This window comes from Triturus cristatus, chromosome 8 (assembly GCF_964204655.1).
Source record: "Triturus cristatus chromosome 8, aTriCri1.1, whole genome shotgun sequence".
In the NCBI taxonomy this organism is placed as follows: domain Eukaryota; kingdom Metazoa; phylum Chordata; class Amphibia; order Caudata; family Salamandridae; genus Triturus; species Triturus cristatus.
The window spans coordinates 56420609-56525182 of record NC_140591.1 but is presented as its reverse complement, the minus strand read 5'-3'; the positions used below and the strand labels follow the sequence as shown (position 1 = coordinate 56525182).

Here is a 104574-nt window from a genome sequence, read left to right as displayed (position 1 = left end):
CTGTACTTTCAATTAAAGGAAGAATTGGGAAATAAAGGAGGCAAAGTTGAATACAAGAGAGGTGGAAGCAAGTTTGAAAGAAAGACAGAAAGTAAATAATATGTTGAATTAATTGTATTGTCGATTATCTTGATAAAAGGTTTTGATCATTATAAACAAAGTCAATATGAGTTGACTCAAAATAGTCTTTGTGGCATGCAAAGCAGAAGTTCAAAATGTGCCGAAACCCGGGATCAAACCAGGGACTTTTAGATCTTCAGTCTAATGCTCTCCCAACTGAGCTATTTCGGCCTGCCAGCAGCTATAGTATTCAGCCTCTTTTTTTGAACAATCCCAGAACAGAGATGCAGAACCTGGATTTTCAATCTGAGGTTAGAGCTGTGTTATAATGTGTCCTGCATTGTTCAGCAGCTAACTGGTGAATTGGGTGAGTAGCGTTTTTGGGATAAATGTTAGGTCGTTTTTCTTTTAAAACTCTGAGTGGACCAGCACTGTATTACACAGACGTATGTCGCCTGAGTAGGTAAGCTATGTCATCTCAATACTGACAACTTTGTTTAAGGAGAAGTGAAAGCTGATGCAGACAAGAGTTTACTTTGAAAAAAGTATAAAAAAGGATAAATTCGTCATCAAAGCTGATGGCAAGAGAGGTGGAAGCAAGTTTAGAAGGAGGACAGAAAGACAACTTTTTGTTGAAGTTATCATGTTGTTGATCAGTTGATAAAATATTTTGACAAATAAAGAAAAAAAAACTAGAGCTGATTTCAAGAAATATTTTGCAAGAATGTAGGATCCCCTCGCACTGTGCCGAAACCCGGGATTGAACCAGGGACCTTAATCTCTTCAGTCTAACGATCTCCCAACTGAGATATTTCAGACAACAAGTCCCTGTGGCCTCCTGATGTATTATTAATAATTGTAGACGATACATACAGAACCTGGTCATTCTATTTTCGTTTATAGTTATGTGTTAAAGTGTCCAGTATCATTCAGCAGGTAACTTGGTCTGATGAGTGAATATACTTTTTAGGGGACAAGGTAGGTAGAATTTTTTTTCTAAACTCTGAATTGACTTATACTCTGAAACACAGACCTATATGGCCAGGGTGTACAAGCTATGTCATCTGACTACTGACAGTTTTGTATAAGGGGAATTGGAGGCTGATGCAGGCAAAGCTTTACTGTAAAATAAAGCACGAAGTTGCAAATAAATGAGGCATAGTTGAATACAAGAGAGGTGGAAGCAAGTTTGAAAGGAAGACAGAAAGTAAATAATATGTTGAATTGATTGTGTTGTTGATCAGATTGATAAAAGGTTTTGATAAAGAAGAGCGTTGATTTAACTCCAAACAGCTTTTGTGACATGAAAAGCAGAAGTTGAAATTGTGCCGAAACCCAGGACTGAACCAGGGACCTTTAGATCTTCAGTCTAACGCTCTCCCAACTGAGCTATTTCGGCCTGCTGGTAGTTTGGGTCTTCATCCTTTCTTTTAAACTTCCCAAGAAAATAGATGCTCAACCTCATGCTAGAGCTATGTTTTAAGATGTCCTGTATCATTCATCAGTTAACGGGTGCAATAGGTAAATAGCATTTTTCGGATCCAGGTTAGGTAGCTTTTGTTTTTACTCTGAATGGACTAGCACCATATTACACAGAGGTATTTGGCCTGAGTAGGTAAGCTATGTCATCTGAATACTGAAATCTGTGTTCAAGGAGAAGTGGAAGCTGATGCAGACAAGAGTTTACTTTACAAAAAAGCATGAAATAGGAAACATTTGTAGTCGAAGCTGAATGCAAGAGAGGTGGAAGCAAATTTAGAAGGAGGACAGAAAGACAATTCTATGTTGAATTGATCATGTTGTCGATCAGTTGATCAAATATTTTGATAAATAAAGAAAGAAAAACATGAGCTGATACCAAGAAATATTTTGTGAGAAGCAAGAAACCTCTCAGACTTTTCCGAAACCCAGCATTGAACAAGGGACTTTTAGATTTTCAATCTAACACTCTCCCAACTGAGCTATTTCATCCAGCTGGCCATTTTGGCTTTCTGTTGTATTTTTGATAATTGTTAAAGATAAATGCAGACCCTGGTCATTCTATCTGCATGTGCAGTTATGTGTTAAATTGTCCAATATTATTCAGCAGCTAAATTGGTCTGATGGGTGAATTTCCTTTTTAGGAGCCAAGTTAGTTAGAAGATGTTTGTAAACTATGAATGGACTTATACTCAGACACACAGACCTATATGGCGAGGGTAGGCAAACTAGGTCATCTGACTACTAACAGTTTTGTATAAGGGGAACTCGAGGCTGATGCAGGCAAAGCTTTACTTTCAATTAAAGTAAGAATTGGCAAATAAAGCAGGTAAAGTTGAATACAAGAGAGGTGGAAGCAAGTTTGACAGAAAGACAGAATGTAAAAAATATGTTGAAATGATTGTCTTATCGATCAGCTTGATAAAAGGTTTTGATCATTATAAACAACGTCAATATGAGTTGACTCCAAATAGCATTTGTGGCATGCAAAGCAGAAGTTCAAAATGTGCCTAAACCCGGTATTGAACCAGGGACCTTTAGATCTTCAGTCTACTGCTCTCCCAACTGAGCTATTTCATCCAGCTGGCAATTTTGGCTTTCTGTTGTATTTTTTATAATTGTTAAAGATAAATGCAGAACCTGGTCACTCTATCTGCATGTGCAGTTATGTGTTAAATTGTCCAGTATTATTCAGTAGCTAAATTGGTCTGATGGGTGAATTTCCTTTTTAGGAGCCAAGTTAGTTAGATGATGTTTGTAAACTATGAATGGACTTATACTCAGAAACACAGACCTATATGGCGAGGGTCGGCAAGCTAGGTCATCTGACTACTAACAGTTTTGTATAAGGGGAACTGGAGGCTGATGCAGGCAAAGCTGTACTTTCAATTAAAGGAAGAATTGGGAAATAAAGGAGGCAAAGTTGAATACAAGAGAGGTGGAAGCAAGTTTGAAAGAAAGACAGAAAGTAAATAATATGTTGAATTAATTGTATTGTCGATTATCTTGATAAAAGGTTTTGATCATTATAAACAAAGTCAATATGAGTTGACTCAAAATAGTCTTTGTGGCATGCAAAGCAGAAGTTCAAAATGTGCCGAAACCCAGGATCGAACCAGGGACCTTTAGATCTTCAGTCTAACGCTCTCCCAACTGAGCTATTTCGGCCTGCCACCAGCTATAGTATTCAGCCTCTTTTTTTGAACAATCCCAGAACAGAGATGCAGAACCTGGATTTTCAATCTGAGGTTAGAGCTGTGTTTTAATGTGTCCTGCATTGTTCAGCAGCTAACTGGTGAAATGGGTGAGTAGCACTTTTGGGATAAATGTTAGGTCGTTTTTCTTTTAAAACTCTGAGTGGACCAGCACTGTATTACACAGACGTATGTCGCCTGAGTAGGTAAGCTATGTCATCTCAATACTGACAACTTTGTTCAAGGAGAAGTGAAAGCTGATGCAGACAAGAGTTTACTTTGAAAAAAGTATAAAATGGGATACATTCGTCATCAAAGCTGATGGCAAGAGAGGTGGAAGCAAGTTTAGAAGGAGGACAGAAAGACAACTTTTTGTTGAAGTTATCATGTTGTTGATCAGTTGATAAAATATTTTGAGAAATAAAGAAAAAAAAAACTAGAGCTGATTTTAAGAAATATTTTGCAAGAATGTAGGATCCCCTCGCACTGTGCTGAAAGTCAGGATTGAATCAGGTACCTTAAGCTCTTCAGTCTAACGATCTCCCAACTGAGATATTTCAGCCAACAAGTCCCTGTGGCCTCCTGATGTATTATTAATAATTGTAGACGATACATACAGAACCTGGTCATTCTATTTTCGTTTATAGTTATGTGTTAAAGTGTCCAGTATCATTCAGCAGGTAACTTGGTCTGATGAGTGAATATCCTTTTTAGGGGACAAGGTAAGTAGAATTTTTTTTTCTAAACTCTGAATTGACTTATACTCTGAAACACAGACCTATATGGCCAGGGTGTACAAGCTATGTCATCTGACTACTGACAGTTTTGTATAAGGGGAATTGGAGGCTGATGCAGGCAAAGCTTTACTTTAAAATAAAGCAAGAAGTTGCAAATAAATGAGGCATAGTTGAATACAAGAGAGGTGGAAGCAAGTTTGAAAGGAAGACAGAAAGTAAATATTATGTTGAATTGATTGTGTTGTTGAATAGCTTGATGAAAGGTTTTGATAAAGAAGAGCATTGATTTAACTCCAAACAGCTTTTGTGACATGAAAAGCAGAAGTTGAAATTGTGCCGAAACCCGGGATTGAACCAGGGACCTTTAGATCTTCAGTCTAACGCTCTCCCAACTGAGCTATTTCGGCCTGCTGGTAGTTAGGGTCTTCATCCTTTCTTTTAAACTTTCCAAGAAAATAGATGCTCAACCTCATGCTAGAGCTATGTTTTAAGATGTCCTGTATCATTCATCAGTTAACGGGTGCAATAGGTAAATAGCATTTTTCGGATCCAGGTTAGGTAGCTTTTTTTTTTACTCTGAATGGACTAGCACCATATTACACAGAGGTATTTGGCCTGAGTAGGTAAGCTATGTCATCTGAATACTGAAATCTGTGTTCAAGGAGAAGTGGAAGCTGATGCAGACAAGAGTTTACTTTACAAAAAAGCATGAAATAGGAAACATTTGTAGTCGAAGCTGAATGCAAGAGAGGTGGAAGCAAATTTAGAAGGAGGACAGAAAGACAATTCTATGTTGAATTGATCATGTTGTCGATCAGTTGATCAAATATTTTGATAAATAAAGAAAGAAAAACTTGAGCTGATACCAAGAAATATTTTGTGAGAAGCAAGAAACCTCTCAGACTTTTCCGAAACCCAGCATTAAACAAGGGACTTTTAGATTTTCAATCTAACACTCTCCCAACTGAGCTATTTCATCCAGCTGGCCATTTTGGCTTTCTGTTGTATTTTTGATAATTGTTAAAGATAAATGCAGACCCTGGTCATTCTATCTGCATGTGCAGTTATGTGTTAAATTGTCCAATATTATTCAGCAGCTAAATTGGTCTGATGGGTGAATTTCCTTTTTAGGAGCCAAGTTAGTTAGAAGATGTTTGTAAACTATGAATGGACTTATACTCAGACACACAGACCTATATGGCGAGGGTAGGCAAACTAGGTCATCTGACTACTAACAGTTTTGTATAAGGGGAACTCGAGGCTGATGCAGGCAAAGCTTTACTTTCAATTAAAGGAAGAATTGGCAAATAAAGCAGGTAAAGTTGAATACAAGAGAGGTGGAAGCAAGTTTGACAGAAAGACAGAATGTAAAAAATATGTTGAAATGGTTGTCTTATCGATCAGCTTGATAAAAGGTTTTGATCATTATAAACAACGTCAATATGAGTTGACTCCAAATAGCATTTGTGGCATGCAAAGCAGAAGTTCAAAATGTGCCTAAACCCGGGATTGAACCAGGGACCTTTAGATCTTCAGTCTACTGCTCTCCCAACTGAGCTATTTCATCCAGCTGGCATTTTTGGCTTTCTGTTGTATTTTTTATAATTGTTAAAGATAAATGCAGAACCTGGTCACTCTATCTGCATGTGCAGTTATGTGTTAAATTGTCCAGTATTATTCAGTAGCTAAATTGGTCTGATGAGTGAATTTCCTTTTTAGGAGCCAAGTTAGTTAGATGATGTTTGTAAACTATGAATGGACTTATACTCAGAAACACAGACCTATATGGCGAGGGTCGGCAAGCTAGGTCATCTGACTACTAACAGTTTTGTATAAGGGGAACTGGAGGCTGATGCAGGCAAAGCTTTACTTTCAATTAAAGGAAGAATTGGGAAATAAAGGAGGCAAAGTTGAATACAAGAGAGGTGGAAGCAAGTTTGAAAGAAAGACAGAAAGTAAATAATATGTTGAATTAATTGTATTGTCGATTATCTTGATAAAAGGTTTTGATCATTATAAACAAAGTCAATATGAGTTGACTCAAAATAGTCTTTGTGGCATGCAAAGCAGAAGTTCAAAATGTGCCAAAACCCGGGATCGAACCAGGGACCTTTAGATCTTCAGTCTAATGCTCTCCCAACTGAGCTATTTCGGCCTGCCAGCAGCTATAGTATTCAGCCTCTTTTTTTGAACAATCCCAGAACAGAGATGCAGAACCTGGATTTTCAATCTGAGGTTAGAGCTGTGTTTTAATGTGTCCTGCATTTTTCAGCAGCTAACTGGTGAAATGGGTGAGTAGCGTTTTTGGGATAAATGTTAGGTTGTTTTTCTTTTAAAACTCTAAGTGGACCAGCACTGTATTACACAGACGTATGTCGCCTGAGTAGGTAAGCTATGTCATCTCAATACTGACAACTTTGTTCAAGGAGAAGTGAAAGCTGATGCAGACAAGAGTTTACTTTGAAAAAAGTATAAAATGGGATAAATTCGTCATCAAAGCTGATGGCAAGAGTGGTGGAAGCAAGTTTAGAAGGAGGACAGAAAGACAACTTTTTGTTGAAGTTATCATGTTGTTGATCAGTTGATAAAATATTTTGAGAAATAAAGAAAAAAAAAACTAGAGCTGATTTCAAGAAATATTTTGCAAGAATGTAGGATCCCCTCGCACTGTGCTGAAAGTCAGGATTGAATCAGGTACCTTAAGCTCTTCAGTCTAACGATCTCCCAACTGAGATATTTCAGCCAATAAGTCCCTGTGGCCTCCAGATGTATTATTAATAATTGTAGACGATACATACAGAACCTGGTCATTCTATTTTCGTTTATAGTTATGTGTTAAAGTGTCCAGTATCATTCAGCAGGTAACTTGGTCTGATGAGTGAATATCCTTTTTAGGGCACAATGTAGGTAGAATTTTTTTTCTAAACTCTGAATTGACTTATACTCTGAACCACAGACCTATATGGCCAGGGTGTACAAGCTATGTCATCTGACTACTGACAGTTTTGTATAAGGGGAATTGGAGGCTGATGCAGGCAAAGCTTTACTTTAAAATAAAGCAAGAAGTTGCAAATAAATGAGGCATGGTTGAATACAAGAGAGGTGGAAGCAAGTTTGAAAGGAAGACAGAAAGTAAATAATATGTTGAATTGATTGTGTTGTTGATCAGATTCATAAAAGGTTTTGATAAAGAAGAGCGTTGATTTAACTCCAAACAGCTTTTGTGACATGAAAAGCAGAAGTTGAAATTGTGCCGAAACCCAGGATTGAACCAAGGACCTTTAGATCTTCAGTCTAACGCTCTCCCAAATGAGCTTTTTCGGCCTGCTGGTAGTTTGGGTCTTCATCCTTTCTTTTAAACTTCCCAAGAAAATAGATGCTCAACCTCATGCTAGAGCTATGTTTTAAGATGTCCTGTATCATTCATCAGTTAACGGGTGCAATAGGTAAATAGCATTTTTCGGATCCAGGTTAGGTAGCTTTTTTTTTTACTCTGAATGGACTAGCACCATATTACACAGAGGTATTTGGCCTGAGTAGGTAAGCTATGTCATCTGAATACTGAAATCTGTGTTCAAGGAGAAGTGGAAGCTGATGCAGACAAGAGTTTACTTTACAAAAAAGCATGAAATAGGAAACATTTGTAGTCGAAGCTGAATGCAAGAGAGGTGGAAGCAAATTTAGAAGGAGGACAGAAAGACAATTCTATGTTGAATTGATCATGTTGTCGATCAGTTGATCAAATATTTTGATAAATAAAGAAAGAAAAACTTGAGCTGATACCAAGAAATATTTTGTGAGAAGCAAGAAACCTCTCAGACTTTTCCGAAACCCAGCATTGAACAAGGGACTTTTAGATTTTCAATCTAACACTCTCCCAAGTGAGCTATTTCATCCAGCTGGCCATTTGGGCTTTCTGTTGTATTTTTGATAATTGTTAAAGATAAATGCAGACCCTGGTCATTCTATCTGCATGTGCAGTTATGTGTTGAATTGTCCAATATTATTCAGCAGCTAAATTGGTCTGATGGGTGAATTTCCTTTTTAGGAGCCAAGTTAGTTAGAAGATGTTTGTAAACTATGAATGGACTCATACTCAGACACACAGACCTATATGGCGAGGGTAGGCAAACTAGGTCATCTGACTACTAACAGTTTTGTATAAGGGGAACTCGAGGCTGATGCAGGCAAAGCTTTACTTTCAATTAAAGGAAGAATTGGCAAATAAAGCAGGTAAAGTTGAATACAAGAGAGGTGGAAGCAAGTTTGACAGAAAGACAGAATGTAAAAAATATGTTGAAATGGTTGTCTTATCGATCAGCTTGATAAAAGGTTTTGATCATTATAAACAACGTCAATATGAGTTGACTCCAAATAGCATTTGTGGCATGCAAAGCAGAAGTTCAAAATGTGCCTACACCCGGGATTGAACCAGGGACCTTTAGATCTTCAGTCTACTGCTCTCCCAACTGAGCTATTTCATCCAGCTGGCATTTTTGGCTTTCTGTTGTATTTTTTATAATTGTTAAAGATAAATGCAGAACCTGGTCACTCTATCTGCATGTGCAGTTATGTGTTAAATTGTCCAGTATTATTCAGTAGCTAAATTGGTCTGATGGGTGAATTTCCTTTTTAGGAGCCAAGTTAGTTAGATGATGTTTGTAAACTATGAATGGACTTATACTCAGAAACACAGACCTATATGGCGAGGGTCGGCAAGCTAGGTCATCTGACTGCTAACAGTTTTGTATAAGGGGAACTGGAGGCTGATGCAGGCAAAGCTTTACTTTCAATTAAAGGAAGAATTGGGAAATAAAGGAGGCAAAGTTGAATACAAGAGAGGTGGAAGCAAGTTTGAAAGAAAGACAGAAAGTAAATAATATGTTGAATTAATTGTATTGTCGATTATCTTGATAAAAGGTTTTGATCATTATAAACAAAGTCAATATGAGTTGACTCAAAATAGTCTTTGTGGCATGCAAAGCAGAAGTTCAAAATGTGCCAAAACCCGGGATCGAACCAGGGACCTTTAGATCTTCAGTCTAACGCTCTCCCAACTGAGCTATTTCGGCCTGCCAGCAGCTATAGTATTCAGCCTCTTTTTTTGAACAATCCCAGAACAGAGATGCAGAACCTGGATTTTCAATCTGAGGTTAGAGCTGTGTTTTAATGTGTCCTGCATTTTTCAGCAGCTAACTGGTGAAATGGGTGAGTAGCGTTTTTGGGATAAATGTTAGGTTGTTTTTCTTTTAAAACTCTAAGTGGACCAGCACTGTATTACACAGACGTATGTCGCCTGAGTAGGTAAGCTATGTCATCTCAATACTGACAACTTTGTTCAAGGAGAAGTGAAAGCTGATGCAGACAAGAGTTTACTTTGAAAAAAGTATAAAATGGGATAAATTCGTCATCAAAGCTGATGGCAAGAGTGGTGGAAGCAAGTTTAGAAGGAGGACAGAAAGACAACTTTTTGTTGAAGTTATCATGTTGTTGATCAGTTGATAAAATATTTTGAGAAATAAAGAAAAAAAAAACTAGAGCTGATTTCAAGACATATTTTGCAAGAATGTAGGATCCCCACGCACTGTGCTGAAAGTCAGGATTGAATCAGGTACCTTAAGCTCTTCAGTCTAACGATCTCCCAACTGAGATATTTCAGCCAACAAGTCCCTGTGGCCTCCAGATGTATTATTAATAATTGTAGACGATACATACAGAACCTGGTCATTCTATTTTCGTTTATAGTTATGTGTTAAAGTGTCCAGTATCATTCAGCAGGTAACTTGGTCTGATGAGTGAATATCCTTTTTAGGGCACAATGTAGGTAGAATTTTTTTTTCTAAACTCTGAATTGACTTATACTCTGAACCACAGACCTATATGGCCAGGGTGTACAAGCTATGTCATCTGACTACTGACAGTTTTGTATAAGGGGAATTGGAGGCTGATGCAGGCAAAGCTTTACTTTAAAATAAAGCAAGAAGTTGCAAATAAATGAGGCATAGTTGAATACAAGAGAGGTGGAAGCAAGTTTGAAAGGAAGACAGAAAGTAAATAATATGTTGAATTGATTGTGTTGTTGATCAGATTCATAAAAGGTTTTGATAAAGAAGAGCGTTGATTTAACTCCAAACAGCTTTTGTGACATGAAAAGCAGAAGTTGAAATTGTGCCAAAACCCGGGATTGAACCAAGGACCTTTAGATCTTCAGTCTAACGCTCTCCCAAATGAGCTATTTCGGCCTGCTGGTAGTTTGGGTCTTCATCCTTTCTTTTAAACTTCCCAAGAAAATAGATGCTCAACCTCATGCTAGAGCTATGTTTTAAGATGTCCTGTATCATTCATCAGTTAACGGGTGCAATAGGTAAATAGCATTTTTCGGATCCAGGTTAGGTAGCTTTTTTTTTTACTCTGAATGGACTAGCACCATATTACACAGAGGTATTTGGCCTGAGTAGGTAAGCTATGTCATCTGAATACTGAAATCTGTGTTCAAGGAGAAGTGGAAGCTGATGCAGACAAGAGTTTACTTTACAAAAAAGCATGAAATAGGAAACATTTGTAGTCGAAGCTGAATGCAAGAGAGGTGGAAGCAAATTTAGAAGGAGGACAGAAAGACAATTCTATGTTGAATTGATCATGTTGTCGATCAGTTGATCAAATATTTTGATAAATAAAGAAAGAAAAACTTGAGCTGATACCAAGAAATATTTTGTGAGAAGCAAGAAACCTCTCAGACTTTTCCGAAACCCAGCATTGAACAAGGGACTTTTAGATTTTCAATCTAACACTCTCCCAAGTGAGCTATTTCATCCAGCTGGCCATTTGGGCTTTCTGTTGTATTTTTGATAATTGTTAAAGATAAATGCAGACCCTGGTCATTCTATCTGCATGTGCAGTTATGTGTTAAATTGTCCAATATTATTCAGCAGCTAAATTGGTCTGATGGGTGAATTTCCTTTTTAGGAGCCAAGTTAGTTAGAAGATGTTTGTAAACTATGAATGGACTCATACTCAGACACACAGACCTATATGGCGAGGGTAGGCAAACTAGGTCATCTGACTACTAACAGTTTTGTATAAGGGGAACTCGAGGCTGATGCAGGCAAAGCTTTACTTTCAATTAAAGGAAGAATTGGCAAATAAAGCAGGTAAAGTTGAATACAAGAGAGGTGGAAGCAAGTTTGACAGAAAGACAGAATGTAAAAAATATGTTGAAATGGTTGTCTTATCGATCAGCTTGATAAAAGGTTTTGATCATTATAAACAACGTCAATATGAGTTGACTCCAAATAGCATTTGTGGCATGCAAAGCAGAAGTTCAAAATGTGCCTACACCCGGGATTGAACCAGGGACCTTTAGATCTTCAGTCTACTGCTCTCCCAACTGAGCTATTTCATCCAGCTGGCATTTTTGGCTTTCTGTTGTATTTTTTATAATTGTTAAAGATAAATGCAGAACCTGGTCACTCTATCTGCATGTGCAGTTATGTGTTAAATTGTCCAGTATTATTCAGTAGCTAAATTGGTCTGATGGGTGAATTTCCTTTTTAGGAGCCAAGTTAGTTAGATGATGTTTGTAAACTATGAATGGACTTATACTCAGAAACACAGACCTATATGGCGAGGGTCGGCAAGCTAGGTCATCTGACTACTAACAGTTTTGTATAAGGGGAACTGGAGGCTGATGCAGGCAAAGCTTTACTTTCAATTAAAGGAAGAATTGGGAAATAAAGGAGGCAAAGTTGAATACAAGAGAGGTGGAAGCAAGTTTGAAAGAAAGACAGAAAGTAAATAATATGTTGAATTAATTGTATTGTCGATTATCTTGATAAAAGGTTTTGATCATTATAAACAAAGTCAATATGAGTTGACTCAAAATAGTCTTTGTGGCATGCAAAGCAGAAGTTCAAAATGTGCCAAAACCCGGGATCGAACCAGGGACCTTTAGATCTTCAGTCTAACGCTCTCCCAACTGAGCTATTTCGGCCTGCCAGCAGCTATAGTATTCAGCCTCTTTTTTTGAACAATCCCAGAACAGAGATGCAGAACCTGGATTTTCAATCTGAGGTTAGAGCTGTGTTTTAATGTGTCCTGCATTTTTCAGCAGCTAACTGGTGAAATGGGTGAGTAGCGTTTTTGGGATAAATGTTAGGTTGTTTTTCTTTTAAAACTCTAAGTGGACCAGCACTGTATTACACAGACGTATGTCGCCTGAGTAGGTAAGCTATGTCATCTCAATACTGACAACTTTGTTCAAGGAGAAGTGAAAGCTGATGCAGACAAGAGTTTACTTTGAAAAAAGTATAAAATGGGATAAATTCGTCATCAAAGCTGATGGCAAGAGTGGTGGAAGCAAGTTTAGAAGGAGGACAGAAAGACAACTTTTTGTTGAAGTTATCATGTTGTTGATCAGTTGATAAAATATTTTGAGAAATAAAGAAAAAAAAAACTAGAGCTGATTTCAAGACATATTTTGCAAGAATGTAGGATCCCCTCGCACTGTGCTGAAAGTCAGGATTGAATCAGGTACCTTAAGCTCTTCAGTCTAACGATCTCCCAACTGAGATATTTCAGCCAACAAGTCCCTGTGGCCTCCAGATGTATTATTAATAATTGTAGACGATACATACAGAACCTGGTCATTCTATTTTCGTTTATAGTTATGTGTTAAAGTGTCCAGTATCATTCAGCAGGTAACTTGGTCTGATGAGTGAATATCCTTTTTAGGGCACAATGTAGGTAGAATTTTTTTTTCTAAACTCTGAATTGACTTATACTCTGAACCACAGACCTATATGGCCAGGGTGTACAAGCTATGTCATCTGACTACTGACAGTTTTGTATAAGGGGAATTGGAGGCTGATGCAGGCAAAGCTTTACTTTAAAATAAAGCAAGAAGTTGCAAATAAATGAGGCATAGTTGAATACAAGAGAGGTGGAAGCAAGTTTGAAAGGAAGACAGAAAGTAAATAATATGTTGAATTGATTGTGTTGTTGATCAGATTCATAAAAGGTTTTGATAAAGAAGAGCGTTGATTTAACTCCAAACAGCTTTTGTGACATGAAAAGCAGAAGTTGAAATTGTGCCGAAACCCGGGATTGAACCAAGGACCTTTAGATCTTCAGTCTAACGCTCTCCCAAATGAGCTATTTCGGCCTGCTGGTAGTTTGGGTCTTCATCCTTTCTTTTAAACTTCCCAAGAAAATAGATGCTCAACCTCATGCTAGAGCTATGTTTTAAGATGTCCTGTATCATTCATCAGTTAACGGGTGCAATAGGTAAATAGCATTTTTCGGATCCAGGTTAGGTAGCTTTTTTTTTTACTCTGAATGGACTAGCACCATATTACACAGAGGTATTTGGCCTGAGTAGGTAAGCTATGTCATCTGAATACTGAAATCTGTGTTCAAGGAGAAGTGGAAGCTGATGCAGACAAGAGTTTACTTTACAAAAAAGCATGAAATAGGAAACATTTGTAGTCGAAGCTGAATGCAAGAGAGGTGGAAGCAAATTTAGAAGGAGGACAGAAAGACAATTCTATGTTGAATTGATCATGTTGTCGATCAGTTGATCAAATATTTTGATAAATAAAGAAAGAAAAACTTGAGCTGATACCAAGAAATATTTTGTGAGAAGCAAGAAACCTCTCAGACTTTTCCGAAACCCAGCATTAAACAAGGGACTTTTAGATTTTCAATCTAACACTCTCCCAACTGAGCTATTTCATCCAGCTGGCCATTTTGGCTTTCTGTTGTATTTTTGATAATTGTTAAAGATAAATGCAGACCCTGGTCATTCTATCTGCATGTGCAGTTATGTGTTAAATTGTCCAATATTATTCAGCAGCTAAATTGGTCTGATGGGTGAATTTCCTTTTTAGGAGCCAAGTTAGTTAGAAGATGTTTGTAAACTATGAATGGACTTATACTCAGACACACAGACCTATATGGCGAGGGTAGGCAAACTAGGTCATCTGACTACTAACAGTTTTGTATAAGGGGAACTCGAGGCTGATGCAGGCAAAGCTTTACTTTCAATTAAAGGAAGAATTGGCAAATAAAGCAGGTAAAGTTGAATACAAGAGAGGTGGAAGCAAGTTTGACAGAAAGACAGAATGTAAAAAATATGTTGAAATGGTTGTCTTATCGATCAGCTTGATAAAAGGTTTTGATCATTATAAACAACGTCAATATGAGTTGACTCCAAATAGCATTTGTGGCATGCAAAGCAGAAGTTCAAAATGTGCCTAAACCCGGGATTGAACCAGGGACCTTTAGATCTTCAGTCTACTGCTCTCCCAACTGAGGTATTTCATCCAGCTGGCATTTTTGGCTTTCTGTTGTATTTTTTATAATTGTTAAAGATAAATGCAGAACCTGGTCACTCTATCTGCATGTGCAGTTATGTGTTAAATTGTCCAGTATTATTCAGTAGCTAAATTGGTCTGATGAGTGAATTTCCTTTTTAGGAGCCAAGTTAGTTAGATGATGTTTGTAAACTATGAATGGACTTATACTCAGAAACACAGACCTATATGGCGAGGGTCGGCAAGCTAGGTCATCTGACTACTAACAGTTTTGTATAAGGGGAACTGGAGGCTGATGCAGGCAAAGCTTTACTTTCAATTAAAGGAAGAATTGGGAAATAAAGGAGGCAAAGTTGAATACAAGAGAGGTGGAAGCAAGTTTGAAAGAAAGACAGAAAGTAAATAATATGTTGAATTAATTGTATTGTCGATTATCTTGATAAAAGGTTTTGATCATTATAAACAAAGTCAATATGAGTTGACTCAAAATAGTCTTTGTGGCATGCAAAGCAGAAGTTCAAAATGTGCCAAAACCCGGGATCGAACCAGGGACCTTTAGATCTTCAGTCTAACGCTCTCCCAACTGAGCTATTTCGGCCTGCCAGCAGCTATAGTATTCAGCCTCTTTTTTTGAACAATCCCAGAACAGAGATGCAGAACCTGGATTTTCAATCTGAGGTTAGAGCTGTGTTTTAATGTGTCCTGCATTTTTCAGCAGCTAACTGGTGAAATGGGTGAGTAGCGTTTTTGGGATAAATGTTAGGTTGTTTTTCTTTTAAAACTCTAAGTGGACCAGCACTGTATTACACAGACGTATGTCGCCTGAGTAGGTAAGCTATGTCATCTCAATACTGACAACTTTGTTCAAGGAGAAGTGAAAGCTGATGCAGACAAGAGTTTACTTTGAAAAAAGTATAAAATGGGATAAATTCGTCATCAAAGCTGATGGCAAGAGTGGTGGAAGCAAGTTTAGAAGGAGGACAGAAAGACAACTTTTTGTTGAAGTTATCATGTTGTTGATCAGTTGATAAAATATTTTGAGAAATAAAGAAAAAAAAAACTAGAGCTGATTTCAAGAAATATTTTGCAAGAATGTAGGATCCCCTCGCACTGTGCTGAAAGTCAGGATTGAATCAGGTACCTTAAGCTCTTCAGTCTAACGATCTCCCAACTGAGATATTTCAGCCAATAAGTCCCTGTGGCCTCCAGATGTATTATTAATAATTGTAGACGATACATACAGAACCTGGTCATTCTATTTTCGTTTATAGTTATGTGTTAAAGTGTCCAGTATCATTCAGCAGGTAACTTGGTCTGATGAGTGAATATCCTTTTTAGGGCACAATGTAGGTAGAATTTTTTTTTCTAAACTCTGAATTGACTTATACTCTGAACCACAGACCTATATGGCCAGGGTGTACAAGCTATGTCATCTGACTACTGACAGTTTTGTATAAGGGGAATTGGAGGCTGATGCAGGCAAAGCTTTACTTTAAAATAAAGCAAGAAGTTGCAAATAAATGAGGCATAGTTGAATACAAGAGAGGTGGAAGCAAGTTTGAAAGGAAGACAGAAAGTAAATAATATGTTGAATTGATTGTGTTGTTGATCAGATTCATAAAAGGTTTTGATAAAGAAGAGCGTTGATTTAACTCCAAACAGCTTTTGTGACATGAAAAGCAGAAGTTGAAATTGTGCCGAAACCCAGGATTGAACCAAGGACCTTTAGATCTTCAGTCTAACGCTCTCCCAAATGAGCTATTTCGGCCTGCTGGTAGTTTGGGTCTTCATCCTTTCTTTTAAACTTCCCAAGAAAATAGATGCTCAACCTCATGCTAGAGCTATGTTTTAAGATGTCCTGTATCATTCATCAGTTAACGGGTGCAATAGGTAAATAGCATTTTTCGGATCCAGGTTAGGTAGCTTTTTTTTTTACTCTGAATGGACTAGCACCATATTACACAGAGATATTTGGCCTGAGTAGGTAAGCTATGTCATCTGAATACTGAAATCTGTGTTCAAGGAGAAGTGGAAGCTGATGCAGACAAGAGTTTACTTTACAAAAAAGCATGAAATAGGAAACATTTGTAGTCGAAGCTGAATGCAAGAGAGGTGGAAGCAAATTTAGAAGGAGGACAGAAAGACAATTCTATGTTGAATTGATCATGTTGTCGATCAGTTGATCAAATATTTTGATAAATAAAGAAAGAAAAACTTGAGCTGATACCAAGAAATATTTTGTGAGAAGCAAGAAACCTCTCAGACTTTTCCGAAACCCAGCATTGAACAAGGGACTTTTAGATTTTCAATCTAACACTCTCCCAAGTGAGCTATTTCATCCAGCTGGCCATTTGGGCTTTCTGTTGTATTTTTGATAATTGTTAAAGATAAATGCAGACCCTGGTCATTCTATCTGCATGTGCAGTTATGTGTTAAATTGTCCAATATTATTCAGCAGCTAAATTGGTCTGATGGGTGAATTTCCTTTTTAGGAGCCAAGTTAGTTAGAAGATGTTTGTAAACTATGAATGGACTCATACTCAGACACACAGACCTATATGGCGAGGGTAGGCAAACTAGGTCATCTGACTACTAACAGTTTTGTATAAGGGGAACTCGAGGCTGATGCAGGCAAAGCTTTACTTTCAATTAAAGGAAGAATTGGCAAATAAAGCAGGTAAAGTTGAATACAAGAGAGGTGGAAGCAAGTTTGACAGAAAGACAGAATGTAAAAAATATGTTGAAATGGTTGTCTTATCGATCAGCTTGATAAAAGGTTTTGATCATTATAAACAACGTCAATATGAGTTGACTCCAAATAGCATTTGTGGCATGCAAAGCAGAAGTTCAAAATGTGCCTACACCCGGGATTGAACCAGGGACCTTTAGATCTTCAGTCTACTGCTCTCCCAACTGAGCTATTTCATCCAGCTGGCATTTTTGGCTTTCTGTTGTATTTTTTATAATTGTTAAAGATAAATGCAGAACCTGGTCACTCTATCTGCATGTGCAGTTATGTGTTAAATTGTCCAGTATTATTCAGTAGCTAAATTGGTCTGATGGGTGAATTTCCTTTTTAGGAGCCAAGTTAGTTAGATGATGTTTGTAAACTATGAATGGACTTATACTCAGAAACACAGACCTATATGGCGAGGGTCGGCAAGCTAGGTCATCTGACTACTAACAGTTTTGTATAAGGGGAACTGGAGGCTGATGCAGGCAAAGCTTTACTTTCAATTAAAGGAAGAATTGGGAAATAAAGGAGGCAAAGTTGAATACAAGAGAGGTGGAAGCAAGTTTGAAAGAAAGACAGAAAGTAAATAATATGTTGAATTAATTGTATTGTCGATTATCTTGATAAAAGGTTTTGATCATTATAAACAAAGTCAATATGAGTTGACTCAAAATAGTCTTTGTGGCATGCAAAGGAGAAGTTCAAAATGTGCCAAAACCCGGGATCGAACCAGGGACCTTTAGATCTTCAGTCTAACGCTCTCCCAACTGAGCTATTTCGGCCTGCCAGCAGCTATAGTATTCAGCCTCTTTTTTTGAACAATCCCAGAACAGAGATGCAGAACCTGGATTTTCAATCTGAGGTTAGAGCTGTGTTTTAATGTGTCCTGCATTTTTCAGCAGCTAACTGGTGAAATGGGTGAGTAGCGTTTTTGGGATAAATGTTAGGTTGTTTTTCTTTTAAAACTCTAAGTGGACCAGCACTGTATTACACAGACGTATGTCGCCTGAGTAGGTAAGCTATGTCATCTCAATACTGACAACTTTGTTCAAGGAGAAGTGAAAGCTGATGCAGACAAGAGTTTACTTTGAAAAAAGTATAAAATGGGATAAATTCGTCATCAAAGCTGATGGCAAGAGTGGTGGAAGCAAGTTTAGAAGGAGGACAGAAAGACAACTTTTTGTTGAAGTTATCATGTTGTTGATCAGTTGATAAAATATTTTGAGAAATAAAGAAAAAAAAAACTAGAGCTGATTTCAAGACATATTTTGCAAGAATGTAGGATCCCCTCGCACTGTGCTGAAAGTCAGGATTGAATCAGGTACCTTAAGCTCTTCAGTCTAACGATCTCCCAACTGAGATATTTCAGCCAACAAGTCCCTGTGGCCTCCAGATGTATTATTAATAATTGTAGACGATACATACAGAACCTGGTCATTCTATTTTCGTTTATAGTTATGTGTTAAAGTGTCCAGTATCATTCAGCAGGTAACTTGGTCTGATGAGTGAATATCCTTTTTAGGGCACAATGTAGGTAGAATTTTTTTTTCTAAACTCTGAATTGACTTATACTCTGAACCACAGACCTATATGGCCAGGGTGTACAAGCTATGTCATCTGACTACTGACAGTTTTGTATAAGGGGAATTGGAGGCTGATGCAGGCAAAGCTTTACTTTAAAATAAAGCAAGAAGTTGCAAATAAATGAGGCATAGTTGAATACAAGAGAGGTGGAAGCAAGTTTGAAAGGAAGACAGAAAGTAAATAATATGTTGAATTGATTGTGTTGTTGATCAGATTCATAAAAGGTTTTGATAAAGAAGAGCGTTGATTTAACTCCAAACAGCTTTAGTGACATGAAAAGCAGAAGTTGAAATTGTGCCGAAACCCGGGATTGAACCAAGGACCTTTAGATCTTCAGTCTAACGCTCTCCCAAATGAGCTATTTCGGCCTGCTGGTAGTTTGGGTCTTCATCCTTTCTTTTAAACTTCCCAAGAAAATAGATGCTCAACCTCATGCTAGAGCTATGTTTTAAGATGTCCTGTATCATTCATCAGTTAACGGGTGCAATAGGTAAATAGCATTTTTCGGATCCAGGTTAGGTAGCTTTTTTTTTTACTCTGAATGGACTAGCACCATATTACACAGAGGTATTTGGCCTGAGTAGGTAAGCTATGTCATCTGAATACTGAAATCTGTGTTCAAGGAGAAGTGGAAGCTGATGCAGACAAGAGTTTACTTTACAAAAAAGCATGAAATAGGAAACATTTGTAGTCGAAGCTGAATGCAAGAGAGGTGGAAGCAAATTTAGAAGGAGGACAGAAAGACAATTCTATGTTGAATTGATCATGTTGTCGATCAGTTGATCAAATATTTTGATAAATAAAGAAAGAAAAACATGAGCTGATACCAAGAAATATTTTGTGAGAAGCAAGAAACCTCTCAGACTTTTCCGAAACCCAGCATTGAACAAGGGACTTTTAGATTTTCAATCTAACACTCTCCCAACTGAGCTATTTCATCCAGCTGGCCATTTTGGCTTTCTGTTGTATTTTTGATAATTGTTAAAGATAAATGCAGACCCTGGTCATTCTATCTGCATGTGCAGTTATGTGTTAAATTGTCCAATATTATTCAGCAGCTAAATTGGTCTGATGGGTGAATTTCCTTTTTAGGAGCCAAGTTAGTTAGAAGATGTTTGTAAACTATGAATGGACTTATACTCAGACACACAGACCTATATGGCGAGGGTAGGCAAACTAGGTCATCTGACTACTAACAGTTTTGTATAAGGGGAACTCGAGGCTGATGCAGGCAAAGCTTTACTTTCAATTAAAGTAAGAATTGGCAAATAAAGCAGGTAAAGTTGAATACAAGAGAGGTGGAAGCAAGTTTGACAGAAAGACAGAATGTAAAAAATATGTTGAAATGATTGTCTTATCGATCAGCTTGATAAAAGGTTTTGATCATTATAAACAACGTCAATATGAGTTGACTCCAAATAGCATTTGTGGCATGCAAAGCAGAAGTTCAAAATGTGCCTAAACCCGGTATTGAACCAGGGACCTTTAGATCTTCAGTCTACTGCTCTCCCAACTGAGCTATTTCATCCAGCTGGCAATTTTGGCTTTCTGTTGTATTTTTTATAATTGTTAAAGATAAATGCAGAACCTGGTCACTCTATCTGCATGTGCAGTTATGTGTTAAATTGTCCAGTATTATTCAGTAGCTAAATTGGTCTGATGGGTGAATTTCCTTTTTAGGAGCCAAGTTAGTTAGATGATGTTTGTAAACTATGAATGGACTTATACTCAGAAACACAGACCTATATGGCGAGGGTCGGCAAGCTAGGTCATCTGACTACTAACAGTTTTGTATAAGGGGAACTGGAGGCTGATGCAGGCAAAGCTGTACTTTCAATTAAAGGAAGAATTGGGAAATAAAGGAGGCAAAGTTGAATACAAGAGAGGTGGAAGCAAGTTTGAAAGAAAGACAGAAAGTAAATAATATGTTGAATTAATTGTATTGTCGATTATCTTGATAAAAGGTTTTGATCATTATAAACAAAGTCAATATGAGTTGACTCAAAATAGTCTTTGTGGCATGCAAAGCAGAAGTTCAAAATGTGCCGAAACCCAGGATCGAACCAGGGACCTTTAGATCTTCAGTCTAACGCTCTCCCAACTGAGCTATTTCGGCCTGCCACCAGCTATAGTATTCAGCCTCTTTTTTTGAACAATCCCAGAACAGAGATGCAGAACCTGGATTTTCAATCTGAGGTTAGAGCTGTGTTTTATTGTGTCCTGCATTGTTCAGCAGCTAACTGGTGAAATGGGTGAGTAGCACTTTTGGGATAAATGTTAGGTCGTTTTTCTTTTAAAACTCTGAGTGGACCAGCACTGTATTACACAGACGTATGTCGCCTGAGTAGGTAAGCTATGTCATCTCAATACTGACAACTTTGTTCAAGGAGAAGTGAAAGCTGATGCAGACAAGAGTTTACTTTGAAAAAAGTATAAAATGGGATACATTCGTCATCAAAGCTGATGGCAAGAGAGGTGGAAGCAAGTTTAGAAGGAGGACAGAAAGACAACTTTTTGTTGAAGTTATCATGTTGTTGATCAGTTGATAAAATATTTTGAGAAATAAAGAAAAAAAAAACTAGAGCTGATTTTAAGAAATATTTTGCAAGAATGTAGGATCCCCTCGCACTGTGCTGAAAGTCAGGATTGAATCAGGTACCTTAAGCTCTTCAGTCTAACGATCTCCCAACTGAGATATTTCAGCCAACAAGTCCCTGTGGCCTCCTGATGTATTATTAATAATTGTAGACGATACATACAGAACCTGGTCATTCTATTTTCGTTTATAGTTATGTGTTAAAGTGTCCAGTATCATTCAGCAGGTAACTTGGTCTGATGAGTGAATATCCTTTTTAGGGGACAAGGTAAGTAGAATTTTTTTTTCTAAACTCTGAATTGACTTATACTCTGAAACACAGACCTATATGGCCAGGGTGTACAAGCTATGTCATCTGACTACTGACAGTTTTGTATAAGGGGAATTGGAGGCTGATGCAGGCAAAGCTTTACTTTAAAATAAAGCAAGAAGTTGCAAATAAATGAGGCATAGTTGAATACAAGAGAGGTGGAAGCAAGTTTGAAAGGAAGACAGAAAGTAAATATTATGTTGAATTGATTGTGTTGTTGAATAGCTTGATGAAAGGTTTTGATAAAGAAGAGCATTGATTTAACTCCAAACAGCTTTTGTGACATGAAAAGCAGAAGTTGAAATTGTGCCGAAACCCGGGATTGAACCAGGGACCTTTAGATCTTCAGTCTAACGCTCTCCCAACTGAGCTATTTCGGCCTGCTGGTAGTTAGGGTCTTCATCCTTTCTTTTAAACTTTCCAAGAAAATAGATGCTCAACCTCATGCTAGAGCTATGTTTTAAGATGTCCTGTATCATTCATCAGTTAACGGGTGCAATAGGTAAATAGCATTTTTCGGATCCAGGTTAGGTAGCTTTTTTTTTTACTCTGAATGGACTAGCACCATATTACACAGAGGTATTTGGCCTGAGTAGGTAAGCTATGTCATCTGAATACTGAAATCTGTGTTCAAGGAGAAGTGGAAGCTGATGCAGACAAGAGTTTACTTTACAAAAAAGCATGAAATAGGAAACATTTGTAGTCGAAGCTGAATGCAAGAGAGGTGGAAGCAAATTTAGAAGGAGGACAGAAAGACAATTCTATGTTGAATTGATCATGTTGTCGATCAGTTGATCAAATATTTTGATAAATAAAGAAAGAAAAACTTGAGCTGATACCAAGAAATATTTTGTGAGAAGCAAGAAACCTCTCAGACTTTTCCGAAACCCAGCATTAAACAAGGGACTTTTAGATTTTCAATCTAACACTCTCCCAACTGAGCTATTTCATCCAGCTGGCCATTTTGGCTTTCTGTTGTATTTTTGATAATTGTTAAAGATAAATGCAGACCCTGGTCATTCTATCTGCATGTGCAGTTATGTGTTAAATTGTCCAATATTATTCAGCAGCTAAATTGGTCTGATGGGTGAATTTCCTTTTTAGGAGCCAAGTTAGTTAGAAGATGTTTGTAAACTATGAATGGACTTATACTCAGACACACAGACCTATATGGCGAGGGTAGGCAAACTAGGTCATCTGACTACTAACAGTTTTGTATAAGGGGAACTCGAGGCTGATGCAGGCAAAGCTTTACTTTCAATTAAAGGAAGAATTGGCAAATAAAGCAGGTAAAGTTGAATACAAGAGAGGTGGAAGCAAGTTTGACAGAAAGACAGAATGTAAAAAATATGTTGAAATGGTTGTCTTATCGATCAGCTTGATAAAAGGTTTTGATCATTATAAACAACGTCAATATGAGTTGACTCCAAATAGCATTTGTGGCATGCAAAGCAGAAGTTCAAAATGTGCCTAAACCCGGGATTGAACCAGGGACCTTTAGATCTTCAGTCTACTGCTCTCCCAACTGAGCTATTTCATCCAGCTGGCATTTTTGGCTTTCTGTTGTATTTTTTATAATTGTTAAAGATAAATGCAGAACCTGGTCACTCTATCTGCATGTGCAGTTATGTGTTAAATTGTCCAGTATTATTCAGTAGCTAAATTGGTCTGATGAGTGAATTTCCTTTTTAGGAGCCAAGTTAGTTAGATGATGTTTGTAAACTATGAATGGACTTATACTCAGAAACACAGACCTATATGGCGAGGGTCGGCAAGCTAGGTCATCTGACTACTAACAGTTTTGTATAAGGGGAACTGGAGGCTGATGCAGGCAAAGCTTTACTTTCAATTAAAGGAAGAATTGGGAAATAAAGGAGGCAAAGTTGAATACAAGAGAGGTGGAAGCAAGTTTGAAAGAAAGACAGAAAGTAAATAATATGTTGAATTAATTGTATTGTCGATTATCTTGATAAAAGGTTTTGATCATTATAAACAAAGTCAATATGAGTTGACTCAAAATAGTCTTTGTGGCATGCAAAGCAGAAGTTCAAAATGTGCCAAAACCCGGGATCGAACCAGGGACCTTTAGATCTTCAGTCTAACGCTCTCCCAACTGAGCTATTTCGGCCTGCCAGCAGCTATAGTATTCAGCCTCTTTTTTTGAACAATCCCAGAACAGAGATGCAGAACCTGGATTTTCAATCTGAGGTTAGAGCTGTGTTTTAATGTGTCCTGCATTTTTCAGCAGCTAACTGGTGAAATGGGTGAGTAGCGTTTTTGGGATAAATGTTAGGTTGTTTTTCTTTTAAAACTCTAAGTGGACCAGCACTGTATTACACAGACGTATGTCGCCTGAGTAGGTAAGCTATGTCATCTCAATACTGACAACTTTGTTCAAGGAGAAGTGAAAGCTGATGCAGACAAGAGTTTACTTTGAAAAAAGTATAAAATGGGATAAATTCGTCATCAAAGTTGATGGCAAGAGAGGTGGAAGCAAGTTTAGAAGGAGGACAGAAAGACAACTTTTTGTTGAAGTTATCATGTTGTTGATCAGTTGATAAAATATTTTGAGAAATAAAGAAAAAAAAACTAGAGCTGATTTCAAGAAATATTTTGCAAGAATGTAGGATCCCCTCGCACTGTGCTGAAAGTCAGGATTGAATCAGGTACCTTAAGCTCTTCAGTCTAACGATCTCCCAACTGAGATATTTCAGCCAACAAGTCCCTGTGGCCTCCTGATGTATTATTAATAATTGTAGACGATACATACAGAACCTGGTCATTCTATTTTCGTTTATAGTTATGTGTTAAAGTGTCCAGTATCATTCAGCAGGTAACTTGGTCTGATGAGTGAATATCCTTTTTAGGGGACAAGGTAGGTAGAATTTTTTTTTCTAAACTCTGAATTGACTTATACTCTGAACCACAGACCTATATGGCCAGGGTGTACAAGCTATGTCATCTGACTACTGACAGTTTTGTATAAGGGGAATTGGAGGCTGATGCAGGCAAAGCTTTACTTTAAAATAAAGCAAGAAGTTGCAAATAAATGAGGCATAGTTGAATACAAGAGAGGTGGAAGCAAGTTTGAAAGGAAGACAGAAAGTAAATAATATGTTGAATTGATTGTGTTGTTGATCAGATTCATAAAAGGTTTTGATAAAGAAGAGCGTTGATTTAACTCCAAACAGCTTTTGTGACATGAAAAGCAGAAGTTGAAATTGTGCCGAAACCCGGGATTGAACCAAGGACCTTTAGATCTTCAGTCTAACGCTCTCCCAAATGAGCTATTTCGGCCTGCTGGTAGTTTGGGTCTTCATCCTTTCTTTTAAACTTCCCAAGAAAATAGATGCTCAACCTCATGCTAGAGCTATGTTTTAAGATGTCCTGTATCATTCATCAGTTAACGGGTGCAATAGGTAAATAGCATTTTTCGGATCCAGGTTAGGTAGCTTTTTTTTTTACTCTGAATGGACTAGCACCATATTACACAGAGGTATTTGGCCTGAGTAGGTAAGCTATGTCATCTGAATACTGAAATCTGTGTTCAAGGAGAAGTGGAAGCTGATGCAGACAAGAGTTTACTTTACAAAAAAGCATGAAATAGGAAACATTTGTAGTCGAAGCTGAATGCAAGAGAGGTGGAAGCAAATTTAGAAGGAGGACAGAAAGACAATTCTATGTTGAATTGATCATGTTGTCGATCAGTTGATCAAATATTTTGATAAATAAAGAAAGAAAAACTTGAGCTGATACCAAGAAATATTTTGTGAGAAGCAAGAAACCTCTCAGACTTTTCCGAAACCCAGCATTAAACAAGGGACTTTTAGATTTTCAATCTAACACTCTCCCAACTGAGCTATTTCATCCAGCTGGCCATTTTGGCTTTCTGTTGTATTTTTGATAATTGTTAAAGATAAATGCAGACCCTGGTCATTCTATCTGCATGTGCAGTTATGTGTTAAATTGTCCAATATTATTCAGCAGCTAAATTGGTCTGATGGGTGAATTTCCTTTTTAGGAGCCAAGTTAGTTAGAAGATGTTTGTAAACTATGAATGGACTTATACTCAGACACACAGACCTATATGGCGAGGGTAGGCAAACTAGGTCATCTGACTACTAACAGTTTTGTATAAGGGGAACTCGAGGCTGATGCAGGCAAAGCTTTACTTTCAATTAAAGGAAGAATTGGCAAATAAAGCAGGTAAAGTTGAATACAAGAGAGGTGGAAGCAAGTTTGACAGAAAGACAGAATGTAAAAAATATGTTGAAATGGTTGTCTTATCGATCAGCTTGATAAAAGGTTTTGATCATTATAAACAACGTCAATATGAGTTGACTCCAAATAGCATTTGTGGCATGCAAAGCAGAAGTTCAAAATGTGCCTAAACCCGGGATTGAACCAGGGACCTTTAGATCTTCAGTCTACTGCTCTCCCAACTGAGGTATTTCATCCAGCTGGCATTTTTGGCTTTCTGTTGTATTTTTTATAATTGTTAAAGATAAATGCAGAACCTGGTCACTCTATCTGCATGTGCAGTTATGTGTTAAATTGTCCAGTATTATTCAGTAGCTAAATTGGTCTGATGAGTGAATTTCCTTTTTAGGAGCCAAGTTAGTTAGATGATGTTTGTAAACTATGAATGGACTTATACTCAGAAACACAGACCTATATGGCGAGGGTCGGCAAGCTAGGTCATCTGACTACTAACAGTTTTGTATAAGGGGAACTGGAGGCTGATGCAGGCAAAGCTTTACTTTCAATTAAAGGAAGAATTGGGAAATAAAGGAGGCAAAGTTGAATACAAGAGAGGTGGAAGCAAGTTTGAAAGAAAGACAGAAAGTAAATAATATGTTGAATTAATTGTATTGTCGATTATCTTGATAAAAGGTTTTGATCATTATAAACAAAGTCAATATGAGTTGACTCAAAATAGTCTTTGTGGCATGCAAAGCAGAAGTTCAAAATGTGCCAAAACCCGGGATCGAACCAGGGACCTTTAGATCTTCAGTCTAACGCTCTCCCAACTGAGCTATTTCGGCCTGCCAGCAGCTATAGTATTCAGCCTCTTTTTTTGAACAATCCCAGAACAGAGATGCAGAACCTGGATTTTCAATCTGAGGTTAGAGCTGTGTTTTAATGTGTCCTGCATTTTTCAGCAGCTAACTGGTGAAATGGGTGAGTAGCGTTTTTGGGATAAATGTTAGGTTGTTTTTCTTTTAAAACTCTAAGTGGACCAGCACTGTATTACACAGACGTATGTCGCCTGAGTAGGTAAGCTATGTCATCTCAATACTGACAACTTTGTTCAAGGAGAAGTGAAAGCTGATGCAGACAAGAGTTTACTTTGAAAAAAGTATAAAATGGGATAAATTCGTCATCAAAGCTGATGGCAAGAGTGGTGGAAGCAAGTTTAGAAGGAGGACAGAAAGACAACTTTTTGTTGAAGTTATCATGTTGTTGATCAGTTGATAAAATATTTTGAGAAATAAAGAAAAAAAAAACTAGAGCTGATTTCAAGAAATATTTTGCAAGAATGTAGGATCCCCTCGCACTGTGCTGAAAGTCAGGATTGAATCAGGTACCTTAAGCTCTTCAGTCTAACGATCTCCCAACTGAGATATTTCAGCCAATAAGTCCCTGTGGCCTCCAGATGTATTATTAATAATTGTAGACGATACATACAGAACCTGGTCATTCTATTTTCGTTTATAGTTATGTGTTAAAGTGTCCAGTATCATTCAGCAGGTAACTTGGTCTGATGAGTGAATATCCTTTTTAGGGCACAATGTAGGTAGAATTTTTTTTTCTAAACTCTGAATTGACTTATACTCTGAACCACAGACCTATATGGCCAGGGTGTACAAGCTATGTCATCTGACTACTGACAGTTTTGTATAAGGGGAATTGGAGGCTGATGCAGGCAAAGCTTTACTTTAAAATAAAGCAAGAAGTTGCAAATAAATGAGGCATAGTTGAATACAAGAGAGGTGGAAGCAAGTTTGAAAGGAAGACAGAAAGTAAATAATATGTTGAATTGATTGTGTTGTTGATCAGATTCATAAAAGGTTTTGATAAAGAAGAGCGTTGATTTAACTCCAAACAGCTTTTGTGACATGAAAAGCAGAAGTTGAAATTGTGCCGAAACCCAGGATTGAACCAAGGACCTTTAGATCTTCAGTCTAACGCTCTCCCAAATGAGCTATTTCGGCCTGCTGGTAGTTTGGGTCTTCATCCTTTCTTTTAAACTTCCCAAGAAAATAGATGCTCAACCTCATGCTAGAGCTATGTTTTAAGATGTCCTGTATCATTCATCAGTTAACGGGTGCAATAGGTAAATAGCATTTTTCGGATCCAGGTTAGGTAGCTTTTTTTTTTACTCTGAATGGACTAGCACCATATTACACAGAGATATTTGGCCTGAGTAGGTAAGCTATGTCATCTGAATACTGAAATCTGTGTTCAAGGAGAAGTGGAAGCTGATGCAGACAAGAGTTTACTTTACAAAAAAGCATGAAATAGGAAACATTTGTAGTCGAAGCTGAATGCAAGAGAGGTGGAAGCAAATTTAGAAGGAGGACAGAAAGACAATTCTATGTTGAATTGATCATGTTGTCGATCAGTTGATCAAATATTTTGATAAATAAAGAAAGAAAAACTTGAGCTGATACCAAGAAATATTTTGTGAGAAGCAAGAAACCTCTCAGACTTTTCCGAAACCCAGCATTGAACAAGGGACTTTTAGATTTTCAATCTAACACTCTCCCAAGTGAGCTATTTCATCCAGCTGGCCATTTGGGCTTTCTGTTGTATTTTTGATAATTGTTAAAGATAAATGCAGACCCTGGTCATTCTATCTGCATGTGCAGTTATGTGTTAAATTGTCCAATATTATTCAGCAGCTAAATTGGTCTGATGGGTGAATTTCCTTTTTAGGAGCCAAGTTAGTTAGAAGATGTTTGTAAACTATGAATGGACTCATACTCAGACACACAGACCTATATGGCGAGGGTAGGCAAACTAGGTCATCTGACTACTAACAGTTTTGTATAAGGGGAACTCGAGGCTGATGCAGGCAAAGCTTTACTTTCAATTAAAGGAAGAATTGGCAAATAAAGCAGGTAAAGTTGAATACAAGAGAGGTGGAAGCAAGTTTGACAGAAAGACAGAATGTAAAAAATATGTTGAAATGGTTGTCTTATCGATCAGCTTGATAAAAGGTTTTGATCATTATAAACAACGTCAATATGAGTTGACTCCAAATAGCATTTGTGGCATGCAAAGCAGAAGTTCAAAATGTGCCTACACCCGGGATTGAACCAGGGACCTTTAGATCTTCAGTCTACTGCTCTCCCAACTGAGCTATTTCATCCAGCTGGCATTTTTGGCTTTCTGTTGTATTTTTTATAATTGTTAAAGATAAATGCAGAACCTGGTCACTCTATCTGCATGTGCAGTTATGTGTTAAATTGTCCAGTATTATTCAGTAGCTAAATTGGTCTGATGGGTGAATTTCCTTTTTAGGAGCCAAGTTAGTTAGATGATGTTTGTAAACTATGAATGGACTTATACTCAGAAACACAGACCTATATGGCGAGGGTCGGCAAGCTAGGTCATCTGACTACTAACAGTTTTGTATAAGGGGAACTGGAGGCTGATGCAGGCAAAGCTTTACTTTCAATTAAAGGAAGAATTGGGAAATAAAGGAGGCAAAGTTGAATACAAGAGAGGTGGAAGCAAGTTTGAAAGAAAGACAGAAAGTAAATAATATGTTGAATTAATTGTATTGTCGATTATCTTGATAAAAGGTTTTGATCATTATAAACAAAGTCAATATGAGTTGACTCAAAATAGTCTTTGTGGCATGCAAAGGAGAAGTTCAAAATGTGCCAAAACCCGGGATCGAACCAGGGACCTTTAGATCTTCAGTCTAACGCTCTCCCAACTGAGCTATTTCGGCCTGCCAGCAGCTATAGTATTCAGCCTCTTTTTTTGAACAATCCCAGAACAGAGATGCAGAACCTGGATTTTCAATCTGAGGTTAGAGCTGTGTTTTAATGTGTCCTGCATTTTTCAGCAGCTAACTGGTGAAATGGGTGAGTAGCGTTTTTGGGATAAATGTTAGGTTGTTTTTCTTTTAAAACTCTAAGTGGACCAGCACTGTATTACACAGACGTATGTCGCCTGAGTAGGTAAGCTATGTCATCTCAATACTGACAACTTTGTTCAAGGAGAAGTGAAAGCTGATGCAGACAAGAGTTTACTTTGAAAAAAGTATAAAATGGGATAAATTCGTCATCAAAGCTGATGGCAAGAGTGGTGGAAGCAAGTTTAGAAGGAGGACAGAAAGACAACTTTTTGTTGAAGTTATCATGTTGTTGATCAGTTGATAAAATATTTTGAGAAATAAAGAAAAAAAAAACTAGAGCTGATTTCAAGACATATTTTGCAAGAATGTAGGATCCCCTCGCACTGTGCTGAAAGTCAGGATTGAATCAGGTACCTTAAGCTCTTCAGTCTAACGATCTCCCAACTGAGATATTTCAGCCAACAAGTCCCTGTGGCCTCCAGATGTATTATTAATAATTGTAGACGATACATACAGAACCTGGTCATTCTATTTTCGTTTATAGTTATGTGTTAAAGTGTCCAGTATCATTCAGCAGGTAACTTGGTCTGATGAGTGAATATCCTTTTTAGGGCACAATGTAGGTAGAATTTTTTTTTCTAAACTCTGAATTGACTTATACTCTGAACCACAGACCTATATGGCCAGGGTGTACAAGCTATGTCATCTGACTACTGACAGTTTTGTATAAGGGGAATTGGAGGCTGATGCAGGCAAAGCTTTACTTTAAAATAAAGCAAGAAGTTGCAAATAAATGAGGCATAGTTGAATACAAGAGAGGTGGAAGCAAGTTTGAAAGGAAGACAGAAAGTAAATAATATGTTGAATTGATTGTGTTGTTGATCAGATTCATAAAAGGTTTTGATAAAGAAGAGCGTTGATTTAACTCCAAACAGCTTTAGTGACATGAAAAGCAGAAGTTGAAATTGTGCCGAAACCCGGGATTGAACCAAGGACCTTTAGATCTTCAGTCTAACGCTCTCCCAAATGAGCTATTTCGGCCTGCTGGTAGTTTGGGTCTTCATCCTTTCTTTTAAACTTCCCAAGAAAATAGATGCTCAACCTCATGCTAGAGCTATGTTTTAAGATGTCCTGTATCATTCATCAGTTAACGGGTGCAATAGGTAAATAGCATTTTTCGGATCCAGGTTAGGTAGCTTTTTTTTTTACTCTGAATGGACTAGCACCATATTACACAGAGGTATTTGGCCTGAGTAGGTAAGCTATGTCATCTGAATACTGAAATCTGTGTTCAAGGAGAAGTGGAAGCTGATGCAGACAAGAGTTTACTTTACAAAAAAGCATGAAATAGGAAACATTTGTAGTCGAAGCTGAATGCAAGAGAGGTGGAAGCAAATTTAGAAGGAGGACAGAAAGACAATTCTATGTTGAATTGATCATGTTGTCGATCAGTTGATCAAATATTTTGATAAATAAAGAAAGAAAAACATGAGCTGATACCAAGAAATATTTTGTGAGAAGCAAGAAACCTCTCAGACTTTTCCGAAACCCAGCATTGAACAAGGGACTTTTAGATTTTCAATCTAACACTCTCCCAACTGAGCTATTTCATCCAGCTGGCCATTTTGGCTTTCTGTTGTATTTTTGATAATTGTTAAAGATAAATGCAGACCCTGGTCATTCTATCTGCATGTGCAGTTATGTGTTAAATTGTCCAATATTATTCAGCAGCTAAATTGGTCTGATGGGTGAATTTCCTTTTTAGGAGCCAAGTTAGTTAGAAGATGTTTGTAAACTATGAATGGACTTATACTCAGACACACAGACCTATATGGCGAGGGTAGGCAAACTAGGTCATCTGACTACTAACAGTTTTGTATAAGGGGAACTCGAGGCTGATGCAGGCAAAGCTTTACTTTCAATTAAAGTAAGAATTGGCAAATAAAGCAGGTAAAGTTGAATACAAGAGAGGTGGAAGCAAGTTTGACAGAAAGACAGAATGTAAAAAATATGTTGAAATGATTGTCTTATCGATCAGCTTGATAAAAGGTTTTGATCATTATAAACAACGTCAATATGAGTTGACTCCAAATAGCATTTGTGGCATGCAAAGCAGAAGTTCAAAATGTGCCTAAACCCGGTATTGAACCAGGGACCTTTAGATCTTCAGTCTACTGCTCTCCCAACTGAGCTATTTCATCCAGCTGGCAATTTTGGCTTTCTGTTGTATTTTTTATAATTGTTAAAGATAAATGCAGAACCTGGTCACTCTATCTGCATGTGCAGTTATGTGTTAAATTGTCCAGTATTATTCAGTAGCTAAATTGGTCTGATGGGTGAATTTCCTTTTTAGGAGCCAAGTTAGTTAGATGATGTTTGTAAACTATGAATGGACTTATACTCAGAAACACAGACCTATATGGCGAGGGTCGGCAAGCTAGGTCATCTGACTACTAACAGTTTTGTATAAGGGGAACTGGAGGCTGATGCAGGCAAAGCTGTACTTTCAATTAAAGGAAGAATTGGGAAATAAAGGAGGCAAAGTTGAATACAAGAGAGGTGGAAGCAAGTTTGAAAGAAAGACAGAAAGTAAATAATATGTTGAATTAATTGTATTGTCGATTATCTTGATAAAAGGTTTTGATCATTATAAACAAAGTCAATATGAGTTGACTCAAAATAGTCTTTGTGGCATGCAAAGCAGAAGTTCAAAATGTGCCGAAACCCAGGATCGAACCAGGGACCTTTAGATCTTCAGTCTAACGCTCTCCCAACTGAGCTATTTCGGCCTGCCACCAGCTATAGTATTCAGCCTCTTTTTTTGAACAATCCCAGAACAGAGATGCAGAACCTGGATTTTCAATCTGAGGTTAGAGCTGTGTTTTATTGTGTCCTGCATTGTTCAGCAGCTAACTGGTGAAATGGGTGAGTAGCACTTTTGGGATAAATGTTAGGTCGTTTTTCTTTTAAAACTCTGAGTGGACCAGCACTGTATTACACAGACGTATGTCGCCTGAGTAGGTAAGCTATGTCATCTCAATACTGACAACTTTGTTCAAGGAGAAGTGAAAGCTGATGCAGACAAGAGTTTACTTTGAAAAAAGTATAAAATGGGATACATTCGTCATCAAAGCTGATGGCAAGAGAGGTGGAAGCAAGTTTAGAAGGAGGACAGAAAGACAACTTTTTGTTGAAGTTATCATGTTGTTGATCAGTTGATAAAATATTTTGAGAAATAAAGAAAAAAAAAACTAGAGCTGATTTTAAGAAATATTTTGCAAGAATGTAGGATCCCCTCGCACTGTGCTGAAAGTCAGGATTGAATCAGGTACCTTAAGCTCTTCAGTCTAACGATCTCCCAACTGAGATATTTCAGCCAACAAGTCCCTGTGGCCTCCTGATGTATTATTAATAATTGTAGACGATACATACAGAACCTGGTCATTCTATTTTCGTTTATAGTTATGTGTTAAAGTGTCCAGTATCATTCAGCAGGTAACTTGGTCTGATGAGTGAATATCCTTTTTAGGGGACAAGGTAAGTAGAATTTTTTTTTCTAAACTCTGAATTGACTTATACTCTGAAACACAGACCTATATGGCCAGGGTGTACAAGCTATGTCATCTGACTACTGACAGTTTTGTATAAGGGGAATTGGAGGCTGATGCAGGCAAAGCTTTACTTTAAAATAAAGCAAGAAGTTGCAAATAAATGAGGCATAGTTGAATACAAGAGAGGTGGAAGCAAGTTTGAAAGGAAGACAGAAAGTAAATATTATGTTGAATTGATTGTGTTGTTGAATAGCTTGATGAAAGGTTTTGATAAAGAAGAGCATTGATTTAACTCCAAACAGCTTTTGTGACATGAAAAGCAGAAGTTGAAATTGTGCCGAAACCCGGGATTGAACCAGGGACCTTTAGATCTTCAGTCTAACGCTCTCCCAACTGAGCTATTTCGGCCTGCTGGTAGTTAGGGTCTTCATCCTTTCTTTTAAACTTTCCAAGAAAATAGATGCTCAACCTCATGCTAGAGCTATGTTTTAAGATGTCCTGTATCATTCATCAGTTAACGGGTGCAATAGGTAAATAGCATTTTTCGGATCCAGGTTAGGTAGCTTTTTTTTTTACTCTGAATGGACTAGCACCATATTACACAGAGGTATTTGGCCTGAGTAGGTAAGCTATGTCATCTGAATACTGAAATCTGTGTTCAAGGAGAAGTGGAAGCTGATGCAGACAAGAGTTTACTTTACAAAAAAGCATGAAATAGGAAACATTTGTAGTCGAAGCTGAATGCAAGAGAGGTGGAAGCAAATTTAGAAGGAGGACAGAAAGACAATTCTATGTTGAATTGATCATGTTGTCGATCAGTTGATCAAATATTTTGATAAATAAAGAAAGAAAAACTTGAGCTGATACCAAGAAATATTTTGTGAGAAGCAAGAAACCTCTCAGACTTTTCCGAAACCCAGCATTAAACAAGGGACTTTTAGATTTTCAATCTAACACTCTCCCAACTGAGCTATTTCATCCAGCTGGCCATTTTGGCTTTCTGTTGTATTTTTGATAATTGTTAAAGATAAATGCAGACCCTGGTCATTCTATCTGCATGTGCAGTTATGTGTTAAATTGTCCAATATTATTCAGCAGCTAAATTGGTCTGATGGGTGAATTTCCTTTTTAGGAGCCAAGTTAGTTAGAAGATGTTTGTAAACTATGAATGGACTTATACTCAGACACACAGACCTATATGGCGAGGGTAGGCAAACTAGGTCATCTGACTACTAACAGTTTTGTATAAGGGGAACTCGAGGCTGATGCAGGCAAAGCTTTACTTTCAATTAAAGGAAGAATTGGCAAATAAAGCAGGTAAAGTTGAATACAAGAGAGGTGGAAGCAAGTTTGACAGAAAGACAGAATGTAAAAAATATGTTGAAATGGTTGTCTTATCGATCAGCTTGATAAAAGGTTTTGATCATTATAAACAACGTCAATATGAGTTGACTCCAAATAGCATTTGTGGCATGCAAAGCAGAAGTTCAAAATGTGCCTAAACCCGGGATTGAACCAGGGACCTTTAGATCTTCAGTCTACTGCTCTCCCAACTGAGCTATTTCATCCAGCTGGCATTTTTGGCTTTCTGTTGTATTTTTTATAATTGTTAAAGATAAATGCAGAACCTGGTCACTCTATCTGCATGTGCAGTTATGTGTTAAATTGTCCAGTATTATTCAGTAGCTAAATTGGTCTGATGAGTGAATTTCCTTTTTAGGAGCCAAGTTAGTTAGATGATGTTTGTAAACTATGAATGGACTTATACTCAGAAACACAGACCTATATGGCGAGGGTCGGCAAGCTAGGTCATCTGACTACTAACAGTTTTGTATAAGGGGAACTGGAGGCTGATGCAGGCAAAGCTTTACTTTCAATTAAAGGAAGAATTGGGAAATAAAGGAGGCAAAGTTGAATACAAGAGAGGTGGAAGCAAGTTTGAAAGAAAGACAGAAAGTAAATAATATGTTGAATTAATTGTATTGTCGATTATCTTGATAAAAGGTTTTGATCATTATAAACAAAGTCAATATGAGTTGACTCAAAATAGTCTTTGTGGCATGCAAAGCAGAAGTTCAAAATGTGCCAAAACCCGGGATCGAACCAGGGACCTTTAGATCTTCAGTCTAACGCTCTCCCAACTGAGCTATTTCGGCCTGCCAGCAGCTATAGTATTCAGCCTCTTTTTTTGAACAATCCCAGAACAGAGATGCAGAACCTGGATTTTCAATCTGAGGTTAGAGCTGTGTTTTAATGTGTCCTGCATTTTTCAGCAGCTAACTGGTGAAATGGGTGAGTAGCGTTTTTGGGATAAATGTTAGGTTGTTTTTCTTTTAAAACTCTAAGTGGACCAGCACTGTATTACACAGACGTATGTCGCCTGAGTAGGTAAGCTATGTCATCTCAATACTGACAACTTTGTTCAAGGAGAAGTGAAAGCTGATGCAGACAAGAGTTTACTTTGAAAAAAGTATAAAATGGGATAAATTCGTCATCAAAGCTGATGGCAAGAGTGGTGGAAGCAAGTTTAGAAGGAGGACAGAAAGACAACTTTTTGTTGAAGTTATCATGTTGTTGATCAGTTGATAAAATATTTTGAGAAATAAAGAAAAAAAAAACTAGAGCTGATTTCAAGAAATATTTTGCAAGAATGTAGGATCCCCTCGCACTGTGCTGAAAGTCAGGATTGAATCAGGTACCTTAAGCTCTTCAGTCTAACGATCTCCCAACTGAGATATTTCAGCCAATAAGTCCCTGTGGCCTCCAGATGTATTATTAATAATTGTAGACGATACATACAGAACCTGGTCATTCTATTTTCGTTTATAGTTATGTGTTAAAGTGTCCAGTATCATTCAGCAGGTAACTTGGTCTGATGAGTGAATATCCTTTTTAGGGCACAATGTAGGTAGAATTTTTTTTCTAAACTCTGAATTGACTTATACTCTGAACCACAGACCTATATGGCCAGGGTGTACAAGCTATGTCATCTGACTACTGACAGTTTTGTATAAGGGGAATTGGAGGCTGATGCAGGCAAAGCTTTACTTTAAAATAAAGCAAGAAGTTGCAAATAAATGAGGCATGGTTGAATACAAGAGAGGTGGAAGCAAGTTTGAAAGGAAGACAGAAAGTAAATAATATGTTGAATTGATTGTGTTGTTGATCAGATTCATAAAAGGTTTTGATAAAGAAGAGCGTTGATTTAACTCCAAACAGCTTTTGTGACATGAAAAGCAGAAGTTGAAATTGTGCCGAAACCCAGGATTGAACCAAGGACCTTTAGATCTTCAGTCTAACGCTCTCCCAAATGAGCTTTTTCGGCCTGCTGGTAGTTTGGGTCTTCATCCTTTCTTTTAAACTTCCCAAGAAAATAGATGCTCAACCTCATGCTAGAGCTATGTTTTAAGATGTCCTGTATCATTCATCAGTTAACGGGTGCAATAGGTAAATAGCATTTTTCGGATCCAGGTTAGGTAGCTTTTTTTTTTACTCTGAATGGACTAGCACCATATTACACAGAGGTATTTGGCCTGAGTAGGTAAGCTATGTCATCTGAATACTGAAATCTGTGTTCAAGGAGAAGTGGAAGCTGATGCAGACAAGAGTTTACTTTACAAAAAAGCATGAAATAGGAAACATTTGTAGTCGAAGCTGAATGCAAGAGAGGTGGAAGCAAATTTAGAAGGAGGACAGAAAGACAATTCTATGTTGAATTGATCATGTTGTCGATCAGTTGATCAAATATTTTGATAAATAAAGAAAGAAAAACTTGAGCTGATACCAAGAAATATTTTGTGAGAAGCAAGAAACCTCTCAGACTTTTCCGAAACCCAGCATTGAACAAGGGACTTTTAGATTTTCAATCTAACACTCTCCCAAGTGAGCTATTTCATCCAGCTGGCCATTTGGGCTTTCTGTTGTATTTTTGATAATTGTTAAAGATAAATGCAGACCCTGGTCATTCTATCTGCATGTGCAGTTATGTGTTGAATTGTCCAATATTATTCAGCAGCTAAATTGGTCTGATGGGTGAATTTCCTTTTTAGGAGCCAAGTTAGTTAGAAGATGTTTGTAAACTATGAATGGACTCATACTCAGACACACAGACCTATATGGCGAGGGTAGGCAAACTAGGTCATCTGACTACTAACAGTTTTGTATAAGGGGAACTCGAGGCTGATGCAGGCAAAGCTTTACTTTCAATTAAAGGAAGAATTGGCAAATAAAGCAGGTAAAGTTGAATACAAGAGAGGTGGAAGCAAGTTTGACAGAAAGACAGAATGTAAAAAATATGTTGAAATGGTTGTCTTATCGATCAGCTTGATAAAAGGTTTTGATCATTATAAACAACGTCAATATGAGTTGACTCCAAATAGCATTTGTGGCATGCAAAGCAGAAGTTCAAAATGTGCCTACACCCGGGATTGAACCAGGGACCTTTAGATCTTCAGTCTACTGCTCTCCCAACTGAGCTATTTCATCCAGCTGGCATTTTTGGCTTTCTGTTGTATTTTTTATAATTGTTAAAGATAAATGCAGAACCTGGTCACTCTATCTGCATGTGCAGTTATGTGTTAAATTGTCCAGTATTATTCAGTAGCTAAATTGGTCTGATGGGTGAATTTCCTTTTTAGGAGCCAAGTTAGTTAGATGATGTTTGTAAACTATGAATGGACTTATACTCAGAAACACAGACCTATATGGCGAGGGTCGGCAAGCTAGGTCATCTGACTACTAACAGTTTTGTATAAGGGGAACTGGAGGCTGATGCAGGCAAAGCTTTACTTTCAATTAAAGGAAGAATTGGGAAATAAAGGAGGCAAAGTTGAATACAAGAGAGGTGGAAGCAAGTTTGAAAGAAAGACAGAAAGTAAATAATATGTTGAATTAATTGTATTGTCGATTATCTTGATAAAAGGTTTTGATCATTATAAACAAAGTCAATATGAGTTGACTCAAAATAGTCTTTGTGGCATGCAAAGCAGAAGTTCAAAATGTGCCAAAACCCGGGATCGAACCAGGGACCTTTAGATCTTCAGTCTAACGCTCTCCCAACTGAGCTATTTCGGCCTGCCAGCAGCTATAGTATTCAGCCTCTTTTTTTGAACAATCCCAGAACAGAGATGCAGAACCTGGATTTTCAATCTGAGGTTAGAGCTGTGTTTTAATGTGTCCTGCATTTTTCAGCAGCTAACTGGTGAAATGGGTGAGTAGCGTTTTTGGGATAAATGTTAGGTTGTTTTTCTTTTAAAACTCTAAGTGGACCAGCACTGTATTACACAGACGTATGTCGCCTGAGTAGGTAAGCTATGTCATCTCAATACTGACAACTTTGTTCAAGGAGAAGTGAAAGCTGATGCAGACAAGAGTTTACTTTGAAAAAAGTATAAAATGGGATAAATTCGTCATCAAAGCTGATGGCAAGAGTGGTGGAAGCAAGTTTAGAAGGAGGACAGAAAGACAACTTTTTGTTGAAGTTATCATGTTGTTGATCAGTTGATAAAATATTTTGAGAAATAAAGAAAAAAAAAACTAGAGCTGATTTCAAGACATATTTTGCAAGAATGTAGGATCCCCTCGCACTGTGCTGAAAGTCAGGATTGAATCAGGTACCTTAAGCTCTTCAGTCTAACGATCTCCCAACTGAGATATTTCAGCCAACAAGTCCCTGTGGCCTCCAGATGTATTATTAATAATTGTAGACGATACATACAGAACCTGGTCATTCTATTTTCGTTTATAGTTATGTGTTAAAGTGTCCAGTATCATTCAGCAGGTAACTTGGTCTGATGAGTGAATATCCTTTTTAGGGCACAATGTAGGTAGAATTTTTTTTTCTAAACTCTGAATTGACTTATACTCTGAACCACAGACCTATATGGCCAGGGTGTACAAGCTATGTCATCTGACTACTGACAGTTTTGTATAAGGGGAATTGGAGGCTGATGCAGGCAAAGCTTTACTTTAAAATAAAGCAAGAAGTTGCAAATAAATGAGGCATAGTTGAATACAAGAGAGGTGGAAGCAAGTTTGAAAGGAAGACAGAAAGTAAATAATATGTTGAATTGATTGTGTTGTTGATCAGATTCATAAAAGGTTTTGATAAAGAAGAGCGTTGATTTAACTCCAAACAGCTTTTGTGACATGAAAAGCAGAAGTTGAAATTGTGCCGAAACCCGGGATTGAACCAAGGACCTTTAGATCTTCAGTCTAACGCTCTCCCAAATGAGCTATTTCGGCCTGCTGGTAGTTTGGGTCTTCATCCTTTCTTTTAAACTTCCCAAGAAAATAGATGCTCAACCTCATGCTAGAGCTATGTTTTAAGATGTCCTGTATCATTCATCAGTTAACGGGTGCAATAGGTAAATAGCATTTTTCGGATCCAGGTTAGGTAGCTTTTTTTTTTACTCTGAATGGACTAGCACCATATTACACAGAGGTATTTGGCCTGAGTAGGTAAGCTATGTCATCTGAATACTGAAATCTGTGTTCAAGGAGAAGTGGAAGCTGATGCAGACAAGAGTTTACTTTACAAAAAAGCATGAAATAGGAAACATTTGTAGTCGAAGCTGAATGCAAGAGAGGTGGAAGCAAATTTAGAAGGAGGACAGAAAGACAATTCTATGTTGAATTGATCATGTTGTCGATCAGTTGATCAAATATTTTGATAAATAAAGAAAGAAAAACTTGAGCTGATACCAAGAAATATTTTGTGAGAAGCAAGAAACCTCTCAGACTTTTCCGAAACCCAGCATTGAACAAGGGACTTTTAGATTTTCAATCTAACACTCTCCCAAGTGAGCTATTTCATCCAGCTGGCCATTTGGGCTTTCTGTTGTATTTTTGATAATTGTTAAAGATAAATGCAGACCCTGGTCATTCTATCTGCATGTGCAGTTATGTGTTAAATTGTCCAATATTATTCAGCAGCTAAATTGGTCTGATGGGTGAATTTCCTTTTTAGGAGCCAAGTTAGTTAGAAGATGTTTGTAAACTATGAATGGACTCATACTCAGACACACAGACCTATATGGCGAGGGTAGGCAAACTAGGTCATCTGACTACTAACAGTTTTGTATAAGGGGAACTCGAGGCTGATGCAGGCAAAGCTTTACTTTCAATTAAAGGAAGAATTGGCAAATAAAGCAGGTAAAGTTGAATACAAGAGAGGTGGAAGCAAGTTTGACAGAAAGACAGAATGTAAAAAATATGTTGAAATGGTTGTCTTATCGATCAGCTTGATAAAAGGTTTTGATCATTATAAACAACGTCAATATGAGTTGACTCCAAATAGCATTTGTGGCATGCAAAGCAGAAGTTCAAAATGTGCCTACACCCGGGATTGAACCAGGGACCTTTAGATCTTCAGTCTACTGCTCTCCCAACTGAGCTATTTCATCCAGCTGGCATTTTTGGCTTTCTGTTGTATTTTTTATAATTGTTAAAGATAAATGCAGAACCTGGTCACTCTATCTGCATGTGCAGTTATGTGTTAAATTGTCCAGTATTATTCAGTAGCTAAATTGGTCTGATGGGTGAATTTCCTTTTTAGGAGCCAAGTTAGTTAGATGATGTTTGTAAACTATGAATGGACTTATACTCAGAAACACAGACCTATATGGCGAGGGTCGGCAAGCTAGGTCATCTGACTACTAACAGTTTTGTATAAGGGGAACTGGAGGCTGATGCAGGCAAAGCTTTACTTTCAATTAAAGGAAGAATTGGGAAATAAAGGAGGCAAAGTTGAATACAAGAGAGGTGGAAGCAAGTTTGAAAGAAAGACAGAAAGTAAATAATATGTTGAATTAATTGTATTGTCGATTATCTTGATAAAAGGTTTTGATCATTATAAACAAAGTCAATATGAGTTGACTCAAAATAGTCTTTGTGGCATGCAAAGCAGAAGTTCAAAATGTGCCAAAACCCGGGATCGAACCAGGGACCTTTAGATCTTCAGTCTAACGCTCTCCCAACTGAGCTATTTCGGCCTGCCAGCAGCTATAGTATTCAGCCTCTTTTTTTGAACAATCCCAGAACAGAGATGCAGAACCTGGATTTTCAATCTGAGGTTAGAGCTGTGTTTTAATGTGTCCTGCATTTTTCAGCAGCTAACTGGTGAAATGGGTGAGTAGCGTTTTTGGGATAAATGTTAGGTTGTTTTTCTTTTAAAACTCTAAGTGGACCAGCACTGTATTACACAGACGTATGTCGCCTGAGTAGGTAAGCTATGTCATCTCAATACTGACAACTTTGTTCAAGGAGAAGTGAAAGCTGATGCAGACAAGAGTTTACTTTGAAAAAAGTATAAAATGGGATAAATTCGTCATCAAAGCTGATGGCAAGAGTGGTGGAAGCAAGTTTAGAAGGAGGACAGAAAGACAACTTTTTGTTGAAGTTATCATGTTGTTGATCAGTTGATAAAATATTTTGAGAAATAAAGAAAAAAAAAACTAGAGCTGATTTCAAGACATATTTTGCAAGAATGTAGGATCCCCTCGCACTGTGCTGAAAGTCAGGATTGAATCAGGTACCTTAAGCTCTTCAGTCTAACGATCTCCCAACTGAGATATTTCAGCCAACAAGTCCCTGTGGCCTCCAGATGTATTATTAATAATTGTAGACGATACATACAGAACCTGGTCATTCTATTTTCGTTTATAGTTATGTGTTAAAGTGTCCAGTATCATTCAGCAGGTAACTTGGTCTGATGAGTGAATATCCTTTTTAGGGCACAATGTAGGTAGAATTTTTTTTTCTAAACTCTGAATTGACTTATACTCTGAACCACAGACCTATATGGCCAGGGTGTACAAGCTATGTCATCTGACTACTGACAGTTTTGTATAAGGGGAATTGGAGGCTGATGCAGGCAAAGCTTTACTTTAAAATAAAGCAAGAAGTTGCAAATAAATGAGGCATAGTTGAATACAAGAGAGGTGGAAGCAAGTTTGAAAGGAAGACAGAAAGTAAATAATATGTTGAATTGATTGTGTTGTTGATCAGATTCATAAAAGGTTTTGATAAAGAAGAGCGTTGATTTAACTCCAAACAGCTTTTGTGACATGAAAAGCAGAAGTTGAAATTGTGCCGAAACCCGGGATTGAACCAAGGACCTTTAGATCTTCAGTCTAACGCTCTCCCAAATGAGCTATTTCGGCCTGCTGGTAGTTTGGGTCTTCATCCTTTCTTTTAAACTTCCCAAGAAAATAGATGCTCAACCTCATGCTAGAGCTATGTTTTAAGATGTCCTGTATCATTCATCAGTTAACGGGTGCAATAGGTAAATAGCATTTTTCGGATCCAGGTTAGGTAGCTTTTTTTTTTACTCTGAATGGACTAGCACCATATTACACAGAGGTATTTGGCCTGAGTAGGTAAGCTATGTCATCTGAATACTGAAATCTGTGTTCAAGGAGAAGTGGAAGCTGATGCAGACAAGAGTTTACTTTACAAAAAAGCATGAAATAGGAAACATTTGTAGTCGAAGCTGAATGCAAGAGAGGTGGAAGCAAATTTAGAAGGAGGACAGAAAGACAATTCTATGTTGAATTGATCATGTTGTCGATCAGTTGATCAAATATTTTGATAAATAAAGAAAGAAAAACTTGAGCTGATACCAAGAAATATTTTGTGAGAAGCAAGAAACCTCTCAGACTTTTCCGAAACCCAGCATTAAACAAGGGACTTTTAGATTTTCAATCTAACACTCTCCCAACTGAGCTATTTCATCCAGCTGGCCATTTTGGCTTTCTGTTGTATTTTTGATAATTGTTAAAGATAAATGCAGACCCTGGTCATTCTATCTGCATGTGCAGTTATGTGTTAAATTGTCCAATATTATTCAGCAGCTAAATTGGTCTGATGGGTGAATTTCCTTTTTAGGAGCCAAGTTAGTTAGAAGATGTTTGTAAACTATGAATGGACTTATACTCAGACACACAGACCTATATGGCGAGGGTAGGCAAACTAGGTCATCTGACTACTAACAGTTTTGTATAAGGGGAACTCGAGGCTGATGCAGGCAAAGCTTTACTTTCAATTAAAGGAAGAATTGGCAAATAAAGCAGGTAAAGTTGAATACAAGAGAGGTGGAAGCAAGTTTGACAGAAAGACAGAATGTAAAAAATATGTTGAAATGGTTGTCTTATCGATCAGCTTGATAAAAGGTTTTGATCATTATAAACAACGTCAATATGAGTTGACTCCAAATAGCATTTGTGGCATGCAAAGCAGAAGTTCAAAATGTGCCTAAACCCGGGATTGAACCAGGGACCTTTAGATCTTCAGTCTACTGCTCTCCCAACTGAGGTATTTCATCCAGCTGGCATTTTTGGCTTTCTGTTGTATTTTTTATAATTGTTAAAGATAAATGCAGAACCTGGTCACTCTATCTGCATGTGCAGTTATGTGTTAAATTGTCCAGTATTATTCAGTAGCTAAATTGGTCTGATGAGTGAATTTCCTTTTTAGGAGCCAAGTTAGTTAGATGATGTTTGTAAACTATGAATGGACTTATACTCAGAAACACAGACCTATATGGCGAGGGTCGGCAAGCTAGGTCATCTGACTACTAACAGTTTTGTATAAGGGGAACTGGAGGCTGATGCAGGCAAAGCTTTACTTTCAATTAAAGGAAGAATTGGGAAATAAAGGAGGCAAAGTTGAATACAAGAGAGGTGGAAGCAAGTTTGAAAGAAAGACAGAAAGTAAATAATATGTTGAATTAATTGTATTGTCGATTATCTTGATAAAAGGTTTTGATCATTATAAACAAAGTCAATATGAGTTGACTCAAAATAGTCTTTGTGGCATGCAAAGCAGAAGTTCAAAATGTGCCAAAACCCGGGATCGAACCAGGGACCTTTAGATCTTCAGTCTAACGCTCTCCCAACTGAGCTATTTCGGCCTGCCAGCAGCTATAGTATTCAGCCTCTTTTTTTGAACAATCCCAGAACAGAGATGCAGAACCTGGATTTTCAATCTGAGGTTAGAGCTGTGTTTTAATGTGTCCTGCATTTTTCAGCAGCTAACTGGTGAAATGGGTGAGTAGCGTTTTTGGGATAAATGTTAGGTTGTTTTTCTTTTAAAACTCTAAGTGGACCAGCACTGTATTACACAGACGTATGTCGCCTGAGTAGGTAAGCTATGTCATCTCAATACTGACAACTTTGTTCAAGGAGAAGTGAAAGCTGATGCAGACAAGAGTTTACTTTGAAAAAAGTATAAAATGGGATAAATTCGTCATCAAAGCTGATGGCAAGAGTGGTGGAAGCAAGTTTAGAAGGAGGACAGAAAGACAACTTTTTGTTGAAGTTATCATGTTGTTGATCAGTTGATAAAATATTTTGAGAAATAAAGAAAAAAAAAACTAGAGCTGATTTCAAGAAATATTTTGCAAGAATGTAGGATCCCCTCGCACTGTGCTGAAAGTCAGGATTGAATCAGGTACCTTAAGCTCTTCAGTCTAACGATCTCCCAACTGAGATATTTCAGCCAATAAGTCCCTGTGGCCTCCAGATGTATTATTAATAATTGTAGACGATACATACAGAACCTGGTCATTCTATTTTCGTTTATAGTTATGTGTTAAAGTGTCCAGTATCATTCAGCAGGTAACTTGGTCTGATGAGTGAATATCCTTTTTAGGGCACAATGTAGGTAGAATTTTTTTTTCTAAACTCTGAATTGACTTATACTCTGAACCACAGACCTATATGGCCAGGGTGTACAAGCTATGTCATCTGACTACTGACAGTTTTGTATAAGGGGAATTGGAGGCTGATGCAGGCAAAGCTTTACTTTAAAATAAAGCAAGAAGTTGCAAATAAATGAGGCATAGTTGAATACAAGAGAGGTGGAAGCAAGTTTGAAAGGAAGACAGAAAGTAAATAATATGTTGAATTGATTGTGTTGTTGATCAGATTCATAAAAGGTTTTGATAAAGAAGAGCGTTGATTTAACTCCAAACAGCTTTTGTGACATGAAAAGCAGAAGTTGAAATTGTGCCGAAACCCAGGATTGAACCAAGGACCTTTAGATCTTCAGTCTAACGCTCTCCCAAATGAGCTATTTCGGCCTGCTGGTAGTTTGGGTCTTCATCCTTTCTTTTAAACTTCCCAAGAAAATAGATGCTCAACCTCATGCTAGAGCTATGTTTTAAGATGTCCTGTATCATTCATCAGTTAACGGGTGCAATAGGTAAATAGCATTTTTCGGATCCAGGTTAGGTAGCTTTTTTTTTTACTCTGAATGGACTAGCACCATATTACACAGAGATATTTGGCCTGAGTAGGTAAGCTATGTCATCTGAATACTGAAATCTGTGTTCAAGGAGAAGTGGAAGCTGATGCAGACAAGAGTTTACTTTACAAAAAAGCATGAAATAGGAAACATTTGTAGTCGAAGCTGAATGCAAGAGAGGTGGAAGCAAATTTAGAAGGAGGACAGAAAGACAATTCTATGTTGAATTGATCATGTTGTCGATCAGTTGATCAAATATTTTGATAAATAAAGAAAGAAAAACTTGAGCTGATACCAAGAAATATTTTGTGAGAAGCAAGAAACCTCTCAGACTTTTCCGAAACCCAGCATTGAACAAGGGACTTTTAGATTTTCAATCTAACACTCTCCCAAGTGAGCTATTTCATCCAGCTGGCCATTTGGGCTTTCTGTTGTATTTTTGATAATTGTTAAAGATAAATGCAGACCCTGGTCATTCTATCGGCATGTGCAGTTATGTGTTAAATTGTCCAATATTATTCAGCAGCTAAATTGGTCTGATGGGTGAATTTCCTTTTTAGGAGCCAAGTTAGTTAGAAGATGTTTGTAAACTATGAATGGACTCATACTCAGACACACAGACCTATATGGCGAGGGTAGGCAAACTAGGTCATCTGACTACTAACAGTTTTGTATAAGGGGAACTCGAGGCTGATGCAGGCAAAGCTTTACTTTCAATTAAAGGAAGAATTGGCAAATAAAGCAGGTAAAGTTGAATACAAGAGAGGTGGAAGCAAGTTTGACAGAAAGACAGAATGTAAAAAATATGTTGAAATGGTTGTCTTATCGATCAGCTTGATAAAAGGTTTTGATCATTATAAACAACGTCAATATGAGTTGACTCCAAATAGCATTTGTGGCATGCAAAGCAGAAGTTCAAAATGTGCCTACACCCGGGATTGAACCAGGGACCTTTAGATCTTCAGTCTACTGCTCTCCCAACTGAGCTATTTCATCCAGCTGGCATTTTTGGCTTTCTGTTGTATTTTTTATAATTGTTAAAGATAAATGCAGAACCTGGTCACTCTATCTGCATGTGCAGTTATGTGTTAAATTGTCCAGTATTATTCAGTAGCTAAATTGGTCTGATGGGTGAATTTCCTTTTTAGGAGCCAAGTTAGTTAGATGATGTTTGTAAACTATGAATGGACTTATACTCAGAAACACAGACCTATATGGCGAGGGTCGGCAAGCTAGGTCATCTGACTACTAACAGTTTTGTATAAGGGGAACTGGAGGCTGATGCAGGCAAAGCTTTACTTTCAATTAAAGGAAGAATTGGGAAATAAAGGAGGCAAAGTTGAATACAAGAGAGGTGGAAGCAAGTTTGAAAGAAAGACAGAAAGTAAATAATATGTTGAATTAATTGTATTGTCGATTATCTTGATAAAAGGTTTTGATCATTATAAACAAAGTCAATATGAGTTGACTCAAAATAGTCTTTGTGGCATGCAAAGCAGAAGTTCAAAATGTGCCAAAACCCGGGATCGAACCAGGGACCTTTAGATCTTCAGTCTAACGCTCTCCCAACTGAGCTATTTCGGCCTGCCAGCAGCTATAGTATTCAGCCTCTTTTTTTGAACAATCCCAGAACAGAGATGCAGAACCTGGATTTTCAATCTGAGGTTAGAGCTGTGTTTTAATGTGTCCTGCATTTTTCAGCAGCTAACTGGTGAAATGGGTGAGTAGCGTTTTTGGGATAAATGTTAGGTTGTTTTTCTTTTAAAACTCTAAGTGGACCAGCACTGTATTACACAGACGTATGTCGCCTGAGTAGGTAAGCTATGTCATCTCAATACTGACAACTTTGTTCAAGGAGAAGTGAAAGCTGATGCAGACAAGAGTTTACTTTGAAAAAAGTATAAAATGGGATAAATTCGTCATCAAAGCTGATGGCAAGAGTGGTGGAAGCAAGTTTAGAAGGAGGACAGAAAGACAACTTTTTGTTGAAGTTATCATGTTGTTGATCAGTTGATAAAATATTTTGAGAAATAAAGAAAAAAAAAACTAGAGCTGATTTCAAGACATATTTTGCAAGAATGTAGGATCCCCTCGCACTGTGCTGAAAGTCAGGATTGAATCAGGTACCTTAAGCTCTTCAGTCTAACGATCTCCCAACTGAGATATTTCAGCCAACAAGTCCCTGTGGCCTCCAGATGTATTATTAATAATTGTAGACGATACATACAGAACCTGGTCATTCTATTTTCGTTTATAGTTATGTGTTAAAGTGTCCAGTATCATTCAGCAGGTAACTTGGTCTGATGAGTGAATATCCTTTTTAGGGCACAATGTAGGTAGAATTTTTTTTTCTAAACTCTGAATTGACTTATACTCTGAACCACAGACCTATATGGCCAGGGTGTACAAGCTATGTCATCTGACTACTGACAGTTTTGTATAAGGGGAATTGGAGGCTGATGCAGGCAAAGCTTTACTTTAAAATAAAGCAAGAAGTTGCAAATAAATGAGGCATAGTTGAATACAAGAGAGGTGGAAGCAAGTTTGAAAGGAAGACAGAAAGTAAATAATATGTTGAATTGATTGTGTTGTTGATCAGATTCATAAAAGGTTTTGATAAAGAAGAGCGTTGATTTAACTCCAAACAGCTTTAGTGACATGAAAAGCAGAAGTTGAAATTGTGCCGAAACCCGGGATTGAACCAAGGACCTTTAGATCTTCAGTCTAACGCTCTCCCAAATGAGCTATTTCGGCCTGCTGGTAGTTTGGGTCTTCATCCTTTCTTTTAAACTTCCCAAGAAAATAGATGCTCAACCTCATGCTAGAGCTATGTTTTAAGATGTCCTGTATCATTCATCAGTTAACGGGTGCAATAGGTAAATAGCATTTTTCGGATCCAGGTTAGGTAGCTTTTTTTTTTACTCTGAATGGACTAGCACCATATTACACAGAGGTATTTGGCCTGAGTAGGTAAGCTATGTCATCTGAATACTGAAATCTGTGTTCAAGGAGAAGTGGAAGCTGATGCAGACAAGAGTTTACTTTACAAAAAAGCATGAAATAGGAAACATTTGTAGTCGAAGCTGAATGCAAGAGAGGTGGAAGCAAATTTAGAAGGAGGACAGAAAGACAATTCTATGTTGAATTGATCATGTTGTCGATCAGTTGATCAAATATTTTGATAAATAAAGAAAGAAAAACTTGAGCTGATACCAAGTAATATTTTGTGAGAAGCAAGAAACCTCTCAGACTTTTCCGAAACCCAGCATTGAACAAGGGACTTTTAGATTTTCAATCTAACACTCTTCCAAGTGAGCTATTTCATCCAGCTGGCCATTTTGGCTTTCTGTTGTATTTTTGATAATTGTTAAAGATAAATGCAGACCCTGGTCATTCTATCTGCATGTGCAGTTATGTGTTAAATTGTCCAATATTATTCAGCAGCTAAATTGGTCTGATGGGTGAATTTCCTTTTTAGGAGCCAATTTAGTTAGAAGATGTTTGTAAACTATGAATGGACTTATACTCAGACACACAGACCTATATGGCGAGGGTAGGCAAACTAGGTCATCTGACTACTAACAGTTTTGAATAAGGGGAACTCGAGGCTGATGCAGGCAAAGCTTTACTTTCAATTAAAGGAAGAATTGGCAAATAAAGCAGGTAAAGTTGAATACAAGAGAGGTGGAAGCAAGTTTGACAGAAAGACAGAATGTAAAAAATATGTTGAAATGGTTGTCTTATCGATCAGGTTGATAAAAGGTTTTGATCATTATAAACAACGTCAATATGAGTTGACTCCAAATAGCATTTGTGGCATGCAAAGCAGAAGTTCAAAATGTGCCTAAACCCGGGATTGAACCAGGGACCTTTAGATCTTCAGTCTACTGCTCTCCCAACTGAGCTATTTCACCCAGCTGGCAATTTTGGCTTTCTGTTGTATTTTTTATAATTGTTAAAGATAAATGCAGAACCTGGTCACTCTATCTGCATGTGCAGTTATGTGTTAAATTGTCCAGTATTATTCAGTAGCTAAATTGGTCTGATGGGTGAATTTCCTTTTTAGGAGCCAAGTTAGTTAGATGATGTTTGTAAACTATGAATGGACTTATACTCAGAAACACAGACCTATATGGCGAGGGTCGGCAAGCTAGGTCATCTGACTACTAACAGTTTTGTATAAGGGGAACTGGAGGCTGATGCAGGCAAAGCTTTACTTTCAATTAAAGGAAGAATTGGGAAATAAAGGAGGCAAAGTTGAATACGAGAGGTGGAAGCAAGGTTGAAAGAAAGACAGAAAGTAAATAATATGTTGAATTAATTGTATTGTCGATTATCTTGATAAAAGGTTTTGATCATTATAAACAAAGTCAATATGAGTTGACTCAAAATAGTCTTTGTGGCATGCAAAGCAGAAGTTCAAAATGTGCCGAAACCCGGGATCGAACCAGGGACCTTTAGATCTTCAGTCTAACGCTCTCCCAACTGAGCTATTTCGGCCAGCCAGCAGCTATAGTATTCAGCCTCTTTTTTTGAACAATCCCAGAACAGAGATGCAGAACCTGGATTTTCAATCTGAGGTTAGAGCTGTGTTTTAATGTGTCCTGCATTGTTCAGCAGCTAACTGGTGAAATGGGTGAGTAGCGTTTTTGGGATAAATGTTAGGTCGTTTTTCTTTTAAAACTCTAAGTGGACCAGCACTGTATTACACAGACGTATGTCGCCTGAGTAGGTAAGCTATGTCATCTCAATACTGACAAGTTTGTTCAAGGAGAAGTGAAAGCTGATGCAGACAAGAGTTTACTTTGAAAAAAGTATAAAATGGGATAAATTCGTCATCAAAGCTGATGGCAAGAGTGGTGGAAGCAAGTTTAGAAGGAGGACAGAAAGACAACTTTTTGTTGAAGTTATCATGTTGTTGATCAGTTGATAAAATATTTTGAGAAATAAAGAAAAAAAACACTAGAGCTGATTTCAAGAAATATTTTGCAAGAATGTAGGATCCCCTCGCACTGTGCTGAAAGTCAGGATTGAATCAGGTACCTTAAGCTCTTCAGTCTAACGATCTCCCAACTGAGATATTTCAGCCAACAAGTCCCTGTGGCCTCCTGATGTATTATTAATAATTGTAGACGATACATACAGAACCTGGTCATTCTATTTTCGTTTATAGTTATGTGTTAAAGTGTCCAGTATCATTCAGCAGGTAACTTGGTCTGATGAGTGAATATCCTTTTTAGGGGACAATGTAGGTAGAATTTTTTTTTCTAAACTCTGAATTGACTTATACTCTGAAACACAGACCTATATGGCCAGGGTGTACCAGCTATGTCATCTGACTACTGACAGTTTTGTATAAGGGGAATTGGAGGCTGATGCAGGCAAAGCTTTACTTTAAAATAAAGCAAGAAGTTGCAAATAAATGAGGCATAGTTGAATACAAGAGAGGTGGAAGCAAGTTTGAAAGGAAGACAGAAAGTAAAGAATATGTTGAATTGATTGTGTTGTTGATCAGAATGATAAAAGGTTTTGATAAAGAAGAGCGTTGATTTAACTCCAAACAGCTTTTGTGACATGAAAAGCAGAAGTTGAAATTGTGCCGAAACCCGGGATTGAACCAGGGACCATTAGATCTTCAGTCTTACGCTCTCCCAACTGAGCTATTTCGGCCTGCTGGTAGTTTGGGTCTTCATCCCTTCTTTTAAACTTCCCAAGAAAATAGATGCTCAACCTCATGCTAGAGCTATGTTTTAAGATGTCCTGTATCATTCATCAGTTAACGGGTGCAATAGGTAAATAGCATTTTTCGGATCCAGGTTAGGTAGCTTTTTTTTTTACTCTAAATGGACTAGCACCATATTACACAGAGGTATTTGGCCTGAGTAGGTAAGCTATGTCATCTGAATACTGAAATCTGTGTTCAAGGAGAAGTGGAAGCTGATGCAGACAAGAGTTTACTTTACAAAAAAGCATGAAATAGGAAACATTTGTAGTCGAAGCTGAATGCAAGAGAGGTGGAAGCAAATTTAGAAGGAGGACAGAAAGACAATTCTATGTTGAATTGATCATGTTGTGGATCAGTTGATCAAAATTTTTGATAAATAAAGAAAGAAAAACTTGAGCTGATACCAAGAAATATTTTGTGAGAAGCAAGAAACCTCTTAGACTTTTCCGAAACCCAGCATTGAACAAGGGACTTTTAGATTTTCAATCTAACACTCTCCCAACTGAGCTATTTCATCCAGCTGGCCATTTTGGCTTTCTGTTGTATTTTTGATAATTGTTAAAGATAAATGCAGACCCTGGTCATTCTATCTGCATGTGCAGTTATGTGTTAAATTGTCCAGTATTATTCAGCAGCTAAATTGGTCTGATGGGTGAATTTCCTTTTTAGGAGCCAAGTTAGTTAGAAGATGTTTGTAAACTATGAATGGACTTATACTCAGACACACAGACCTATATGGCGAGGGTAGGCAAACTAGGTCATCTGACTACTAACAGTTTTGTATACGGGGAACTCGAGGCTGATGCAGGCAACGCTTTACTTTCAATTAAAGGAAGAATTGGCAAATAAAGCAGGTAAAGTTGAATACAAGAGAGGTGGAAGCAAGTTTGACAGAAAGACAGAATGTAAAAAATATGTTGAAATGGTTGTCTTATCGATCAGCTTGATAAAAGGTTTTGATCATTATAAACAACGTCAATATGAGTTGACTCCAAATAGCATTTGTGGCATGCAAAGCAGAAGTTCAAAATGTGCCTAAACCCAGGATTGAACCAGGGACCTTTAGATCTTCAGTCTACTGCTCTCCCAACTGAGCTATTTCATCCAGCTGGCAATTTTGGCTTTCTGTTGTATTTTTTATAATTGTTAAAGATAAATGCAGAACCTGGTCACTCTATCTGCATGTACAGTTATGTGTTAAATTGTCCAGTATTATTCAGTAGCTAAATTGGTCTGATGGGTGAATTTCCTTTTTAGGAGCCAAGTTAGTTAGATGATGTTTGTAAACTATGAATGGACTTATACTCAGAAACACAGACCTATATGGCGAGGGTCGGCAAGCTAGGTCATCTGACTACTAACAGTTTTGTATAAGGGGAACTGGAGGCTGATGCAGGCAAAGCTTTACTTTCAATTAAAGGAAGAATTGGGAAATAAAGGAGGCAAAGTTGAATACAAGAGAGGTGGAAGCAAGTTTGAATGAAAGACAGAAAGTAAATAATATGTTGAATTAATTGTATTGTCCATTATCTTGATAAAAGGTTTTGATCATTATAAACAAAGTCAATATGAGTTGACTCAAAATAGTCTTTGTGGCATGCAAAGCAGAAGTTCAAAATGTGCCGAAACACGGGATAGAACCAGGGACCTTTAGATCTTCAGTCTAACGCTCTCCCAACTGAGCTATTTCAGCCTGCCAGCAGCTATAGTATTCAGCCTCTTTTTTTGAACAATCCCAGAACAGAGATGCAGAACCTGGATTTTCAATCTGAGGTTAGAGCTGTGTTTTAATGTGTCCTGCATTGTTCAGCAGCTAACTGGTGAAATGGGTGAGTAGCGTTTTTGGGATAAATGTTAGGTCGTTTTTCTTTTAAAACTCTGAGTGGACCAGCACTGTATTACACAGACGTATGTCGCCTGAGTAGGTAAGCTATGTCATCTCAATACTGACAACTTTGTTCAAGGAGAAGTGAAAGCTGATGCAGACAAGAGTTTACTTTGAAAAAAGTATAAAATGGGATAAATTCGTCATCAAAGCTGATGGCAAGAGAGGTGGAAGCAAGTTTAGAAGGAGGACAGAAAGACAACTTTTTGTTGAAGTTATCATGTTGTTGATCAGTTGATAAAATATTTTGAGAAATAAAGAAAAAAAAAACTAGAGCTGATTTCAAGAAATATTTTGCAAGAATGTAGGATCCCCTCGCACTGTGCTGAAAGTCAGGATTGAATCAGGTACCTTAAGCTCTTCAGTCTAACGATCTCCCAACTGAGATATTTCAGCCAACAAGTCCCTGTGGCCTCCTGATGTATTATTAATAATTGTAGACGATACATACAGAACCTGGTCATTCTATTTTCGTTTATAGTTATGTGTTAAAGTGTCCAGTATCATTCAGCAGGTAACTTGGTCTGATGAGTGAATATCCTTTTTAGGGGACAAGGTAAGTAGAATTTTTTTTTCTAAACTCTGAATTGACTTATACTCTGAAACACAGACCTATATGGCCAGGGTGTACAAGCTATGTCATCTGACTACTGACAGTTTTGTATAAGGGGAATTGGAGGCTGATGCAGGCAAAGCTTTACTTTAAAATAAAGCAAGAAGTTGCAAATAAATGAGGCATAGTTGAATACAAGAGAGGTGGAAGCAAGTTTGAAAGGAAGTCAGAAAGTAAATAATATGTTGAATTGATTGTGTTGTTGATCAGCTTGATGAAAGGTTTTGATAAAGAAGAGCGTTGATTTAACTCCAAACAGCTTTTGTGACATGAAAAGCAGAAGTTGAAATTGTGCCGAAACCCGGGATTGAACCAGGGACCTTTAGATCTTCAGTCTAACGCTCTCCCAACTGAGCTATTTCGGCCTGCTGGTAGTTTGGGTCTTCATCCTTTCTTTTAAACTTTCCAAGAAAATAGATGCTCAACCTCATGCTAGAGCTATGTTTTAAGATGTCCTGTATCATTCATCAGTTAACGGGTGCAATAGGTAAATAGCATTTTTCGGATCCAGGTTAGGTAGCTTTTTTTTTTACTCTGAATGGACTAGCACCATATTACACAGAGGTATTTGGCCTGAGTAGGTAAGCTATGTCATCTGAATACTGAAATCTGTGTTCAAGGAGAAGTGGAAGCTGATGCAGACAAGAGTTTACTTTACAAAAAAGCATGAAATAGGAAACATTTGTAGTCGAAGCTGAATGCAAGAGAGGTGGAAGCAAATTTAGAAGGAGGACAGAAAGACAATTCTATGTTGAATTGATCATGTTGTCGATCAGTTGATCAAATATTTTGATAAATAAAGAAAGAAAAACTTGAGCTGATACCAAGAAATATTTTGTGAGAAGCAAGAAACCTCTCAGACTTTTCCGAAACCCAGCATTGAACAAGGGACTTTTAGATTTTCAATCTAACACTCTCCCAACTGAGCTATTTCATCCAGACGGCCATTTTGGCTTTCTGTTGTATATTTGATAATTGTTAAAGATAAATGCAGACCCTGGTCATTCTATCTGCATGTGCAGTTATGTGTTAAATTGTCCAATATTATTCAGCAGCTAAATTGGTCTGATGGGTGAATTTCCTTTTTAGGAGCCAAGTTAGTTAGAAGATGTTTGTAAACTATGAATGGACTCATACTCAGACACACAGACCTATATGGCGAGGGTAGGCAAACTAGGTCATCTGACTACTAACAGTTTTGTATAAGGGGAACTCGAGGCTGATGCAGGCAAAGCTTTACTTTCAATTAAAGGAAGAATTGGCAAATAAAGCAGGTAAAGTTGAATACAAGAGAGGTGGAAGCAAGTTTGACAGAAAGACAGAATGTAAAAAATATGTTGAAATGGTTGTCTTATCGATCAGCTTGATAAAAGGTTTTGATCATTATAAACAACGTCAATATGAGTTGACTCCAAATAGCATTTGTGGCATGCAAAGCAGAAGTTCAAAATGTGCCTACACCCGGGATTGAACCAGGGACCTTTAGATCTTCAGTCTACTGCTCTCCCAACTGAGCTATATCATCCAGCTGGCATTTTTGGCTTTCTGTTGTATGTTTTATAATTGTTAAAGATAAATGCAGAACCTGGTCACTCTATCTGCATGTGCAGTTATGTGTTAAATTGTCCAGTATTATTCAGTAGCTAAATTGGTCTGATGGGTGAATTTCCTTTTTAGGAGCCAAGTTAGTTAGATGATGTTTGTAAACTATGAATGGACTTATACTCAGAAACACAGACCTATATGGCGAGGGTCGGCAAGCTAGGTCATCTGACTACTAATAGTTTTGTATAAGGGGAACTGGAGGCTGATGCAGGCAAAACTTTACTTTCAATTAAAGGAAGAATTGGGAAATAAAGGAGGCAAAGTTGAATACAAGAGAGGTGGAAGCAAGTTTGAAAGAAAGACAGAAAGTAAATAATATGTTGAATTAATTGTATTGTCGATTATCTTGATAAAAGGTTTTGATCATTATAAACAAAGTCAATATGAGTTGACTCAAAATAGTCTTTGTGGCATGCAAAGCAGAAGTTCAAAATGTGCCGAGACCCGGGATCGAACCAGGGACCTTTAGATCTTCAGTCTAACGCTCTCCCAACTGAGCTATTTCGGCCTGCCAGCAGCTATAGTATTCAGCCTCTTTTTTTGAACAATCCCAGAACAGAGATGCAGAACCTGGATTTTCAATCTGAGGTTAGAGCTGTGTTTTAATGTGTCCTGCATTGTTCAGCAGCTAACTGGTGAAATGGGTGAGTAGCGTTTTTGGGATAAATGTTAGGTCGTTTTTCTTTTAAAACTCTAAGTGGACCAGCACTGTATTACACAGACGTATGTCGCCTGAGTAGGTAAGCTATGTCATCTCAATACTGACAACTTTGTTCAAGGAGAAGTGAAAGCTGATGCAGACAAGAGATTACTTTGAAAAAAGTATAAAATGGGATAAATTCGTCATCAAAGCTGATGGCAAGAGTGGTGGAAGCAAGTTTAGAAGGAGGACAGAAAGACAACTTTTTGTTGAAGTTATCATGTTGTTGATCAGTTGATAAAATATTTTGAGAAATAAAGAAAAAAAAACTAGAGCTGATTTCAAGAAATATTTTGCAAGAATGTAGGATCCCCTCGCACTGTGCTGAAAGTCAGGATTGAATCAGGTACCTTAAGCTCTTCAGTCTAACGATCTCCCAACTGAGATATTGCAGCCAACAAGTCCCTGTGGCCTCCTGATGTATTATTAATAATTGTAGACGATACATACAGAACCTGGTCATTCTATTTTCGTTTATAGTTATGTGTTAAAGTGTCCAGTATCATTCAGCAGGTAACTTGGTCTGATGAGTGAATATCCTTTTAGGGGACAATGTAGGTAGAATTTTTTTTTCTAATCTCTGAATTGACTTATACTCTGAAACACAGACCTATATGGCCAGGGTGTACCAGCTATGTCATCTGACTACTGACAGTTTTGTATAAGGGGAATTGGAGGCTGATGCAGGCAAAGCTTTACTTTAAAATAAAGCAAGAAGTTGCAAATAAATGAGGCATAGTTGAATACAAGAGAGGTGGAAGCAAGTTTGAAAGGAAGACAGAAAGTAAAGAATGTGTTGAATTGATTGTGTTGTTGATCAGAATGATAAAAGGTTTTGATAAAGAAGAGCGTTGATTTAACTCCAAACAGCTTTTGTGACATGAAAAGCAGAAGTTGAAATTGTGCCGAAACCCGGGATTGAACCAGGGACCATTAGATCTTCAGTCTTACGCTCTCCCAACTGAGCTATTTCAGCCTGCTGGTAGTTTGGGTCTTCATCCCTTCTTTTAAACTTCCCAAGAAAATAAATGCTCAACCTCATGCTAGAGCTATGTTTTAAGATGTCCTGTATCATTCATCAGTTAACAGGTGCAATAGGTAAATAGCATTTTTCGGATCCAGGTTAGGTAGCTTTTTTTTTTACTCTAAATGGACTAGCACCATATTACACAGAGGTATTTGGCCTGAGTAGGTAAGCTATGTCATCTGAATACTGAAATCTGTGTTCAAGGAGAAGTGGAAGCTGATGCAGACAAGAGTTTACTTTACAAAAAAGCATGAAATAGGAAACATTTGTAGTCGAAGCTGAATGCAAGAGAGGTGGAAGCAAATTTAGAAGGAGGACAGAAAGACAATTCTATGTTGAATTGATCATGTTGTCGATCAGTTGATCAAATATTTTGATAAATAAAGAAAGAAAAACTTGAGCTGATACCAAGAAATATTTTGTGAGAAGCAAGAAACCTCTCAGACTTTTCCGAAACCCAGCATTGAACAAGGGACTTTTAGATTTTCAATCTAACACTCTCCCAACTGAGCTATTTCATCCAGCTGGCCATTTTGGCTTTCTGTTGTATTTTTGATAATTGTTAAAGATAAATGCAGACCCTGGTCATTCTATCTGCATGTGCAGTTATGTGTTAAATTGTCCAATATTATTCAGCAGCTAAATTGGTCTGATGGGTGAATTTCCTTTTTAGGAGCCAAGTTAGTTAGAAGATGTTTGTAAACTATGAATGGACTTATACTCAGACACACAGACCTATATGGCGAGGGTAGGCAAACTAGGTCGTCTGACTACTAACAGTTTTGAATAAGGGGAACTCGAGGCTGATGCAGGCAAAGCTTTACTTTCAATTAAAGGAAGAATTGGCAAATAAAGCAGGTAAAGTTGAATACAAGAGAGGTGGAAGCAAGTTTGACAGAAAGACAGAATGTAAAAAATATGTTGAAATGGTTGTCTTATCGATCAGGTTGATAAAAGGTTTTGATCATTATAAACAACAACAATATGAGTTGACTCCAAATAGCATTTGTGGCATGCAAAGCAGAAGTTCAAAATGTGCCTAAACCCGGGATTGAACCAGGGACCTTTAGATCTTCAGTCTACTGCTCTCCCAACTGAGCTATTTCACCCAGCTGCCAATTTTGGCTTTCTGTTGTATTTTTTATAATTGTTAAAGATAAATGCAGAACCTGGTCACTCTATCTGCATGTGCAGTTATGTGTTAAATTGTCCAGTATTATTCAGTAGCTAAATTGGTCTGATGGGTGAATTTCCTTTTTAGGAGCCAAGTTAGTTAGATGATGTTTGTAAACTATGAATGGACTTATACTCAGAAACACAGACCTATATGGCGAGGGTCGGCAAGCTAGGTCATCTGACTACTAACAGTTTTGTATAAGGGGAACTGGAGGCTGATGCAGGCAAAGCTTTACTTTCAATTAAAGGAAGAATTGGGAAATAAAGGAGGCAAAGTTGAATACGAGAGGTGGAAGCAAGGTTGAAAGAAAGACAGAAAGTAAATAATATGTTGAATTAATTGTATTGTCGATTATCTTGATAAAAGGTTTTGATCATTATAAACAAAGTCAATATGAGTTGACGCAAAATAGTCTTTGTGGCATGCAAAGCAGAAGTTCAAAATGTGCCGAAACCCGGGATCGAACCAGGGACCTTTAGATCTTCAGTCTAACGCTCTCCCAACTGAGCTATTTTGGCCAGCCAGCAGCTATAGTATTCAGCCTCTTTTTTTGAACAATCCCAGAACAGAGATGCAGAACCTGGATTTTCAATCTGAGGTTAGAGCTGTGTTTTAATGTGTCCTGCATTGTTCAGCAGCTAACTGGTGAAATGGGTGAGTAGCGTTTTTGGGATAAATGTTAGGTCGTTTTTCTTTTAAAACTCTAAGTGGACCAGCACTGTATTACACAGACGTATGTCGCCTGAGTAGGTAAGCTATGTCATCTCAATACTGACAAGTTTGTTCAAGGAGAAGTGAAAGCTGATGCAGACAAGAGTTTACTTTGAAAAAAGTATAAAATGGGATAAATTTGTCATCAAAGCTGATGGCAAGAGTGGTGGAAGCAAGTTTAGAAGGAGGACAGAAAGACAACTTTTTGTTGAAGTTATCATGTTGTTGATCAGTTGATAAAATATTTTGAGAAATAAAGAAAAAAAAACTAGAGCTGATTTCAAGAAATATTTTGCAAGAATGTAGGATCCCCTCGCACTGTGCTGAAAGTCAGGATTGAATCAGGTACCTTAAGCTCTTCAGTCTAACGATCTCCCAACTGAGATATTTCAGCCAACAAGTCCCTGTGGCCTCCTGATGTATTATTAATAATTGTAGACGATACATACAGAACCTGGTCATTCTATTTTCGTTTATAGTTATGTGTTAAAGTGTCCAGTATCATTCAGCAGGTAACTTGGTCTGATGAGTGAATATCCTTTTTAGGGGACAATGTAGGTAGAATTTTTTTTTCTAAACTCTGAATTGACTTATACTCTGAAACACAGACCTATATGGCCAGGGTGTACCAGCTATGTCATCTGACTACTGACAGTTTTGTATAAGGGGAATTGGAGGCTGATGCAGGCAAAGCTTTACTTTAAAATAAAGCAAGAAGTTGCAAATAAATGAGGCATAGTTGAATACAAGAGAGGTGGAAGCAAGTTTGAAAGGAAGACAGAAAGTAAAGAATATGTTGAATTGATTGTGTTGTTGATCAGAATGATAAAAGGTTTTGATAAAGAAGAGCGTTGATTTAACTCCAAACAGCTTTTGTGACATGAAAAGCAGAAGTTGAAATTGTGCCGAAACCCGGGATTTAACCAGGGACCATTAGATCTTCAGTCTTACGCTCTCCCAACTGAGCTATTTCGGCCTGCTGGTAGTTTGGGTCTTCATCCCTTCTTTTAAACTTCCCAAGAAAATAGATGCTCAACCTCATGCTAGAGCTATGTTTTAAGATGTCCTGTATCATTCATCAGTTAACGGGTGCAATAGGTAAATAGCATTTTTCGGATCCAGGTTAGGTAGCTTTTTTTTTTACTCTAAATGGACTAGCACCATATTACACAGAGGTATTTGGCCTGAGTAGGTAAGCTATGTCATCTGAATACTGAAATCTGTGTTCAAGGAGAAGTGGAAGCTGATGCAGACAAGAGTTTACTTTACAAAAAAGCATGAAATAGGAAACATTTGTAGTCGAAGCTGAATGCAAGAGAGGTGGAAGCAAATTTAGAAGGAGGACAGAAAGACAATTCTATGTTGAATTGATCATGTTGTGGATCAGTTGATCAAAATTTTTGATAAATAAAGAAAGAAAAACTTGAGCTGATACCAAGAAATATTTTGTGAGAAGCAAGAAACCTCTTAGACTTTTCCGAAACCCAGCATTGAACAAGGGACTTTTAGATTTTCAATCTAACACTCTCCCAACTGAGCTATTTCATCCAGCTGGCCATTTTGGCTTTCTGTTGTATTTTTGATAATTGTTAAAGATAAATGCAGACCCTGGTCATTCTATCTGCATGTGCAGTTATGTGTTAAATTGTCCAATATTATTCAGCAGCTAAATTGGTCTGATGGGTGAATTTCCTTTTTAGGAGCGAAGTTAGTTAGAAGATGTTTGTAAACTATGAATGGACTTATACTCAGACACACAGACCTATATGGCGAGGGTAGGCAAACTAGGTCATCTGACTACTAACAGTTTTGTATACGGGGAACTCGAGGCTGATGCAGGCAACGCTTTACTTTCAATTAAAGGAAGAATTGGCAAATAAAGCAGGTAAAGTTGAATACAAGAGAGGTGAAAGCAAGTTTGACAGAAAGACAGAATGTAAAAAATATGTTGAAATGGTTGTCTTATCGATCAGCTTGATAAAAGGTTTTGATCATTATAAACAACGTCAATATGAGTTGACTCCAAATAGCATTTGTGGCATGCAAAGCAGAAGTTCAAAATGTGCCTCAACCCAGGATTGAACCAGGGACCTTTAGATCTTCAGTCTACTGCTCTCCCAACTGAGCTATTTCATCCAGCTGGCAATTTTGGCTTTCTGTTGTATTTTTTATAATTGTTAAAGATAAATGCAGAACCTGGTCACTCTATCTGCATGTACAGTTATGTGTTAAATTGTCCAGTATTATTCAGTAGCTAAATTGGTCTGATGGGTGAATTTCCTTTTTAGGAGCCAAGTTAGTTAGATGATGTTTGTAAACTATGAATGGACTTATACTCAGAAACACAGACCTATATGGCGAGGGTCGGCAAGCTAGGTCATCTGACTACTAACAGTTTTGTATAAGGGGAACTGGAGGCTGATGCAGGCAAAGCTTTACTTTCAATTAAAGGAAGAATTGGGAAATAAAGGAGGCAAAGTTGAATACAAGAGAGGTGGAAGCAAGTTTGAATGAAAGACAGAAAGTAAATAATATGTTGAATTAATTGTATTGTCGATTATCTTGATAAAAGGTTTTGATCATTATAAACAAAGTCAATATGAGTTGACTCAAAATAGTCTTTGTGGCATGCAAAGCAGAAGTTCAAAATGTGCCGAAACCCGGGATAGAACCAGGGACCTTTAGATCTTCAGTCTAACGCTCTCCCAACTGAGCTATTTCAGCCTGCCGGCAGCTATAGTATTCAGCCTCTTTTTTTGAACAATCCCAGAACAGAGATGCAGAACCTGGATTTTCAATCTGAGGTTAGAGCTGTGTTTTAATGTGTCCTGCATTGTTCAGCAGCTAACTGGTGAAATGGGTGAGTAGCGTTTTTGGGATAAATGTTAGGTCGTTTTTCTTTTAAAACTCTGAGTGGACCAGCACTGTATTACACAGACGTATGTCGCCTGAGTAGGTAAGCTATGTCATCTCAATACTGACAACTTTGTTCAAGGAGAAGTGAAAGCTGATGCAGACAAGAGTTTACTTTGAAAAAAGTATAAAATGGGATAAATTCGTCATCAAAGCTGATGGCAAGAGAGGTGGAAGCAAGTTTAGAAGGAGTACAGAAAGACAACTTTTTGTTGAAGTTATCATGTTGTTGATCAGTTGATAAAATATTTTGAGAAATAAAGAAAAAAAAAACTAGAGCTGATTTCAAGAAATATTTTGCAAGAATGTAGGATCCCCTCGCACTGTGCTGAAAGTCAGGATTGAATCAGGTACCTTAAGCTCTTCAGTCTAACGATCTCCCAACTGAGATATTTCAGCCAACAAGTCCCTGTGGCCTCCTGATGTTTTATTAATAATTGTAGACGATACATACAGAACCTGGTCATTCTATTTTCGTTTATAGTTATGTGTTAAAGTGTCCAGTATCATTCAGCAGGTAACTTGGTCTGATGAGTGAATATCCTTTTTAGGGGACAAGGTAAGTAGAATTTTTTTTTCTAAACTCTGAATTGACTTATACTCTGAAACACAGACCTATATGGCCAGGGTGTACAAGCTATGTCATCTGACTACTGACAGTTTTGTATAAGGGGAATTGGAGGCTGATGCAGGCAAAGCTTTACTTTAAAATAAAGCAAGAAGTTGCAAATAAATGAGGCATAGTTGAATACAAGAGAGGTGGAAGCAAGTTTGAAAGGAAGACAGAAAGTAAATAATATGTTGAATTGATTGTGTTGTTGATCAGATTCATAAAAGGTTTTGATAAAGAAGAGCGTTGATTTAACTCCAAACAGCTTTTGTGACATGAAAAGCAGAAGTTGAAATTGTGCCGAAACCCAGGATTGAACCAGGGACCTTTAGATCTTCAGTCTAACGCTCTCCCATATGAGCTATTTCGGCCTGCTGGTAGTTTGGGTCTTCATCCTTTCTTTTAAACTTCCCAAGAAAATAGATGCTCAACCTCATGCTAGAGCTATGTTTTAAGATGTCCTGTATCATTCATCCGTTAACGGGTGCAATAGGTAAATAGCATTTTTCGGATCCAGGTTAGGTAGCTTTTTTTTTTACTCTGAATGGACTAGCACCATATTACACAGAGGTATTTGGCCTGAGTAGGTATGCTATGTCATCTGAATACTGAAATCTGTGTTCAAGGAGAAGTGGAAGCTGATGCAGACAAGAGTTTACTTTACAAAAAAGCATGAAATAGGAAACATTTGTAGTCGAAGCTGAATGCAAGAGAGGTGGAAGCAAATTTAGAAGGAGGACAGAAAGACAATTCTATGTTGAATTGATCATGTTGTCGATCAGTTGATCAAATATTTTGATAAATAAAGAAAGAAAAACTTGAGCTGATACCAAGAAATATTTTGTGAGAAGCAAGAAACCTCTCAGACTTTTCCGAAACCCAGCATTGAACAAGGGACTTTTAGATTTTCAATCTAACACTCTCCCAACTGAGCCATTTCATCCAGCTGGCCATTTTGGCTTTCTGTTGTATTTTTGATAATTGTTAAAGATAAATGCAGACCCTGGTCATTCTATCTGCATGTGCAGTTATGTGTTAAATTGTCCAATATTATTCAGCAGCTAAATTGGTCTGATGGGTGAATTTCCTTTTTAGGAGCCAAGTTAGTTAGAAGATGTTTGTAAACTATGAATGGACTTATACTCAGACACACAGACCTATATGGCGAGGGTAGGCAAACTAGGTCATCTGACTACTAACAGTTTTGTATAAGGGGAACTCGAGGCTGATGCAGGCAAAGCTTTACTTTCAATTAAAGGAAGAATTGGCAAATAAAGCAGGTAAAGTTGAATACAAGAGAGGTGGAAGCAAGTTTGACAGAAAGACAGAATGTAAAAAATATGTTGAAATGGTTGTCTTATCGATCAGCTTGATAAAAGGTTTTGATCATTATAAACAACGTCAATATGAGTTGACTCCAAATAGCATTTGTGGCATGCAAAGCAGAAGTTCAAAATGTGCCTACACCCGGGATTGAACCAGGGACCTTTAGATCTTCAGTCTACTGCTCTCCCAACTGAGCTATTTCATCCAGCTGGCATTTTTGGCTTTCTGTTGTATTTTTTATAATTGTTAAAGATAAATGCAGAACCTGGTCACTCTATCTGCATGTGCAGTTATGTGTTAAATTGTCCAGTATTATTCAGTAGCTAAATTGGTCTGATGGGTGAATTTCCTTTTTAGGAGCCAAGTTAGTTAGATGATGTTTGTAAACTATGAATGGACTTATACTCAGAAACACAGACCTATATGGCGAGGGTCGGCAAGCTAGGTCATCTGACTACTAATAGTTTTGTATAAGGGGAACTGGAGGCTGATGCAGGCAAAGCTTTACTTTCAATTAAAGGAAGAATTGGGAAATAAAGGAGGCAAAGTTGAATACAAGAGAGGTGGAAGCAAGTTTGAAAGAAAGACAGAAAGTAAATAATATGTTGAATTAATTGTGTTGTCGATTATCTTGATAAAAGGTTTTGATCATTATAAACAAAGTCAATATGAGTTGACTCAAAATAGTCTTTGTGGCATGCAAAGCAGAAGTTCAAAATGTGCCGAAACCCGGGATCGAACCAGGGACCTTTAGATCTTCAGTCTAACGCTCTCCCAACTGAGCTATTTCGGCCTGCCAGCAGCTATAGTATTCAGCCTCTTTTTTTGAACAATCCCAGAACAGAGATGCAGAACCTGGATTTTCAATCTGAGGTTAGAGCTGTGTCCTGCATTGTTCAGCAGCTAACTGTTGAAATGGGTGAGTAGCGTTTTTGGGATAAATGTTAGGTCGTTTTTCTTTTAAAACTCTGAGTGGACCAGCACTGTATTACACAGACGTATGTCGCCTGAGTAGGTAAGCTATGTCATCTCAATACTGACAACTTTGTTCAAGGAGAAGTGAAAGCTGATGCAGACAAGAGTTTACTTTGAAAAAAGTATAAAATGGGATAAATTCGTCATCAAAGCTGATGGCAAGAGAGGTGGAAGCAAGTTTAGAAGGACAGAAAGACAACTTTTTGTTGAAGTTATCATGTTGTTGATCAGTTGATAAAATATTTTGAGAAATAAAGAAAAAAAAACTAGAGCTGATTTCAAGAAATATTTTGCAAGAATGTAGGATCTCCTCGCACTGTGCTGAAAGTCAGGATTGAATCAGGTACCTTAAGCTCTTCAGTCTAACGATCTCCCAACTGAGATATTTCAGCCAACAAGTCCCTGTGGCCTCCTGATGTATTATTAATAATTGTAGACGATACATACAGAACCTGGTCATTCTATTTTCGTTTATAGTTATGTGTTAAAGTGTCCAGTATCATTCAGCAGGTAACTTGGTCTGATGAGTGAATATCCTTTTTAGGGGACAATGTAGGTAGAATTTTTTTTTCTAAACTCTGAATTGACTTATACTCTGAAACACAGACCTATATGGCCAGGGTGTACCAGCTATGTCATCTGACTACTGACAGTTTTGTATAAGGGGAATTGGAGGCTGATGCAGGCAAAGCTTTACTTTAAAATAAAGCAAGAAGTTGCAAATAAATGAGGCATAGTTGAATACAAGAGAGGTGGAAGCAAGTTTGAAAGGAAGACAGAAAGTAAAGAATATGTTGAATTGATTGTGTTGTTGATCAGAATGATAAAAGGTTTTGATAAAGAAGAGCGTTGATTTAACTCCAAACAGCTTTTGTGACATGAAAAGCAGAAGTTGAAATTGTGCCGAAACCCGGATTGAACCAGGGACCATTAGATCTTCAGTCTTACGCTCTCCCAACTGAGCTATTTCGACCTGCTGGATGTTTGGGTCTTCATCCCTTCTTTTAAACTTCCCAAGAAAATAGATGCTCAACCTCATGCTAGAGCTATGTTTTAAGATGTCCTGTATCATTCATCAGTTAACGGGTGCAATAGGTAAATAGCATTTTTCGGATCCAGGTTAGGTAGCTTTTTTTTTTACTCTGAATGGACTAGCACCATATTACACAGAGGTATTTGGCCTGAGTAGGTAAGCTATGTCATCTGAATACTGAAATCTGTGTTCAAGGAGAAGTGGAAGCTGATGCAGACAAGAGTTTACTTTACAAAAAAGCATGAAACAGGAAACATTTGTAGTCGAAGCTGAATGCAAGAGAGGTGGAAGCAAATTTAGAAGGAGGACAGAAAGACAATTCTATGTTGAATTGATCATGTTGTGGATCAGTTGATCAAAATTTTTGATAAATAAAGAAAGAAAAACTTGAGCTGATACCAAGAAATATTTTGTGAGAAGCAAGAAACCTCTTAGACTTTTCCGAAACCCAGCATTGAACAAGGGACTTTTAGATTTTCAATCTTACACTCTCCCAACTGAGCTATTTCATCCAGCTGGCCATTTTGGCTTTCTGTTGTATTTTTGATAATTGTTAAAGATAAATGCAGACCCTGGTCATTCTATCTGCATGTGCAGTTATGTGTTAAATTGTCCAATATTATTCAGCAGCTAAATTGGTCTGATGGGTGAATTTCCTTTTTAGGAGCCAAGTTAGTTAGAAGATGTTTGTAAACTATGAATGGACTTATACTCAGACACACAGACCTATATGGCGAGGGTAGGCAAACTAGGTCATCTGACTACTAACAGTTTTGTATAAGGGGAACTCGAGGCTGATGCAGGCAACGCTTTACTTTCAATTAAAGGAAGAATTGGCAAATAAAGCAGGTAAAGTTGAATACAAGAGAGGTGGAAGCAAGTTTGACAGAAAGACAGAATGTAAAAAATATGTTGAAATGGTTGTCTTATCGATCAGCTTGATAAAAGGTTTTGATCATTATAAACAACGTCAATATGAGTTGACTCCAAATAGCATTTGTGGCATGCAAAGCAGAAGTTCAAAATGTGCCTAAACCCAGGATTGAACCAAGGACCTTTAGATCTTCAGTCTACTGCTCTCCCAACTGAGCTATTTCATCCAGCTGGCAATTTTGGCTTTCTGTTGTATTTTTTATAATTGTTAAAGATAAATGCAGAACCTGGTCACTCTATCTGCATGTACAGTTATGTGTTAAATTGTCCAGTATTATTCAGTAGCTAAATTGGTCTGATGGGTGAATTTCCTTTTTAGGAGCCAAGTTAGTTAGATGATGTTTGTAAACTATGAATGGACTTATACTCAGAAACACAGACCTATATGGCGAGGGTCGGCAAGCTAGGTCATCTGACTACTAACAGTTTTGTATAAGGGGAACTGGAGGCTGATGCAGGCAAAGCTTTACTTTCAATTAAAGGAAGAATTGGGAAATAAAGGAGGCAAAGTTGAATACAAGAGAGGTGGAAGCAAGTTTGAATGAAAGACAGAAAGTAAATAATATGTTGAATTAATTGTATTGTCGATTATCTTGATAAAAGGTTTTGATCATTATAAACAAAGTCAATATGAGTTGACTCAAAATAGTCTTTGTGGCATGCAAAGCAGAAGTTCAAAATGTGCTGAAACCCGGGATAGAACCAGGGACCTTTAGATCTTCAGTCTAACGCTCTCCCAACTGAGCTATTTCAGCCTGCCAGCAGCTATAGTATTCAGCCTCTTTTTTTGAACAATCCCAGAACAGAGATGCAGAACCTGGATTTTCAATCTGAGGTTAGAGCTGTGTTTTAATGTGTCCTGGATTGTTCAGCAGCTAACTGGTGAAATGGGTGAGTAGCGTTTTTGGGATAAATGTTAGGTCGTTTTTCTTTTAAAACTCTGAGTGGACCAGCACTGTATTACACAGACGTATGTCGCCTGAGTAGGTAAGCTATGTCATCTCAATACTGACAACTTTGTTCAAGGAGAAGTGAAAGCTGATGCAGACAAGAGTTTACTTTGAAAAAAGTATAAAATGGGATAAATTCGTCATCAAAGCTGATGGCAAGAGAGGTGGAAGCAAGTTTAGAAGGAGGACAGAAAGACAACTTTTTGTTGAAGTTATCATGTTGTTGATCAGTTGATAAAATATTTTGAGAAATAAAGAAAAAAAAACTAGAGCTGATTTCAAGAAATATTTTGCAAGAATGTAGGATCCCCTCGCACTGTGCTGAAAGTCAGGATTGAATCAGGTACCTTAAGCTCTTCAGTCTAACGATCTCCCAACTGAGATATTTCAGCCAACAAGTCCCTGTGGCCTCCTGATGTATTATTAATAATTGTAGACGATACATACAGAACCTGGTCACTCTATTTTCGTTTATAGTTATGTGTTAAAGTGTCCAGTATCATTCAGCAGGTAACTTGGTCTGATGAGTGAATATCCTTTTTAGGGGACAAGGTAAGTAGAATTTTTTTTTCTAAACTCTGAATTGACTTATACTCTGAAACACAGACCTATATGGCCAGGGTGTACAAGCTATGTCATCTGACTACTGACAGTTTTGTATAAGGGGAATTGGAGGCTGATGCAGGCAAAGCTTTACTTTAAAATAAAGCAAGAAGTTGCAAATAAATGAGGCATAGTTGAATACAAGAGAGGTGGAAGCAAGTTTGAAAGGAAGACAGAAAGTAAATAATATGTTGAATTGATTGTGTTGTTGATCAGCTTGATGAAAGGTTTTGATAAAGAAGAGCGTTGATTTAACTCCAAACAGCTTTTGTGACATGAAAAGCATAAGTTGAAATTGTGCCGAAACCCGGGATTGAACCAGGGACCTTTAGATCTTCAGTCTAACGCTCCCCCAACTGAGCTATTTCGGCCTGCTGGTAGTTTGGGTCTTCATCCTTTCTTTTAAACTTTCCAAGAAAATAGATGCTCAACCTCATGCTAGAGCTATGTTTTAAGATGTCCTGTATCATTCATCAGTTAACGGGTGCAATAGGTAAATAGCATTTTTCGGATCCAGGTTAGGTAGCTTTTTTTTTTACTCTGAATGGACTAGCACCATATTACACAGAGGTATTTGGCCTGAGTAGGTAAGCTATGTCATCTGAATACTGAAATCTGTGTTCAAGGAGAAGTGGAAGCTGATGCAGACAAGAGTTTACTTTACAAAAAAGCATGAAATAGGAAACATTTGTAGTCGAAGCTGAATGCAAGAGAGGTGGAAGCAAATTTAGAAGGAGGACAGAAAGACAATTCTATGTTGAATTGATCATGTTGTCGATCAGTTGATCAAATATTTTGATAAATAAAGAAAGAAAAACTTGAGCTGATACCAAGAAATATTTTGTGAGAAGCAAGAAACCTCTCAGACTTTTCCGAAACCCAGCATTGAACAAGGGACTTTTAGATTTTCAATCTAACACTCTCCCAACTGAGCTATTTCATCCAGCTGGCCATTTTGGCTTTCTGTTGTATTTTTGATAATTGTTAAAGATAAATGCAGACCCTGGTCATTCTATCTGCATGTGCAGTTATGTGTTAAATTGTCCAATATTATTCAGCAGCTAAATTGGTCTGATGGGTGAATTTCCTTTTTAGGAGCCAAGTTAGTTAGAAGATGTTTGTAAACTATGAATGGACTTATACTCAGACACACAGACCTATATGGCGAGGGTAGGCAAACTAGGTCATCTGACTACTAACAGTTTTGTATAAGGGGAACTCGAGGCTGATGCAGGCAACGCTTTACTTTCAATTAAAGGAAGAATTGGCAAATAAAGCAGGTAAAGTTGAATACAAGAGAGGTGGAAGCAAGTTTGACAGAAAGACAGAATGTAAAAAATATGTTGAAATGGTTGTCTTATCGATCAGCTTGATAAAAGGTTTTGATCATTATAAACAACGTCAATATGAGTTGACTCCAAATAGCATTTGTGGCATGCAAAGCAGAAGTTCAAAATGTGCCTAAACCCAGGATTGAACCAAGGACCTTTAGATCTTCAGTCTACTGCTCTCCCAACTGAGCTATTTCATCCAGCTGGCAATTTTGGCTTTCTGTTGTATTTTTTATAATTGTTAAAGATAAATGCAGAACCTGGTCACTCTATCTGCATGTACAGTTATGTGTTAAATTGTCCAGTATTATTCAGTAGCTAAATTGGTCTGATGGGTGAATTTCCTTTTTAGGAGCCAAGTTAGTTAGATGATGTTTGTAAACTATGAATGGACTTATACTCAGAAACACAGACCTATATGGCGAGGGTCGGCAAGCTAGGTCATCTGACTACTAACAGTTTTGTATAAGGGGAACTGGAGGCTGATGCAGGCAAAGCTTTACTTTCAATTAAAGGAAGAATTGGGAAATAAAGGAGGCAAAGTTGAATACAAGAGAGGTGGAAGCAAGTTTGAATGAAAGACAGAAAGTAAATAATATGTTGAATTAATTGTATTGTCGATTATCTTGATAAAAGGTTTTGATCATTATAAACAAAGTCAATATGAGTTGACTCAAAATAGTCTTTGTGGCATGCAAAGCAGAAGTTCAAAATGTGCTGAAACCCGGGATAGAACCAGGGACCTTTAGATCTTCAGTCTAACGCTCTCCCAACTGAGCTATTTCAGCCTGCCAGCAGCTATAGTATTCAGCCTCTTTTTTTGAACAATCCCAGAACAGAGATGCAGAACCTGGATTTTCAATCTGAGGTTAGAGCTGTGTTTTAATGTGTCCTGGATTGTTCAGCAGCTAACTGGTGAAATGGGTGAGTAGCGTTTTTGGGATAAATGTTAGGTCGTTTTTCTTTTAAAACTCTGAGTGGACCAGCACTGTATTACACAGACGTATGTCGCCTGAGTAGGTAAGCTATGTCATCTCAATACTGACAACTTTGTTCAAGGAGAAGTGAAAGCTGATGCAGACAAGAGTTTACTTTGAAAAAAGTATAAAATGGGATAAATTCGTCATCAAAGCTGATGGCAAGAGAGGTGGAAGCAAGTTTAGAAGGAGGACAGAAAGACAACTTTTTGTTGAAGTTATCATGTTGTTGATCAGTTGATAAAATATTTTGAGAAATAAAGAAAAAAAAACTAGAGCTGATTTCAAGAAATATTTTGCAAGAATGTAGGATCCCCTCGCACTGTGCTGAAAGTCAGGATTGAATCAGGTACCTTAAGCTCTTCAGTCTAACGATCTCCCAACTGAGATATTTCAGCCAACAAGTCCCTGTGGCCTCCTGATGTATTATTAATAATTGTAGACGATACATACAGAACCTGGTCACTCTATTTTCGTTTATAGTTATGTGTTAAAGTGTCCAGTATCATTCAGCAGGTAACTTGGTCTGATGAGTGAATATCCTTTTTAGGGGACAAGGTAAGTAGAATTTTTTTTTCTAAACTCTGAATTGACTTATACTCTGAAACACAGACCTATATGGCCAGGGTGTACAAGCTATGTCATCTGACTACTGACAGTTTTGTATAAGGGGAATTGGAGGCTGATGCAGGCAAAGCTTTACTTTAAAATAAAGCAAGAAGTTGCAAATAAATGAGGCATAGTTGAATACAAGAGAGGTGGAAGCAAGTTTGAAAGGAAGACAGAAAGTAAATAATATGTTGAATTGATTGTGTTGTTGATCAGCTTGATGAAAGGTTTTGATAAAGAAGAGCGTTGATTTAACTCCAAACAGCTTTTGTGACATGAAAAGCATAAGTTGAAATTGTGCCGAAACCCGGGATTGAACCAGGGACCTTTAGATCTTCAGTCTAACGCTCCCCCAACTGAGCTATTTCGGCCTGCTGGTAGTTTGGGTCTTCATCCTTTCTTTTAAACTTTCCAAGAAAATAGATGCTCAACCTCATGCTAGAGCTATGTTTTAAGATGTCCTGTATCATTCATCAGTTAACGGGTGCAATAGGTAAATAGCATTTTTCGGATCCAGGTTAGGTAGCTTTTTTTTTTACTCTGAATGGACTAGCACCATATTACACAGAGGTATTTGGCCTGAGTAGGTAAGCTATGTCATCTGAATACTGAAATCTGTGTTCAAGGAGAAGTGGAAGCTGATGCAGACAAGAGTTTACTTTACAAAAAAGCATGAAATAGGAAACATTTGTAGTCGAAGCTGAATGCAAGAGAGGTGGAAGCAAATTTAGAAGGAGGACAGAAAGACAATTCTATGTTGAATTGATCATGTTGTCGATCAGTTGATCAAATATTTTGATAAATAAAGAAAGAAAAACTTGAGCTGATACCAAGAAATATTTTGTGAGAAGCAAGAAACCTCTCAGACTTTTCCGAAACCCAGCATTGAACAAGGGACTTTTAGATTTTCAATCTAACACTCTCCCAACTGAGCTATTTCATCCAGCTGGCCATTTTGGCTTTCTGTTGTATTTTTGATAATTGTTAAAGATAAATGCAGACCCTGGTCATTCTATCTGCATGTGCAGTTATGTGTTAAATTGTCCAATATTATTCAGCAGCTAAATTGGTCTGATGGGTGAATTTCCTTTTTAGGAGCCAAGTTAGTTAGAAGATGTTTGTAAACTATGAATGGACTTATACTCAGACACACAGACCTATATGGCGAGGGTAGGCAAACTAGGTCATCTGACTACTAACAGTTTTGTATAAGGGGAACTCGAGGCTGATGCAGGCAAAGCTTTACTTTCAATTAAAGGAAGAATTGGCAAATAAAGCAGGTAAAGTTGAATACAAGAGAGGTGGAAGCAAGTTTGACAGAAAGACAGAATGTAAAAAATATGTTGAAATGGTTGTCTTATCGATCAGCTTGATAAAAGGTTTTGATCATTATAAACAACGTCAATATGAGTTGACTCCAAATAGCATTTGTGGCATGCAAAGCAGAAGTTCAAAATGTGCCTAAACCCGGGATTGAACCAGGGACCTTTAGATCTTCAGTCTACTGCTCTCCCAACTGAGCTATTTCATCCAGCTGGCATTTTTGGCTTTCTGTTGTATTTTTTATAATTGTTAAAGATAAATGCAGAACCTGGTCACTCTATCTGCATGTGCAGTTATGTGTTAAATTGTCCAGTATTATTCAGTAGCTAAATTGGTCTGATGGGTGAATTTCCTTTTTAGGAGCCAAGTTAGTTAGATGATGTTTGTAAACTATGAATGGACTTATACTCAGAAACACAGACCTATATGGCGAGGGTCGGCAAGCTAGGTCATCTGACTACTAACAGTTTTGTATAAGGGGAACTGGAGGCTGATGCAGGCAAAGCTTTACTTTCAATTAAAGGAAGAATTGGGAAATAAAGGAGGCAAAGTTGAATACAAGAGAGGTGGAAGCAAGTTTGAAAGAAAGACAGAAAGTAAATAATATGTTGAATTAATTGTATTGTCGATTATCTTGATAAAAGGTTTTGATCATTATGAACAAAGTCAATATGAGTTGACTCAAAATAGTCTTTGTGGCATGCAAAGCAGAAGTTCAAAATGTGCCAAAACCCGGGATCGAACCAGGGACCTTTAGATCTTCAGTCTAACGCTCTCCCAACTGAGCTATTTCGGCCTGCCAGCAGCTATAGTATTCAGCCTCTTTTTTTGAACAATCCCAGAACAGAGATGCAGAACCTGGATTTTCAATCTGAGGTTCGAGCTGTGTTTTAATGTGTCCTGCATTTTTCAGCAACTAACTGGTGAAATGGGTGAGTAGCGTTTTTGGGATAAATGTTAGGTCGTTTTTCTTTTAAAACTCTAAGTGGACCAGCACTGTATTACACAGACGTATGTCGCCTGAGTAGGTAAGCTATGTCATCTCAATACTGACAACTTTGTTCAAGGAGAAGTGAAAGCTGATGCAGACAAGAGTTTACTTTGAAAAAAGTATAAAACGGGATAAATTCGTCATCAAAGCTGATGGCAAGAGTGGTGGAAGCAAGTTTAGAAGGAGGACAGAAAGACAACTTTTTGTTGAAATTATCATGTTGTTGATCAGTTGATAAAATATTTTGAGAAATAAAGAAAAAAAAAACTAGAGCTGATTTCAAGAAATATTTTGCAAGAATGTAGGATCCCCTCGCACTGTGCTGAAAGTCAGGATTGAATCAGGTACCTTAAGCTCTTCAGTCTAACGATCTCCCAACTGAGATATTTCAGCCAACAAGTCCCTGTGGCCTCCTGATGTATTATTAATAATTGTACACAATACATACAGAACCTGGTCATTCTATTTTCGTTTATAGTTATGTGTTAAAGTGTCCAGTATCATTCAGCAGGTAACTTGGTCTGATGAGTGAATATCCTTTTTAGGGCACAATGTAGGTAGAATTTTTTTTTCTAAACTCTGAATTGACTTATACTCTGAACCACAGACCTATATGGCCAGGGTGTACAAGCTATGTCATCTGACTACTGACAGTTTTGTATAAGGGGAATTGGAGGCTGATGCAGGCAAAGCTTTACTTTAAAATAAAGCAAGAAGTTGCAAATAAATGAGGCATAGTTGAATACAAGAGAGGTGGAAGCAAGTTTGAAAGGAAGACAGAAAGTAAATAATATGTTGAATTGATTGTGTTGTTGATCAGATTCATAAAAGGTTTTGATAAAGAAGAGCGTTGATTTAACTCCAAACAGCTTTTGTGACATGAAAAGCAGAAGTTGAAATTGTGCCGAAACCCGGGATTGAACCAGGGACCTTTAGATCTTCAGTCTAACGCTCTCCCAAATGAGCTATTTCAGCCTGCTGGTAGTTTGGGTCTTCATCCTTTCTTTTAAACTTCCCAAGAAAATAGATGCTCCACCTCATGCTAGAGCTATGTTTTAAGATGTCCTGTATCATTCATCAGTTAACGGGTGCAATAGGTAAATAGCATTTTTCGGATCCAGGTTAGGTAGCTTTTTTTTTTACTCTGAATGGACTAGCACCATATTACACAGAGGTATTTGGCCTGAGTAGGTAAGCTATGTCATCTGAATACTGAAATCTGTGTTCAAGGAGAAGTGGAAGCTGATGCAGACAAGAGTTTACTTTACAAAAAAGCATGAAATAGGAAACCTTTGTAGTCGAAGCTGAATGCAAGAGAGGTGGAAGCAAATTTAGAAGGAGGACAGAAAGACAATTCTATGTTGAATTGATCATGTTGTCGATCAGTTGATCAAATATTTTGATAAATAAAGAAAGAAAAACTTGAGCTGATACCAAGAAATATTTTGTGAGAAGCAAGAAACCTCTCAGACTTTTCCGAAACCCAGCATTGAACAAGGGACTTTTAGATTTTCAATCTAACACTCTCCCAACTGAGCTATTTCATCCAGCTGGCCATTTTGGCTTTCTGTTGTATTTTTGATAATTGTTAAAGATAAATGCAGACCCTGGTCATTCTATCTGCATGTGCAGTTATGTGTTAAATTGTCCAATATTATTCAGCAGCTAAATTGGTCTGATGGGTGAATTTCCTTTTTAGGAGCCAAGTTAGTTAGAAGATGTTTGTAAACTATGAATGGACTCATACTCAGACACACAGACCTATATGGCGAGGGTAGGCAAACTAGGTCATCTGACTACTAACAGTTTTGTATAAGGGGAACTCGAGGCTGATGCAGGCAAAGCTTTACTTTCAATTAAAGGAAGAATTGGCAAATAAAGCAGGTAAAGTTGAATACAAGAGAGGTGGAAGCAAGTTTGACAGAAAGACAGAATGTAAAAAATATGTTGAAATGGTTGTCTTATCGATCAGCTTGATAAAAGGTTTTGATCATTATAAACAACGTCAATATGAGTTGACTCCAAATAGCATTTGTGGCATGCAAAGCAGAAGTTCAAAATGTGCCTACACCCGGGATTGAACCAGGGACCTTTAGATCTTCAGTCTACTGCTCTCCCAACTGAGCTATTTCATCCAGCTGGCATTTTTGGCTTTCTGTTGTATTTTTTATAATTGTTAAAGATAAATGCAGAACCTGGTCACTCTATCTGCATGTGCAGTTATGTGTTAAATTGTCCAGTATTATTCAGTAGCTAAATTGGTCTGATGGGTGAATTTCCTTTTTAGGAGCCAAGTTGGTTAGATGATGTTTGTAAACTATGAATGGACTTATACTCAGAAACACAGACCTATATGGCGAGGGTCGGCAAGCTAGGTCATCTGACTACTAATAGTTTTGTATAAGGGGAACTGGAGGCTGATGCAGGCAAAGCTTTACTTTCAATTAAAGGAAGAATTGGGAAATAAAGGAGGCAAAGTTGAATACAAGAGAGGTGGAAGCAAGTTTGAAAGAAAGACAGAAAGTAAATAATATGTTGAATTAATTGTATTGTCGATTATCTTGATAAAAGGTTTTGATCATTAAACAAAGTCAATATGAGTTGACTCAAAATAGTCTTTGTGGCATGCAAAGCAGAAGTTCAAAATGTGCCGAAACCCGGGATCGAACCAGGGACCTTTAGATCTTCAGTCTAACGCTCTCCCAACTGAGCTATTTCGGCCTGCCAGCAGCTATAGTATTCAGCCTCTTTTTTTGAACAATCCCAGAACAGAGATGCAGAACCTGGATTTTCAATCTGAGGTTAGAGCTGTGTCCTGCATTGTTCAGCAGCTAACTGGTGAAATGGGTGAGTAGCGTTTTTGGGATAAATGTTAGGTCGTTTTTCTTTTAAAACTCTGAGTGGACCAGCACTGTATTACACAGACGTATGTCGCCTGAGTAGGTAAGCTATGTCATCTCAATACTGACAACTTTGTTCAAGGAGAAGTGAAAGCTGATGCAGACAAGAGTTTACTTTGAAAAAAGTATAAAATGGGATAAATTCGTCATCAAAGCTGATGGCAAGAGAGGTGGAAGCAAGTTTAGAAGGACAGAAAGACAACTTTTTGTTGAAGTTATCATGTTGTTGATCAGTTGATAAAATATTTTGAGAAATAAAGAAAAAAAAACTAGAGCTGATTTCAAGAAATATTTTGCAAGAATGTAGGATCCCCTCGCACTGTGCTGAAAGTCAGGATTGAATCAGGTACCTTAAGCTCTTCAGTCTAACGATCTCCCAACTGAGATATTTCAGCCAACAAGTCCCTGTGGCCTCCTGATGTATTATTAATAATTGTAGACGATACATACAGAACCTGGTCATTCTATTTTCGTTTATAGTTATGTGTTAAAGTGTCCAGTATCATTCAGCAGGTAACTTGGTCTGATGAGTGAATATCCTTTTTAGGGGACAAGGTAAGTAGAATTTTTTTTTCTAAACTCTGAATTGACTTATACTCTGAAACACAGACCTATATGGCCAGGGTGTACAAGCTATGTCATCTGACTACTGACAGTTTTGTATAAGGGGAATTGGAGGCTGATGCAGGCAAAGCTTTACTTTAAAATAAAGCAAGAAGTTGCAAATAAATGAGGCATAGTTGAATACAAGAGAGGTGGAAGCAAGTTTGAAAGGAAGACAGAAAGTAAATAATATGTTGAATTGATTGTGTTGTTGATCAGATTGATGAAAGGTTTTGATAAAGAAGAGCGTTGATTTAACTCCAAACTGCTTTTGTGACATGAAAAGCAGATGTTGAAATTGTGCCGAAACCCGGGATTGAACCAGGGACCTTTAGATCTTCAGTCTAACGCTCTCCCAACTGAGCTATTTCGGCCTGCTGGTAGTTTGGGTCTTCATCCTTTCTTTTAAACTTTCCAAGAAAATAGATGCTCAACCTCATGCTAGAGCTATGTTTTAAGATGTACTGTATCATTCATCAGTTAACGGGTGCAATAGGTAAATAGCATTTTTCGGATCCAGGTTAGGTAGCTTTTTTTTTTACTCTGAATGGACTAGCACCATATTACACAGAGGTATTTGGCCTGAGTAGGTAAGCTATGTCATCTGAATACTGAAATCTGTGTCAAGGAGAAAAGGAAGCTGATGCAGACAAGAGTTTACTTTACAAAAAAGCATGAAATAGGAAACATTTGTAGTCGAAGCTGAATGCAAGAGAGGTGGAAGCAAATTTAGAAGGAGGACAGAAAGACAATTCTATGTTGAATTGATCATGTTGTCGATCAGTTGATCAAATATTTTGATAAATAAAGAAAGAAAAACTTGAGCTGATACCAAGAAATATTTTGTGAGAAGCAAGAAACCTCTCAGACTTTTCCGAAACCCAGCATTGAACAAGGGACTTTTAGATTTTCAATCTAACACTCTCCCAACTGAGCTATTTCATCCAGCTGGCCATTTTGGCTTTCTGTTGTATTTTTGATAATTGTTAAAGATAAATGCAGACCCTGGTCATTCTATCTGCATGTGCAGTTATGTGTTAAATTGTCCAATATTATTCAGCAGCTAAATTGGTCTGATGGGTGAATTTCCTTTTTAGGAGACAAGTTAGTTAGAAGATGTTTGTAAACTATGAATGGACTTATACTCAGACACACAGACCTATATGGTGAGGGTAGGCAAACTAGGTCATCTGACTACTAACAGTTTTGTATAAGGGGAACTCGAGGCTGATGCAGGCAAAGCTTTACTTTCAATTAAAGGAAGAATTGGCAAATAAAGCAGGTAAAGTTGAATACAAGAGAGGTGGAAGCAAGTTTGACAGAAAGACAGAATGTAAAAAATATGTTGAAATGTTTGTCTTATCGATCAGGTTGATAAAAGGTTTTGATCATTATAAACAACGTCAATATGAGTTGACTCCAAATAGCATTTGTGGCATGCAAAGCAGAAGTTCAAAATGTGCCTAAACCCGGGATTGAACCAGGGACCTTTAGATCTTCAGTCTACTGCTCTCCCAACTGAGCTATTTCACCCAGCTGGCAATTTTGGCTTTCTGTTGTATTTTTTATAATTGTTAAAGATAAATGCAGAACCTGGTCACTCTATCTGCATGTGCAGTTATGTGTTAAATTGTCCAGTATTATTCAGTAGCTAAATTGGTCTGATGGGTGAATTTCCTTTTTAGGAGCCAAGTTAGTTAGATGATGTTTGTAAACTATGAATGGACTTATACTCAGAAACACAGACCTATATGGCGAGGGTCGGCAAGCTAGGTCATCTGACTACTAACAGTTTTGTATAAGGGGAACTGGAGGCTGATGCAGGCAAAGCTTTACTTTCAATTAAAGGAAGAATTGGGAAATAAAGGAGGCAAAGTTGAATACGAGAGGTGGAAGCAAGGTTGAAAGAAAGACAGAAAGTAAATAATATGTTGAATTAATTGTATTGTCGATTATCTTGATAAAAGGTTTTGATCATTATAAACAAAGTCAATATGAGTTGACTCAAAATAGTCTTTGTGGCATGCAAAGCAGAAGTTCAAAATGTGCCGAAACCCGGGATCGAACCAGGGACCTTTAGATCTTCAGTCTAACGCTCTCCCAACTGAGCTACTTCGGCCAGCCAGCAGCTATAGTATTCAGCCTCTTTTTTTGAACAATCCCAGAACAGAGATGCAGAACCTGGATTTTCAATCTGAGGTTAGAGCTGTGTTTTAATGTGTCCTGCATTGTTCAGCAGCTAACTGGTGAAATGGGTGAGTAGCGTTTTTGGGATAAATGTTAGGTCGTTTTTCTTTTAAAACTCTAAGTGGACCAGCACTGTATTACACAGACGTATGTCGCCTGAGTAGGTAAGCTATGTCATCTCAATACTGACAAGTTTGTTCAAGGAGAAGTGAAAGCTGATGCAGACAAGAGTTTACTTTGAAAAAAGTATAAAATGGGATAAATTCGTCATCAAAGCTGATGGCAAGAGTGGTGGAAGCAAGTTTAGAAGGAGGACAGAAAGACAACTTTTTGTTGAAGTTATCATGTTGTTGATCAGTTGATAAAATATTTTGAGAAATAAAGAAAAAAAAACTAGAGCTGATTTCAAGAAATATTTTGCAAGAATGTAGGATCCCCTCGCACTGTGCTGAAAGTCAGGATTGAATCAGGTACCTTAAGCTCTTCAGTCTAACGATCTCCCAACTGAGATATTTCAGCCAACAAGTCCCTGTGGCCTCCTGATGTATTATTAATAATTGTAGACGATACATACAGAACCTGGTCATTCTATTTTCGTTTATAGTTATGTGTTAAAGTGTCCAGTATCATTCAGCAGGTAACTTGGTCTGATGAGTGAATATCCTTTTTAGGGGACAATGTAGGTAGAATTTTTTTTTCTAAACTCTGAATTGACTTATACTCTGAAACACAGACCTATATGGCCAGGGTGTACCAGCTATGTCATCTGACTACTGACAGTTTTGTATAAGGGGAATTGGAGGCTGATGCAGGCAAAGCTTTACTTTAAAATAAAGCAAGAAGTTGCAAATAAATGAGGCATGGTTGAATACAAGAGAGGTGGAAGCAAGTTTGAAAGGAAGACAGAAAGTAAAGAATATGTTGAATTGATTGTGTTGTTGATCAGAATGATAAAAGGTTTTGATAAAGAAGAGCGTTGATTTAACTCCAAACAGCTTTTGTGACATGAAAAGCAGAAGTTGAAATTGTGCCGAAACCCGGGATTGAACCAGGGACCATTAGATCTTCAATCTTACGCTCTCCCAACTGAGCTATTTCAGCCTGCTGGTAGTTTGGGTCTTCATCCCTTCTTTTAAACTTCCTAAGAAAATAGATGCTCAACCTCATGCTAGAGCTATGTTTTAAGATGTCCTGTATCATTCATCAGTTAACGGGTGCAATAGGTAAATAGCATTTTTCGGATCCAGGTTAGGTAGCTTTTTTTTTACTCTAAATGGACTAGCACCATATTACACAGAGGTATTTGGCCTGAGTAGGTAAGCTATGTCATCTGAATACTGAAATCTGTGTTCAAGGAGAAGTGGAAGCTGATGCAGACAAGAGTTTACTTTACAAAAAAGCATGAAATAGGAAACATTTGTAGTCGAAGCTGAATGCAAGAGAGGTGGAAGCAAATTTAGAAGGAGGACAGAAAGACAATTCTATGTTGAATTGATCATGTTGTGGATCAGTTGATCAAAATTTTTGATAAATAAAGAAAGAAAAACTTGAGCTGATACCAAGAAATATTTTGTGAGAAGCAAGAAACCTCTTAGACTTTTCCGAAACCCAGCATTGAACAAGGGACTTTTAGATTTTCAATCTAACACTCTCCCAACTGAGCTATTTCATCCAGCTGGCCATTTTGGCTTTCTGTTGTATTTTTGATAATTGTTAAAGATAAATGCAGACCCTGGTCATTCTATCTGCATGTGCAGTTATGTGTTAAATTGTCCAATATTATTCAGCAGCTAAATTGGTCTGATGGGTGAATTTCCTTTTTAGGAGCCAAGTTAGTTAGAAGATGTTTGTAAACTATGAATGGACTTATACTCAGACACACAGACCTATATGGCGAGGGTAGGCAAACTAGGTCATCTGACTACTAACAGTTTTGTATACGGGGAACTCGAGGCTGATGCAGGCAACGCTTTACTTTCAATTAAAGGAAGAATTGGCAAATAAAGCAGGTAAAGTTGAATACAAGAGAGGTGGAAGCAAGTTTGACAGAAAGACAGAATGTAAAAAATATGTTGAAATGGTTGTCTTATCGATCAGCTTGATAAAAGGTTTTGATCATTATAAACAACGTCAATATGAGTTGACTCCAAATAGCATTTGTGGCATGCAAAGCAGAAGTTCAAAATGTGCCTAAACCCAGGATTGAACCAGGGACCTTTAGATCTTCAGTCTACTGCTCTCCCAACTGAGCTATTTCATCCAGCTGGCAATTTTGGCTTTCTGTTGTAGTTTTTTATAATTGTTAAAGATAAATGCAGAACCTGGTCACTCTATCTGCATGTACAGTTATGTGTTAAATTGTCCAGTATTATTCAGTAGCTAAATTGGTCTGATGGGTGAATTTCCTTTTTAGGAGCCAAGTTAGTTAGATGATGTTTGTAAACTATGAATGGACTTATACTCAGAAACACAGACCTATATGGCGAGGGTCGGCAAGCTAGGTCATCTGACTACTAACAGTTTTGTATAAGGGGAACTGGAGGCTGATGCAGGCAAAGCTTTACTTTCAATTAAAGGAAGAATTGGGAAATAAAGGAGGCAAAGTTGAATACAAGAGAGGTGGAAGCAAGTTTGAATGAAAGACAGAAAGTAAATAATATGTTGAATTAATTGTATTGTCGATTATCTTGATAAAAGGTTTTGATCATTATAAACAAAGTCAATATGAGTTGACTCAAAATAGTCTTTGTGGCATGCAAAGCAGAAGATCAAAATGTCCAGAAACCCAGGATAGAACCAGGGACCTTTAGATCTTCAGTCTAACGCTCTCCCAACTGAGCTATTTCAGCCTGCCAGCAGCTATAGTATTCAGCCTCTTTTTTTGAACAATCCCAGAACAGAGATGCAGAACCTGGATTTTCAATCTGAGGTTAGAGCTGTGTTTTAATGTGTCCTGCATTGTTCAGCAGCTAACTGGTGAAATGGGTGAGTAGCGTTTTTGGGATAAATGTTAGGTCGTTTTTCTTTTAAAACTCTGAGTGGACCAGCACTGTATTACACAGACATATGTCGCCTGAGTAGGTAAGCTATGTCATCTCAATACTGACAACTTTGTTCAAGGAGAAGTGAAAGCTGATGCAGACAAGAGTTTACTTTGAAAAAAGTATAAAATGGGATAAATTCGTCATCAAAGCTGATGGCAAGAGTGGTGGAAGCAAGTTTAGAAGGAGGACAGAAAGACAACTTTTTGTTGAAGTTATCATGTTGTTGATCAGTTGATAAAATATTTTGAGAAATAAAGAAAAAAAAAACTAGAGCTGATTTCAAGAAATATTTTGCAAGAATGTAGGATCCCCTCGCACTGTGCTGAAAGTCAGGATTGAATCAGGTACCTTAAGCTCTTCAGTCTAACGATCTCCCAACTGAGATATTTCAGCCAACAAGTCCCTGTGGCCTCCTGATGTATTATTAATAATTGTAGACGATACATACAGAACCTGGTCATTCTATTTTCGTTTATAGTTATGTGTTAAAGTGTCCAGTATCATTCAGCAGGTAACTTGGTCTGATGAGTGAATATCCTTTTTAGGGCACAATGTAGGTAGAATTTTTTTTTCTAAACTCTGAATTGACTTATACTCTGAACCACAGACCTATATGGCCAGGGTGTACAAGCTATGTCATCTGACTACTGACAGTTTTGTATAAGGGGAATTGGAGGCTGATGCAGGCAAAGCTTTACTTTAAAATAAAGCAAGAAGTTGCAAATAAATGAGGCATAGTTGAATACAAGAGAGGTGGAAGCAAGTTTGAAAGGAAGACAGAAAGTAAAGAATATGTTGAATTGATTGTGTTGTTGATCAGAATGATAAAAGGTTTTGATAAAGAAGAGCGTTGATTTAACTCCAAACAGCTTTTGTGACATGAAAAGCAGAAGTTGAAATTGTGCCGAAACCCGGGATTGAACCAGGGACCTTTAGATCTTCAGTCTAACGCTCTCCCAAATGAGCTATTTCGGCCTGCTGGTAGTTTGGGTCTTCATCCTTTCTTTTAAACTTCCCAAGAAAATAGATGCTCAACCGCATGCTAGAGCTATGTTTTAAGATGTCCTGTATCATTCATCCGTTAACGGGTGCAATAGGTAAATAGCATTTTTCGGATCCAGGTTAGGTAGCTTTTTTTTTTACTCTGAATGGACTAGCACCATATTACACAGAGGTATTTGGCCTGAGTAGGTAAGCTATGTCATCTGAATACTGAAATCTGTGTTCAAGGAGAAGTGGAAGCTGATGCAGACAAGAGTTTACTTTACAAAAAAGCATGAAATAGGAAACATTTGTAGTCGAAGCTGAATGCAAGAGAGGTGGAAGCAAATTTAGAAGGAGGACAGAAAGACAATTCTATGTTGAATTGATCATGTTGTCGATCAGTTGATCAAATATTTTGATAAATAAAGAAAGAAAAACTTGAGCTGATACCAAGAAATATTTTGTGAGAAGCAAGAAACCTCTCAGACTTTTCCAAAACCCAGCATTGAACAAGGGACTTTTAGATTTTCAATCTAACACTCTCCCAACTGAGCTATTTCATCCAGCTGGCCATTTTGGCTTTCTGTTGTATTTTTGATAATTGTTAAAGATAAATGCAGACCCTGGTCATTCTATCTGCATGTGCAGTTATGTGTTAAATTGTCCAATATTATTCAGCAGCTAAATTGGTCTGATGGGTGAATTTCCTTTTTAGGAGCCAAGTTAGTTAGAAGATGTTTGTAAACTATGAATGGACTTATACTCAGACACACAGACCTATATGGCGAGGGTAGGCAAACTAGGTCATCTGACTTCTAACAGTTTTGTATAAGGGGAACTCGAGGCTGATGCAGGCAAAGCTTTACTTTCAATTAAAGGAAGAATTGGCAAATAAAGCAGGTAAAGTTCAATACAAGAGAGGTGGAAGCAAGTTTGACAGAAAGACAGAATGTAAAAAATATGTTGAAATGGTTGTCTTATCGATCAGCTTGATAAAAGGTTTTGATCATTATAAACAACGTCAATATGAGTTGACTCCAAATAGCATTTGTGGCATGCAAAGCAGAAGTTCAAAATGTGCCTACACCCGGAATTGAACCAGGGACCTTTAGATCTTCAGTCTACTGCTCTCCCAACTGAGCTATTTCATCCAGCTGGCATTTTTGGCTTTCTGTTGTATTTTTTATAATTGTTAAAGATAAATGCAGAACCTGGTCACTCTATCTGCATGTGCAGTTATGTGTTAAATTGGGATGTATGACGTTACAACGTATACTATTACAACGCATACCTTTACAACGCATTTTTTACAACGCTAGTACTACTACAACGCATAACTTTACAACGAATACTCTTACAACGCAAAACCTATCAAAATACTGAAAAGTGCTGTTACAACGAAATCTCTTACAACGCATACCATTACAACGCGATTTTTTTTTTTTTTTAATTAAAAGTACAATAAAATCTGGCACGGGATGCAGGAAAATTAGGGGTTTTAGGGTGGGGAAGTGTATTAAAATGTGGAGAACAACTGAGCGTAAATCTACTGAAACGCATTACCAAATTAATACTTGAGTATTAAAATTAATACTCGAGTATTAAAATTAATACTCAAAATCCCACCAAAAAATCCGTTTTCACACATTACTAAGTTTTTTAAAATTAACGAAAAAATAGATAACAGAACAAACACATTTTTTACATGATTAGATCGCAAAGTAAGTAAACCAACTAAAACATAACACACATACACATAGGCGCCATTTTACCCATCGCACTTGTAAAACTTGTCCTACCACAGTTTCTATGTAAACAATACCAAAAGACATGTTCCAAAATGGATGCCAAAACGGAGCAAATGAATGAAAACAATATTTGTTAAAAAGCATTTTTAAATTAACATTTTCCACAGCAAAACAAAGCATTAAAAAAAACACATCTAACGCAGTTTTTTATAAAATTAATAGTGACACAGAGTAAAACTTATAAATACAAGGGAGACACCATTTTGCACTCAGTTGATTATCAACTAGCAGAGAGAGCAGACGTAATAAGCTGACCCTCTGTCACCTGCACTGCGACCTCCTCAGAGAGAGCACGGAATTCACTCGTGAAAGCATAACAACAGAACAACTACTAGTAAGTTATTAATATATTTCTAAACGTTAGTTTTTCGAAAAATATATTTTCTTAAGCCACAAAAAATATATTTTTAATTAATATTAAAAACTTTACAAATGTACTGTTTCCAATATATTATCAATAAAATTAAACACAAAATTAAAACAAGTATGTTATTTTCCACAACCAGAAAATCGGAAGATTTTGACATTCCACAATAGCTGAACCTATTTGGTCACCCCCACCACGTTAACGACTGACAAACTCAATAGTTCAGGTAAATGTTATTTATGTGTAATGGTTTTGCTTGTAAAATTTTTTAAAATTTTTTTCCTAAAGTCATGTATGGCAAAGGTGTTTTTTATTAATACTCAATCTCATCACATAATAAACGAAATATTACCATGATGCTGGAGTAACAATTTCTAATAAGACTTCAGTTAGTTACCACATCTGCAAAAGCGTTTCATATTACTAGGGCAAATATTTCTATTGTAAGTCCATGAATGTTCTGCATTTTACTAATTTAGTAATAGTTTCGAAATTACCTGTTATGTTTTTTTTGAAAAGTGCATCATATGTGCAGTATGTTTACTCTCACCAATTGTTACTCATGCTCCTTTTTCATATTACAAATGGTTTTTATATTTTCTTTTTTTTTGCAAACCAACGTTGACAAAGGAACAATTATTTAATTTTTTTTTTTCCCACCAGTGAACATCTGTTCCCCGAAAAAACTTTAACCTCCTACAAGCATCAGGTTAAAGGCACGAAAAACAAAAAAACTACTGGAAAAGGTATGTTACCTTTTCCATTATATTATTACTATACATTATTAATCCTTCCTTTTGCAATTATTCCTCCTCTAACGTACCTACTTTGAAAAGTAATGGATAGTTTAGAGAAACAATATACTATTTCTACTCTAGAAATGAGCAACATTAGGGAAATTTCTGTTTAGTGTAGGGGTACATATCTCTATTTCTACTTCAGTAAGGTGCATTGATTAGGACAGTGTCATTTAGTACAAGTTATAATGTACTTCAGTATTATTTTAAAGATACTCAGTTTCAACATTTCTAACCACCGTTAATTAACTTTTTATCCTATTTTTTTTACCCAAAGAAAACAATTTTAAATCACAACTAAAATCTTGTGCCAACAAAGGAAATCATATTCAGCCACCTCATCCTGAAAAGCGAGTTCTACAAAACAAGGTATTTATTTACAGCACGGGTTCTTAACCTTCAAAATAGTAGACTAACTATCACATTGCTAAAGTTTTCCAAAAAAAATCAATGCAATTATGATTACATTTCCCCATTTCAGAGTTATATTTCATGTGTAAAGGATGGTTTACCATTACGGAAATTGTTATGTGCTGCAACTTATATCACATCTGCAATCTTTTTTGAAAAATTTAAAAAAAAGCATTTCTCAACTTCGTTCTGTTATCAAATTTTTTTCTTTTATCACTTTTCCAGACATTAGTTTATCCATTCCACAACAAATCACCTCTTAAGTGTCTACACAAGCCTACACACCAATACCACTGAACAAGAGTCAGCAAGAAAAGCAATTTCGAAAGAAAAAGGTAATTTCAACCAACATTGTAAGGTGCAGCAGTTTTTAAAATGTACCATGCTGTAGAGGTAACAATTTACTATTCAAAATCCAGGAAGGGGCAGCAGTAGGGAAAATGTTGGATAGTGTAGGGGTAACAATTTACTATTCTAACTCCAGGAAGGTGCATCAGTAGGGAAAGTGTTGGATAGTGTAGTAGTAACAATTTACTATTCTAACTCCAGGAAGGTGCATCAGTAGAGAAAGTGTTGGATAGTGTAGGGGTATTAATTTACTATTCTAACTCCAGGAAGGTGCATCAGTAGGGAAAGTGTTGGATAGTGTAGGGGTATCAATTTACTATTCTAACTCCAGGAAGGTGCAGCAGTAGGGTAAGTGTTGGATAGTGTAGGGGTATCAATTTACTATTCTAACTCCAGGAAGGTGCATCAGTAGGGAAAGTGTTGGATAGTGTAGGGGTATCAATTTACTATTCTAACTCCAGGAAGGTGCAGCAGTAGGGAATGTGTTGGATAGTGTAGGGGTAACAATTTACTATTCTAACTCCAGGAAGGTGCAGCAGTAGGGAAAGTGTTGGATAGTGTAGGGGTAACAATTTACTATTCTAACTCCTGGAAGGTGCAGCAGTAGGGAAAGTGTTGGATAGTGTAGGGGTAACAATTTTCTATTCTAACTCCAGGAAGGTGCATCAGTAGGGAAAGTGTTGGATAGTGTAGGGGTAACAATTTACTATTCTAACTCCAGAAAGGTGCAGCAGTAGGGAAAGTGTTGGATGGTGAAGGGGTGCAATTTACTATTCTAACTCCAGAAAGGTGCATCAGTAGGGAATGTGTTGGATAGTGTAGGGGTATCAATTTACTATTCTAACTCCAGGAAGGTGCATCAGTAGGGTAAGTGTTGGATAGTGTAGGGGTATCAATTTACTATTCTAACTCCAGGAAGGTGCAGCAGTAGGGAAAGTGTTGGATGGTGAAGGGGTGCAATTTACTATTCTAACTCCAGGAAGGTGCAGCAGTAGGGAAAGTGTTGGATAGTGTAGGGGTATCAATTTACTATTCTAACTCCATAAAGGTGCATCAGTGGAGAAAGTGTTTGATAGTGTAGGGGTAACAATTTACTAATCTTACTCCATGAAGGTGCATCAGTAGGCAAAATAATGGATGGAGTAAATGTTATGTTTTTAAAAAATATTAAATTATATCAGGCTAATTTTTTTATCTTTCCTCCTTTTTTCAGATAATGTCTAGCCTTGGAGCAGCCAACTTCATTAAATCCAGGAAGGGCAAAAATTTGTTAAACCATGGTGGATACATATATAGTAAGGAAAGAATAAGTTTAACTAGAAATCATTGGAGGTGCGTGCAATACTACACTACCCATTGCAGTGGCAGAGCGGTTACTGTTGATAATTTGGTTGTGAAAACCACAGAACATAACCACTCTGCCTCTGCAATGGATGTAGAAATCAGAGAGACAATAAATGAGATGAAAGCTATTGCAAGCACCTCCAATGATTCTACAGGATCAATTTTAAGGGAGGTTGCACAGCATGTCCCCAGTCATGTTGCTAGTAACATGCCTATAATACCCAATTTGAGAAGAATTATTCAGAGACAAAAGCAGGCAAGTAACATTCAATTGTCTACACCACATACATTCTCTGACATTAGAATTCCTCATGATCTTTCTATTTCTTTTTCTGATGAACCTTTCCTTCTGCATGACAACGAAAACCCTCAGAAACGTATTCTTATTTTTAGTACCCCACGTAACCTTGCTAAGTTAGAAAGTAGTGAAATTTGGATGATGGATGGGACGTTTAAAAGTACACCCCATCCTTTCACTCAAATTTACACTATACATGCTAAAATTAACAATAGTGTTATTCCCTTAGTGTATAGTTTGCTACCTGATAAGACTTCTGCAACATACACTGAACTTTTATCAGTGATTAAAAGTAAAACATCTGCAAGTCCTCGAAAAATTATTATTGATTTCGAATTGAGCATGATCAATGTGATCACTAAAACGTACACGGATACCCAAATTCAGGGATGTTTTTTCCATTTTTCGCAGGCATTTTGGCGTAAACTACAGAAAACATCCCTAGTTGCAGAATATTCTCGGGATAGCAAACTACAGTTTGAACTAAAAAAATTAACTGCACTTTGTTTTGTTCCTCCCGATAGTGTGGACGAGTACTACACTGCAATTATAGAATCTGTTTATTATACAAGTAACAAGGAAAAATTGGCACCCATTCTAAATTATTTTGAGGACACATGGATTGGACACCTAAGCAGATCGGGTCGCAGGAGGAAGCCACGATTCCATGTGGAGTGGTGGAACTGCTACACGAGTTGTTTAGAGGGAGAGGCCAAAACAAACAATGCCATTGAGGGGTGGCATAACTCCTTCAATCATACAATTGGAAAACCACATCCTAACTTCTACTCATTTTTGGAAACTTTGAAGAAGGAGCAAAGTTTCCAAGAAATGAGAATAGCACAAGCACTCGCAGGTAGTCTAAACCCACGAGTAACAGTCAAAACAAGGGAAATGTCTGAGAGACTATTGGCAATTCTACAACAGTTTTCGTTGTGTGTGGCTATAGACTACCTGGAAAATCTTTCTAACATTCTTTCTTTTTAAAACAATGAATTTACTTACTTTCCTGCTTTGCTTTAAATTATAGCAATTTTTAAAATGCAATTGGCATACAAAGATTTTTTTTTTTTTAAATTTTACAAACAAACAAGTCGGGTTTTTTTTTAATTTTTAAAACAAATCTTCATTTCCTCCAAAATAAACCAATGATTACAAATATACTGTTCCATAGTATTTGAACCATTTTTCATTATCGGAACACCATTTTTCAAATTACCGAAAAAATCCAAATTAAATACCGTCAAAACCAATCACCAAATCTCAAACAGATGTATAATATACAAATCAAACCATAATCCAAAATGCACTTTGCAGCAGAATCATCATTTGCATTTCAATTTTTTATTTACAAAATTTCAAAGTACGCTCATTTTTTGAACTTAGAAATGAAGATCGACAGTACGTTTTTTAATACGTAAATAAACAAATAAACTGTCTGAACAGTAACTTTTAATTTTGTAAGAGTTACATACTTTTTTTAAATAACTAACTTACTTTTAGCGACCCGACATAGGCATGTATTAATGACATTAATGTGGACATGTTTAACAACATTTTAGACATCTATTAGTTTTCCAGCAACCTCCCCTTATTCTTTCCTTACTATATATGTATCCCTTTTAAAGGTTTAATCTATAATATCAACTGAAAATATTTCCTACCTGGACGCAGATCAGCTTCCTGCTGCTTCCTCCTCCGATGCTCTGCAAAATGGCGTATTACGTCGACGCACACGTCCTTACGTCATCGCGTGCATCTCAATTTATGGCGGACTATTTTTTTAAATTCATCTGTAAATAAATGTTAATATATGTAAATAAAATATATATATTTTGTTTAAAAATTAAAACTTACTGTGATAAATTTTTGAAAAATATGCTTTTTTTTTAAATGATTTTTTAAACAAATAAAAATGTAAAATCAATAATTGTTTGCTGTCATTATTTTAAATTAAGTTTTTTAAACTCCAATATTATTATTAAATAAATGTAAATTAACTAAATATGTTCCTTACCTTGACTCTATTATCTTTTCCCTTCAAAACTTTCTCTTTCTACACTTTCTGAACCTTCTTTTCTTGTTCCGCGGGTTGTATATTCTGAGGCTGGCAAAATAAATAAAGGACAAAGACGCTCATAGACTTCAATGGAAAAGCGTGGGAATTTATTGCAAAAAGTAAGTTATAATTGTTTTTTTAAAATTTTCTAAATTTTATTAATGTTTAATTTGTAAATTTATTACTCTTTAAATATTTTAATTTTTTTTTTTTCTTTAAAAAATAAAATTATATTATTTTTATAATAATTAAACCAAAAATACTCTTCCATTACTTTTAAAAAGGGCACTTTCTTTTGTACTTATAAATACTCTAGTCTATTCATATGTGATAAAATTACTCTAGTATTTTAAATTAGGTACTCACTCATATTTATTTAAATTATAATATTAAATACTCTTTATTTTTTTAAAAAAATCAATCAATTTAGAAAAATACTCAACTATTAAATTTAGTAATTTTAAAGTATCAACTTTTAATATTTAAATACTCTATTAGTTTTTTAACTATTCAAAAAAACATTCCTACTAAACTAAATTGCCAAGTATAAATATCACAATACTCAAGTATAAATTTAACAGCTATCCAACCAAACATTTCTACAAAATAAAATACTCAAGTATTAATATTTTGATAATCTACTCACTTTTTTCAAATTAATATTGCTTTATTAGAAATAATTAAAATACTCAAGTATTAATTTAACTGCTATCCAACCAAACATTTCTACTAGACAAAATACTCAAGTATTAATATTTAAATAAACTACTCACTTTTTTAAAATACTACTGTACTTTTTTAAAATTCCAATTGCTTTATTATAAATAATTAAAATACTCAAGTATTAATTTAACTGCTATCCATCCAAACATTTCTACTAGACAAAATACTCAAGTATTAATATTTTGAAAAAGAAATAACTTTTGTCAAATTACAATTGCTTTATTTAAAATAATTAAACAAGATAAATATTTTTTTAAATGGAAACACAAAGAAAAAAAAATGCGTTGTAATAGTATATGCGTTGTAAAAGAACTTACCATATAACATCTTGCGTTGTAAAGACATGCATTATAAATGCATGCGTTGTAAAGGCATTTTCACATAATGCGTTGTAAAGGTATATGCGTTGTAACAGTACTTACCATATAATGGCACGCGTTGTAAAAGCATGCGTTGTAAAAGTTTTTGCGTTGTAAAAAATGCGTTGTAATAGCATAGCGTTGTAAAAGTTGCGTTGTAAAGGTGGTTCCCCGTTAAATTGTCCAGTATTATTCAGTAGCTAAATTGGTCTGATGGGTGAATTTCCTTTTTAGGAGCCAAGTTAGTTAGATGATGTTTGTAAACTATGAATGGACTTATACTCAGAAACACAGACCTATATGGCGAGGGTCGGCAAGCTAGGTCATCTGACTACTAATAGTTTTGTAAAAGGGGAACTGGAGGCTGATGCAGGCAAAGCTTTACTTTCAATTAAAGGAAGAATTGGGAAATAAAGGAGGCAAAGTTGAATACAAGAGAGGTGGAAGCAAGTTTGAAAGAAAGACAGAAAGTAAATAATATGTTGAATTAATTGTATTGTCGATTATCTTGATAAAAGGTTTTGATCATTATAAACAAAGTCAATATGAGTTGACTCAAAATAGTCTTTGTGGCATGCAAAGCAGAAGTTCAAAATGTGCCGAAACAAGGGATCGAACCAGGGACCTTTAGATCTTCAGTCTAACGCTCTCCCAACTGAGCTATTTCGGCCTGCCAGCAGCTATAGTATTCAGCCTCTTTTTTTGAACAATCCCAGAACAGAGCTGCAGAACCTGGATTTTCAATCTGAGGTTAGAGCTGTGTCCTGCATTGTTCAGCAGCTAACTGGTGAAATGGGTGAGTAGCGTTTTTGGGATAAATGTTAGGTCGTTTTTCTTTTAAAACTCTGAGTGGACCAGCACTGTATTACACAGACGTATGTCGCCTGAGTAGGTAAGCTATGTCATCTCAATACTGACAACTTTGTTCAAGGAGAAGGGAAAGCTGATGCAGACAAGAGTTTACTTTGAAAAAAGTATAAAATGGGATAAATTCGTCATCAAAGCTGATGGCAAGAGAGGTGGAAGCAAGTTTAGAAGGACAGAAAGACAACGTTTTGTTGAAGTTATCATGTTGTTGATCAGTCGATAAAATATTTTGAGAAATAAAGAAAAAAAAACTAGAGCTGATTTCAAGAAATATTTTGCAAGAATGTAGGATCTCCTCGCACTGTGCTGAAAGTCAGGATTGAATCAGGTACCTTAAGCTCTTCAGTCTAACGATCTCCCAACTGAGATATTTCAGCCAACAAGTCCCTGTGGCCTCCTGATGTATTATTAATAATTGTAGACGATACATACAGAACCTGGTCATTCTATTTTCATTTATAGTTATATGTTAAAGTGTCCAGTATCATTCAGCAGGTAACTTGGTCTGATGAGTGAATATCCTTTTTAGGGGACAATGTAGGTAGAATTTTTTTTTCTAAACTCTGAATTGACTTATACTCTGAAACACAGACCTATATGGCCAGGGTGTACCAGCTATGTCATCTGACTACTGACAGTTTTGTATAAGGGGAATTGGAGGCTGATGCAGGCAAAGCTTTACTTTAAAATAAAGCAAGAAGTTGCAAATAAATGAGGCATAGTTGAATACAAGAGAGGTGGAAGCAAGTTTGAAAGGAAGACAGAAAGTAAAGAATATGTTGAATTGATTGTGTTGTTGATCAGAATGATAAAAGGTTTGATAAAGAAGAGCGTTGATTTAACTCCAAACAGCTTTTGTGACATGAAAAGCAGAAGTTGAAATTGTGCCGAAACCCGGGATTGAACCAGGGAACATTAGATCTTCAGTCTTACGCTCTCCCAACTGAGCTATTTCGGCCTGCTGGTTGTTTGGGTCTTCATCCCTTCTTTTAAACTTCCCAAGAAAATAGATGCTCAACCTCATGCTAGAGCTATGTTTTAAGATGTCCTGTATCATTCATCAGTTAACGGGTGCAATAGGTAAATAGCATTTTTCGGATCCAGGTTAGGTAGCTTTTTTTTTTACTCTGAATGGACTAGCACCATATTACACAGAGATATTTGGCCTGAGTAGGTAAGCTATGTCATCTGAATACTGAAATCTGTGTTCAAGGAGAAGTGGAAGCTGATGCAGACAAGAGTTTACTTTACAAAAAAGCATGAAATAGGAAACATTTGTAGTCGAAGCTGAATGCAAGAGAGGTGGAAGCAAATTTAGAAGGAGGACAGAAAGACAATTCTATGTTGAATTGATCATGTTGTGGATCAGTTGATCAAAATTTTTGATAAATAAAGAAAGAAAAACTTGAGCTGATACCAAGAAATATTTTGTGAGAAGCAAGAAACCTCTTAGACTTTTCCGAAACCCAGCATCGAACAAGGGACTTTTAGATTTTCAATCTAACACTCTCCCAACTGAGCTATTTCATCCAGCTGGCCATTTTGGCTTTCTGTTTTATTTTTGATAATTGTTAAAGATAAATGCAGACCCTGGTCATTCTATCTGCATGTGCAGTTATGTGTTAAATTGTCCAATATTATTCAGCAGCTAAATTGGTCTGATGGGTGAATTTCCTTTTTAGGAGCCAAGTTAGTTAGAAGATGTTTGTAAACTATGAATGGACTTATACTCAGACACACAGACCTATATGGCGAGGGTAGGCAAACTAGGTCATCTGACTACTAACAGTTTTGTATAAGGGGAACTCGAGGCTGATGCAGGCAACGCTTTACTTTCAATTAAAGGAAGAATTGGCAAATAAAGCAGGTAAAGTTGAATAAAAGAGAGGTGGAAGCAAGTTTGACAGAAAGACAGAATGTAAAAAATATGTTGAAATGGTTGTCTTATCGATCAGCTTGATAAAAGGTTTTGATCATTATAAACAACGTCAATATGAGTTGACTCCAAATAGCATTTGTGGCATGCAAAGCAAAAGTTCAAAATGTGCCTAAACCCAGGATTGAACCAGGGACCTTTAGATCTTCAGTCTACTGCTCTCCCAACTGAGCTATTTCATCCAGCTGGCAATTTTGGCTTTCTGTTGTATTTTTTATAATTGTTAAAGATAAATGCAGAACCTGGTCACTCTATCTGCATGTACAGTTATGTGTTAAATTGTCCAATATTATTCAGCAGCTAAATTGGTCTGATGGGTGAATTTCCTTTTTAGGAGCCAAGTTAGTTAGAAGATGTTTGTAAACTATGAATGGACTTATACTCAGAAACACAGACCTATATCGCGAGGGTCGGCAAGCTAGGTCATCTGACTACTAACAGTTTTGTATAAGGGGAACTGGAGGCTGATGCAGGCAAAGCTTTACTTTCAATTGAAGGAAGAATTGGGAAATAAAGGAGGCAAAGTTGAATACAAGAGAGGTGGAAGCAAGTTTGAATGAAAGACAGAAAGTAAATAATATGTTGAATTAATTGTATTGTCGATTATCTTGATAAAAGGTTTTGATCATTATAAACAAAGTCAATATGAGTTGACTCAAAATAGTCTTTGTGGCATGCAAAGCAGAAGTTCAAAATGTGCCAAAACCCGGGATAGAACCAGGGACCTTTAGATCTTCAGTCTAACGCTCTCCCAACTGAGCTATTTCAGCCTGCCAGCAGCTATAGTATTCAGCCTCTTTTTTTGAACAATCCCAGAACAGAGATGCAGAACCTGGATTTTCAATCTGAGGTTAGAGCTGTGTTTTAATGTGTCCTGCATTGTTCAGCAGCTAACTGGTGAAATGGGTGAGTAGCGTTTTTGGGATAAATGTTAGGTCGTTTTTCTTTTAAAACTCTGAGTGGACCAGCACTGTATTACACAGACGTATGTCGCCTGAGTAGGTAAGCTATGTCATCTCAATACTGACAACTTTGTTCAAGGAGAAGTGAAAGCTGATGCAGACAAGAGTTTACTTTGAAAAAAGTATAAAATGGGATAAATTCGTCATCAAAGCTGATGGCAAGAGAGGTGGAAGCAAGTTTAGAAGGAGGACAGAAAGACAACTTTTTGTTGAAGTTATCATGTTGTTGATCAGTTGATAAAATATTTTGAGAAATAAAGAAAAAAAAAACTAGAGCTGATTTCAAGAAATATTTTGCAAGAATGTAGGATCCCCTCGCACTGTGCTGAAAGTCAGGATTGAATCAGGTACCTTAAGCTCTTCAGTCTAACGATCTCCCAACTGAGATATTTCAGCCAACAAGTCCCTGTGGCCTCCTGATGTATTATTAATAATTGTAGACGATACATACAGAACCTGGTCACTCTATTTTCGTTTATAGTTATGTGTTAAAGTGTCCAGTATCATTCAGCAGGTAACTTGGTCTGATGAGTGAATATCCTTTTTAGGGGACAAGGTAAGTAGAATTTTTTTTTCTAAACTCTGAATTGACTTATACTCTGAAACACAGACCTATATGGCCAGGGTGTACAAGCTATGTCATCTGACAGTTTTGTATAAGGGGAATTGGAGGCAAATGCAGGCAAAGCTTTACTTTAAAATAAAGCAAGAAGTTGCAAATAAATGAGGCATAGTTGAATACAAGAGAGGTGGAAGCAAGTTTGAAAGGAAGACAGAAAGTAAATAATATGTTGAATTGATTGTGTTGTTGATCAGCTTGATGAAAGGTTTTGATAAAGAAGAGCGTTGATTTAACTCCAAACAGCTTTTGTGACATGAAAAGCAGAAGTTGAAATTGTGCCGAAACCCGGGATTGAACCAGGGACCTTTAGATCTTCAGTCTAACGCTCTCCCAACTGAGCTATTTCGGCCTGCTGGTAGTTTGGGTCTTCATCCTTTCTTTTAAACTTTCCAAGAAAATAGATGCTCAACCTCATGCTAGAGCTATGTTTTAAGATGTCCTGTATCATTCATCAGTTAACGGGTGCAATAGGTAAATAGCATTTTTCGGATCCAGGTTAGGTAGCTTTTTTTTTTACTCTGAATGGACTAGCACCATATTACACAGAGGTATTTGGCCTGAGTAGGTAAGGTATGTCATCTGAATACTGAAATCTGTGTTCAAGGAGAAGTGGAAGCTGATGCAGACAAGAGTTTACTTTACAAAAAAGCATGAAATAGGAAACATTTGTAGTCGAAGCTGAATGCAAGAGAGGTGGAAGCAAATTTAGAAGGAGGACAGAAAGACAATTCTATGTTGAATTGATCATGTTGTCGATCAGTTGATCAAATATTTTGATAAATAAAGAAAGAAAAACTTGAGCTGATACCAAGAAATATTTTGTGAGAAGCAAGAAACCTCTCAGACTTTTCCGAAACCCAGCATTGAACAAGGGACTTTTAGATTTTCAATCTAACACTCTCCCAACTGAGCTATTTCATCCAGCTGGCCATTTTGGCTTTCTGTTGTATTTTTGATAATTGTTAAAGATAAATGCAGACCCTGGTCATTCTATCTGCATGTGCAGTTATGTGTTAAATTGTCCAATATTATTCAGCAGCTAAATTGGTCTGATGGGTGAATTTCCTTTTTAGGAGCCAAGTTAGTTAGAAGATGTTTGTAAACTATGAATGGACTTATACTCAGACACACAGACCTATATGGCGAGGGTAGGCAAACTAGGTCATCTGACTACTAACAGTTTTGTATAAGGGGAACTCGAGGCTGATGCAGGCAAAGCTTTACTTTCAATTAAAGGAAGAATTGGCAAATAAAGCAGGTAAAGTTGAATACAAGAGAGGTGGAAGCAAGTTTGACAGAAAGACAGAATGTAAAAAATATGTTGAAATGGTTGTCTTATCGATCAGCTTGATAAAAGGTTTTGATCATTATAAACAACGTCAATATAAGTTGACTCCAAATAGCATTTGTGGCATGCAAGGCAGAAGTTCAAAATGTGCCTAAACCCGGGATTGAACCAGGGACCTTTAGATCTTCAGTCTACTGCTCTCCCAACTGAGCTATTTCATCCAGCTGGCATTTTTGGCTTTCTGTTGTATTTTTTATAATTGTTAAAGATAAATGCAGAACCTGGTCACTCTATCTGCATGTGCAGTTATGTGTTAAATTGTCCAGTATTATTCAGTAGCTAAATTGGTCTGATGAGTGAATTTCCTTTTTAGGAGCCAAGTTAGTTAGATGATGTTTGTAAACTATGAATGGACTTATACTCAGAAACACAGACCTATATGGCGAGGGTCGGCAAGCTAGGTCATCTGACTACTAACAGTTTTGTATAAGGGGAACTGGAGGCTGATGCAGGCAAAGCTTTACTTTCAATTAAAGGAAGAATTGGGAAATAAAGGAGGCAAAGTTGAATACAAGAGAGGTGGAAGCAAGTTTGAAAGAAAGACAGAAAGTAAATAATATGTTGAATTAATTGTATTGTCGATTATCTTGATAAAAGGTTTTGATCATTATAAACAAAGTCAATATGAGTTGACTCAAAATAGTCTTTGTGGCATGCAAAGCAGAAGTTCAAAATGTGCCAAAACCCGGGATCGAACCAGGGACCTTTAGATCTTCAGTCTAACGCTCTCCCAACTGAGTTATTTCGGCCTGCCAGCAGCTATAGTATTCAGCCTCTTTTTTTGAACAATCCCAGAACAGAGATGCAGAACCTGGATTTTCAATCTGAGGTTAGAGCTGTGTTTTAATGTGTCCTGCATTTTTCAGCAGCTAACTGGTGAAATGGGTGAGTAGCGTTTTTGGGATAAATGTTAGGTCGTTTTTCTTTTAAAACTCTAAGTGGACCAGCACTGTATTACACAGACGTATGTCGCCTGAGTAGGTAAGCTATGTCATCTCAATACTGACAACTTTGTTCAAGGAGAAGTGAAAGCTGATGCAGACAAGAGTTTACTTTGAAAAAAGTATAAAATGGGATAAATTCGTCATCAAAGCTGATGGCAAGAGTGGTGGAAGCAAGTTTAGAAGGAGGACAGAAAGACAACTTTTTGTTGAAGTTATCATGTTGTTGATCAGTTGATAAAATATTTTGAGAAATAAAGAAAAAAAAAACTAGAGCTGATTTCAAGAAATATTTTGCAAGAATGTAGGATCCCCTCGCACTGTGCTGAAAGTCAGGATTGAATCAGGTACCTTAAGCTCTTCAGTCTAACGATCTCCCAACTGAGATATTTCAGCCAACAAGTCCCTGTGGCCTCCTGATGTATTATTAATAATTGTAGACGATACATACAGAACCTGGTCATTCTATTTTCGTTTATAGTTATGTGTTAAAGTGTCCAGTATCATTCAGCAGGTAACTTGGTCTGATGAGTGAATATCCTTTTTAGGGCACAATGTAGGTAGAATTTTTTTTTCTAAACTCTGAATTGACTTATACTCTGAACCACAGACCTATATGGCCAGGGTGTACAAGCTATGTCATCTGACTACTGACAGTTTTGTATAAGGGGAATTGGAGGCTGATGCAGGCAAAGCTTTACTTTAAAATAAAGCAAGAAGTTGCAAATAAATGAGGCATAGTTGAATACAAGAGAGGTGGAAGCAAGTTTGAAAGGAAGACAGAAAGTAAATAATATGTTGAATTGATTGTGTTGTTGATCAGATTCATAAAAGGTTTTGATAAAGAAGAGCGTTGATTTAACTCCAAACAGCTTTTGTGACATGAAAAGCAGAAGTTGAAGTTGTGCCGAAACCCGGGATTGAACCAGGGACCTTTAGATCTTCAGTCTAACGCTCTGCCAAATGAGCTATTTCGGCCTGCTGGTAGTTTGGGTCTTCATCCTTTCTTTTAAACTTCCCAAGAAAATAGATGCTCAACCTCATGCTAGAGCTATGTTTTAAGATGTCCTGTATCATTCATCAGTTAACGGGTGCAATAGGTAAATAGCATTTTTCGGATCCAGGTTAGGTAGCTTTTTTTTTTACTCTGAATGGACTAGCACCATATTACACAGAGGTATTTGGCCTGAGTAGGTAAGCTATGTCATCTGAATACTGAAATCTGTGTTCAAGGAGAAGTGGAAGCTGATGCAGACAAGAGTTTACTTTACAAAAAAGCATGAAATAGGAAACATTTGTAGTCGAAGCTGAATGCAAGAGAGGTGGAAGCAAATTTAGAAGGAGGACAGAAAGACAATTCTATGTTGAATTGATCATGTTGTCGATCAGTTGATCAAATATTTTGATAAATAAAGAAAGAAAAACTTGAGCTGATACCAAGAAATATTTTGTGAGAAGCAAGAAACCTCTCAGACTTTTCCGAAACCCAGCATTGAACAAGGGACTTTTAGATTTTCAATCTAACACTCTCCCAACTGAGCTATTGCATCCAGCTGGCCATTTTGGCTTTCTGTTGTATTTTTGATAATTGTTAAAGATAAATGCAGACCCTGGTCATTCTATCTGCATGTGCAGTTATGTGTTAAATTGTCCAATATTATTCAGCAGCTAAATTGGTCTGATGGGTGAATTTCCTTTTTAGGAGCCAAGTTAGTTAGAAGATGTTTGTAAACTATGAATGGACTCATACTCAGACACACAGACCTATATGGCGAGGGTAGGCAAACTAGGTCATCTGACTACTAACAGTTTTGTATAAGGGGAACTCGAGGCTGATGCAGGCAAAGCTTTACTTTCAATTAAAGGAAGAATTGGCAAATAAAGCAGGTAAAGTTGAATACAAGAGAGGTGGAAGCAAGTTTGACAGAAAGACAGAATGTAAAAAATATGTTGAAATGGTTGTCTTATCGATCAGCTTGATAAAAGGTTTTGATCATTATAAACAACGTCAATATGAGTTGACTCCAAATAGCATTTGTGGCATGCAAAGCAGAAGTTCAAAATGTGCCTACTCCCGGGATTGAACCAGGGACCTTTAGATCTTCAGTCTACTGCTCTCCCAACTGAGCTATTTCATCCAGCTGGCATTTTTGGCTTTCTGTTGTATTTTTTATAATTGTTAAAGATAAATGCAGAACCTGGTCACTCTATCTGCATGTGCAGTTATGTGTTAAATTGTCCAGTATTATTCAGTAGCTAAATTGGTCTGATGGGTGAATTTCCTTTTTAGGAGCCAAGTTAGTTAGATGATGTTTGTAAACTATGAATGGACTTATACTCAGAAACACAGACCTATATGGCGAGGGTCGGCAAGCTAGGTCATCTGACTACTAATAGTTTTGTATAAGGGGAACTGGAGGCTGATGCAGGCAAAGCTTTACTTTCAATTAAAGGAAGAATTGGGAAATAAAGGAGGCAAAGTTGAATACAAGAGAGGTGGAAGCAAGTTTGAAAGAAAGAGAGAAAGTAAATAATATGTTGAATTAATTGTATTGTCGATTATCTTGATAAAAGGTTTTGATCATTATAAACAAAGTCAATATGAGTTGACTCAAAATAGTCTTTGTGGCATGCAAAGCAGAAGTTCAAAATGTGCCGAAACCCGGGATCGAAACAGGGACCTTTAGATCTTCAGTCTAACGCTCTCCCAACTGAGCTATTTCGGCCTGCCAGAAGCTATAGTATTCAGCCTCTTTTTTTGAACAATCCCAGAACAGAGATGCAGAACCTGGATTTTCAATCTGAGGTTAGAGCTGTGTCCTGCATTGTTCAGCAGCTAACTGGTGAAATGGGTGAGTAGCGTTTTTGGGATAAATGTTAGGTCGTTTTTCTTTTAAAACTCTGAGTGGACCAGCACTGTATTACACAGACGTATGTCGCCTGAGTAGGTAAGCTATGTCATCTCAATACTGACAACTTTGTTCAAGGAGAAGTGAAAGCTGATGCAGACAAGAGTTTACTTTGAAAAAAGTATAAAATGGGATAAATTCGTCATCAAAGCTGATGGCAAGAGAGGTGGAAGCAAGTTTAGAAGGACAGAAAGACAACTTTTTGTTGAAGTTATCATGTTGTTGATCAGTTGATAAAATATTTTGAGAAATAAAGAAAAAAAAACTAGAGCTGATTTCAAGAAATATTTTGCAAGAATGTAGGATCCCCTCGCACTGTGCTGAAAGTCAGGATTGAATCAGGTACCTTAAGCTCTTCAGTCTAACGATCTCCCAACTGAGATATTTCAGCCAACAAGTCCCTGTGGCCTCCTGATGTATTATTAATAATTGTAGGCGATACATACAGAACCTGGTCATTCTATTTTCGTTTATAGTTATGTGTTAAAGTGTCCAGTATCATTCAGCAGGTAACTTGGTCTGATGAGTGAATATCCTTTTTAGGGGACAAGGTAAGTAGAATTTTTTTTTCTAAACTCTGAATTGACTTATACTCTGAAACACAGACCTATATGGCCAGGGTGTACAAGCTATGTCATCTGACTACTGACAGTTTTGTATAAGGGGAATTGGAGGCTGATGCAGGCAAAGCTTTACTTTAAAATAAAGCAAGAAGTTGCAAATAAATGAGGCATAGTTGAATACAAGAGAGGTAGAAGCAAGTTTGAAAGGAAGACAGAAAGTAAATAATATGTTGAATTGATTGTGTTGTTGATCAGATTGATGAAAGGTTTTGATAAAGAAGAGCGTTGATTTAACTCCAAACAGCTTTTGTGACATGAAAAGCAGAAGTTGAAATTGTGCCGAAACCCGGGATTGAACCAGGGACCTTTAGATCTTCAGTCTAACGCTCTCCCAACTGAGCTATTTCAGCCTGCTGGTAGTTTGGGTCTTCATCCTTTCTTTTAAACTTTCCAAGAAAATAGATGCTCAACCTCATGCTAGAGCTATGTTTTAAGATGTCCTGTATCATTCATCAGTTAACGGGTGCAATAGGTAAATAGCATTTTTCGGATCCAGGTTAGGTAGCTTTTTTTTTTACTCTGAATGGACTAGCACCATATTACACAGAGGTATTTGGCCTGAGTAGGTAAGCTATGTCATCTGAATACTGAAATCTGTGTTCAAGGAGAAGTGGAAGCTGATGCAGACAAGAGTTTACTTTACAAAAAAGCATGAAATAGGAAACATTTGTAGTCGAAGCTGAATGCAAGAGAGGTGGAAGCAAATTTAGAAGGAGGACAGAAAGACAATTCTATGTTGAATTGATCATGTTGTCGATCAGTTGATCAAATATTTTGATAAATAAAGAAAGAAAAACTTGAGCTGATACCAAGAAATATTTTGTGAGAAGCAAGAAACCTCTCAGACTTTTCCGAAACCCAGCATTGAACAAGGGACTTTTAGATTTTCAATCTAACACTCTCCCAACTGAGCTATTTCATCCAGCTGGCCACTTTGGCTTTCTGTTGTATTTTTGATAATTGTTAAAGATAAATGCAGACCCTGGTCATTCTATCTGCATGTGCAGTTATGTGTTAAATTGTCCAATATTATTCAGCAGCTAAATTGGTCTGATGGGTGAATTTCCTTTTTAGGAGCCAAGTTAGTTAGAAGATGTTTGTAAACTATGAATGGACTTATACTCAGACACACAGACCTATATGGCGAGGGTAGGCAAACTAGGTCATCTGACTACTAACAGTTTTGTATAAGGGGAACTCGAGGCTGATGCAGGCAAAGCTTTACTTTCAATTAAAGGAAGAATTGGCAAATAAAGCAGGTAAAGTTGAATACAAAAGAGGTGGAAGCAAGTTTGACAGAAAGACAGAATGTAAAAAATATGTTGAAATGGTTGTCTTATCGATCAGCTTGATAAAAGGTTTTGATCATTATAAACAACGTCAATATGAGTTGACTCCAAATAGCATTTGTGGCATGCAAAGCAGAAGTTCAAAATGTGCCTACACCCGGGATTGAACCAGGGACCTTTAGATCTTCAGTCTACTGCTCTCCCAACTGAGCTATTTCATCCAGCTGGCATTTTTGGCTTTCTGTTGTATTTTTTATAATTGTTAAAGATAAATGCAGAACCTGGTCACTCTATCTGCATGTGCAGTTATGTGTTAAATTGTCCAGTATTATTCAGTAGCTAAATTGGTCTGATGGGTGAATTTCCTTTTTAGGAGCCAAGTTAGTTAGATGATGTTTGTAAACTATGAATGGACTTATACTCAGAAACACAGACCTATATGGCGAGGGTCGGCAAGCTAGGTCATCTGACTACTAACAGTTTTGTATAAGGGGAACTGGAGGCTGATGCAGGCAAAGCTTTACTTTCAATTAAAGGAAGAATTGGGAAATAAAGGAGGCAAAGTTGAATACAAGAGAGGTGGAAGCAAGTTTGAAAGAAAGACAGAAAGTAAATAATATGTTGAATTAATTGTATTGTCGATTATCTTGATAAAAGGTTTTGATCATTATAAACAAAGTCAATATGAGTTGACTCAAAATAGTCTTTGTGGCATGCAAAGCAGAAGTTCAAAATGTGCCAAAACCCGGGATCGAACCAGGGACCTTTAGATCTTCAGTCTAACACTCTCCCAACTGAGCTATTTCGGCCTGCCAACAGCTATAGTATTCAGCCTCTTTTTTTGAACAATCCCAGAACAGAGATGCAGAACCTGGATTTTCAATGTGAGGTTAGAGCTGTGTTTTAATGTGTCCTGCATTTTTCAGCAGCTAACTGGTGAAATGGGTGAGTAGCGTTTTTGGGATAAATGTTAGGTCGTTTTTCTTTTAAAACTCTAAGTGGACCAGCACTGTATTACACAGACGTATGTCGCCTGAGTAGGTAAGCTATGTCATCTCAATACTGACAACTTTGTTCAAGGAGAAGTGAAAGCTGATGCAGAAAAGAGTTTACTTTGAAAAAAGTATAAAATGGGATAAATTCGTCATCAAAGCTGATGGCAAGAGTGGTGGAAGCAAGTTTAGAAGGAGGACAGAAAGACAACTTTTTGTTGAAGTTATCATGTTGTTGATCAGTTGATAAAATATTTTGAGAAATAAAGAAAAAAAAACTAGAGCTGATTTCAAGAAATATTTTGCAAGAATGTAGGATCCCCTCGCATTGTGCTGAAAGTCAGGATTGAATCAGGTACCTTAAGCTCTTCTGTCTAACGATCTCCCAACTGAGATATTTCAGCCAACAAGTCCCTGTGGCCTCCTGATGTATCATTAATAATTGT

The 104574-nt window shown here is 37.1% G+C and overlaps 26 non-coding genes across 26 annotated transcripts; all 26 read right to left on the bottom strand.

Moving 5' to 3' along the window:
- Nucleotides 1–4304: 4304 nt before the first annotated feature.
- Nucleotides 4305–4377, bottom strand: TRNAF-GAA (transfer RNA phenylalanine (anticodon GAA)). The gene has a single exon. It is a non-coding gene; the product is annotated as a tRNA-Phe (tRNA).
- A 1675-nt stretch (nucleotides 4378–6052) lies between these two features.
- On the bottom strand, nucleotides 6053–6125 carry TRNAF-GAA (transfer RNA phenylalanine (anticodon GAA)). Its single transcript has one exon. It is a non-coding gene; the product is annotated as a tRNA-Phe (tRNA).
- A 2844-nt stretch (nucleotides 6126–8969) lies between these two features.
- On the bottom strand, nucleotides 8970–9042 carry TRNAF-GAA (transfer RNA phenylalanine (anticodon GAA)). Its single transcript has one exon. It is a non-coding gene; the product is annotated as a tRNA-Phe (tRNA).
- Nucleotides 9043–11887: 2845 nt separating this feature from the next.
- TRNAF-GAA (transfer RNA phenylalanine (anticodon GAA)) lies at nucleotides 11888–11960 on the bottom strand. The gene has a single exon. It is a non-coding gene; the product is annotated as a tRNA-Phe (tRNA).
- A 2845-nt stretch (nucleotides 11961–14805) lies between these two features.
- TRNAF-GAA (transfer RNA phenylalanine (anticodon GAA)) lies at nucleotides 14806–14878 on the bottom strand. The gene has a single exon. It is a non-coding gene; the product is annotated as a tRNA-Phe (tRNA).
- Nucleotides 14879–17723: 2845 nt separating this feature from the next.
- Nucleotides 17724–17796, bottom strand: TRNAF-GAA (transfer RNA phenylalanine (anticodon GAA)). The gene has a single exon. It is a non-coding gene; the product is annotated as a tRNA-Phe (tRNA).
- Nucleotides 17797–21811: 4015 nt separating this feature from the next.
- Nucleotides 21812–21884, bottom strand: TRNAF-GAA (transfer RNA phenylalanine (anticodon GAA)). Its single transcript has one exon. It is a non-coding gene; the product is annotated as a tRNA-Phe (tRNA).
- Nucleotides 21885–23559: 1675 nt separating this feature from the next.
- Nucleotides 23560–23632, bottom strand: TRNAF-GAA (transfer RNA phenylalanine (anticodon GAA)). Its single transcript has one exon. It is a non-coding gene; the product is annotated as a tRNA-Phe (tRNA).
- Nucleotides 23633–26476: 2844 nt separating this feature from the next.
- TRNAF-GAA (transfer RNA phenylalanine (anticodon GAA)) lies at nucleotides 26477–26549 on the bottom strand. The gene has a single exon. It is a non-coding gene; the product is annotated as a tRNA-Phe (tRNA).
- A 2845-nt stretch (nucleotides 26550–29394) lies between these two features.
- On the bottom strand, nucleotides 29395–29467 carry TRNAF-GAA (transfer RNA phenylalanine (anticodon GAA)). Its single transcript has one exon. It is a non-coding gene; the product is annotated as a tRNA-Phe (tRNA).
- A 4015-nt stretch (nucleotides 29468–33482) lies between these two features.
- On the bottom strand, nucleotides 33483–33555 carry TRNAF-GAA (transfer RNA phenylalanine (anticodon GAA)). Its single transcript has one exon. It is a non-coding gene; the product is annotated as a tRNA-Phe (tRNA).
- A 1675-nt stretch (nucleotides 33556–35230) lies between these two features.
- Nucleotides 35231–35303, bottom strand: TRNAF-GAA (transfer RNA phenylalanine (anticodon GAA)). The gene has a single exon. It is a non-coding gene; the product is annotated as a tRNA-Phe (tRNA).
- A 2844-nt stretch (nucleotides 35304–38147) lies between these two features.
- TRNAF-GAA (transfer RNA phenylalanine (anticodon GAA)) lies at nucleotides 38148–38220 on the bottom strand. The gene has a single exon. It is a non-coding gene; the product is annotated as a tRNA-Phe (tRNA).
- A 2845-nt stretch (nucleotides 38221–41065) lies between these two features.
- TRNAF-GAA (transfer RNA phenylalanine (anticodon GAA)) lies at nucleotides 41066–41138 on the bottom strand. The gene has a single exon. It is a non-coding gene; the product is annotated as a tRNA-Phe (tRNA).
- A 2845-nt stretch (nucleotides 41139–43983) lies between these two features.
- On the bottom strand, nucleotides 43984–44056 carry TRNAF-GAA (transfer RNA phenylalanine (anticodon GAA)). Its single transcript has one exon. It is a non-coding gene; the product is annotated as a tRNA-Phe (tRNA).
- Nucleotides 44057–46901: 2845 nt separating this feature from the next.
- Nucleotides 46902–46974, bottom strand: TRNAF-GAA (transfer RNA phenylalanine (anticodon GAA)). Its single transcript has one exon. It is a non-coding gene; the product is annotated as a tRNA-Phe (tRNA).
- Nucleotides 46975–49817: 2843 nt separating this feature from the next.
- Nucleotides 49818–49890, bottom strand: TRNAF-GAA (transfer RNA phenylalanine (anticodon GAA)). Its single transcript has one exon. It is a non-coding gene; the product is annotated as a tRNA-Phe (tRNA).
- Nucleotides 49891–53905: 4015 nt separating this feature from the next.
- On the bottom strand, nucleotides 53906–53978 carry TRNAF-GAA (transfer RNA phenylalanine (anticodon GAA)). Its single transcript has one exon. It is a non-coding gene; the product is annotated as a tRNA-Phe (tRNA).
- A 4589-nt stretch (nucleotides 53979–58567) lies between these two features.
- Nucleotides 58568–58640, bottom strand: TRNAF-GAA (transfer RNA phenylalanine (anticodon GAA)). The gene has a single exon. It is a non-coding gene; the product is annotated as a tRNA-Phe (tRNA).
- Nucleotides 58641–64402: 5762 nt separating this feature from the next.
- Nucleotides 64403–64475, bottom strand: TRNAF-GAA (transfer RNA phenylalanine (anticodon GAA)). Its single transcript has one exon. It is a non-coding gene; the product is annotated as a tRNA-Phe (tRNA).
- An 8664-nt stretch (nucleotides 64476–73139) lies between these two features.
- TRNAF-GAA (transfer RNA phenylalanine (anticodon GAA)) lies at nucleotides 73140–73212 on the bottom strand. Its single transcript has one exon. It is a non-coding gene; the product is annotated as a tRNA-Phe (tRNA).
- Nucleotides 73213–76055: 2843 nt separating this feature from the next.
- TRNAF-GAA (transfer RNA phenylalanine (anticodon GAA)) lies at nucleotides 76056–76128 on the bottom strand. The gene has a single exon. It is a non-coding gene; the product is annotated as a tRNA-Phe (tRNA).
- Nucleotides 76129–77211: 1083 nt separating this feature from the next.
- Nucleotides 77212–77284, bottom strand: TRNAF-GAA (transfer RNA phenylalanine (anticodon GAA)). Its single transcript has one exon. It is a non-coding gene; the product is annotated as a tRNA-Phe (tRNA).
- Nucleotides 77285–78956: 1672 nt separating this feature from the next.
- Nucleotides 78957–79029, bottom strand: TRNAF-GAA (transfer RNA phenylalanine (anticodon GAA)). The gene has a single exon. It is a non-coding gene; the product is annotated as a tRNA-Phe (tRNA).
- Nucleotides 79030–96302: 17273 nt separating this feature from the next.
- TRNAF-GAA (transfer RNA phenylalanine (anticodon GAA)) lies at nucleotides 96303–96375 on the bottom strand. The gene has a single exon. It is a non-coding gene; the product is annotated as a tRNA-Phe (tRNA).
- A 7497-nt stretch (nucleotides 96376–103872) lies between these two features.
- TRNAF-GAA (transfer RNA phenylalanine (anticodon GAA)) lies at nucleotides 103873–103945 on the bottom strand. The gene has a single exon. It is a non-coding gene; the product is annotated as a tRNA-Phe (tRNA).
- Nucleotides 103946–104574: the final 629 nt, after the last annotated feature.